This window comes from Alligator mississippiensis, chromosome 5 (assembly GCF_030867095.1).
Source record: "Alligator mississippiensis isolate rAllMis1 chromosome 5, rAllMis1, whole genome shotgun sequence".
NCBI lineage: Eukaryota > Metazoa > Chordata > Crocodylia > Alligatoridae > Alligator > Alligator mississippiensis.
The window spans coordinates 117,304,550-117,448,728 of NC_081828.1; the positions used below are offsets into that span (position 1 = coordinate 117,304,550).

The 144,179-nt window shown below is 44.0% G+C and overlaps 1 protein-coding gene across 1 annotated transcript; it reads right to left on the bottom strand.

The window, feature by feature from the left end:
• Positions 1–2,736: 2,736 nt before the first annotated feature.
• RAMP3 (receptor activity modifying protein 3) lies at positions 2,737–96,519 on the bottom strand. Its single transcript, XM_014597402.3, has 4 exons — positions 96,197–96,519; positions 63,746–63,775; positions 60,457–60,589; positions 2,737–3,882 (listed from the first exon to the last, which is right to left on the bottom strand). The coding sequence occupies exons 1-4, from the start codon at positions 96,246–96,248 to the stop codon at positions 3,627–3,629; spliced, it is 471 nt and encodes a 156-aa protein (XP_014452888.1). The 5' UTR covers positions 96,249–96,519; the 3' UTR covers positions 2,737–3,626.
• Positions 96,520–144,179: the final 47,660 nt, after the last annotated feature.

Here is a 144,179-nt window from a genome sequence, read left to right on the forward strand (position 1 = left end):
GGGACTGTTTTTCTTTGAGTTTCTGCCTATTTTCCTCTGAGACTCTCTTGTAACATGAAATTAATTTGCAATTATAAAATGAACTACATTTTTAGGGCCAGACATGATTTTCTTGGCACAGGACCCAGGCTAGGGAGGGGGAAGGTGACCGAGCAGCCATGCATGCAACATAGCCACATTAGAGTAGAGTAGCCCACATTTTCTCCCTTTCTCCAATGCAAATAACATCAAAAGATTTAGGATCTATTTCACTGGCTTCTCATTAATGCAATGGAGTTGTTAAAAACTGGTTACTGTGGTTTCTTTCTTCCCCAGAAGGGTTTCTGCAAACACTTAGCAGCTACAGTTTCAGCTGTACTAATTAGTGGTCTCTTTTTCCCATTTGCTTGTTTAAATTCTCTGCCTTAATACCTATGCATAGTCAACAAACAGATTAGGAAAGTCCTAATTTGATTAGAGGATTAATTTAACAGAATTTCACAACTAGGGAAAATTGAATATATTTGTGCCTGAAATTTGAAAAATGATATAAGGTGTGAGGAAAAAACCCATTACACTTACATCCCTTCATCCTAATCACTTCCTTGCATTAGGATAACAACTCTATTGAATTTCAAGGTACAATCTAAAGTAACAAAGCTCTCCATGCAAGGCAGTGCTGTTGAAGGATACTTCACGTGAACTCTGCCAGTGCCAGCTCTAGAATAAGAAATTATGAGGCCACATTATGGTGGCACTGCAAGTGATCTGATAAACTTTGCTTCTCACTAGAGCTAATTAGTTTTACATGCCCAAAGTGACTTAGGCTATGGATAGGCATTCATTCTAGCACCACACATTTCTGGGAAATTTGCAGCACTGGAAACCTTCACAAGAGGGAGCGTACAGGTATTCCAGCCTGAAGCCACCCCCTCTCCTTGCAAACCATAACAGGGGGCAACTGCTGCTCAAATCTTTACAGTCACCCCAATGTGGGGAAGATACAGGGAGCCTTTCCCTGCTGCTTGATTCCTTCCCATCACCAGGAACAGTTCAACAGCAAGAAAGCATGCAGGCATTTGTTCCTACATAAGACACTCTTTAACAGGCAAGATCTTTCTTGCTGAGGGAAATCTTTTCCCCATATCCAACATTTCCACTGCAAGAAAAACTGTATGAATATACGTATGCTCCCAGTTACTAGTGGAAGCATGGCATTTCCCTTGCTAGAAATGTAACCCCTGTCCATGCTTTCTGTTGCTTTTGAAAATGTTACCCCTAGTCTATGCGGAAGCATTAAACAAAACAAAGTAGTATTAAATTTGGCATCTAGTTCATTTTAATATATTTTTTGTTTTGAAAGCATAATAAGTATGCAAAAGGATGATGTTGTCAAAATGCAACATGAGAATTTCCCTTTAATTAGGTTCCAAAACTAGTTGATGTCATTCACCATGACTAGAGCTGGGAGGACACCTTCAGATGAATAGTTTATTCAATGACAAATGCCATTCTGGTCAACCAAGATAAAAGAACCCATAACAAGTTCAGCAAATAAGCTTAGACCAAAAAAAAAAAAAAAAGCATAAAACAAAATCTGAAAGGCAAATGTTTTATTTCATCTTTAAAAAAAACAAAGCAATTTAAGTATTCCAATTTAAAATGTTTTGAAATTTGGCAAGGCTTAATTTTAAAAGAAAATTAAAACCCCAAAGAAAAAATTCATTTTGGGTCAAGGTAAGGATTTCAATCTTCTATAATGATTTTCTTTTTGGTCCTTCATTTTGCTAAAGATATCAAAAATGTTTCATTTTGGGCCAACCTGAAACATTTTTACATGGTTTTTGTGAAGCCAGTAAACCAAAAAACATCCATTATTCTCACAGCTCTAAACATGATGCTGGAACACAGGGCTTTTAATATCTATTAAATATAACATTAAATATAACATCAATAAAAATATTTTGCACTTATATCTTTATCTTGACAGATTTTACAAATATAAACTGACAATTAGCATAAAGGAGGAAAATGAGTCACTATTTACTGAAATGCACATGGGAAGTATCTTACAAAACCTGTAATTCCTAAAAATATAGCATTAATTATATTAAAGGGACCAGAACCCACATGCATATATATATATATATATATATATATATATATATTATATCTGCTTTTTGGGGGAAGATGCATACACAGTAGTTAGCTACAAGTACAGTTTATCTTTCTATATGTATTCTTTTTAAACATGGGGAGAATTTGTATGTTAATTTAGAAGCATATTTCTCATATGTCCCATATATAAGAAGTATCCCAAATACCAGGTTAAAAATATAAAGAAGGAAATCTATCTAGTGCATATAGAAGACATAGCTGTTTAGCAATTCTAGCTGTATTTTATTTTAGTGTCCAAGGTATGGAAATAAGTATTTATGCATGAAAAGTCTTGAGTATTCAGAATAATGGAATATTTGGTTTAAAAGACATTTAGCATATAACAAAGAAAAAATGTTACAATAGGAACATAAAAAGAAAATATATTTGGGACATTCTGTGTTTATTTATATCATTATATAGGAGTGTGTTGTCTTTTAATAAGACTTATTGCATTTTGTTTCTTTCCATTCCTCCACGCTCTGTTAATTCCAAGCATTGTTCTCACCTCTTTTCTTTTCACATCTTTCACATCTTCTGCACTTTTTAAGAGATGGAAAATGACTTCTGTTCAAAATTAAACTCTGAAAAGCACCTCAATTAATATAACACTTTTTATTATTGTTGCTTAGAGGACATCGCTTGAACAAAAAAGATGCTTTGTGAAGTGAAAATAGGGGCACACAGTGAACACAGTCATCAATATAATAAGAATAATAATTAAAACAAAGAAAAAAGGGATATGGCGTATGACAGTTCCTTTACCATTCCTTGGTAAATTCATAATCATTCCACTTCCCTTCATATTTTCCAGCTCTGGGAAAAGATCTTCATCCTTCCTGAAGTCCCTTCTTAGATGAGCCAATTCTAAATACACCAAAGGACGTTTTAGAAACACAATGTTTTCTCTGTATTAATAGTCACTGGCCGTATGAATTGTTCCTTCCCCCAAGACAACAGTTGTAATCTTTAATTCAATATGTTTTTATTAACCTCCAAGAAAAGCTGCCTTGTGGTAATCTCCTTGTTAAATTGCTTTAGTGGGGCTCTTCCACTGAAGTAACAAAGTTAACAAAGGCAAACTCAAAGGTCCAGCATAACACCATTGTAACTAAGGCAAATTAATCACTAATTGTGCATTCAAATACATATACATATCATTTTAGAAAATTTAAGCTCGCTCAACCAAACTCTCCTGCGGCTAGCAAGTCCATTCCCTCATTATCCAAACCTGAATGGGATTTCCATGACCTGTTAACCACAGTTATTGGTTTTGATGAAAACATGGTTTCTTTGTATGAGCAATGCTGAAAACTTTCAGTTTAGAAGCTCTGTCTTTAAGTCCAAGCAGAACACTTGTTTGACCATAGGAAAGTTTTCTCCCTTAGTACCTAACAGGTTAAAGCTCTTCGTATCTGAAACGTGAAACGGAATCAACTTTTCTTCTTCTATTTTAAAAGACAGAAAATGGGGAAAAAACAAAGAGCGGTTCATACTAAAATATCACTTCTCTTACTGCACCACACCACCAGCGTTATCATGGCACCTGTCAGCAAGACAGGAATTAAGATCAGAGGTATGAGAATTTCATCTGGAGGATCTTCCCAATGGACCTCTTCTGATGTACAATTTGAAAAGAATTGTTTATGGATTCCAGTGATGAAGTGCTCTGCAAGGGGGTTTGGCCAGAAGCAGCTTGCATTGTTGGCTTCATGCTCTGTGCACTGGGTAAAATTATCATAATACCTGGGGAGAAAAGGTAAGAAAAATGAGTCTAAAGAAAACAAAATCTTTAAGAAAAAACAGTTTGTTACCACTTTGTGTTTTAATGACTTTCGATGGGATATAAAAACTGTTCCCTCCCCCTGCATCTGCTCACCAGACAAAATCCCTGGAAACTGAGCAAGTTTTTAAAATTATTTTAAGAAAGTCTCCCATATTTTACTTCAGTACCTACTAATAATACTTGCCTTTTATATAGGACCCTTTATTGGAAAGATCTCAAAGCATACTACTACAAATGCCGATTAGTTCAGTTTTATTATTATTTTTGTATCATTTGTAATATCTGTATATGGATTTAATGCAACCTTGATTTGTTATCATCTCTAGAATCTATGCAGGGGTATCTATGCTATGGATACTTCTACTGAAAGAAAGCAAATGGAGGCTGTGGGTACCAGAGATGTTATAGTGAGTGAGAGGCAGAACTGAGAACTCCTATTCCCATGATTAGGCTACCAGGTACTGTGGGTAAAATCTTAGACCATGTGGCTGGTACTTCACTCTTTCATTTTTGCTGTGCAGAATTAGAATTAAATTCCCTTGGCTTGAAGTAGTTATATTACCCATAAAAAAACAAATGTAGAAAAAACAAGAACTTTTGAGCTAGTACTCAGGACTAATTTGTGCCTAGTCCATAGGTGGACACAAGACTGAGATCAAGTGCAGTTACAGCATAATTTCATGAAGTGTTGAATAATAATTGCAGCCCTATGTTTTTAGTGCAATGTAATGACATAAAAGCAAAGAAAATGTTAATTTTTGAACTCTTAACCTTTCCAGAAGCACTTAGTTCATGTCAGAAAACTATAATTCCTCTAGCTGCCACCTTGCAGAGAACTGTTCTCCACTGTGTAACATGTAGCACTCCATTTCAGCATAGTAACAGATGTACCAAAATATACACATAATGTGCAAATGTAACTAAGATTTATATTTATGAGTACAGAGTATTCTAAGCAAAAGGAAACAATAAGCCTAAATGAATAATTTGATGGACTGCTGTGATAGTGTCATGAGCGAAGGAGATTCGGGAAAAGGTGGAGTAGTGGGAGGAGACAGGAAATTAAGAAGTTGAATTGTCTGGACAGTCTATAGAGAGGGAAATAAATAAGGAAGCTGAATAATTGTCTGTTGTATTTGTCAATGTTCTTTTCAACAGTGTGTGACTTAAACTTATTTCAAAGGGCTGGGAAAGAGAGAGAGAGAGAGAGGAAGGGAGAGAGACAAGAGAAACCATTTGATGAGTTAAGGGACAGCATTACACTCTGTGGATCCTTCCCTCCCCACTACAGTAGGCAAATTCAGTAACTCCTGCCTGATGGCTTATTCTTACAGAAGAAGAAGAATACTCCAGTGGATCAGCAGCAACTCAGTCTCGGCTTGCGTAGTAGTGGAAGTGAGACCATGTCAGGGTCTATCTTATAGCAATTGCCACTGAGAATATAGGTTGGCTGCCTTGCAACTGCCACATAGATGCAGAATACCACATGCCGCCTGGATGGCTGCTTTCTACAAGCTGTGTGCATAAGGGAAAAGAATAGATTCATAAACACAGCCTAAGAAAAAGCCCCTATGTTCTCCCATTTCTCTTTGAACTGGTTTGGTTTCTGAGTCAATTCCGTATCTTCCTCTTTGCCTCAAATGACTTGAGACATCCACACCCAGAGGCTCTGAAACATAGTGCCTAGCATGAGAAAAAACAGTACATGTATATTTTAAGGAAAAGAAGTAGAAAGGAAGCTTCTGTGACAAGGCCAGCAAAAACAGGAAATAAGTTAAAAATAAAATACCAATATTACCCTTTCATAATTTTAATAATGACATCCTTCATCTGTTCTAGCAGTATGCATCTTTTATGTCCCAGGCTGACTTAGATTCTAAATATACCCTACTGTATGTGGATGAGACAGTGATGTGAAGAATAATATTTCATCTTAGTTATCTTTCATCTGATTATACTTCAATGCCCCTACCAAAAAACAGTACCCTTACTGGAAAATATTACTGAATTCAATAGGGATGAAACCAAACAAAATTCTACAGGAATTAAGTAGTGGTTTACAATCTTGAAACACATGTCCATGGAAATAAAAATAGTCTCTAGAAAAAATATTCCAAAATATTGGAGACTAGAATAATACTGTGTTATGCTGCTTAGATCACAGCACTTAGGAGGAGGCCAGTATCCTTATCCCCATTTTAGTGAAAGACAGGCACGGGGAGGTAAAATGACATGCCCAGTGTCATTGAATAGATCAGTGGCAGAGCAAGAAATGGAGCCCCTAAGCCCTATCCATTTGCCTGCACAGCACAAAGGAAAATAACAAAGAATAGAGATTTTTATCCATTTAATAGAACTTACTGAAGAATATTACTGTCCAGGTTGGCTTAAAGTCTATAGAAAATTACCAGTCCTTGCTAAATTCTGTTAATTTTTCCAAGCCTGTTGGCTTATTTCAACTGAATGTTATTTTACTGCTTTTACATTTAAAGTCAAATACACTCCAAAGAATCATAACGAGGCAACCATTGAGGAGCAAGATAAAAAATAATTAGGTTTGGCATATTATATACGAAAGACTGAATCCTAAATATCAATATATAATTTTGCTGCCTTAATAGTTAAAATTCTGAAGAACACTCATTTAAACACCTAAGCCTTCAAAAGAATTTGCATCACAAATTATAACTGCATTTGGAGACGTTTGCGAGAATAAAGATTAGGAAAAATCTGAACTGTTTGAGAATGATGTGCCTGTGAGTAACACTCCATTAGCTTAGATATTCAGGTGATGATAATGTAATAGTGTTCACATTTTTATGCACACCAATAATCTCTGTTAAAGTGTACTGTATGTCATCCAGTTTGGAAGGTTTCAAGTTAATTTTGGGTACTACAAAACATGATTTCTGACCAACTGGTGCATAAGGGTTTTTTTCTTTTGAGGTGGAGGTAGGTATGAATAGTTATTAAAAGTTTAATTACATAGATGTCTTTTTGCTCTGTTTCTATATGGCACCTATCGTAATTGAGTCCTGGTCTGTGACAGAGACTCTTGGCTGTTATCCTAAGTCAAATGAAAAAAAAAAATAATTTTACATTTTTTCCCATGTGTCTCACCAGTATTCCTGAACTTTAGCTTCAGGAACCATCTGTAGATGTAGGCAACTAATCAGTCTCTAAGCTGTTTCAGATATTGGTCTCCCTCCTAATATGTTCAACAAGGGTGTAAATTAATACCACCAATGAGGGTGGTTTCTAAAATGAAGACTGGATTTATTAACTACTGGTATGATCCTATAACTCTGACTCAAGTTGCCTTATGATGTAATCAAAGTGTTCAAAACATGGTTTCAGTGTTAACTTCATTTAATTTCACACATTCTACATATTCATTGTAACACAGAAATTGACAAATCTTGAGGGACTTATTGTCTACCAATTTCCATGTTTATGAGCATTTCTTAATGTTTTTTATGAGAAACCATCTAACTAGTCATATTTACCAATTGTTGCCAAATCTGGTGTAAAAAAACAGCAACAAAAATGACCAATTTTCTTTTTAAAACAAATCGCAAGTTTTCACACATTTTCTCAAATGAACATTTGCTATTTTCAAATCTGTATAGTTATCTTCAGTGAACAAATATGTTTTCTCTGCTACTTCAGATTTTCTGAGAAGCAATGAATAATTTATAGTGCAAGTTGCAATATGTTGGGCTTGTTGTAGACTTTGTTTCTTATGTAAAATTTGTGGAAAAAAATATTTTTCAGGGATTTTGACTGTAAGGAAATAATTTTAATATATATTTACATTATTTTTTTAAATCTAGAATTGCAGGTAATCAAATTCACCACTTTGATTACCTTCTGATATAAGCACATGTCCCAATAGCACGGGGTCTCTGGAATGTTCATCAAAATTAATGGATGTTCAAAATGTGGCATGCATAGGACTGGCCAGAAAACAAGGATTCAAGATATACTCACACACCCAAAGCTGAGTACCCAGTAGCCCAATGGCTTGGGAACCAATTGGGAACAGGCACTTGAACTTGGGTTCTCCAACTTCCAAATGAATGCCTTAACCATTGGGCCCTTGACACTAAGTTGTTCTTTGCCTCTCCCCTTCTCTCTTCTTGTGATCACAAACTCCATCCTAAAAAATCTTCACAGTGATTTCTTTTTTGTCAAAAGCATGCATTTCCTTGAAAAGTTTCAGTTCATTGAATCAGCATTTCCCAATGTAAAACTGTTTTGTGGAAAAAATCCCAACTAGTTCTAATTGTGCAGATCAGGGTTGTTCAACTTTCAGTGGCAGGAACCTCATGTCCCATGGGTCATACAAGCAAGAGCTGCATGCCCTGAAGGCTACATCAGGGAAGCCACAGGCCCGCAGGACCCACACAGGTATCCCCAACTCCCCACTGCTGCACCACATGGCCCTGGACTCACCCTCACCTCCCACAATGCATACTGCACTGTTCCGCTCCCTGGGATAGAGGCAAGAGGAGGCAGCCAGAGGAGGGAGGGAGAGTCCAAAGCCCCCAGTTGTTGGTGCAGATGGAGCAATAATGGGACCTACAGCTGAGCAAGAGCCTGGGGGCTGTAACTTAACCCCTTGTGGGCCACATGAAGCCTGCAGACCAGCAGTTGGACAGCCCCAACGCAGATCATACAGCTGTCCTACTAATAAAATTCCATCACATACATTGCATGCATACAATCATGCATAAATCCAGTCCAGTGCACACTGAGCCACAGCAATATTGGACTGTAAGTCATGTTTCCCCTCCACTTTTATACCAATATAAAGATAGATATCTGGGTATACTTGTGTGTTTGTATCCACAGATCTAATCAAAAACTTACAGTCTACATATATTAAAAGTGGATTTTAAATCAGGTGACATAAAGAGTGGACCAAATTCATCATGGCTATGTACAGACAGTCAAAAAGCCCAAGGCTGAATCAATTCAGTCTTTGCAGGTTAGTCTAAACTGCAGAGAGTAAACTGAGAAACAAGTGAACACACATTCACTTTGGATTCAGAAAATGCAGCCACAAGCTGTCAGTGACTCAGGCCAGAAGCCAGGGGGCACTAAAGCACACCTCTCAGCCTTCTGGGCACTGCCAAAGGGCAGAAGGGGCAAGGCCAGGCCCCAGGCCAGGGCTAGCATACTGGAGGGTGGGGACCCCATCCCCGGTCTGCCTGGGCAAGGGGCAGCAGTGCCTGCCACGCTTCTCCTCCTCCACCCTGCTCAATGGCGGGGAGGGCAGCTGTGGCCAGACTGAGGAGGGGGTGGGGAAAAAGATAGTAACACTGAATTCATAAAAGCTTGAACAGGAATAGTCCTTTCTCTGAAGCGAGTATGTACTGAATACAGCAATTTGTGACCTCAAGCACACAACAAAGAACAACCAAAAAACATCACTAAAAATGGCAATTTTAGGCTAATCCTGCTTAAAAGAGCCACATGTAGACAAGCCCAGTAAGAGCACACATAACTTAGGCTAACTTAAAATGGAATGTAATAAACCTAATAACCCACCTAATAGCTGGGTATTCAGAAAGTCCTTCTTGGGGAATCAGCAGGTGATCTTAGGTGCTGAAGTGGAGATCCCACAGGCCTCATCTCTACTTGGGGGTTTTCTAAGCTCACTTGCCCCCCTTTCTCCTTCTTGGGTGCCTTGACATTAGATGCTTGTCACCTTTAGCACCTTTGGTAGGACTCATGTATTCAATGTCTTTTCTTTCTGCTTAGGTATTCCAGTCTCCCACCTTTTATAGGTTTTGCTTTATCATGTAAATATAGTTCTCTGCTTTCTTTGATCACAACCAGCCCAAGCAGTCTGGGGCCCTCTCCTGTTCCCTTAGCTCCATTTCCAGCACATACATGTAATGACCGTGCCAGGTGTTTGCCAACACCTTCTACCTCTTGGTCTGGTCTTACAGGGCTTGGCCCTGTGTTCACAGGTGGCAGGGGATCAGTCCCTCCAGCCCCAGTTCCCCAGCCTCTTCCCACTCCTCCATGGCCTGGGGGAGCTAAGGGAAATTACATCCCCTCCCCTTATCAACTGTTTGCCTCAGTCTCTGCCAGAGGTGGGAGGGGGTGGAGTCTGCTGGTCTGCTGCTGGGCCCCTGCCTGCTAGCAGCCCCTCTCAGGCTGCTCCCCCCCTAACACCACGCCTTGCCCTGCCCCCCACTCACTGCCCCCCATGCTCCAGCAACAAGCAGGGAATAGCCCGGCAAAAGCTGTACCCTGCTACCTCCCCCATCGGCAGAACCAGCTGTGGTCCCCAGCTGGGCTTCCCAAGCCACCCCTTTGTGAGCCAGCACCCGCTGCTCCACCTAGGGAGCAGAGGGGTGGGGCCAACCCTGTTCTCTGGAGAAGACAGCACAGCCCAGCCCAGGGCTGAAAAGCATCCTGGGATGCTGGGAGGCTCTGATTTAATTTGAACCAAGAAGGAGTCTGGGACAGAAGTTCCATAAACTGGTTTGACCTAAATCAGTTAAATCTGATACTACATTCAACCAGGTTTATCTTAAACTAGTTTCAGTCCTTTTGAAACTGGTTTATGTGCACTGAGCTTCTGCTCTGTTACAGGTTTAAACCAGTTTCTGATCACTTAAACCAGTTTATGTGTAACTTCTGTCCCTAGCCCAGTGTTTTTACTCCATTAGCTTCCTTCAAGTCATGGAGGAATTTGGCTAGTAATGTCATTCACTGAACATCATGGAGAAGTTAACTTAAGCTAGAAGCACAAATGTTCTAGTAATCAGTCTGCCTTTAAGAAGAAGTTTGAGGTTGTCAGAAAAAGAAAACTTATACATTGTAACCCTCGTACACACTCACAGGAATTGTAAAAGTAATTTGAAAAAAGTCAGTCTCACTAAAAACAAATTTTATTCTTTCATGTCCCTGCACTTTGAGTCACTGCCAGGACCAGAACTAAAAGTGCTGAAATAATAATAATTAAAAATATCATATCATGAGAAAGGCTTCTCTTGTGGTCTTTCCAGCCAAAGTGGAAGCAGGAAGTACCAAAAAGTCTCACAAGAAAAATCTTCTTGTGTGATATCCAGCCAAATTTTCTAGAATTAAAGGGTGTGAATAGTTTGGATAAACTTCAAATAAGGAGTCAAACTTCTACATGATTATTTCTTGAAGTTTCAAAGCATTAAGCAACTAAAGCTTAGTTATCTACAAGTTCACAGCCAAATGAAATGAAGCACATGCTGTAAAGGTGCTAGAACGCACTTTTCCTTCTTTCATAAAAATTTGTGCCTGCATCTCATCTTCCTTCACTTGAATGTGTCCTTACTCTAAGGGCCCATCTAAAGTGACACTACATCACCATAGCTATGTGCTACAGTGACATAGTGCCCATGGGTATCTCCATGTGACCAGCAGCTACTTCACCACAGCAGTGTGCTCCCCTGTTATAGCATGCCACTATGGCAAAGTAATTGCTACAAATAGCCATTTGCTGTGCATACAGAGTAGTATGGGCAATTACAGGCTAGTACTACCTTTTGGAAGTACTAAAGCATGGAGCAGTAACAACCTCACTGCAGGCAACGTGTAGGCACACCCTAAGAGAAACAATTTCATGTATAAATCCAGATTACCTGCATCTCCCTAATCTAATCATAACTTCCACTTTGTATTGTGGGCCTACAATTCAGACAAAAGAAAATAAAACTCCACAAGCTGTAGGGAGAGAAAAGGACAGAAAATGAAAAACAGCTGGGTTAATAATACTATCATAAAGTATAGTTGACTGCTACTCCACTGGATTATAGATGACATTGTGACAGATTTATTCATTCAGGGCTAAAAATAATAGAAACATTTTGTTCTCCTTCTGAGACATTTACAGAACACTGAGTTGGGGTTCATGTCTACAGCCTGCGAGAAAATGAATACTGGTTGAATAAATTTAATTGAGAATCCCATTATACAAAATTTAGCACCAAACTGTTGCCTGATATCAAAATATATAGCTTGAAAATGTAAATAGAAAGAGCAGGCCTTGGGTTATGCAAAACCAAGTACTCCATTTCTTTTGAACAAAGAGGGAAAGTACCTCTCTCTCTTGCTGCAGGGAGGAGGATGCAGACCAGTGGCCTCAAGTTGCAGCAAATTAAGTCTGGATAGATTGGATATCCATAAAAACTTCTTCACTATTAGTCTTGTGAGGCAGTGGAAGACTTTCCTAGGGAAGTTTTGTGGACTCTCCAACACTGGGAGTATTCAAGAAAAGGTTAGACAGCCACTGGTCAGGGATGATCTAGGCATAGCTATGCGTATGTTCTACCATGGGTATTTCCAGTGCTTCTGAGCTTTGCTTGTTGCTCCCATGCTGCCCTCCCTTTTCTGCTATATGTGTCAGGGTGTTTTTAAGGCTTCTTAGAGGCATTGGGCATTGGCTACAACCAAGGCTGAAGACTTGGACTGGAGCGGGCCAGTGATCCTTCTGGCACCAAAGTCAGAGGTTCCTGGCAAGAGGGTCTCGCCCCTCTGCTCAGGATCAGATTGATTATCATATTCGGGCTTAGGAAGGAATTTTACCCCATAGCCAGATTTCTATGGACTGTGGGGGTTTTTGCCTTCCTCTGTAGCAGGGGGGCATGGCCCTCTACCTGGGACCTTTTCAGCATATATTTGAATCAACATTTTGTAAAAGTAGGACATTGGCTGTCACTGTTCCCCTGCTTTACCTGTGGCAAGTTAGGGTGTTAGGTCTATGTTGTGCCTGGGTTGGCAGTAGTTTTATGTAGAGTTTAGATTATGGTTTGTATGGGATGGTTTGGATAGTGATGGTCCTGCCTTGGGCAGGCAGTTAAACTAGATGACCTCTGAAGGTCCCTTTCAGCCCTACTTTCTTATGACTCTATGATTGCTGTAGTCAGCAAAGGGTAAAACCAGAAAGAAAATGTAGCCTGCAACCATTTAAGTAATCAATATTGTGTTATACCAAAAAGACATTTAGCAAGCAAGGGCTTTCATTAAAACGTAAGGATTTATTAGCAAACATTTCATTCCAACCTTCTTAAAACTCTGTCCAAGTGGTTATCTACTATTAGTCACAGGTGACCAATTAGGGATCACTGGCTTAAATATAGATCAGGCCCAATCCCAGCACACAGGGGCAGGAGAGTACAGTGCCAGCCCCCTGGGGCTTCATCCCAGTGCATAAGGGGTGAGAGAGGACAATTCCAGGCCCCCAGAACCCATTTCCAATGGGAGGGTGTAGTGCCAGGGCCCACGGCCCAATCCTGGCCTGTGGACTTCAATTTGGACAGGCCCCATTCCATTCACCTAGCTCATGGGGCCAAAAGGTTGGGCACCACTGTTGTAATCAAATATACAAAGGCATATCATGTTCATACACACAAAAAGTCAGAAGCAAAAGGAACTACAATTTTTTAAAATCAATCAGAATTAGGACTTCGGACAGTTTTGGAATCCCCCTATGGCACCTAAATATAAGAGCTAGATGATTTCTTTCAGCAGATAGAAAATTCTCCCGAAAGTATGCTTTGGTCATCCCAAAACTATTTGTAAGAACAGGTCCAATTGGCTAAATCATTTATAATGGAAATGGGCGGAGGGGAGGTAGATTTATGATGGGTAGATTTTCACACAACTGGAAGACATGATTGTTAACATTTAACCAATAGCCTGGTGCTGAGAACGTTCACCCCCAAATATGGGAAATCTGTTCAATTACCTCCTCTGTCAGGGTATTCTAATGGACATCACCCACATCCAAGGAGAATTAATTATTTCCAGGCTCTAATGGGGGCTGCAACAATTCCTGTTGACAATGCTCCAATTTAGCATAAAAGAGTTAAACAGCCACTGGTACAAGAACTAAAACCTGGGTGCCCCAGCTCCCAGTTGAGATTCTGAGCCCCCAAACTACAGAGACACTCTCTCTCTGTCATTAAGGAATAGCTCTAGTAGGAGGGACTGAGAAAAATGCACCTTGGAACACCAACTTACAACCTGGTTATTAGGATTTTGCCTGGAAGGCAAGAGATCCAATCTAAGTCCACTGAAAATACAGATTGTCACTTATTCCTGGCTTCAAGACTCTTTGTGCTCTGGTTCCCCATTGTAATAGGGAGATAGTAGCTCCTTCTGACCTCCCAAGGTGGTTGTGAGTATAGATTTATCTGGCACTTGCATGTTACCATAACTACAGAGAGGTAGTTAGCCATGGTAGTCTGAGGTCAAGCAGAAGCCAGGGTGATATGGCAACTTAGAGACTAACTTGTTCAAAAATAAATTAAGAGGCTGTGACACAGATGTTTACATGGTCCGGTGGGTGACAAATTGGCTTAGCAGTCACATCCAGAGAGTGGTAGTAGACAGGTCAGTATCAATCTGAAAGGATGTGGGTAGTGGGGTCCCACAGGGTTCAGTCCTTGGACCTGTACTCTTCAATATCTTCATCAGCGCCTTAGATGTGGGTGTGTCAGTCACCTTTATGTGTCACATTTCAATGGTTAATGGGTTAGAAACTTAAAAGAATTATGTTTTTTGAAGTGTCCAGATTCATGGCACTGAACATCATGCATCAGTCTGTCATGATGCTAACCCAGGAAAGCTATGCTCTGGAAACCTATCCAAAGAGTATGAAAAATTAAAGGGAAAAAAAACCAAAAACTATACATAGAAAAAAGGAAGGAAAAATAGCACTATGGAATGATGACCTGTGGCTAGGATGTGACTGGTACTGCTACTCCTCCTCCTCCTCCTCTTCAATGAAGTGGCCTTTTTTGAGGCTGGGTCTCTTTCTTGCCACCTGAACCCAGATGTAGGAGGGCTATATTGAGCAACTTTATTGTTTATTAAGCTTATCAAGGTGCTTGGCAATATGCAAACACAGATCTCAGTCCCTCAAGAACTTATAAACTTAATCAAGTTGGATCAAACTTTGCAAAATACTTTGGCAGAACCCTGAACACACACCTATTCAGAATCTCTTATTCCTAATTACAGCAATATACCCCAAGACAAAATATCCTATAGCACATGACTTTAAGATGTTGAAAGAGAAAGCATTTATAAACATGGAATAATTGTGTGCTACATAAAAGCAAAAAGTGCTATAATCGCGACAACTTGTCAGTTGTTTTAGACTGAGTAGGCTGTGCTGCACATTTGTATCGGGGAGCAGCAAGAAACCTGGTGGATGTTGTTCACAAGGAGCTTGTTAAAACATGCTTTGGTTTGAGTAAGTTCAAATAGAGGACTTGAACTCACTCAAAGCAGATATAAAACTTGGTGTTCACATCTATTCTCCCCCACCCCAGCTTCTTGTCAAAATTATATCATAAAAAAGCTTTGATGTCTGGGAAAATATAAAACTAATGACAAAAAGGAATTAATTGAGAAACAATTCCAATAACAATAGCCCAGAGTTTTGAATGCAGTCACGTCAAAGGAAGTATCAATACTTTCTGTATACGTGGAATTGTAAATGTTTTTATTTGGATGGAGGCCAATTAGTATGTCAGTAGTGCCCAGTCTGGGAAGAAAAACTGGAGGGGATAATCACGTTATTTTGGAAACATACACCTAAGCACACAGAAAGAGGCACACAGCAACCAAGATTTAAGTGCATTATTGTTGAAAATTACTGCTTTTATCACAGTGAATGGAAAGCTTTATTTGTGGCACCATATCTATCTGCACCTTCACCTAATCAAACCCCACACCATGCAACTGTGCCACAATTCTCTCCTTCTGTTGATAATGCAGGATGCAGCCATTTTTCCTGATGTTGCAAAAAGAAAAAGCAACCCTCCACAAATTGGGGGTAAGTCTTTGATGCCCATTTGGCTTGGGGGTAGGTACATTTTTCCATGTTTGAAAGTTCTCAGACTTGTCAGATTATCCAGGGCATTTATTTTGTAGGAAATGTGTTTGTGCATATGTTATACAATGTATACAATAAGTATTACCAAGTAGTGTCACTACATAGAACATTTCAAATTCTTTTTCTTCCTGTACAAGCAAGTTTTGGCCTTTCAGAAGATAATCTGTGCTGTGTCACTTCTGGGTTATTCCAAATTATAACGGTTTTTCCTTCAAGGGAAAGGGGGAGCTATACGAGCAGCAGCAGAGGCTGATCTCTGCCTTGTTCAGATAAGGGTTAATTCTTCAGGCAGAATTTGTTCCATAGGAACCAGGCATTAGAGTTGGGCTGAAATTCTGAAAGAAGGAATTGCCTTGTTCACTGTTTGATCATCCTATTGAAGGCAGCAGTATGAGCAAGTCTGTTTTAAAGTGCAGAGCTGACTGCACTGCAGTACAGTAGAGATACTTCAGAGGGAGAAGGTATTAAAGAGCTCTTTAATCTAGTTGTAAAAGGCATACCGAGAATCACAGAATTTTAACTAGAGAAATTCAAGATAGAAATAAGGCACAGATCAGTGAGAGTGATTAACCACTGAAACAGACTATGAAATAGAACAGTGGATTCTTCAACCCCAGATGTCTTCAGCTCAAGACTAGATGCTTTCTGGAACATTTAATTTAATCAAACCAGTTATTGGGCTCCAGGGTAAACTGAGTAAAACTCTTTGTCCCGTGCAATACAGCAGATCAGACTAGATAATCCAACCAGCCCCTTCTGACTTAAAAAAAAAAAGAAAAACCTTATTAATCTATAAATACTTAAGCTATGTGTCATTGATTTCTGCTCCAACAGGAAGCCAGCCTTCAAGGTTGTGCATATCCACCATCACTTGACAACAGTAATGTCAGAATAGGACCTTAGTGTTAGCAGAAGGTGCAACAGGATAACTATATGGTATTGATATAACACATTTTAACAATAAGCTTAAACTGTGCAAATATAACAAATTAATTAAGTTAACATTTAGGCTAGAGACAGAAATTACACATAAACCGGTATAAGTGATTGGAAACTGGTTCATATGTGTAACACAACAGAAGTTCAGTGTACATAAACCACTTTCAAAATGGTCAAAACCAGTTTAAGATAAAACTAGATGGATGTAGTATCATACTTAACTGATTTAGGTTAAATTGGTTTATTGAACTTCTGTGCCAGATTCAAGTTAATTCACAGTCCCCCAGCACCCCAGGATGCTTTGCACCTACGCCACAACCACTCCCTCCCCACTTCCTGCCCCCACCCCCTGCCCCCAGGCCCAAACTGTTTGATCCAGCAGAGCAATGAGGCATGCTCTAGCGCCCCCTGGCTTCTGGCCTGGGCCACCACAAGCATGTGGCTGCATTTCTAGAATCAAAAGTAAATGTCAGCTCACTTCCTTATTGGTTCAATCTATGCAGCTTAAAGTAACCTGCAAAGATTGAATAGATTCAGCCTCAGGCTTTTTGTCTGTCTGTACTTAGCCCAAATGACAATTTTCTCAAGGGATATTGAATATAGAGACAAAGATATATTAAAAGAGAAGCCTACTCTACTTAAAGCCATTTCAAATTTTCTACCAAAACAGTAAGTTTCAATAGCAAAATACAACACTGAATTAGCTCAAAATTACCACATTTCAGAGCCAGTCCTTCCACTGAAACCACTGGCAAAACTCCTGTTGATTTTACCTGGTATATAGATATCAAATAATATTGGAAGCCTCAGGAGCAGTAAACCAGCAAGGCTGCTTGCAGATGTTAAAAAAAACCAAACTAACCACAACAGGTGCTTTAATTTAAACTCCATGTGCCCCTGTGCTGAGCCCAATGCATGCCCAGAAGAGGTACCACGTTAGTTAGACTCAGCTTGCTCAATGTCTATATAGACCAGGTGCTTTAGTGGGACTTTTATCTAATGGATGATTCAATCAGCTAAAGTGTCAATACTGAATCAACTGACTCAATCAGCTATTAGATAAAAGCACCCAATAGCCACGCTGAAGCACTCAATCTAATCAGACACTGCAGAGCTGGGTTGAAATAACGTGCTACTTCTTCTGGTAAAGCATGTGGTTCTCCCCCCACCCCCACACACATCTGTCAGTGGCCCATATGTTCTTTGGATCTCTTGGGCCCAGATTCTGCTCCCACTGAGTCAACAGTAATGGGATTATATCTTAAATTTAGACTATTTTGGACCAAAAGAATGTTATCTGCTGAGCATACCAGGATTGTCTGACAAATACACACCTCTTGTTCTGCCCCAGGTATTTCTCGTATTCTGACAGTCTAGTGTTTGAAGGAATTCATTTTAGAGGCTGAGACACTAGACTGGAGAAGTGGCCATCAGCAGAAAGGTTAAAGAATCAAAGAAAACTTATAATGAAGAAATACTTCCAAAGAGATCCACAGTGACAAAATAGTGTGGAGGTGAGTTCTGCTGAAATTCAGTTTAATGAAATAAAATGATCCCATAGAAATATATCTCATCCTCCAAATGAGCATGTTTTAGAATCATCACAATCTACAGTTCTCTATGCTAGTTCCCTTTAGTCCTGATGAAGAACGACCAGGTTTACATGGTTCAGTTCTCAAGACTTCCACAATGGAGGAAATAATTCCTGCTTTCAATGTTACCAAAGTGGCAAGGAAACTGGACATACAAAGGTCTAAATACAAGCCAATACTGGCATCATTTACGTCTTTCTGTAACTATTTTCTGAAAATAGCCTAACTAAACTTAACATAGCAGGATTCCCAACACACCACAAGTCCACTTCCAGCACATCTGTAACCCAGTGAAGTTTTAAACAAATTCCTTAATCTGACGTAACTTTTTCAGATTGTAGTTACATCTATACTATCAACTATTCCTGTTTTACCAGATAGCATAGATATTCCAGATATACCTATGCTAGGTAGTTTAAAGCTTCTAGAAGGAATAAGCATGGAGCTGAGCTCTGCCTTTGTTACTATGTTGTTGCAGCTAGATTGCTAGCTGTGCCTGAGCTAAATGGTTTAAAGATAGCTTGGGTTTTTTTCCACACTACACTTCAGTCACTGATACAAACCTTTGAGACTTCTTTTCCTAGTGCAATCTGAAGCAGTGACCCTGACCTACAAGACCAATAATTCAACAATATGAACTGAAACAAATTTTCTACTTGCTCTAAATTGAACTACCAGGATCCTATTTGCAGGCCTGCAGCCACCAGAGACCATCACATTTTCTTGGCGAACACACATTTCCATTCTTCTAAAAACTGAACAGTTTTTTTTTAGTGCTACTCTGAAATGAGTAATAGCAAGACGCCAAGCAGTACTCAGAAAATTGATGCAGTATTTTGTCGATCTCCAATTCCAAAGATATTCAAAGAAACACCATTAAAAGGCGAAGTATTGCCTTAGCAGCACTCGTACAGGATTAACAAGCCTCCTTGTTACAAGGACATTTATTGTTCTCATTGCTTCTTGTAGACAAGCTGAAAGCAAGTGAAAATTAAGAGGGAAGAAAGGTTTGGCATATTTGTTGACAACACCTTCTTGTCAGCACAACTAGATACAGCTAAATTAAGGGAACCTGAACAATGGACATGAAAGCTAACTGCTGGGTTCTTTTTGTTCCAATATATATGTTTTCCTTCCTGTATGTTTTGCGAATGTGCTAAGTGCACAGAATGCTATCTCTAAAAGGAAAACATGTGAAGATTGCAGCTGGGTTGCTGCTTTTGCATTCTTAAGTACCCTTACCCCAGTTACACATAACCTCATACTTTTGTCTTTTATTTCCCAGTTAACCTTGTCCTTCATTTCCTGACCAAATACAAAAACAGGTGGCTATATTGCAGAGGCAAAATTTCGCATGCACAAATTTGTTTTGTCTGTGTAAATATATCTAACAGGTGTTACCGGTTATGTGTTATCACCTTTACGCACAAACTTCTTGCATGCGCAATTCAGAGCCATTAAGAGGCACTCAAGGATTATGAAGAAGCAGAAGTTTTAGAGGTTATCTGGAGAGATGGGATCAGCAGAAGAAGAAACCAGATCACCTCATATACTGTAAAGAGATCTTGTAGTACTTACATGCAGAATTTTTACTTGTGCTTGATCAAAAAATAAATAAAGTGTTAAAAGCAATTGCCAATAGTCACCCTCAGATGGGAGTTTGTACTCTATTAAAAAGTCCCAGGTCCTGCAAGAACTTACTTACATGGTTATCTTTGTACATGTGAGGAGTTGCACTAAATTCCATTTTTCAAGCTTGAGCATGAAATTAGGTGTTTTAGAAACAATTGCCCTAAATTTCACTGGAAAAACCTGAGAAATCAGATACTGCTGGTGCCACTTACACAGCTGTCACATTGGACTCCTCAGCTGCATCCAGATGAGCACAGACATTTGGTTCCCCTTGGGAACACCCATGCCACGCATGCTTTGGTGCGTGGCAAGTTACCCTGGGGGTGGTAAGAGAGGGGGGGGCCAGCACGGTGCTAGCCCCAGCAGCCTTACATGGGGTCCTAGGGGCCTCCCAGGACTGCAGCAGTGGTCCTGCCAGATGAAGCCTGGCTGGCAGGCACAGCATGGCTCCAGGCAGCCCAGCTCCACTTTTCAGTGATGCGTGCTGCCTGTGCGTGCACTGCTCCATTTATTTTTTCCCCACGGGTTTTTTGCCCCCCCCCAGGAAAAAAAGTAGAGCAGTGCACTCTTGCAGCACGGAGACCACCTGACTATGCAGTATGAGGCGCTTCAGATGTGTTTGTAGCACCACATACCGCACAGCCATGCTCATCTACATACACCCCTCTTGTGCAACTGGGCATGGCTAACTGCACATTCTCAGATGTAATCCCATATGTCTGGGGAACTGCCCATAAGCTACCCTGCCTTTTTCCTAACCACCACATCAGTGGGTAGGCAGGGCTGAAAGCACCCTCCCACCCTTCCAGTTGAAGACGGCTCATGGGGCAACCAAGAGGGAAAGATATGCGAGGGCCAAAAAAGCAGGAAGTAAGAAAGAGTCTGAATCTTTACTTAGTGAGGCAGGCACTGTCCTAGATAAAAGAGTACCTGGGTTCTAGCCCCTAATCCCAATACTGCTTGTGCCTATGATTCAATACAAAACACATGAGAACATTTCTTGGGGTCACTTTTCTCTTTAAAAAAACATGTTTTAATTGTTCTTTGCTGTCTCCGAGAAGGGCAAAATTTACTACTAAAGATCTTAGATGCACAGTGAACAAAATTAATTGTTAGCCTGACAGCAAGAGTACATTCTTAAAACCCATAAACACTTTAAATCTATGATCTGCTATGGAATGGAAACAGGATGCCAGACTCCCAAAATCAGAGCTCTTAAAAACTAGGAGGAAATAAATGTTCTACAAGAAGCCCCAGTGAGTGCCCTAACCTTCAAGACTAGGGACAGACATACATAAACCAATTTAAGTGATCAGAAACTTGTTTAAACCTGTAACAGAACAAACATTCAGTGCACTTAAACCAGTTTGAAAATGGCTGAAACCAGTTTGAGAGAAACCTAGTTGAATGTAGTATCAGACTCAACTGATTTGGGTCAAACCAGTTTATGCAGTGTCTGTCCCAGACCACTTCCTGGTTTAACTTAAACCACAGTTGCCCAGCATGCCAGATACTTTGCTGCTCTGGGTGGGGTTCTCTGCTCCAGAGAGTTGGGCTGGCCCCTCCCCTCTGCTCCCTTGCTGGAGCTCCAACAGAGATGGCAGGCATAGCAGCATCTGCCTGGCTTCCCCCTACCCACCCCCCGCACCACTCCCTGCTCAAGCATGGATTCCCACCCACAGCACAGACTGTAGTCAGCACATGGTATGCTAGCTAATTCTGAGGTGTCTGTGTAAGACAGACAGGACAAAGACAGACAGGACAGTATCCGCTTAGGGCTTTATGGAGCTAATCAACAGCTCCGCTGGTAATGTCCCTCTGTTCCTTCCTTGCAAAAAGTTGTTTAAGATCTTGAACTAATCAGAGAAGCTTTTGTTTTGCTGATGGGCTGATAAATGCTATGTAAGTAAATGCTGTGTAAATCCCTGCTGGCTCTCTGGCCAGTCAGGAGCAGTAAGGGTGGGGGGAGAAATCCTTCTCTAATTAGAACATCTTTCTGGGGCCTGGCCACACACCCCCTCAGCTCAGCAGTGTGAAAAGGAAGGGAGGACTGCTCTAGCACCCCCTGGCTTCTAACCGGAGGCACTGCAGGCATGTGCCTGATTTCCTTACTCTAGAGGGGATGACTGTGTGGTTACAAACTGGTTTAGCCTAGTCAGGTTAGACTAACCTGCAAAGATTAAATTAATTCAAGCTCAGGCTTTTTGAATGTCTGTCCCTAGTGGCCCAAGAGCCCCCAACCATTACATAGCCCGAACCATTACATAGCCAAATGCCTCCATCATAAACATTTTTTTCCAATTAAACTTGCCATGGGAAATCATTTTCTTAGCTTACAGGACCAAGCAGCCCTTGAACCCCTTCTATTGTGGGCAGAGATAAAACTCTGCTTCAACCAATGATTAATTCCCACCATTAAAATGTAAAAGTTTAAATTAAATTAGTTTAGATGTAGGAGACCTGCTCAGGGTACACATCCAAACTGCCAACATTTTGCATTTATTTTCCAAATGCTTTTTAAATGTCTTATTATCAGAGCAGTCACAGAGGTGTTCTGATTGTCAGTTCACTGCAATCACATTTCTTAGGGAAGTAGAAGCAAGAGGCGATTCTTCCTCAATTAATTCTCTAAAAATACTAATGTCAATCACATCACAAAGTAGGCCAAAACTGCCTTAAAGGACTTCTACAGAAAGGATGTCATCTGCAGGAGTCTCTCCACTACTCTGTCTCATCAAGGGCTGCTGTCATCAGTCTCTGAAGAGTTAAATCTCATTCAAGCTCTTAGCTGTGCTGCTGCTGGATTTCAGACACACATACATACCTCTGCACAGTTGAAACCCAAAGGTGCAGGTTGCAAACTTGTGGCTTCATGTAGGTCCACATAACTATGCCCCCCAAAAGAGCAGTTTTTGGATGGCTAGTTACCTTCTTCACTGCATTTTTTTCTTTTTGGGATCCAAGAACTAAGTGGAAACATCAGCCTTATTAAACCCTTAATATTGAGCTCTAATAACTGCACCCTAGACCTTGTTATCCGGCAATTCTACCTAAATCCCATTTTTATTTCCCATCAAAATCCTCTTCCATGTCTATTATTCCATCTCTCTAGATCTTCTGTTGTCTGCTGTTATTTGCTCAATGTTATTTGTTGGCAAAACTATTTAATTCGTAATTTGAATTTTGCCCTGTATGATCAGGAAGTGTTTAAAACATTCTAATAGGTATAAATCCTATTAATGTCTAATATTTAAAGTGCCAGACAACATATCTGAATAGAGGGCAAAACAAAACAAGCCATGCTATGATCAGAGAACCTTTTTGTATAATGTGGTATTTTTTTAACTAACATTTGTCCATCTTGGCCAAGGGTAATCACCTGGTACTCAGCCCAATTCTACTGGCTTGTCAGACTATTACATTTCCTCTACTCACCAGGCTTGCCAAGCAGAAGACAATTTAAAACATAATAGGTAAAATCTGTATGATTTTTGTCTGCCCTTTCCATCAGCTGCAGAATTGAAAACATCCGCTAACATCAAATGATCAGATGTAAGAGACAGTTTGCTTAAATCATTTTACAACTAAATTCTCTCTCTCTCTTCCTTCCCCCACCACAGCAGTATCATAAACATCAAGCAAACTAAGCTCAACAAAATTAGCATGAATCATTAATTTCCTGCCTCTCTCAACTTTCTTAGATTCAAATGAATCACATTTCTGAAATGAAATGGAAACCCAAGCCCTGAAATAGGACCCCTGACAAAGATAAATTGACTAAATTCCCTTTAGTCAATTAGAAAATGTATTTGATTTGTGTCACTGTAATATATTTCTCATGGGAAAAATTGTGCTTCTGGGACAGATACTCAAATACAGCCATGTGTTCCCTTATCTCTGCAATCACTAATATTTGAGAATTCACATGTAAGTTGACTAATTAGACTATGACATGGGAAGGAAGAATAAGACAAAGCAGAAAGAGCTCCAGAGAATAACGTCAAAAAGAAAGGTTAGGAGTATCTTTACATAGCACAAAGCAAAGATACCCCAAGCTAGCCACAAATGTACCAGCTTGCATACCAGAAACTACACAGTGCAAAGCAGAAATGTGAGAGCTAGCATGATGTGTTCTAGTTCTGGAACCAAATTTATATATATATATATATATATATATATATATATATATATATATATTTAGGCACAATAGCACAGTCCTGTGGTAATGAACTCTGCTTCTGAGTAGAGCTATCCCAAGCACAGGGATTGATATACTGCTTTGCTATACTAACATTGCTATACTGCTTCTGCAAAGTACTGCCTTGCGCCATATAGATATACCCCAAAGTACTAGTAAGGTAATCATCCCTGAGTACTACTAATGAAATACACTTTTGTCCTCACTTACTGCAACTTCTTCTGCTCTTTCCTTTTAAACTCTGCTATAGAGGTTTCTTTCATAATATATAGTATGGAGTTGACAGCAAAACCAGACTACAGTCTGGAGAATTTTTTTTCACATCAACTTCACGGTTCCCTTTGGACTCATTAAGAAAACTATTAATATTTTCCAGAGTATATTATCTCTCTAAAGGCTGAGCAGCAGGAAGGCCGGAACACAGAGAATCAATGAGCTCATCTTCCCAATCACTCCCACATTCAAATTCACTTATAGCCAAAAACTATAGCAATAACGCTGCAAAAAAACAAACCCCACCAAAAACAAAGGGAGTAACTGTGATATGAGGTTATAGCAACCAAATGTCCTAGTTTGACTAGGCTAGTTCTAGCCTGAAAAGCTGCCTCAGCATCAGAAAGCAATTTAAAAAAAAATCAGGATATTGTCCCAGTTGAAATAATGTCCCAGAAAAATAGACACAGGCCCAGTACAGTACTAGATGGCACCAGGCTGAGACACCCCTGAGCCCTCTCCTTCTTGCATGCTGCCTTTCAAGCAGGAAGTAGCATGGAAGTCTTAGTGCAGTGTTTTATGTGCACCCGTCACCCATTCTGCTAGAATGCAATCACTAACACAGCCACACCACTTCTGGTTTGGGAGCTACCATGTCTCAACACGGCACTATATAATTGTGTGGTGTTGCCCCAGAAGAGGTTCCTACGGTGATCCTAGGTTTCCTGTCAGTGTAAACCCAAGGCAAACTTAGCACCATCTGAAGTCCTGCTCTTTCTAACTTTTTGCCAAGCTGGATTTTGAAGCAGTGCGGTCTCCACCCTCAAATATTAAATTCCTTTTTCTGCATTTCACCTTGCACTCTGGGTTCTTTCGTACTGCTACAGCTTTCACTGTAACAACCATGCAGTCTGAGCAGCAGAGTGTAACAACTTGATTCTCCACTGCCTTATTGATTGTCCGGTCACATGCACCAGATCAAAGTGGGTGGAACGTGCTACAAGTAAAAATAGCATCACCAAGTACTCGCTCTACACAAACGAGGACTTCACAAAGGCAGGAGGTGGTAAAGAGCAAGACCATGAATGTTTATTTTTAGAACTTGAAGAGACAACATTTGGCCACTGCTGTAACTGGCCTTTGCACTAGTGTACAAAAGGAGTGAACAAACAATGTTAACCCCTACAGTAGGACAGTCTGTCCAATCCAGCATAGAACTACCGCTGAAAGCATAAGAGGTGGAACTAGGGCTAGGTACAGACATTCAAAAAGCCGGAGCCAGAATCGATCTAAGTTATGCAGTTTTCTGCAAGCAGTGTAGTTTAGATCGATAATGAACAGAACACACATTAGCCCAGGGAGGGTGCAGAGAAGAGGAGCAAATCTTAGACCGGGCTCTGCCATTTTTAAACCAGTCTATGTGTGCCAAACTTCTGGTCTGTTATGGGTACATACTGGTTTTGTGTGCTGAAGTTCTGTTCTGCTATGAGTATAGACCAGTTTCCGATCACTTACAGCAGTAAAAGTATGTCTGTACTTGGCCGGTATGTATAACCCACCAGTTCTGTGTCAAATCATAAACTGTTTGCGTACCTTTAGCAAACTACAAGCTCCAGTTTCCCTTTTTTGCATCTTTTCACCTCCATGACGGCCCAGATAAGGAATATTGGCACACGGCTGACAGAGAAGGGTCACTGAACCACTGAAACATGACTGCCTCCAGCTAGATTGGTAAAAGACTTCTGCACCTACAAATTAGACACCACAATGCCTAATTTTACATGCCTCATTTCTGGAGTGAAATCCAGAACACTTCAGTGGTTAGGTCATTTTATCCAATGCCCGTTAAAAGTAAGATACATAAACCTAAAGTGTAAAAGTGTCTGTACCTGGCCTTCTTCATCTGCTGAAGTTAAAAAGGTTCATCTGCCAGCTCACAGCCTGTCCTAGCCATTTTTACAAGGCAAACAGGAAATAGCCTTTCCCACCACCTAGTGCAAGGGTGGGCAAAATGTGGCCCGCGGGCCACATGAGGCCCACCAATCCATTCTATCTGGCCTGCGGGGCCCCTAAAAAATTTAGAAAATTAATCATTATCTGCCCCCTGCTGTCTGTCATGCGGCCCTCGATGGCTTCCCAAAACTCAGTAAATGGCCCCCCACCCAAAAAATTTCCCCATCCCTGACCTAGTGGCAAAATGCAGCTACCCAAAGATGAGACTTACTTCATTGAAAAAAAAAAAACACCAAAGTTTATACTAATCTAAAAATGTCATCTCTCTAGGTATTCACACCTGAGATTTTCAATCCATGAGCCGTTCTCTTTTGAATCCATCTTATTTAGCATCTGCAGCACAGTCTCCTTTGGTTGCACTGGGAATACCAATGCTTAAGAAATTTCTCTCAGGAACAGGCATAGTTAATTCAGACAGTGATACACTTCTGGATATAGCCAGATAACCCTATTGTTACACTCAAGTGTTTGCCCAGTGATGTTCACTGAGGTCTTCCCAGCTACAACTCATCTTACTCCCAAACACTTTCAACAGTTTGGCTGTTTCTGTTGGAATTCTGGCTCTGGGCTAGTCCTTGAACAGCTGGGAAAAAGCTGCAACTGGGAGGGAAATTTGGTCTCCACCCATAATGACTGCTTGGAGTCTGTCATTTCTGGGATATTTGCCATATCACCTCTGCAACTCTAATGTTTTCTTTCTATCCTGATTGGCAGAACTGACACTCAAGCAGAAAGAGCTTGGCTTAGATTCAGAGCAGATCTGCAAAGTTGGAACTCCAAGCAGCAGCATAAAAAGGCACCTGCAAATGTAGTCATAGTGCTGACCAGGGGGCAAAGAGGAGGAAAAGAGGGGGTGCGAGCAAGTGGTCAGGAAATTGCCCCCTGCATGCGTGTCAGCTACCATGCAGAAATACCCTTTTCAGATCCCATTTATAAAAGAATATTAAAGTGTCACCTGCCAAGGATAAAGCTGTTATTAGACTTTACTTAGTGCAAAATATCACAAGCACCTTAAGAAGAGAGACTTTAAAGTGGAAGCAGGAGAAACTGGATAATGATATCCAGCTGTAGAATATACATCAGAGGTCAGCCACATTTGTGCTTTGAGAAATATCTCTACTGGAGCTTACGAATAGAAAAAATAAATATCCACCAACAATTCTTGCTACTTCTAAGGAGAATTCTCCTTTAATACCACCAAGCCTTTTCATATTTCCTTTTGCAAAAATTCCCAGGAGGGAGATGTTTGATTATTCATGGCAAGTAGATTTTGGACTTGTAGCCAAAGTTCATTTAATCACAATATTTCATTTGTTTTGGGGGGAAGCCATAGTGTTTTACATGATTTCCTCAGCTACTTAAGGAATAGAAATAATGCCACTAGAGAATCAGATGGCCAGCTAGAATTACCAAAGGCACTAAACATCATATCACAAATACTGGCTTCTACATGCTTACAGAGAACAGGTCGTAAGTAATTCCTCGGCTGAAATTTGTTCATGCAAATTTATCTTATAGTTTAGAATAATAAACACATTCCTAAAAATGATAGCCTGCTCATAGACAATGTGTAAGCAAGTGCAAAACGTGTGCAAAGTTAAACACAGAAAGAGGAAACAGTAATCCACTGCTATGAAAGAGGAGTTTAATGGATATTATGAAAATCAGATGGGGGAGAGCTGGCTATGGAAGAAAATGCTTAATTTTACAAATGTACTTGAGTTTGCAAAGACGTTTTGAAGCTGTGGTGAATATACCCTGCAAAATTTAAATGTGGATTCTCTTCCCTGTTACACATGTTATAAGTGCTCTACTGAAGTGGTATGACCATATATAGTATGCTCAGCTCTTAGTATTTGCCAATCTGTCACCTACAGTTTCTTCTCATATTCTTTATTGCATCTCTCTACTCTAATTCATGCCAAGCCCAAGAAAATGTTTCTCCCCTGGACCTTGCTCGAACATAAAGATACATACACTCACCTCCTCCACAAAAATCCCACTGGGTGGAGTGGCTACTCTAGGGTCTGTGCAAGCATTCAAATGAACCAGTGGAAGCTTAGCAGGTTAGTTTAAGTGGCTGGAAAACCTACCGCTACAATCCTGTACCAGTATTCATGAGCTGCTGTGTGCTCTGTAGATAGACTCCAGTGCCAATTTCACCCAGCCAGGAGGCCCCACAGCACATGTCCCAGCATGGTCTACAGCAGGGGTGGGCAAAATGTGGCCTATGGGCCAGATGTGGCCCGCCAGGCCATTCTATCCGGCCCACGGGTCCCCTAAAAAAATTAGAAAATTAATATTTATCTGCCCCTGGCTGCCTGTCATGCAGCCCTCGATGGCTTGCCAAAACTCAGTAAGTAGCCTTCCACCCAAAATAATTGCCCATCCCTGGTCTACAGGCTCCCCAGTCTACCTGGAGACAGCTGACAGCAGTAGAAGGTACAGGTCAGGACTGACTGGCCTACATCTCTGCTCCCCAAAATACCCCCTTTATCTCTCCCTCCCAGCTGTCAGGCATTTAGGCAGCAGACCCAGAGTGTGCTGTCTTTTTAGGCATGTCAATTCCCACTCCTGAAGCCAAATCTTTATCCTTTATCCCTCTGGCACTAGGCATACTAGGAACTGAGTCAGACTGATCCACTTCCACTGGGGGAAGCAAGGGTGTCCTGGGGTCCAGTACTGGCAGAGGCAGGGTCCATGCCCTTAGGTACAGGAAGGTGTCTGGCAGATCCAGGTCCAATCAAGTAGGACCCCAGGTCTGCCAAACCATGCCCCTCCAGTATCCAAACTGCCCCCTGCCCCCATACATGGACAAAGACTGAGCTTTCCGATAGCTTCCCCGCGGAGGGTCTAGGGGGTGCTAGGTTGTGCTGGTCAATGTCCTTCCGGGGGGAGGGTGGGGGGAGTTGAGGGGCTCCAGGAACAGCAGGGGCAGGGGTGGGCCATCAGTGTCTGTACTGGGGAGAGGGAGGTTGGTCAGGGGGCTCTAGAAATGGTGCAGGAGGGGGCAGGCCATCAGTGTCCATGGCAGGGAGATGGTCAGGAGACTCCAGGAACAGCAGGGATGATCTGTCAGTGTCTGTACGGGCAGGGAGGAGATTCAGGGGGCTATGGAGACAGTAAGATTGGGGGCCGATCATCAATGCCTAAGTGTGAGGGTTGGGGAAGGATCAGGAGGCTCCAAGACTGGTGGGGGCAGAGCCAAGCCACCAGTGCCCATACTGTGGAGGGAGATTAGGGGGCTCTGGAAACAGCACGGGTTAGGGGACCACAGGAACAGTGGGTGAGGTTGGGTCAGAGGTCTGGTGCTAATGGGTTGCTTTCCCCACCTGGTCAGGGTGGCAGAGCTGATAGCTGCACAGCCCTGGGGCCATGGAGAGGGCCTGGCATTTCCTGGCTCCTCAGTTCTCAGATGGATGGGTTTGCTGTGTCTCAGTTGCAGCAGCTGAGTGCAACCCAAGTCACTGACTGTCTTCCTAAAGAGATGAGGGGGCCTAGAGTAGGGTCCACTGGGATGCCAGAGGACAGCAAAGCAGCTTCTATCAGAGAGGTAAGTATACAAGCATTGGTTCCTCCAGTAGAAGTATCACAAAGCACCTTAAGAAATTAGGTAGATTTGTCTACAGGACCCATAATTTTTGGTTCAGCAGAAACTGTTTGAAAGTTTGTGCCTTGTAACAGTAGAACTGAAACTCCACCGATAGAAATGTAACTCTTGTAGCAACCATAGTCTGCTCTGAATGCCACCTCAATCAGAGGACCAGTGGATTCCTGCTGGTCATCTACCATTATGCACATGGTACTCATGGGTTGCTAGACATGGGGGTTGCTAGACTTGCTGGGATTCCTTAAGAGACCAAAGACATCTTTAGTAATTTCTTAACCGCTGTGATCAGTCAAGTTAGATTTTTTTTACCTTGGAACTGTATCTAACTCTTCTTTAGCAGTGACTTCAATTCCACCTTGAATTCATAAAACCTAAATGTTTCCTTTATATTTGCCATTGACTTGGAAGCAGAAGCAATTTAGCTGTATTTCCTGAGAGAAAATACAGATGCTTATTTTTGGACTACCTTCAATAATCTATCATTCCTGTGCACCTGAAGAATCCAATATATTTATTTCATACTCCCACACACACAGGCCTCTATGATGGCAGTATCATAGATTAAATCATAGATTAAATTACAAATCCATGTGACAAATTGTAGGATTATGTAATGCATTACATTTATTCGATACCATCTCACTCTATCTCCTAATCCATTTCCCTTAGGATAAAATTAAAATCAAAGTCACAATCCCATAGGATTTGTGGCTGCGCCAGAAATTTAAGTTGGGTCTTCACAATTCCAAATTCTTCCCGAGACGATGCTTTTCTCCTTTCAAAATCCATCCTCTGTTATACAATGACACTTTCTTTAAACTTATAATTTTGCAGCCAATTATATTTATGCATTAGAAAGCCAATTAGGTATGTTCATCCAGTGGGGGTCACAAGCAAAAAACCCACACATTCTTAAAAACTGAAATTATTTTCTGTACTGTTAAGCTATTCATTGGTATTTGGAACCTTCCTTTTTCTGCTTCCCCTTATACATTCAAATCTTCCCACTATAAACACTGACCATATTTTTACAAGCTGGTTTCGGGTGTTGTTTTTTCTAGAAGTAACTATATCATTAATTTTAGAAATTGTCACCTTCCTCTTATGTAATGACAATATATCTCCTCTTTACAAACTATCAAATATGATGGAAAAATTAACTACTCTCTTAAGAGTTTTGAACTTTGGCTACACAAGAGCACATTTCATGGCTGATAACTTACCTCACACACTGTCTAAGCAGTGGTGGGGGAATCAAGGTAAAGCGTGCAGAGGGCCACACTGCTTTCTGCACTCATCACCCAGTTCCTGGCAGCCAAGAAGGGGAAGCAGAGGGGCAAAGCCCCTGCCTGCTTCTCCCACTGGGAATTCCAGAACAAGAAGCAGGTAGGGGAGCAGATGGCAGCTGTCTCTTCCCTCCCTCGATGGCACAAGCAGAAGCAACTGCCCCAGCAGATTCTCTAGACTGGGTGACCCTCATCTCCAGAAGGTCCAGGAGCCTTTCCTATGTCCCCAGGAGAAGTTAAGCCAAGGGGGAAAGCATGTATATGTTTAGTCTCCCAGGAGAAGCTGTCTCGGGAGTGATTTCTAAATTGTTATTGTCAGGTTGTTTTTTGCTGGAGTAGCCACTTTTGCTTCAGGAGAAAAATTTTGACCACCTGCACATGTCTGGTTTCTACCAGGAGAATGACAATTCTCCTGCTACAAATTGGATGTCTGTACATACCCAAGGTGTTGCAGTGGTCAGTGGGAATGTCAGAGCTTTGTCAATTGACCATATAAATTCATTCTAACATATCATTATTTAATAAACATTTTCAATTACAACAGGTCACCAAACATTGAACAAATTGGTAGTATTAATTCATAACTCATTTAACCTCATGACTACTACTATGAGCATGTCTACACATGGATGTACAGGGCCTTTGTTACTGCGCTGTCATATAGCACTTCCTTTTGGAAGTACTAAAAGACAGCGCAGTAACAGCCGATACTGTGCCGTGCCAGCCGCACACAGTTCTTTTTCACCACTATGTTGCTATAACACTGTGCTATAATGAGGGAGCACATTGCTATGGCAACATAGTGGCAGAGTCACGGTTTTTGCCAGTGGACACTACGGCACCATAGCATCTCATGTAGATGCATCCTACATGAAGAAATCTGTACCAATAAAACCCAGGATTTTTTGTCTCAACTAAAATAGTCAGGATTATTATATACTTATAGATCAGGGGTGGGCAATTATTTCATCTGGAGGGCCACTTAATGAGTTTAGGGGACCTCTCAAGGGCCACATCTATCCCTGTCTCCTGCTCCTTTGCTTTGTCCTCTTGCTCCCTTGCTTTGTCTCTGTCTTTCTTCCTCCTCACTGTCTCTCTCTCTCCTCTTCCTTCTCACTCTCTTCCCCGCTTCTCGCTCTCTTCCCCCCCTCACTCTTCTCTTCCCCCCATTCTCTTCCTACCCCTATTCTCTTCTACCCTCTCTGTCTCTGTCTGTCTCATCTCCTTTCTCTGTCTGTCTCTCTTTGTAAGTCTCTTGCTCCCTTGCTTTGTTTGTCTCTCTCTTCTCTTCCTCCTCTCTCTCTCCTCCTCCCTCGCACTCTCCCCTCTTCCCCCTCTCTTCTCTTCCCCTCTCTCTCTTCTCTTCTCCCCTCTTTCTTCTCTTCTCTTCCCCCTTTCTCTTTCCTCTTCCCTCCCTTTTACCTCTTCTCCACACATCTCTCTCCCACTCCTTCCCTCTCGCTCCCTTCCTCCAGAACCTGGCCAAAGCTGTAGCTCACCAGAAGCCCCAACACTTAGCTGTGAACCCAGATAAGGACTACATCTTTGGCCAGTTTCTGAAGAGAGAGAAAGGGTGGGACAGACAGAGAAAAGAAGGGAAAGACAGAGGCACTGCTGCCCACCCAGCACGGCAGCAACTGCTGCCTGGGTCCACAGCTGATGTTGCCCACAGGTTCCAGGTCAGGGTTCCAGGCAGGAGCGCCCACCATCTGGGAGGGTGGTAAATCAACTGTGGACTGGAGGCTCCAGAACCTGCCCACAATGTCCATAGTTGACTCCACCACATGCCCGCAGCAGTGGAAGCCCTACCCAGGTCCACACCTGATGCCTGATGCTGCTGCATGGAAGCAGTCTTTGCATCACACAGCGACTGGAGCTGCAAGCTGCCTGCAGGACAGATCCAGTGAGTTGGTGGCCATCCACCCACAGGCAGGATTGAATCTTTTGGTGGTTGGATCCGGTCTGTGGGCCATATTTTGCCCACCCTTGTTACAGAAAATGTATCTAGCACCTTAAAATGTAGAAACCCTGTCTCTCAGACCAAAATAAAATAGCATAAAAATATGTATATTCTTTTTTATAGCACATATTTATTTTTCCTTTCACCTTTTCACTGCTTCTAAAAATATGCAGGATATGCTTGCTAAGCTGACTGATTGACACAATTCCATCAACTATAATGTGGAATTAGACCACACAATTAATTTTCAAATGAAATCACACACCTTGCCATTATTGAAATATGGACCATCATAATGTATTTCATAATCCTTTGGTTGACTTGGCTTTATAACACATTTAAATTTTGAATTCAAGAATTCAAATAAGTTGTTGAAAGGTGAGAGCAGCAGGCAGTCATGAGACTTATTTATAGAAGTGCTTTCCTGAATCATCCCTAGAGCTTGTTAAAATATTTTCTTATACACCATTTTATTCACTGGACATAGTCCTTGTGGATTGTTTTAAAAAAAAAGAGATCAACTGGTTTCCTTTCCCTGATTGGATGACCTTTGTAAACAAAAGGAAACTTCAAGACGGCACTGGTATGCTGGCTTTTCCAAGATCACAAATAGGATGCAGCCATTAACATAGATTTACCTGCAGATATGTAACACATGCCTGCTTGTCTCTAATGGCTGTCTTGGCAAAAAAAAGATAAATAAATAAAATAACTGGATAAATAAAACTGGTATTGCTCTTGATTTCACCCATATGGAAAAAGGTCTCAGAACGAACAAGATGGCCTCAAGAACAAGCTACAATAAACTGTTATCAGTAATTAAACTAAAGATCCTTCAGTGCACATCATGTCACATTCCAATTGTTTGTTCTTGAACTAGGATGGCTAAAATCTGATATTAAAAGCTGATGAGCTTTTGGTGAGCTATGGAGAAATCAGTATTCACAGCGGAGATTTTTCCTTAACTCGCCAATAGATGCAGGAACTAACTACATCCCTTTGTTCATACTATATGAGTTAAGAAGGAGATGGGTAAACACAATGTAATGATTTTGGGTACATGCAGATGTTACAGATCTCACATGGGAGGGGCCACAGCCACCTGCCGAAAGCAGTGCAGGGAGCTGTGGGCCATGTGCAGACCCCCTTGGACACAGCTGCTACTGGGAGCCACTCCCCGGGGCCTTTGATGGGGGGTGGGAATGAGATGGTTGTAAACCCCACCAGACAACATAGCCCCCATGAAGCTGCAGTTAGCAGCAGAAGACAAGGGGCTTTCCCAGCCCGCTGCAGCCACCAGCATGCTAGGAGGAAGGGAGAAGGCAACAGGGTCACAGGGATGAGTTTAAACTTTAAGTAGCCTGTTATTTCCCTCCAGCTGGCTTCCCAGAACCTGTGAATTAGGAACTAATTGCTTAACTGATGAGTCATTAGCATGGATCCTGATTTTCCATGATAAAATATCACAAATTCTCTGATAAAAAATTGCAAATTCTCTGATAAAAATCCCAAAATCCATGGTTAAAATGAAATGCCCCCCACATCCCTGCTGGTGTCCCTCACTCCCTGTCTCCCCACCACAGCCCCGCAAGCCCTGCTTGAGGGGGCCTCCAGCTGCCAGGGCTATGGGGCCAGGGACCCAGGTCTGCAGCCCCCTGCCCCTCTGCTGCTGCCTGTGGCTGCTGCAGGAGGAACACGAGCTGGCTCCCCCACTGCTGCTATGTGCTGCAGACTCGGGCAGGGTCAGCGCCCAGTGGCAGCATGCACTCCTGGGGGGCAGGGTGGATCCGCGCCCCCCAGATCTGTGTAGGGGGTGAGGGCAGGGCAGATGTGTACTGCCTCTGTGCACACAGAGGAAGTGTGGCCAAGGCAGCATGGAGTTTGCAGTGGCAGGCAGCTTTCATGTATGGTCCCGCTGTGCCCTGCCACACCAGTCGCACACGCTGCACTCTGGAGAGCCTGTGGGAGGGCATCAGGGCAGGGAGCACAGCATTTGCAACACAAGGTTTGCAGCTGGCTGGGCACTAGGCCCAGGAGTGGGGAGGCTGCAAACTCCTTCCCAACCAGAGTGCCTGGCTGGCTGCAAACCTCCCTGCTCCCTCAGCCCCTAGCCAGCTCCCCACCCCACCCCAGCCCTGCCCCCCAAGCCCACTTACCTCCAGAAAGAAGAGTGAGCCTGAAGCATCCGCCAGTAAGTATGAGTGTTGGGCCCTGCCCTTCCCCCTTCCCTTCCCCTCCCTGCAGGGTTGAGGGTTTCCCCACCCCTTTTGCAAACAGCTCTTGTAGGCTGGAACTCAGCCAGCCTGCAGAGCTCTTTGCAAAAGGGGAAAATCCATGGGTTTCATTTCTAAAAGGGAAAATCTGTGTTTCCTCTGATAAAAATGGGAAATCTGTGGTTTTCTCTGTTTTTCCATGGGAAAAGGAAAACCAGGATCCCTGGTCATTAAGCTACCCACTGTTTTTCTCCTTAACCTCACAGGCTACAAGTTCTAGTCTCCTCTCACCCCACCTCTTCGCTCCTCCCTCCCTTCTCCTTGTTCCTGAAGCACCATGGTACTTCCCTTCCCCACCAGACTGCACCCTGTTCTAAACATTAACTGGTAGTGAATTAATGGTATAAATATACTTATCATTTAAATGTTTAACCCTTCATGTCCATAGTTTAGACCTCCGGTATCTGAGCTCCTGGAAGTCCAATAGATTTCAAAATGGCTGGATAAATGGAGTTTGTATTTCTGCTAACCCTATTCACTCAGCCCATTGATGGTCTTAAAGAAACTTTTAAAACCATAATCTCAAGATTTCTCAGTATTTCAATCTGAGAAGCATACAAATTAGGAGCAGATATAAAACCATGGTAAGGTTCAGTTAGTTTGTGTTCTATCTAACTTTACTATCTGTTGCAGAATTGAGCATTATGCTCCTCAAGATTCATGAAGTTTTTGAAAAGACAGCATTATAAGCATAACTGCTATGATAAAATGGATAGTGCACAAGTTCATTCCTGTCTTTGTATCTCTTAAGGCTACAGTACTACACTGGACCTAGGAATACATTGATTTAAGTTTGCTCTACTAACTGAAAGTGTTAATAATATGCTTTCATGTTCTCATACATTTTCACAAGGATCACTAAAGGAGGACTGGAAAAGGGCTAACGTGGTCCCCATTTTCAAAAAGGGGAGGAAGGAGGACCCAAGCAACTATAGGCCAGTCAGTCTCACCTCCATCCTTGGTAAAGTCTTTGAAAAAATTATCAAGGCTCACATTTGTGAGAACCCGGCAGGGCAAATTATGCTGAGGGGAAACCAGCACGGGTTTGTGGCGGGCAGATCATGCCTGACCAATCTAGTCTCTTTCTATGACCAGGTTACGAAACGCCTGGACACAGGAGGAGGGGTGGATGTCGTATACTTAGACTTCAGGAAGGCCTTCGATACGGTATCCCACCCCATACTGGTGAACAAGCTAAGAGGCTGTGATGTGGATGACTACACAGTCCGGTGGGTGGCGAATTGGCTAGAGGGTCGCACCCAAAGAGTCGTGGTGGATGGGTCGGTCTCGACCTGGAAGGGTGTGGGCAGTGGGGTCCCGCAGGGTTCGGTCCTTGGACCGATACTCTTTAATGTCTTCATCAGTGACTTGGACGAGGGAGTCAAATGTACTCTGTCCAAGTTTGCAGATGACACAAAGCTATGGGGGGAAGTGGACACGCCGGAGGGCAGGGAACAGCTGCAGGCAGACCTGGATAGGTTGGACAAGTGGGCAGAAAACAACAGGATGCAGTTCAACAAGGAGAAATGCAAAGTGCTGCACCTAGGGAGGAAAAATGTCCAGAACACCTACAGCCTAGGGAATGACCTACTGGGTGGCACAGAGGTGGAAAGGGATCTTGGAGTCCTAGTGGACTCCAAGATGAACATGAGCCGGCAGCGTGATGAAGCCATCAGAAAAGCCAATGGCACTTTATCGTGCATCAGCAGATGCATGACGAATAGGTCCAGGGAGGTGATACTTCCCCTCTATCGGGCGCTGGTCAGACCGCAGTTGGAGTACTGCGTACAATTCTGGGCGCCGCACTTCAAGAAGGATGTGGATAACCTGGAGAGGGTCTAGAGAAGGGCAACTCATATGGTCAAGGGCCTGCAGACCAAGCCCTACGAGGAGAGACTAGAGAAACTGGATCTTTTCAGCCTCCGCAAGAGAAGGTTGAGAGGCGACCTTGTGGCTGCCTATAAGTTCATCACGGGGGCACAGAAGGGAATTGGTGAGTATTTATTCACCAAGGCGCCCCCAGGGGTTACAAGAAATAATGGCCACAAGCTAGCAGAGAGCAGATTTAGATTGGACATTAGGAAGAACTTCTTCACAGTTCGAGTGGTCAAGGTCTGGAACGGGCTCCCAAGGGAAGTGGTGCTCTCCCCTACCCTGGGGGTCTTCAAGAGGAGGTTAGATGAGTATCTAGCTGGGGTCATCTAGACCCAGCACTCTTTCCTGCTTATGCAGGGGGTCGAACTGATCTGTTGAGGTCCCTTCCGACCCTAACATCTATGAATCTATCAATCTATGATCTATATGGACATATAAAATGTGATTTTCCTTTGCTGACACATATCTGTGTAAAAGTTCAAGATTGGGTCAAGTATAAGTCACTTTTCTTCAATTCTTAGCTCTTTAAAATTAAAATAAGAACATTTTCATATACCCTCTTTTCAGAGTAGAGCTGCACTTTAAGACAAACTTGCCATTTATTTTATATCTAAAATGAAATCCCATAAGATGCATGCATGGACTTAAATATTTTTGGATTGGTCTTTGAATCATTTCAAAATACTGTATTATAACCTAGCAAATCTTGCAAGATGTATGGAGTCTTTAATGTTTAATATTTAAATTATAGACTGCAAACAATGTCTTGCAGAATTCTTTCTGCATTAAAGAATTGGGTGTTGTCAGCAGCTAGCATGATGGGAGCTGATTGTTCCAAGACTAAACTAATTTCTATCATTTTTTGCCAATGCCTAACTGATTTATAAGTTACTTTGCTTTGCTTTTGAAAAGAAATGCATGAATCACAAAGGAAAATAATAGGTACTTGGTGGTAATTATTACCACTCTGTTTTTGTCATTGCTGTCATGGCCTCTAGGAGTTTTCAGGAAGTTCTTTAAATACAAAATTTGCATGAATTTTGACATTTGTGGAGGGAAAGAGAAAGGCAATGAGAGACAAAGTGAACATTTAAACTTAACTGAATCTTGAGAAAGCAACATGTAGGTCTATGGAGGAAAGAGGATGTGCCTCAACACTGACACTGGCTAAGTACAGACATTCAGGGAGGTTAGGGGTAGGTTAGATTTAATTTAATATAGCCACATTATGTGAGGTAAATTGGGACTGAAAGGCTAGTAGGGAGGTATGCAGGGGCAAGCAGGCTAAGGGCGGGAATCAGGGGTCTGCGGGAGGGGTCAACAGGCACGTGGGGTCCATGGGAGAGACCAGGGGAGCTGGGGATGTAGGTGGTGTCTGCAGGAAGTATTGGAGGAGGCAAGCAGGATCTGCAGGACAGATCAGGGGTCAACTGGGATCTGCAGGAGCCATGAGGGGCAGGTGGAGTCAATGGGGGTTGCTGGAGCCTAGGAGGGTTTGGTGGGATGGTGGGGATGACTCATGGAGTCCACAAGGGGTGGGGGGGACAACCATGGGCTATATTTAGCCCCAACCCCCCCCAGCAAACCTTCACCCCCACCCTACACACACCCTCCCCCCATCAATACTTACTTTATTGGTCCCAGCATCAGCAAGTACTGATAAAGCAGCACCCAGGGTAGCTTGCAGGATGGAGGGATTTGGTGAACTGGGGTGGGGGCTGGATGGTCTGCGTGGGGGGGGGGAGGCCAGTAAGGGGCCAGGGGGCTAAAAAATAGTGCAATGCCAGGAGGACAGGTAGGAAAAGTGCAGCCCCAGGACTGCAGCCAGCAGCTGGTCTTTCCCAGCCCTGGGGCTGTGCAGATAAGTGTACTGAAGTTTAATGCACCAATGTAACCTAAATCAATTTAGTCTGAGTGTACATTAATCCAGGTCTATCTTAGACTGGGTTCCACCATTTTTAGACCAGTCTGTGAGCATGGAATTTCAGTACAGTTATGGGTTTTTAGATTGACTTCCAATCACTGAGACTGGGTCGCAGTGTAAGGTCCACAATGGAGCAAACTAAGTTAGACTGGGTGGCCAATTTTAACCCTACCTAACCTCTTCCTAGTCCCCCGCAAATGCCTGCACATAGCTGTAAAAACCAGTTGGTGGCTTCATAGGACTGGGTCTGTAATCCTCTAAATCCAGCACTAATAGGCTTTACAGTGTTAATGCTCTGGGTCTTCATTTCTAACAGTAATGCTAACTATTAGTGCCCTCCCCAGAATATTACAAAAAGATCATTTTTCTGCTGCAACCATGTTTGTCACTATACTCCTTTCTTCTACCTGAACCCAACATGACATAAATCACTAGAGCAGCACTGTCCAACAAAGAAAGACAAGACGCCAGGAACACTGCAGTCTGTAGATTTTTGCATCTGAGCAAACACATCATTGTATATACACTGCACGTAAGTGTGGCCACTTAATATGTAGCAAATAAACACTAAACTGCTTAAGAATACCTTCACCAAAGGTTTGCTAGCAAAACAGAATAACACTTACGATTTATCATAGAAATTGCTAATATATCAATACCTCTGACCTTAAAGCTATTCTCTCGCACACAGATACCCAGATACACATACACACAAACATGGACACATACCAATATCTTGTAATGAGATTCCCTTTGTTCTATATTACTCTGAAGACAAACAGTGTATGCAAGTCATACAGCAGCAAATGTTTTACAGTGTACAGAGAACTGATGAGTTCCAGTTACAAAATTTAACATTTCTTAAAGACATGATCCTGGAACACTGAAATCTCTTTTTTTTTTTTGGCTTGATCTTTCCTGGGAGCAAATTGCATTAAAAAAAACCCAAAAAAACAGCAGCCATCAGCACAAAGAATATATCAGAATTGTTTAAGGAACAGGGTGAATAGGTTGTTTGAATGAAGCATGCATTTTTTTTCTTCACTGTCACAAATGTCTGAGGGAAAGAATAAGTCTGTACCTCACCTCAGCCACAAATAAGCCTGGTGGTTTTGTCTAAAATTTGTACTATATGCCCCTCCTTTCACAGATGTGTTAACACCAACAGCTGGATGCAATCACAGGCCAGGATCTTTGTTAGACTTCCTGAAGCACTCAACAGGGAAGATAAAAAGCTGCACAGCTAACCAAGAAAATAACTCGAGCTGGAGAGCTCTACCATGTTCCATCAGCCAACAGGGGTAATTACCCAATAGCAGTTACTGAAGGTCATATATTTTTTTTCATCTTAAAGCAAACGTGAGCTTATCTGGGTTAGTATTTTGTTTATTTCATAGTTAATTCTTCCCATGAATCTTAGTCATCTTTTTACTTTATTTTATATTCAACTATGTTCCTCTGCAAATAAGTCACGTCTTAATAAACTAAACAGGCCATTTTTTTTTTTTTACACACACACAAAATGCCCATTGATTTTAAAATGGAGCAAGAATATTAAGGTTCCCCTCACTCCACCGTCCCCCTCCCCCCACAAAGCATTAGATCAACTCCAGCCAAGGCCATCCCTGGGGGGGCAAATGGGGGCGACCACCCCGGGCCCTACACTTTGGGGGACCCTGCAGAGCGGGGCAGAGCAGTGGCGAGGCAGAGCTGGGCAGAGCGGTGACTCTGCATCCAGCTACTTACTAGCTCCCATCCACCCCACCCCCTCACCAGTGCCGCCAACACTGCTGCTGCCGATGGCGGTGGCAGCTTCTTTGGCTCTGGGATTGGAGCAGGGGTGGGGCCCCGCATGGGCTGATTTGCCCCGGACTCCACACACTGCTCGGGTCGCCTCTGACTCTAGCTCTACACATACATACCTTTTTTCTATATTGTCACGTATTCCCCATCTGTGCAGGATAAGGGCAGATTTCCTTGGCTGATTTCAAATTTATTTAACTTGTTTTCATTTATCCTAATTGTTGTTTCTGGTTATGAGACTTACTTTGAAATAAAGTGCTCCAGGAAAGTTACATTAAGGCTGAAAAAGTAAGGTGAATGACTGGAGAGCACAAAATCTTGATCCGTACCTTTTGGAAAAGTAGAGTACAGAATAAGAATTACCATTACTATGATGAGAGTCAGCTTTAGATAGATGTTCATGAGGTATTTTTATGAGCAGCAGTATTTTGAAAATCCCATCTACTCTTCTTCTCATAAAGAGGTCTTTAACCTCAGTTTGACTCTTCAGGAAAAGGGAAAATCTACCTTCTCAGCTTTTCATAGAGCTCACCTATAATAAAGAGAAGGATTATTTTCAGGCCAAAGCAAGACCTGACAGTGAAGGTCTCTGTTACAAATCATTGTCTTAGGTCCCTCTTTTTTTATATTTTGGTTTTATATTTTGGTTTTTGCTTTGTGTTAGAGGAGGGAGCTTATGCTATGCAGACACATTTAACCTCCTCATCTGTAAAACAGGGACACTCATACTTATCTTATTTGTAAAACGCTTTGAGATCTTCTCATCTAAAGCACTGTGCAAGTGCTAGAAATTATTAGTATTACAAAAGCCTCAATAGTGTTTGATGATTCACTGGAATCATGGCTGGACTTGAACTGGTAAGTGTTTCATTCATAGGTCTCTGCGCAACCATAAGGGACTTCATTTGGATTGCAAAAACTTGCGTTTTTATTAGAAGTGCCATGCTTTTCCTTGCAGCTATAAGGTAGAGTATGTGCTTGGCGCTCATATGAAATTCTCCAAGTACATGAAGCTTCCTGGTATCAGCCTCCAAATCATCCCCACTATAAACAGTGAGCATTGTAGAAAACAGTGTGGGACGCAAGATCGCCTCAGAACAACACTCTATGCCCGTATGGCCTTTTTGAGCCTTTTTGAGCCTCAAAAAGGCACTAACTAAAAAGTGAGCCAGGTGGAAAGGGAATATGCTGATTCTGTTCTTGCAGAGATCAAGTGTAAATTAAAGCCATTTCCAGATGACGGATACTCCTGAGAAGTACCCTCTCAGCCTTGGCCTTGGCTAGGGTAAAAATCTTCAGCAGCATAGGTTGTTCACTTGGTTCAGGAAGGTGTATAATTTATGACTTCCTGTGAGCAGCTTCTCTGAAGCAGAGATGCAATTTATAAGAATTTACTTGAATTCAATTTCACACAGTGAGATTTAATCGCACTGAAGCAAATGCTGGATTCCAAAAACACTTGTTAAAAGAGAAATCGTTCTTTTTCAATGCACATACCACTCTGCCAGATCTAATATGCCAATTATCCTTTTACCCTTAGCCTTTTGATCCAATTTTATTCCTTGGCTGACATAATCCAGAATGATTAGGTGGGAGTGCTATCACAGTAGCTAGACCTGCCGTAAGCCCCAGCTAATGAACTCTGCCTCTGTTTAGGACAGCAAGCATCCTGATTTGCTGCTGAGAGCACCACATACCCATTTGGCACCAGCTGGGGCCCTAGGTTTGCAGGCCAGTCAATTGTTTTGCTGTGGCAAGCCTCCCGATTCCTACATTCTGGTTTTCCTGGTGTTTGGCTTTGGATTTCCCTGTGGTTCTGTTCCCTGGCTCCTAACCCCAGCTTGGTTTTGTTTTTGAACTTTGCCCTGAGGATTGGTCCTCAGACTGGTACTCAGCATCTCAACCCCCCTCCCAGATCTTGACCCTGGACTGTGTTGTGAACTCTGCTTCTGGATTTCCCTCCAGTTTTGGTATATGGCCCCTGCTCTTTGACCCAGCCCCAGGCCTTGCTTTCCCTCAGTGCCCTATGCCGCAGTCCCTTACAGAGAGTTCCTTTAGATAACTGGTATATAATTTTACACTTCCAAAATGACTTTTGCAATAGCAACATAGTATAGAAATAACTGAAGAAGCACTGCACCTACCACTGAAACAGATAACACATGATTAAATTAAGAGACAAAAGATAACAATCAAAGCTTACCCCTCTATACTACAGTCCAGTAGCAATAAAAAGTTAGTGAGGCTGACATCTTCTGTGAAGAACTGCTTATTGGACTGAAACACTGGGAATTCAAACTCAGCACTATCTTCTGTCTCTTCAACTATTATTACCAATTTTTGCATTTATTGACCCAGCTTCTAAAAAATAAGCCGCAATTCTTCCTATTTTAGTGAGAAACTAGTCTTAGGTCCCATTCCTCAAATGACAATCTTCAACCAAGCAAGCATATGAAGGGCAGATGGGAATTCAATTTAATAAAAGTTTATTGGCATGACACAGTATATATATATATAATATTACCTAAGTGCAATAAGACAGAGAGAGAATATTCAAGATTTCATGTGTTGGTCTACAAAAGTAGGTAAAATCTGCTCTGAACAAGACTTCTGTGAGAAGGACTTACTTTCATGTTTACTTGTGATTACTGTCTACTTTTAGTATCAGTGGTAGGCTGACCACCTTCCACAGTAGAGTAAGATGCTCTACCTATTATATCTTTCTACTGCCCAGGGTATGCAATTTCATTTCTCTGTTTTGATTCATGGTACATCATTCTGAGAGATGACAAGGTCAGATCATTGGTAGAGTTGCCTGACTGCCCTGTAATTGAAACTTTCTGGTGCCCTAGGCACATAATGTACATTTCCTGTCCAAATCTCGACCTTTTCTGCCATTCAGAAATAATAAGCGTCTGTTCTCTCAGGGGAATCAAAAACAGGATACTCCCTCACTTTGAACTTCTACAAGCTGTGCACATCCTGACTCATTCATAAGTCCCACATTGCATAGAACATCATTACAGCCTGAGTATTTGTACCATGGCAATACTTAAAAGGGTGAATAGATTAGAAAAAAATCCATACAAATAAGAGTGGTTTTGGTGGCCTGTGGCCAAGAGTACGTCACTGGATAATTCACCCTATAAACTCCATGGAGCACCAGAAGACTTTTAGTAACCTAGGAACTGTACAGAAGTTCAGTTAGATCAGTCTTGCCAGATCCAATTTAAGTTAGACTACCTTTGAGGTACAGTTAACTTAGATTGGATTGGCCATTTTTAGACTGATCAACAGGAATCCTGGTTTTCTCAGATTAAAAAAAATCCACAATTTTCAGTTTAAAAAAGTAACCCCAAATCACATTTTCTCCATGATTAAAAAGAAACACCATTATTTATATATCAATATATTAGTGGTATTTCATTTAAATAATGAAAAAATGTAGATGAGGGGTTACTTTTTTAACCAAAAACTGGAGATTTTTTTAAATCAGAGAAAACCAATATCCCTGCTGATCAAATCTATCTGGAACTTTTGTAGGGTTCTCACTTAGATTGACCTAACTAGGGATCTAAGTGTAAAGTCCACACATGGGTGAACTAAGTTAGATTGTGTGACCATTTTTAATGGGATCTAACCTCCCCCTAAACTCCCCAAATGTCTGTACCTAGCCCCAGACACCTTTGAAAACATTGGTCAGCCCAATGGCCCATATAGCCCAGTATCCTGTTTCCAGCAGTGACAGGATTGGATGTTTTAGAGGGAGAGCATATGAACAGGGTGTATCTAGAGTGATCTATTCCATTGTTTCCTGGCACCCACCATCATTCATTTGACTTACTGTTTTGCTTAAAGGCTACTGGATTTAGCATCCAAGAATTTGTCTAGAACTATGGGGCTCAACCACCAGTCCATGGGCCAAATATACATAGAAACTAAATTGTATCCCTCTGTTTTAAATAGCAGAGAGTAAACTCAGAATATACTCAACAAGACAAAGAAGAGCATGGTGTCAGATTTAAGAATATGCAGTAGACTAAATACATTAGACAGGCTCTCTATTAACTGTAGGAACAAGGGCTTACTAAAAGCTTTTTTTAATGTGGTTTACCAATGGCAGCCAAAATATAGGCACTCAAGATTTATTCCAGTGTTTTAATCCCCTGATTAATAATAATAATTTAAATGGATGCTTGGTTACAATTAAATCATAGTCTAAAGGCTGGCTGATATTAACAAATCTATAAAAAGAAGTCTAAAGGAAGAAGAGGCTACTTGGTACTGTGTAAGCCAGTCTTCATAAGTGTTTGTTTATTTGATTTTCCATTAACCAAGCTTTGTTTTGTTATGTAATAAACACATATTTTAATTATCAAAACTGGCTCCTGGAAACAGGCACCAGCATCACTCTCTCTGGCAGTCTTCCCTAAACTTAACCTCCTTTGAGGAATATGCACCTTGCATATTAACATTTCTAAAGCTGCATTCTCTATTATCCTGGACGTGCACTTTCTCTTTCTGAAAACCAGCAACTTATTCTCTGTTCTTTACAAACATTCCTGAGTATCCTTATTATATATTCAATAATTTTTTTTAAGAACATCTGTGATCATCTGGCCTGACCTTTAAGGTTAGTCTAAGGCAGGGGTGAGCAAAATAAGACCTGTAGGCTGGATCCAGCCTTCCAGGACAGTCGATCTGGCCCACAGAGCCCCTAGAAAAATTTTAATAATTAATATTTATTTGCCTCTGGCTCCTGTCAAACATGACAGGAACCAGGGTCAACAGGACCCAGGGGAAGCCACAGCAGGCCCCTGGAAGAGCATGGTCCCCAGCTGGAGGGACCATGCAGATCTTCCTGCCTGTGCCAGAGTGGGAAACTCAGGTAAGAGGGGGTCAGGGCTGTGTACGCTGGTCTCCACCTGGCCACAGGGCTGGGGCGGGGGGCTGGGAGCAAGGGGGCATGCGGGAGCCAGCACTGGTGGGGCCCAGAGCAGAGCGACTCCCCTCTCTCCCTGCTGGGGCAGCCCAGCCCAGCTCCATAGAGCCCAGCCAGCTGTGCCCCGGGCTCCTGCCACCCTGCTCTGGGCCCCGCCAACACTAGTCCTGGGGCACTGCCTGGCCGTTTCTGGCTCCCAACTCCTCTGTCCAGCCCTGAGGACAGCACAGGGGACACCTGGGGCCACTGGGAGCAACACGAGCTGGTACGGCATGGCCCGGGGTGCAGGGAGGTGGCGCGAAACTTGTATCCCGTGACTGAGGCTTGGGGTGGCAATGGCCTGGCTGCTCCCCCCATGGGAGGCTCCAGTGGGTGCTGCCAACCCAGGGGGAAGGCCCAGGCCCCCCTGCCCCATAGGAGCCCAGTGGCAGCTCACTCCCCAGCCCCAGGATGGGCAGGGAGGCTGTGCCAGGAGTGGGAGTGGAGCCGCTGCTGCTTTTCTGCTCCAGAAGCTCCTGCAGCCAAGAGGAGCCCAGGGGGCAGCACAGGTTGCCTCCCAAGGCTGCTGGGGGTGGCACAACCTGGCAGGGGCCTGGCCCAGGCCACAGGAAGCTTGGGGAGGCTGCAGGAGTTTTGGGAACAAAAAAGGCAGCCCCGGCTCCACTCCAGTTCCTGAAGCAGCCTCCCACCCATCCTGAGGCCAGGGGATGAGCTTCTGCCAGACTGCCAGGCCCCTGCAGGGCAGGGGGTGCTGGGCCTCCCCCCCAGGGCACTGGCACCCACCAGGGCCACCCGTGGGGGGGGGGCAGCCAGGCTGTTGCCATCCCAAGCCTCAGGCACAGGATGCAACTTCTGCAAATCATCCCTGGGCTTCCTGCATCCCAGACCACATGCCACACCCAGCGACCTCAGGTGGCCCTCCGCACTGCCCCCAGGGCCAGCCAAGAGCTTCCCTGGGGCCTCTGGCCTCCTGGAAGCTGCAGGAGCTTCTGAAGCAGAAAAGCAGCCACAGCTCTGCTCTGGCTCCTGTGCAGCCTCCCTGCCTGTCCAGGGGTTGGCGGTGAGTCAGTCCTCTGGTGCATGATGCAAGTTCCCACCTCCCTGGGCTTCACGCACCCTGAGCCACAGCTCTGCCAGCTCGTGCCACCCCCACAGCTCTGGGACAGCCTTGCACTGCCCCCCAAGCCTGCCAGACCTTTCCCCGGCAGCCACCAGCCTCCTGGTGGCAGCAGGAGCCACCAGGGTGCAAACATGGCCATGAGGCTTTGGGCAGCAAAGGCCCAGCTGGCTCCCCCCTTGCAACCCTTCCTGCAAACCCCACAGCCACACTTTCCTCCAGACATAATCACACATCCCACAAATACCATACACACACACACACACACACACATCCACAGCTCTCCACAAACCCCACATCCACCCACCCACCTACACCTCCCAACAACCCTGCACACCCCACACACTGCATTTTGAGTTATTATGCAATCATTTCTACATATAAAGCACAAACACACACATATCAGGACATATATATATATATATATTAATTGAATTAAAATATAATATTATGGGTATTTGATTTTTAGTACATAATTTGCTTTTTTCCAGTACTAAGATAGCAAACCCTCTTCAAAGGAGTACTTCCATGGGAAAGGGAGGCACTTCTGGTGGCAAGGGTCAGAGGTCAGGGCAGGACTTCTGATCCCAGGATGGTGACCAGGGTGTGGGGCACCTGTCAAGGGTCGGGGTTACTCATGCAGCCCTCAACAGCTTGCCAAAACTCGCTAAGCGTCCCTCCACCCAAAATAATTGCCCACCCCTGGTCTAAAAGCATAGATTGAACTGATAAGCAAGTGAACAGACATTCACTTTTGGCCATAAGTCAGGGGGTGCTAGAGCACGCCTTCCTGCTTGACTGAAGAAGACAGTTTGGGCCAAAGCTAGCCCACCCACCCTAAAAGGAGGTGAAGCTTATAGGGGAGGTGCAAATCAGCCTGGGATGCTGGGGAACTGTGAGTTGACTTGAATCTGGAGGGATCTGGGACAGAAGTTCAATAAACCGAATTAACCTAAATCAGAGTTAAGTCTGATACTACATCCAACTAGGTTTATCTTAAACTGGTTTCAGCCATTTTGAAAGCAGTTTATATGCACTGAACTTCTGTTGTGTTACAGATTTGAACTAGTTTCTGATCACTTATAACAGTTTATGTGTAATTTCTGTTTCTAGACTTAAAGATTTGCATTTTATTTCTAATATGACTATGCCTAACCTCAGCTTCCAGCCATTGAATCTCCTCTTGCATTTTCCTACTAGACTGAAAAACTCTCTACTATCAGAAATCACTTTCCCATTGAGTACAAATAGGCAATTACCAAATCACCTCTTAATCTTGGATAAACTAGAACTGACCATTTAAAATCTACTGGAACTGAAGTTCCAGACCTCTATTGGTTTAGTAACACTTTCCTGAAACCTTTCCAATTTTTCAACATCCATTCTGACATTTTAGACCAGTACTGCTCAACCTTTTTAGCCAGTGGGCCAGATAGCCCACAGAGGGACTGGTCACTGCCTGGATCTGGCTGATGGACTCAATCTGGTGCCCAGGTGGGTGCCGTAAGTAGAGATGACCTGAGCAAATCAGCCTGTGCAGGGTCCTGCCCCCAGATATGAGGAAGTCAGTGGCAGATTCAGAAGCAGGGGTGCCAAGCGGCCGGACGTGAAGCTGGCAGCAGTGCAGAGTCACCACGCTGCTCTGGCCGGCTCCACGGGGCCCCACAAAGGGCAGGGCCTGTGCCGATCACCCTGATTCACCCCCCACACTAGTGACAGCTCTGGCTGTGGGCCCCATACAGTGTGGAGTGGGGTGAGGAGCAGCCTGGTCCCAATCCAACCATACCAGGGAAGAGGACTTGGCCCAGCCCTGTGGAGGGCAGAGAAAGCATGACTCAACCCCAATTCTGCCCCACATGAGAAGGAGGCATGGCCTGGCCCTAGCCTAGCTGATAGGAGAAGAAGGGGGCATGACCTAGCCCCCAGGAGGAAGAGGATATGGCTCAGCTACCAACCAGCTACATGGGGAGGGCACGGCTAGGCCCAGTGAGAGGAAGAGGGTGTGGTCCAGCTCCAACTTGGACAAGCAGAGGGAAGAGGACATAGCCCAGCCCCACAGTAGGGTAGACAAGAAAGGATGGCCTGGTCCCTAATCAGCTATGGATACCGATCTGGTCCTGCAGGGGTTTGTGGCACACTCCAACCCATGGCTTGGAATTTTGGCAGTGGGAAGGGGTAGCAGTATTAACTGGCACTGTTCCCACTGCCAAATTTCTCAACCCATGAGGAGCTCTGCAGGCTGATTTCCAAGGCTCCATGGCTCTCAGCTTCCTGTGGTGCTACGGGGCCTGTGCACCCATGTTATAGCTTCAGTAGTCTTATAGGAAAGTTCTTTCAGCATGCCAAAAAAAGTCTCCTCTCATACCATTAGATCTCATTTATACCATTAGATGCAAAAACAGAATCAGGCCTATATTGCAGTTTTATCAATAAAACACTGACGTAGCAAGTAACCCTTGGCAAAAATGGCACCCATTTATCCCTGTGTCATTATTTCTAATAAAAAAATGAAAGTGAGTATTGCAATGTTAACAGTCCAGGTTTCTCTGTCTGATAAGTGTCAGAACCCAGTAATTTGATGCCTATGGCACAGTGGAAAATTCCATTGATTTGGTGCCTATACCACAGTGGGAAATTCCGCTATTACATCATAGTGGAAAATTCCAGCACAGGGGAAAATCCCCCCAAGTCTAACGACTGCATGGTTTGAACGTGCGCCACCCATTGGCTGGTTCCAAATTATTCCTACCTGGCGACTAGTAATTGGCTTACGGGCCATATAAAAGTTAAAGCAGTTTCCGCCCAAGTTGGAGAACTCCGCGTACACCTCGGAGTAGACTTGGCGGACTGATCACCCACCAATGACTCCCCGTCACCGACTTACCTGACATACCCCGTCCCTGCATGCTCGATAAGCCGTTCACTGACATCTCGTTTCGTTCGCATCAAAGAGCTCTCATCGCATTTGTAACTGTAACCTAAGCCAGTTTCTCTACCTGCACTGTGTTCATCGACGGTGTAAGTAAACAATCTCGTTACAACCAATATGCTCTGGTGCCTAATTCCGCTCCATCAGTCAAAAGTACCCACCTGCCGTTTCGGGCTACTGGCCATAGCTCCGCAAGCCACTCGACCGCCACAATAAGTAGGAGAGGCACAAAATTGAATCTATAAACTCATGGTGATTTTTCCACACTGAGAAGTGAGGTCAAGCTAGCACATCAGGCCTCATACAAGTTAAAATTGTTAAAGTTGGAACTGAATTTTCTATTTCGTCCATGCAGGGAAACTTTAAAATGAGCCTTCAGTCTTGACAGGAAAATGCCAATAAATATTTTATCCATCAAATATGTTTCCAAAGAAAATTTTATGCCTATTTTTTATCGTTTATATTTTATTTTTTTTATAGAAGTTTCTTTTAATATAGAATTCTGCCTTGTATATTTTATCCTTTTACATTTGAAAAAACCCTATTTTTTCTCTCCCCTGGGTATATATGGAGATGCAGCAGCTTCACTGTGAAGAACAAGTTGGCAGATAAAAATAATCTGTGTTAAACATTGATTACATGATACAGAGAGGGGAGACAGCATTCAGGGGAAGAGATTTTTCTCAGGTGCAAGGCGAGGCTTGACATGCAGCTCCCACTGAAAGTCATGAGACGTGGATTCCTGAGCCTCCTTCTAAAATCTCCCCCCAATATATTTTAGCTGCTGTAGAAGAACTGGCAGGAGGAGTACAAAATATCACCCATTAGTCCAGCAGATACAAGGCCAGGTGCTAATATTTTTACTTATACCAAGTAGAATTTTATCATTAATTTAAGGTACTATGCAACTTGTGTAAGGCATCGGGGTATCAGATGCTGACTCAAAGTGATATGTATCAAAATTATTTTTTTTTTCCATGTACCAGTGCTGGGTCCTGAACTAGCTGTTACAACTCAGGAAAGAAACCTTGGAGTCCTTGTAGATAGTTCTCTAAAAACATCAGCTCAATGTGCAGCAGCAACCAGGAAAGTTAATAAAATGTTGAGCACCATTAAGAAAGGAACTGAAAACAAAGTGGACACTGTCACCATGCCATTATGCAAATCTATGGTGTGCCCCATCTTGAATACAGTGTGCATTTCATAGATTTCACAGACATTAGGGCTGGAAGGGACCTCAGAAGATCATCAAGTCCAGCCCCCTGTCCCAGGGGCAGGAAGTCAGCTGGGGTCATAGTATCCCAGCAAGAAAAACAGCCAGGTTTCTCTTGAAGGTGTTCAAAGTTGGTGCTTGAGCCACCTCCGGCAGCAGACTATTCCAGACCTTGGGGGCTCAGACAGTAAAGAAGTTCTTCCTTATGTCCAGCCTGAAATGGTCTTGCAGGAGTTTATAACTATTCAACCTTGTCATCCCTTGGGGTGCTCTGGTGAACAAACGTTCCCCCAGATCCTGGTGAACACCCCTTATAAACTTATAGGTGGCCATCAGATTGCCCCTGAGCCTGTGCTTTTCCAGGCTGAAGAGTCCTATAGTTCTCAGCCTGTCGTCATAAGGTCTGTTTTCCTGACCTCTGATCATGTGCATGGCTCTCCTCTGGACTCTCTCAAGCTTCTCCACATCCTTTTTGAATTGTGGAGCCCAAAACTGGATGCAGTACTCCAAGTGCGGCCTCACCAAGGCCGAGTATAATGGGAGAATGACGTCCTGGGATTTGCTTGAGAAGCATCTATGGATGCAGGCCAGGGTTTTGGTCACTTTAGTAGCCATAGCATCACACTGAAGGCTCATGTTCATCTTGTGGTCAATCCTGACCATCAAGTCCCTCTCATCCATAGTGCTAGCCAGCGTAGCACTGCCAAGCCTATACACATGCTGCAGGTTTTTCCTCCCAAGGTGGAGAACCTTGCATTTTTCAGCATTAAACACCATCAAGTTCTCACCCGCCCATTTCCTGAGCCTATCAAGGTCAGCCTGAATTACCCCCTGTCCTCAGGTGTGGATGCTTTACCCCAAAGTTTGGTATCATCAGCAAACTTGGTCAGTCTGCTTCTGACTCCAATGTCCACATCATTAATGAAGAGGTTGAACAATATAGGTCTAAGAACAGACTTTTGAGGGATCCCACTGGTCACAGGACACCATGACGATTGACTTCCATCAACCACCACCCTCTGGGGCTGACCATGGAGCCAATTTCCCAGCCAGCAGATCGTGGTGGACCCAAGGCCGCAGTTGGCCAGTTTTGCCAAGCAGAGATCATGGGATACCAGATCAAAGGCTTTTTTAAAGTCAAGATATATGACATCAATCTCTTCCCCCTTGTCCAGGTGATAGGTCACCTGGTCATAAAAGGAAATGAGGTTGGTCAAACACAACCTACATGCAACAAGCCCATACTGGCTATCCCTCAGGGTGTTGCCATCAGCCAGTCCATTAAGAATGGCCTCTTTGATAATCTTTTCTAAGACCTTCCCTGGGGTAGAGGTCAGGCTGATGGGCCTGTAGTTTGCAGGATCCACTTTCCTTCCTTTCTTGAAGATAGGTATCACATTGGCCTTCTTCCAGTCATCAGGCACTTCACCAGAGCACCAGGAACTCTCAAAGATTTCCAGTCCTGTCATCTCAAAAAGGATGCCATAGATTTAGAATAGGCAAAGAGAAGGTACAGAGAGGTGCCTGCAGCAGTTGCCATACCAGGAGAGACTAAAAAAAAGCTAGGACTCTTCAGTTTGGAAAGGAGAAGACTGAGGACAATGGAAATGACAGAGGTCTACAAAATCATGAAGGTTGTGGACCAAGAGAATAGGGACTTTTATTCACCAAATCCCAGAATACTAGAACTAGGGGGCATCTGCTGAAGTTTGTAAGTGACAGATTTAAACCTAACAAGCAAAAGTATTCTTTTAAGCAACTCATAGTTAACTTGTGGAATTTGTTGCCACAGGAGGTGGTGGAGGCAGATAACACAGCCAGGTTCAAAATGAGATAGGATAAATTCATGGATGATGCATCTGTTAATGGCCATTGAACAGAATAGCTGGAGATGTTTCCTGTAGCATCTCTAAACCCATAATTGTGGATAATAGGCAGAATAATAAATAGTGAAGAAATAAGTCTAGAGATATCCAGTTCAATGTTTTCCCTCTATAGCAGGGATTTTCCATCTTTTTTAATGGGTGTACCCTTTCTGACTCAAAGTTTCAGCTCCTGTACCCCATTATATTTTTTTCTTGTTTTTAAGAGGGGGAGGTCTGATTGAGGCCCCTGTACTGTGTGAAGGAGTGGGACTGAGGCAGGCACTGCACAGCCGGGGCAGGGCAGGGTGTGAGACAGAGTCATGAGTAGTTCATCCAGGGGGCACCTCAGGAGGGCATGGGGGGCATGTGCCCCTAGATGTGCATGTGGGCTGGGGCAGGCTGCCCCAGTGGTGGGGGAGGAAGTACAGCTGGGGCAGGGGGCAGGGCGTGGGTCTGATCCATGCGGTGGGGCAGCTCCTGCTGCTACATGCACCCCCAGGAGGGCACGGGAGTTGTGCCCCTGGATCTGCATGGGGCGGGGCAGGATGCAGCCTGCGGCCAAGACAGCACTGAAAGGCAGGGGGCTATGACAAATTCTGGAGTGGCTGCAGTCATCCCCTCCCCGTATCCCCATTCCCATAAGCCCCCATGGTGAGGAAGTGGTGGAGCAGGGGAAGAGGCAGGGGCAGGCACTGCATAGCTCGGTGGAGCCTGGGACAGCCACGTGCACCCCGGGAGAGCATGGGGGTGGGTGGAGCCTGGGACAGCCACACGCACCCCGGGAGGGCATGGGAGTGTTGCATGCCCCCAGATCTGTGTGTGGGGTGGGCTGGGCCCAAGGCAGCACCAGGCTCTTTTTGGCAGGGGGTTGGACCAGGCAGTGGTGGTGGCGCTGGCAGGGGGCTATTGGAGGGGCTGCAGGCACTCTAGAATTTGCCATAGCCCCTCCAACCTCTCTCCCAGTGCCACCAGCACCTGCCCCAGGTGCAGCGCAGCACAGCCCAGTCCCCCCCTCCCCCTGCCAAGAGCAGCCTGGCACAGCCCCAACCCCAGCCCACCCCACCCACAGATCTGGAGGCACACTAGTACACTAGTGGTGGCACTGGAAAGGGGGAGCCAAACAGGGGGACAGCTTACATGCAGCGGCCACTGCTGCTGCCACCACCCACTGCTGGCTATTGGCTGAGGGAGGTGGGGAAGCGCTGCAATGTACCATGTGGAGCCAACACTGCCAAGTGCACCCCTCCCCCAGGTAAGAGGCAAACGCACCAGGGGAGATGCCTCCGCCATGCCCTGGGGCGTGCTCCATCCCCACCCACCCACACATACCCCAAAACCTTTCTAAGTACCCCTGGGGGTGTGCGTGTCCCGAGTTGACAACCCCTGCTCTATAGCATCCAACCTGGGTGGATCCAGGAGTTTGAAAAGGGGGTGCATAATGTATGGCACATCATTATATATAACATGATACATTTTTCTCCAGTTAAAGAGAAACTAGAAGCTTTACTAATATGGTACAGGGCTAGCACCATATTATTCAGTTTACAATCAGAACAAAAACAGATGTAACTATTGGAATGGGCATGACTTTGCTAGATTATACATAAAGTTTAAAAAAACAAAACAAACTAGGCAAACATAATCAAAATAGTCAAAAGATATTGTGGTATTATTCCTGCAGTCATTTTAGTTAAACGTACATCTCATTCAGATTCACAAAACAAAAATCTAGATTTCTTGAGTATCTTAACACTGCGTCTAATACTTCACTGTCAGTCATTTCTAAATCTGAGTTAATATTATCAGACCTGAGGTAAGGTTTTTAGCTACAGCTAAGAACAGTTGGCTCAGCTATGAAATAGAAGACAGACATTACCAGAAATGACTAACAGAAAGCAAAATTACAAGAGAAAGGATAGTTCGAGTAGTGGCATAACAAATCTTTAACAAGGATAGTGAGTTGTTAACACCTGTGGAGTGGATAGAAATAAGCAAGAATCAGGGAATGTTAATGAGCCATGAAGTTAATTGACTCCCTCAATGCTGCCTGAATAGAAATGTCCCTACCTATCCCAGGCAGTTGGTTTTAAAGTTTGAGTAGAGTAGGAATCAAAGCGGGGTTACAACTGCACCTCATCCCTTAGATCAGCTGAAGGCATCCACTTCCACCATTGATCTGACCCAGTATGGTGCTTCTCATATTCTTATGTTCATCAAATTGTAACATATGTAATGCATATCGTACAAAAGAGGGAAAATAACAATGCTCTATTTAAGGGGGGGGGGAATGTCTTGATGAGTCAAAACAGGGCTGTCCAACTTCTAAGTACCAAGGGGCCACATACCCTAGGGGCAATGTTAGTGAAAGCAACAGAATCCCCTGGGCCACACTCCCCATCCCTGCTGCATTACACATGCAGACAGCCCCTCTAACACTGTGCATGCAGGCAGCCCTCACATCAGCTCCTTCACTGCACTGATCTATGGGGTCTCCATTCCTCTTGGGCTTTGCTGCACCATCCCCTGAGGCAGGAATACAAAGCAAATATTGAAGGAGAGATGGGGGGGGCTAGAGACCCCAGCTGCAGCAGCAGCCAAAATCACAGAGGGAGCAACAGCTGGGTGGGAGCCCAGCTGCATATGAACCCCTCATAGACCACAGTTGGACAGCCCTGAGTTCAACACATTCACTTTTTGCTCCACAACTTACAAATTACATTGTATTTTAATAGCTTTTCAACAATGGTGGCAGGTTCTAGATTCCCAAACTATATTCCATTGTATAAAACACTTTTATCCAGTGGCTTTCTACAAAATATCTACCACTCTCTGGAGAAAGAAATACTGGAAAAGGGAATAGGTCCTCCCAAGTGGATGAGAGACAAGAATTTCACATTAAATTTGTTTCTCTTTGTAGGATAACAATGCATCCTTAAACTTAAAATGTCTGCAAAATGTTAAACTCCTCTTCATTATCTCAATTCCAAGATATTTTTAATCAGCCTAAATCAAAATGCCAATTTTTATTGGTGCATAAATTAAAATAAAAAGTAAAACAAATCCCTCTCCTCATAGAAGTCCATTATCTATACTAATAGTGTCTCTTTAACTACAGTGCTTGACAATTTGGGCGTCTCATGTATTCAGCATCCTGCATTTCAAAATGGTGGCGGGGGTGCTTTAACTAAAAAATCATCCCCACAATCATTTTGAAACATGGGGTCGCTGAATACACAAGACACTGTAGCATGCTGGAGCATTCTGATTAGAACGCTCCAGTAGACTTGATTAATCAGAGCAGACTCAATTAATCAGAATGTGTCGTAGCTCAAAATGACCAAGCAGAATGTTACCAGTAAGAATGACATTCTCCTGCAATCTAGACACCAACTTCCTTGCGCAACCTCCCTATGTGGCCATTCTTACTGTGCACTAAGAGTGTATTTAGGTGAGGTAGATACTGTGCTTCCAAAGCGCTATATGGAGTGTGTCCGTACAGGGAATCTGGCAAGCCCTAAGCTAATTCTTTATATATATATAAAGGGTTTTGTCTGTCTGTCTGTCCATAACACTCTTGGAAAACTCTGATTGGTTGTTTTGGCAGCCAATCAGAATGCTTACTGAAATAACCAATCAGAGTGCTCTACATAGAGTGCTCTGTGGAGCGCCGCCATGATGGCGGGGATGGAGGGGATGGAGCAGGGGGGCAAAAGATGGCAGTGACACAGGATGGGGGACAGAGGTGATGGCAGGGAAAGCTTCCCTGCCCTGCTCCTGCAAGGCAGCAGCAGTGACGTGGGGTGCTGGCGGAGGGGGATGAAGGGGACAGCAGGGCAAGCTTCACCCCGCCCCCCCCCCCTTGGGAGGCAGCAGCAGTGGCATGGGATGGCAGTGCTCGGTCCCCCCAACCCCATCATTCTTGACAGGCAATTTGCTAGTTTCTCGATACTGATGTTGTAATGCTCACAGATCTCTGATACAGATATGCCCAACTCTTCACTATCAAACCTTTTCAACATTTATTTAATAGAACCTGAAACTCAGACAACCAGTTATACCATGAGGGTACATTCTCCACAGCTTGTCTTGGAATGAGACAAGTCTTTCACTGTACTTTCTCTGTCTCTCATCTTCCTGACTATTTATAGTAAAATTCAAATCCCAGTTCCTTCTGTTGCCTTCTTTTTCCTATGTTCATGCACTAAGACAGCTTTCTCTAGCACATCAGTGAGTTTTGCTTTCCTTAGCTAAAGAACACTTAAAGAGTTCCACGGTATCAGCTTTTCTGAGAATAAAACAAAGTGAGAAATATTTATTCTCCCCTACCCCATTATTTTCAAGTCTCCAATCAGATGAGCAGACATCATTCTGTGACAAGTAAGAGCTCATTTTTTGCCTCAATATTTTAGCATGCAGTTTCAGACTTATGCTAAATAATTTAGAGGCGGGAAGTGAAACCCTTAGAAATTTTTCAGAGTATAGCATGCTTCAGACTCTCAGATCCATTGTATAGAGAGATCTATCACTTAGTCATCACTTATCACTTCAAGAAGAAAGCTATTGCTGTGACGATACATCCTCTTCAAGTGGCAGGTCAGTTTCTGAACCATCTGAAATGCAGTGAAATTGGAGCAGTCCAAATCTGACACGCCTTTGGGATTAGAAAGGCAAGGTTAACCTTTAAAAGATGAATAAAGTCATCACCAAAGAGTTTCGAATGAGAGGTTTTGCTGCACCAATGGTGAGTAAGTTAGGAGGCAAGACTGAATTAAAGGAGTGCTAAGAGGGAAGGTGCACCTTCCTTGCTTAGAGTAGAGCCCAGCTTTGTATGATGCCTTACATCTACACACAGGAAAAAGTGTGGATAGCAGAGGGGGAGCAGAGGAGGAGAGGGGTGAGAAGATCTACTTCTGTGAAAATGCCTGTTATAAAGGAAACATGTTGCAGTATGCATGCTACTCCAGGTGATGAAGCACCCCTGGACTTTCACTTAATTTTAACTAGGGAACAGCTTTGTCCTTTGGGGACAACACAGGTAACAGAAGGAATTTAACTCCATGGAACCATATTTAGCCATCCCAATGCCTGGAGAAAAGAGATTCTTGCTCTGCTTTCCTCTGACAATTCAGCCATCTGGATTCAATCTTAAAACACTTGTGCTACTCTTATTAGGAAAAAAAATGGATGGAACCAAGTTGTGACGGCAGTGAGCCTATGGTGACAAAAAGAAGAGGCTAAAATATAGGGTGGGTGCGTTACATCCCTTGTAATTCCCATCACTGGGTTAACCTATACCCTAAGAGTTTTAAAACAACTACATATTAAAAATGATTTTTAGAATGATCATAAACATATAAATTGAAGGATTAATACAGGATTGTTAATCTGTTGCCAAATTGCGTGAGATTTTACCTGACTTTGGAGTAACAGCAGGCAGGAGAATGCAAGTGCCAAGGAAACCTCAGCATGTCACTTGAAGAGCTGACACCATAAAAAAGATGATGTTATGTTTTATCATCTCATGTGTCTGCTGGCAACAAGACAGGCAGGGGAGAGAACTCAAGCCCCGAAGATGTCTTGCCCAAGCTGTAGGGGGATGACTAGAAGCTATTGCAGAAGAGAAAGTGCCAGTGAAGGAAATGAAGTAGTAGGAAGAGGAACTTAAACTGGAGGAGGAGGGAGGTAGGGACCTACCCTGAATTCAGATCTAGAAAAATGCTCTCTTCTCTTTTGGTTTTTATTTTGCTGGAGTTAATTCACTTGAGTTAAGTTTTCAGAAATACTAAACACCTGAAGTTCCCACCTTTCTTTATCTGGCATTGCATATATTCAGCACTTTGGAAAGCCACAAAACACTAGATTCAAATACAGATACTCTGAATAGGAAGCTGTTCCACTAAAGCTAATGGCACTAATGAAATGAGCCCTAATGATTTCCTCCAGGGCAGAGTTTGAAGTGAGACTTTAAAGAGAGATTTTATCTGCTTGTAATAGCTACTAAAAGGGAGACAAATAAGGGAAGAATGATAGTGCCCACATACTGTCAATCTCATAGCATTTTAATCAGTTGTACATAAAAAACAGGTAGCATTAAGCTTTTCATGCTAGTCTGGATATCAAAACAAATTGTAATAATTGAAATACTATAGATTGCCTTGTTTTTAGAACAGATTATTTAACTAAGTAACAAGAGGCATATTTTTTTTAAGCTCTCCTGGCAAAAATGTTACTGTAGCCTTCCTGGAATACAAATAAATGGGCAGAAAAAAATGATAGCTGTGAATACAGAAAACAAAAGAGTTTTATCAAAGGTTCTCATTATGTACATTCTTTAAGGGGGAAAAGTAATAACATTGCCTGAATCCTGAATTAAATATAAAGCGGTTCTCATATGTGAAGTATCAGTTAGTGCTCATGAGTTTATTGATCAACCTCCATTAATATGCTATATAGTATGAGCTCCATCAGTCATGGACTGTGCTCCATTCTATGTTTATACAGCTCAAAACAGCTTTGGCACACACTCCTCCTCAGGCATGTGCCAACTATTCACTAACATATGCTGCCTCAGATAGCAGCTAGTTCAGGGTATATTTCCACCCAAACCCCTCAGGTAGATTGTGGGAGGCAGATTGTGAATGTGAATCACAATCTGTTGCTTATTCTGCCCCTGAGGCAGTGTAGCAACTTGCTACCACAAACAGAGAGCTTAACTCCAATATCTACCCCTATGCCAGGAGGGAGCAAGTATATGGGATTTCAGCATTAAAAAATGTATATAGAATACAAATGTTTTATACGGACCAGGGGTGTGGTAAAATTTACTTTCATGAGATGCCATATAGTACATTCCAATGAGTAATGAACATAAATTTTCTATTGCCACAGAGGGCAGCTTGATGCAGATTGTAACAGATGGAAGTGGTAATGGAGCTGCTGGTTTGTGAAGCTATTATTCAGATTTTTTTATTGCTGTAATAATTAGGGGAAAAATCATGCAGTTTTTACTCAAGTAAAACTCCCATTATGTTCAAAGCGCTGCATGTATTTCACATTGACTTCAGTGGAAGGTGTACCTCAATACTCCTGCCAAATTCTGTATGATAGCAAAACAAATACATTTGTATTCAAATTCATCCTAGTTTGGGGAACCATCACATCCTTAACAGCTTGACACTTGGTTCTACGGACTTTTTTAAAAAGCAACATCTTTAAATGATCAGAAAGTATTACAAATCAAACCATGAAGCTTACATGATAAATTCTGTTAGGTTGCACCATTTTTTGGAGTCTACTTTCTTCATCATTTCTTCAAATGATTTTCCACAGGTAGGCAACTTTTCTAACATGAGAGATTCATTGCAAACAATTGCTTGATGTCGTGCACCTAAAACAAATCAAAGAGCACTTTTAATCTGAGAACCTTGAAGGAGGAAGAAATACGAGCATGTTTACTGCACAGTACAATTAATAAATCATATTTTGCACTTTTAGCATAAACCCTTTTCTCCTCAGTCATCATAAAGGACTTGACAGATTTTAATGAATTTAGCTTCACAATACCACTGAGCTCTGTTATCTATCCCATAAGAAAAATGAAGCAAAAAAAGAATCCTTCAAACTAAGTTCACACCAGGTACAAGTATTCTCATTGTAGTTAATGGCATTGGGAACCACTTGCACTGTAGCCAAATTGGACTATTATAAATTGCCCCAGGTAGAACCAGGAACAGAAATGAAGTACTTTGATTATCAGCCCTGTTGGCTTATCCACCAGATTGTCCTCCCTCTCTATTTTATCAATAATACAGTGACTGGCAGACAAAGGAAAAAGGCTTACGCTCACAATTAATTAATGCAAAACCTTAAAACGTAGCATATTTCTTTTCCTGAAGGGAAGAGTTTTGTCCAGAACCGTGCTCTTAGAAAAGCAGCATGTGGGCTGCAAGTTCCAATGGCTGTTAGAAATGGATTGTTGATTTGAAATGACTAAACCTCTAAATAGCACAATACTGTTCCTTCACCACCCACCTGTGCACAGCTATTAGCAATTATTACATATAAAATACTAAATAGCAATTAACAAGTGCAGGATCAATACTGAGTGTAAGTCCAACTCCTGGAACAGGATTTGAATTTGTGCGTGTCTTTCTGTGGCCAACTGAGCCATACTGCTGCATAAAACATTGGTTTTTACAGTCCAGCATATAGGAACCTATCCAACTGCATTTACAATCATAACATGATTCTATGCCATAAGGCAAAATGGAATTATAGGACATATACTGTTTTGGGGTATAATGTAGGTTAGAAAGAAGTTTTCAAGTTTAATAGACATTGCTTGCTAAAAATATGTAGGTTCAATCAAACAGTTTAATAGCATGAATATTTGTTTATTTCATCTACAAAGCATCTGCACTTTCCCCTTGCGTTATTTTTAGCAGTTCCTACAACTTTTTAGGTCCACGCTCGTCAGGAGTGAAATTTTTTAACAATCTATTATAATTGACTTTCTTTTGGGCTTATAGAATACCAAAAGAACAGCTGGTCATAAAATAGGATCTCCATGGACAATTCTGATATTTCAAAATTTGTTTTCATGCTGAATTGAAAAATTAAGTTAATATTTCAAAGTTCCTATAGAACAAAAATTCTGAAAACTGTCTGTTCAGGATAATTGAAATATTTCACTTTGATACTGTTAAGACATCCTATTTGGACAAGATTAAATGTGTTTTGGTTTAAGTTTTTCATTTTTTCAAATTTTGTATGACATTAAAACTATATTATTTATAATATTGAAATATCTTAATACTATGTTTACAGAGATTTAACATATATAACAAAATTAAATTAATCAGAATGAGAAAGTCAAAATTATTTAAATTTTTTATTGTTTTTACTTTTTCCAATTGAAAGTTATATTCTTGGGAAAAGTTTCTATTTTCATAAAACTGCAATTTTAATTCAAAAAAGTGCATCATCAAAATGTTTCAATCAACTTTACTCTTGAAATTTGGAAGAAAGGAAAAAGGAGCAAATTCTAGGAGGAAAGTCAGGTAGAAATGACTGAACTACCCTACTTTCATCCTGGAAAAGAACACATAGTAGAACCTGGTCTTTAGGAAGTGGAAGACTCTCACAGAAATTTGAATAGGGGCCTTTACTTTCTTTCTCTTATTTGCTTGTGTCTTGGAAATGTCCTGTCCAGTGGCAATGCATAAGGGGTGCATGGGGGTGCACATACACCCCCTGAGAGCACCAGTGTACCCCCTTTCAGGCCAGACTCCCTAGGTCGGAGCACCAGTGCTCCCCTGCAAGCACCGGCCAGGGAATGCAAGCACCGGATGTAGGCCGTGGCCGCTTCTGAAAGCACCACAGCCACTTCCAAGAACACCATGGCCACTTGTGGGAGCAGTGTGCCGCTCGCTGGTTGGTAAGTTTTGCTCTGTGGGGTACTCCCCCCCAGTCAACGATTGGCCATGGGGGGACCCGCCCCCTGGTCACTGACCGGTCACTGGTGGGCACATGCTACACCAGTTGCCCATGGTCCTGTCACTGCTGCAGGAGACTTGCAAGAGATAAATAGTGTATTGTATTGGAGATTCTTAATTCCTGCTCCCCTTTATGAAAATATCTTCCTCCAGCATCTACAAGTGACTTCAGGTTTAGTTGCTATAACAACAGCAAATGCTAACAGCCTGAGTCTCTCACTAAGAAGGTTATACCACCAAGTCAAAGTCTTTTTTTCAACAAAAACCTGTATTAGTCTTAGATGCTGTGTCCGACAGGGACATCATTGACTGAAACAATATCTTTACAATATCCCCACTGCCATTTTTCAGCAAGGGGGCGCTGATACATATGACACTGGAGTTTACTGGAGCTCAGTAATTACCACGCACCAGAAGACTTGATTAATCTGCATGTGTATAGGACTAAATGTCAATGTTAGAAGCAGGGTATTCTCCACTAAGGACTCTAACGTGAAATATAATTCCTCTTTTGGTGTGATCAAATAAAAGTTTGTTCTTCGGTGCGCAATACAAATCCTAGAGATTTTCTTAGACTCCTACTAAGTACACTTTGGTTTGGTTTTCATGCACTGGGCATTTTTAGCAGGCTGTGTTCAGGGCTGTAATATTTTTCAACATCTTACAAAATAGCAAATATACTACAGAATTAGATACTGTAGAATCAGATGAACAGGTATCTAAATGTATAAGATATTTCCCATAAAAACATCTGATCAAGCACAAGTTTCAGTCAGAGTATTCAATTCTTCTCATGCTGCATCTTCTTTCACAAATGGGAACTAAAGATATATCTAAAAGTTTTACCATAGCTAGACTATTTAGACTCATTAGAGACTGGATTGTTGAAAAATAACAGTTCCTCATGTAAAGCAAACTGCCATTGGACCAAAATGTATAGAAGTCAACTGACTGACTGACCTAACATATATGAGCGTGTGTTTCTAAAGAAATACTGTTAACAAAACCGTAATATCTGTTTCATATTTAGAAACAAAAGAACAACTCACCTCCTAATCCAAGTGTCATTAGATGATTAACTAGGAAAAAAAGAATAGGGGATTGATTAGGATTTATTAGAAGTTATGACTTTATTCCAACATGATTAAAATGGGAGTACTGCTAGAAACAAGACATAGTCTTGACCAAATTAATGAGTCAACAGCACATTCCAAGTGCCCACCCCACCTTAATCATGGTTACCATTTACTCAAAAAAGAACATATATATCTTTTAATTTATATAAATCACACAGGCTCTGTAAAGATTTATCTATGCTATAGAGCCTTTGCTGCCCTAGTGCTATGCTGGCAAAACTCCCTAGTGGAGAGACAGAATATGCCAATGGATTGAAATTTTCTGCCAATACCATCTCACTGAACAACATAATCCAAGGAAGCAGGAACACTGTTTTGTCAGTTTAGCTGTGTCCATCCATACCAGGGGGTTTGCTGACATGTCAACATAGTTTTGGGAGAAAGGAGGGAGCATGATTTTTTTCACACTCTGCAGGCAAAACTTTGTGCTGCAGACCTATCCACTGGAGCTACATGAGTCATTTTCCAAGTAAGTACCTTCAGATCCCCATTTACACCTTTTATAGGCCCATTGAGTGGGGTGTACTCTGCAGGAAATAATGTAGATCCAAATTCTGCCTTCATTAATACTTTTCTAGTCCATTCTATAAGAACTGTTTTATTCAAATGTCTATGAAAAGTATGTAGTCCCTGCTAAGCAATAATCTTCTGTCATGGTCAAGAGCAAGATTCTTTGCATACAAGTTACTTATGAATGAAAATTAACTAGAATTCTAAGAAACAGGAGTCCCTGGTATATCAAGATGCTTGGATTATACCCTGACATAAGGTTTTGAGCTCCATTTGTAAAGCCTAAGAGTTGTCTTCCTCTTGGAAATACAATACTTATTTTTCCAGGCTAGTTCAAGCCAAGAAGGCTTAAACATATTAGTAACTGAATTCCCTGTGGAGTTTTAAGAAGCTACACTTCATAATATTCTTTATTGATTGTTGAGAAATGCGTATCAGTTTAAAGCCCATTCCCAGTTTTCTGGGGAAGATAAACTACCCACTATAAAACAATCAGACGTTTCACTGCACAATGACAAATTCCATTTCATTTGGAAATCTTGCTCTGTCAGTTCGTATTGAAGGAGCTCCAAGTACTCTCTAGTCATAAATACAGGAATTCTCACAACAACATTGTGAAGCAAGCTAACTTAAAGAAAGGACAGGGAAAGTACACAAAGATTTATCCACACTGCACAGATTAGATAACAGAGGCACAGAGAGTTTAAGTGGCTTTTTTCCAGCGTCACATTAGGATAACTGTAACCAAGCCAATTATAAAGGAGGCTTCTTGACTCTCATTCCTGTATTTTAATTATAAAGCCATCCAGTAACATAAAAGGAAATGTTACTCATATTGCTGGTCAAAGGTGACACAAAGGGTCTCACAAGATTGTTCTCAAACATATTGTCAACAAAAAAAGTGTCTGAATACCATCACATAAAGTATGAGCACCCAGATCATCTTCTGATGGTCATCTTTCATTGCTTTTAGCAGTTTCAGATATTTCCCTAAAGAAAAAGATTTAACCAGGAGACAAAAGTGAGACTTGTGACAGGATATAGACAGATGGCCTGAAGTATGATTCAACAGGCAGCCCTTTTAATCAGGGCTAAGTTGAGTATTCAACTTCAAAGGTCTTTTAATCAACCAACTCCATTAAATGCACTTAGCATATACATAGCTAGAAGCAAAGTGCAGCTGTGGAAGATGCTGCAGTAAATATGATGCATTCACAAACATTTTTAATTGGACCAACAACTGGAAAAAAGAGGTTATTTTGATCATGTGAGCAGGCTGCAGGTTTAATCACATTGAAAGGAAGTCACAGCAGCTGCCTTTATTTCCTCTGCATCCAAATACAAGTTAAAGTGGTTACCAATTAACATTGTAGAAATTCAATAGAAATGAGAGTTAGTGAGGTGGGTACAGCAGCAGGACAGAAAAGACTGGGGGAGTTTTGGGTCGAGAGATATAGAGGCATTGTAAAAGAACACAGCAGAGGAGCAAAACAGAAGAAAGACATAAGCAAATAAGAGAACGGCAAAACAAGGATTTTTTATTAATATGTCTTCAAAAAGCACATACAATAAGAGTGAAATCCTGACACCAGATTTGCACACTTATTGTATATTTGGGTTGGTCTAATAAAAGATATCAAATTCACCAAGGAACCTTGTCTGCCTTATTGTATATTATGCACTCTGTCTTGTCCATAGAAGACCTTACAGGATTTATTATCTGAAGTGACCCAGAGTAACATAAAAATTCAAGATAAGAATATAAGTATTGCCATTTACTGGATCAGACCATAGTTCCATCTTGCCCAGTATCCTGTGTCACACAGTGGCAGAGGTTGTAAATGTACCAATCCCCTGGTACGTTCATTATGCCAGAAAGGCCATTTCTAGGATAAGGTGAGATGGACCATTATGGCCTTTCCAATGGCCTTTCATTATGTAAGAAAGGCCATTTTTGGGATATGGCAAGATGAACAAATTACGCCAAATTCACCTTTCAAATGAATGCTATCACCAAAACTCGTTCATATTTAAGTGTAATGTTGTTATGTATTGGCACCCTTTTTAGAGACACTATTATTCATACCTCAGTCACTGTATGAAGCTATAATAACATTTGGGTTAGTGCGGTGTCATGTTCCCAAACCCACTTTGCAATAATGAGTTTTATTTTTTATGCAGGTTCAAAAGGGCAAATTATTCTGATATTTTCAGTTGCCCTAAATATTTGACACACCTGAGTGATTTTTATTATTCTCCAAAGAATATGTGAAGTATCTCTTGTTTCATCTGGCTCAAGTATGTAGGGTTTTATCAAAAAAGGACATTACAGTAATATTCTGTATATACTATGCTGTAGATTCTCTGCATTAATATTCAAAATTTGTCTGGCTCACTCCAAAAAAATTAATTTCTCCTCAGATTTCTCATTAACTGAAGAACAGAAAAGTACCAAAAGATATTTAATGACTACAAGTGGCCATGAAGATCTTGGTTTTCTATCTCATTTTTGAGATGGCAGTTTGCAGCCAACGATTTTCCCTTAGCAGCATGATTAAGTATTAGTCAATATTGACTCTGAGATGAAAACAGCACCTACTGAATCACCATCTGCCTCTTCCTCAAGAAATCAAAGCTCCCCTGGTGGTCTCCCATCCATTGAGTGACCTGGCACTGCACAGTTTGTAAGAGTAATCAGGATCACAGTTTGATGGGATATGGTTGTAGGGCAACTGCTACTGATGATTTGTCAAGGTCTGTGATGTGCCATAGATTATTTTTTAAGTTTTTGTTCTAAATATGAGGTATTTCAAAACACTTCATTTGAACCTCTTTAAGTATTTAAGGATTAAATACCTCTGTTCTGTATGTAGGCTTCCATATACAAGAATTAGGTGGCCATATGTACTTTTCTTTTAAAGTACATAAAAAGATTTATTGTTGTAGAGAACTTGTGTCAATTGTAAGTCATGAGTGTTGTGGAGCCTGCGCCCCGCTCTGCCTGGTCTATTGGGGTGTTGCCCCTCCCCTCAACTCACCTGCCACGACTTGGATGTAAATATATACCTTAAGAGGGGTCTATAGTGGAGATCTTTATCCTGGGTGGGGCCTCCCAATAGACGGTGTTACTCACAGTCGTCTGACACGGTGGTCCATGGGGTTCCGCCTCTCCTACACCCCGTCCACGCGCCAACTGCTGGGTGATGCATTCAAGATGTTTCCAGGCCTCGTATGACGGCCTCAGACCGGTTCTCTGGTTCCCAGTCGTTCTCCCTCCTTCTGGGAGCAATTTCTCCTTTCTCCTCTTTTACAGGAAATACTCCTCCGAGTTAGGAGGAGCTGCAGGGTGATTCCCCTGATTCCAGCTCCCTCTTGGAGCCTCCGCTGTCTCCCCTCTCCTACCAACAGCAGAGCACTCCCCTGCCTCCTGAGCGTCAGCCGCTTCAGGAGACTGAGAGAGTGCCTCGGCTTGCACTCTCTGTCTGCCTTCTGCTCTGCCTCCCAGAGAAGGCTTACAGCTCTCTGCTAAGCTGCCTGCTTGAGACCCGCAGGCTGGGTCCTCTCCTCTCCGTGCCCGAGCTCACAGCACGAGCAGCCCGCCCGTACTCTCTCTCTCCGGCTCCCCCTCTCTCCCTGTTCTGCTGGCGTTTTTAAACTTTCCCGCAGCGGCCGCTACGGCCGCTGGGATTGGCTCAGCTGTTCCCTGCGCCGGGAACAGCTGTTGCCACAGCCGGCGTAATGGCAGTTCGCGTGGCTGCAGCTGCGAACGCGGCTCCTGCTCCCGCTGCTCTTTAGCAGGTACGTACGCCCCTCTGGGGGCTTGCTCTCGGGGTCTGGGGTCTGCGGGTCCTCCTTTCTCTCCCTCGAGAGCCTGTGGGGGCACTTCGCCACCACAAGTGTATATTTACAAGAATTGTTACATACTTTCATACACCAAAGGCATACAAAACTCTTAATCACCTCACCTATGCTCTGGCATCTTCATATCAGGAAACAGAGTGGCCAAAGGAACTCTAAAAGTATTGGATCCAGACAGGGGACAATTCCTCTATTATTTATCCCTGTGAATTACTGTAGCACTGATGAGCCATAGTTCAGACCAGCACCCCACTGTCCTTGCTACCATACAGAAAATAAAGAGACACCTCATGCCCTATTGAGACACTTTTTTGCAAGTCCCAGCATAAGCAGCATGCCTAGAATATGGCCATTGTATCCAAAGTTAAAGAGGTTCTGGGCATCCCTGGAAATCCAGAAGGCCGACCAAAGCAGCTCTCATAACCAAAACAGGTTCCCTGGAGCTATCTGAGTTATACAAAGATTTTTTTTATCCCTTGAAATAGCTTGAGGGTGGATCCTAGGTGCTCTAACAGCTAGTAAGAGTAGGGCAGATTCTCATCTGAGTTAAGTCGTCATAGTTCCATTGCCGACAATTGAATTGCAGTGATTTACATCAGATGAGAATCTGCCCTGCTCCATTTTTGGCTCAACTTATCAATGGAGCACAAACTTTAGGGAACATGCAAGCCCTAAGCTACTGACCTTGCCAACTTCTGTACCAATGCCTGCATCCCAGACAGAATCATCCTGAGGAAAGAGGCAGCAATGATTGCACCATTGTCTTCAGTGAAGAAAGGAAACTATAAATTGTGACTTGACGGCCACAGTCAGAGCGTACTCAGCAGATATCTGAATTCATTTTGCAGGAACCCCATCTATATCTCCTCACCACAGACTTCCACCCATCATCTGGGCACCACTGGCTGACTTAGAGTTAGCCCTCCTTCCAGTACAGCCTGGGTATCAGGCATTTTGCATCACCATGACTGCTTATTTTGACCTACTTCACATCACCAATGCTTCTACAATCCAGCAGCTGCACCTAAACAATTATTTTAAGTTGCTCTTTGAGTCCAGTTTCAATTTACCAACAACATGAAGATGCTAATCCCTAGACAGAGATAAGCCAGAATGATAATTTAACACAAGCATGCTAAATGGATTAGACACACAACAGACCAAAGAGACAACTGGAAGAAGCTCAGAGAAATGAAAACTGATTATGATCGTATGTCCTAACACAAGTTCCCACATAGGCAGCCAGGATACAGTTCACTAAACGAGAAGTACAATAAACGGGCACAAGCATGTGTAACAAAATGGTCAAATGTGGTGTAGTGACACAAGAAGAACAAGAAGTCCTTCAGGGCTGGCAGGCAGTCTACCATTACAACAGTATGTATTTCTGCATAACACAAGGCAATACCCTGTAGAGATACTCAAACTAGCTTGAGTGCCAAAAGCAGCATAGTTTTAAAGAGTTAAAGAGATGGGACCTTGATGAGAATCAGGGTATATAAGCCCAGGTGGAAGATTGCACTGAAGCTGTTAAATTGCATTCAGCATGTGACCTTACTTGTTCAGAACTAGCTTGTGTGTCTCTGAGTAGCAGTGCATTATGACATACCTAGGTTGGTGGCCAAGAAAAAGGCAGCTTGGCAGTCAAGTTAGAAGCACAAAAACCTATGGTACTAGGAATAAGCAATGGATGGTGTCATGGTGTCAGCCTGGGGAGAAAAGAGACTAAAAACAATCTAACAGATGTCTCTCTCTGAAATGTTCATAGCAATTATTTTGCCTATCATTTTGCAGTATGACTCAGCTGACTCTCAAGAAACAGCCCTGCTTCCCTCTTCAGAAGTAATTCTGAGCCCAAAATATGCATATTTTATATAGCTCCTTCAGCCACATTATTCTAAAATGAAATCTGGTCTGCAGAGCACCTGATAGCTTTAGATTTGTGCTAGCAGGTGTGCTTTTGGTGTAGTGAGAGGCAACTCTTCAGCAGGCTACTAATAATTATGCTATCATGTTCTGTCTCACGTCTGAGAATGTCAACAGTTTGCGTATGCCTAGGTCAGTGATTCTAAACAGCTACCAATTGGTTGTAACCAAACGTTCATCAAATATCAATGGTTTGACAAACTTATTGGATGCATATTCACAACACAGAAACCACATGACCTTGTATCATGTCAACATGATACCCCTAGGACTTAGGGTAGCCATCATAGAGGACAGTCCGGTTGTCCTCTGTCCTCTATTGATGCGAAACTGGACACGTTTATGTCCTCTATTTTTCTCTTCAAGAGACCCAACATAAAGAAGGCATCAGGTTTCATATTAATAAAGGACAGAGTAGCAGAAAACCGGAATCTCCTCCATGATGGCCACCCTACTAGGACTGTTTATGTATTTGACACTAAACAACTAGTAGATAAAATGCATGAGCAATGCCAGGACCAGGATAGGCATGGTCCCTTCTCTTCCTTCCCTCTGGTCCCATCTCTCTTTCAGTCTTGGCTGCTCAGTGCCCCACCTTCAGTAGGAGAGTGCCTTCACTCAGCCTAGCCTATAGCCCGGTGGTTAAGGCGCTCTCCTTTGGAGGTGAGGCAAGCTGGAATCCCCTCAGGCTGAGAAGGGAATTGAATCTTCGTGAAAGCTCTACTGACCAAGTTAGTACAGAAATAAAGTCACCACCATGTCCTCCATGTTTTCATAGAAAACAACAAGACCTGCTCAGTCCCTTAGAGCAGCGTTTCTCAACCCATGGGTCATGACCCAAAAGTGGGTTGCAAGAATATATGAAGGGGTCATGAACAAACTTTAAAAATGGATTCTCCTTTAAAAGAGAAAAATGTGGGAAACTGTAGCTTTTCCCTTGCGGGCTGGCAGAGTTCCAGCCTGCAAGGGCCTTCTTGGGCCCCCCTACGCTCCCACATACCCCCACCAGCCCACACACCCACCCCCTGTCCCACACACTCAGGGGCTGGGCCCTAGGGGTAGGGGGCAGCAAGTAAGGAGTGAGGGGCACTGGGTCAGGACTGGCCAACCGTTTACAAATGGGTCCTGGTACAAAAAAGGTTGAGAACCACTGCCGTAGAGGATTAGCTGTGGGCACCTGCCCTCAAGAGAGGATTCCAGGTTGTGAAAACTGGGTGGAGCTGCATCTCTGCAACTATGACTCAGGTGCTTACATTTCAGAAAAGGGCAGGGTTTTCAGACACCTCTCTGTTCTCAGGGATTCCTACTAGCTAGGCCTTATTGTGATGGCCATCTTGAATCTAGGGTGGCCATCATAGAGGACAGTTCAGTTGTCCTCTGTCCTCTCTTCAAGAGAAAAATAGAGGACATAAAGGTGCCCGGTTTCATATCAATAGAGGACTGAGGACAAAGTAGCAGAAAACCAGAATGTCCTCTATGATGGCCACCCTACTTGAATCCCATTCTCAAGTGCTGAATTCTCTCCATGTACATGGAACCTACATATCCAACACAGGGTTTTAGATCCTACTTTAAGGGCCAGACACCTAAAAAAATAGGCATTCCTGTTATACTTGGGTTTTAGGCAGTCAAGTTCTACTACTGGGCCGTACAACTGGCAGCTCACAGGCTTCATGTTCAGCCCTCTAGGCTCTCCCCTGGTCCCTGGTTTCCTCATCACTCCGGCTGCAATAGCAGCCAAACTCACCAGGCTTCCCCCTCCCTCCTCTAGCTGTCACTTCTTATCTTCACCTTAGAGGGTAGAGTGGTTTGTCAATATGAAGATCTGATGGTGAATCAGGGGCCATGTCCAGGGAAAAGGAGTGGGTGGCAGATTGGGGCTGCATGAGGAGATGGGGTAGATTGCATCCACATGATGCAGCAAGTGTGGGGGAAAGCATTGTGGTTAGGGGGATAACCATCCATGCAGAAAGCCTGGTGTGGCCCACATGGCATGCAGGCCCTGGGGCACATGGCCCCTGGTGGCTTAGATGTTGCACAGCTTTATTCAAATATAATAGACTAGTTGCTTTTGAAAGTCATGATCGGGGAATTTGTGAATCTAGCTCAGAGGGAAGGACAGCTTCACTAACCTCACAAGAGACAAATTGCACAATCTGAGAGACACTAAAGCAATGAAAACACCTGCCCAAACTTAACAAAAAATGAATGCTGAATAAATTCTTCCACTCTGCATTGTCAGCTCTCACGTAAAGAACAGGGTAGGAAAGCCCTTAGAAGTCTGGCAAGGTTTAAAGAAAAAAAATGTATTTCCAAGCTTTCATAAGAATTTAGTGTTTACTAGAAAAATACCCAAGCATCTGTAGTGAAACCATTTTATATAGGAGTTCATGTTGACAACTGAAGGATACCAAAAGTCATTGCCTAAAGTGTCAATCAAACCAAAATACCCTTGCTTCTGCCTGATCCATTAAATTCTGCCTGGCACTTTGTGGGAGAAAAGGTTTTACATGAAACCTGAACTTGTTTTACTGAAAAAACTTATGGACCTAAGCTAAGTTAAAGGTTCATAAAAAACCCAAAGCCAAACTACTTCTCACTTCAGTTTATGTTACCACATCTTTATACTATTTTAAGTCCCAGAAGTAGGGTACAATTTCACTAATATCAAGGCATACTTCCTTGCATGTGCTCTTTTACTGGATTGCATTATAATGATTAATGACTGTTACAGGCACATCTGTGCTGCCAGTATAACACTCATTATAACACTCACACTTTAGTCTGAATCAAGCTTCTTTCTTTGGTGTGAAGAATCAGCTTGAAATACCAGTGCTGTGTTTCTTTCACTTTGTCTCTTTAAAGCTGATGATCTGCTGAGAAATCATCAGCATTCTGCTCTGATAACTGGAGCCTGGTCACAGCATGATTTCAGGCTTTGCCATGGGCACAGGTTTTCAACTAATAATTTCTGGTTGGTCTTTGGTGTAAATGTAACTCAATGGAAAAGTGAGAACTGTCTTAGAATTTGAGATGGGAATCAAAGATCTAGAGTTCTGATTAAAGACTGCTTGCTTCTATGATGAAGAATTCAAAACTAGTTCAAGACTGTACTAATGAAGTCTTGACTGTAATTACCCCTAAAAAGTACCCCTGAAGTGTACAACACTTTACAAAAACAGGTGAGGACGAAAGCCCAATGTTAGCTTCAGCTTTGCTTTGATGTAAACAAAAGGAGCACATCAGTGCTGAACTGGGTCCGATGTCCATGCCCTGAAAATTTTATTCTCTGAGGGTGCCTATACACATACATTGAGGCTGCTTCAAAGCGCTATAATTGCAGCACGTCAGAGCGAAGTCTGCTGAAGCATGGTAATTACTGTGCTCCAGCAGACTCCAGCGTCACATGTATCAGCATCTCCATGCTGAAAAATAGTGGTGAGGGCACTTTAACTAAAGCTCATTCAACATGTGAGCATATGTATAAACCTCCTGAGAGCTCAATCCTAGGAAATGGTTTTGAGCAGACAAAACTCAGTGTTTGCACAGAGCAACTGTGGACTTCAGTGGTGGCCTACTGGGCAGTTGCCACTGAAGAAATAGTGTCTAAGTTATGATGAAATAACAGGCAGTCAGAGGAATGGCAGTGCTCAGCTGGCCACTTACCTGTAAATGACCTGATTGGAGTACACACATTGTGGGCTGGATATATATGCACATACAAATGGATGTGTGCAATAGCAAATCAAACTTTGAGAAATGGGCTCTATAATAAAGATCCTCTCTCCTAGATAACAAAGAATTTGATCTAATATATTCATGTGGAGGAGGTTCTGAGACAGCCTGTCAAAGAAAATTAATCTGAAACATCCTTATTTTTGACAGATCTGGAGGCTACTGTTAGTATTAGCTGAAAAAAATGACATTGTCACTACAACATGGTTGACTCCCACCTGGCATCCTCTTAATAACCCTAGCTCTAAGTGCATGTGTATGGTTCAAAAGGTCAGCTTTTATTCTCACTGCTCCTAATTTTCCATTATATGCTTGTCCTTTGTAACAGCAGACTGTTAAGGGGGAAAAGAGAGATAACAATCATAATGTAGTGTGAAAGCCACAGAGGAAATGAGGTAAATGAAGTTCACAGATCTGGGCAGTAAAAGGAAAGCAACACAAAGGAAGGATACAAGGAATAAACAGAAGCAACAATAAATATAGTGCATGAAAGAAATACAGGCACAATTTAAAACAGCCCTAGAAACATATTTCTACATTTAAGGATTGAGCAGCAACAAAAAGGGAAAGATTAAGAAAACCTGGGAGAGAAGCATAGTAATCTCTTCATGTTCCCTATCTGTTCAGCCTATCCCCAAACTCTAATTCAAAGCTGCACCACGATAGACAACAGCCTGGATTAGGAGACATTTATTCCCAGCAAGGGTTTAGGGGGCTTCAGTCAGGACAATCCCACCTCAGGAGTAGTGAGATGAAAGCTGTCACTTTCATTAGAATCAGCATCTTAAACAGATGCAAAAAATTCCAGTAGGGGGGAGTTTGTGCTAAATAGGAGTGGAAGTTCTCGAAGAACAAACGGACTAGATCCTCACCTTGGCTGTATTGGAGTTAATTGTTTCTAGACTCCATGAAAAGAGTGCAACCAGAAATAGCACTGCCAGTTTGAGGATGCAGTGGTGGCAAGGGGAGGGATGGGGTTGGCTATGGCAGAAGCTGGAAATTAAGAAAAAGATTCCCCCTCTCATCCAGGAAGAGTTTTTTGGAGTTGAAAATGAGAAACCATCTTGCTTTGACACTTGTTTTTTTATGGACTTCACTCAATCATATCTATCCCTTTATAAATGGTATGAAAAACAAGTATATTAGTTTGATACAGATTAATATTTGGATCCAACAATCAGATTTAGTCCCATATTGTGTCATAGTTTGAAATATCAGTTATAACACTTGAATTGGTTTTGAAATGTAGGTAGGTTAACAACCATGAACACTAGGGGTCTCCTTTCACTAAGCAGGTAAGCATGGATGGAACAATGTAAACACTTCCCATTCCAACCACCAATGCAACGCAACAAGGAACATTACCAGGAGTGAAGTTTCCCAATCAGTTTTACCTTGCCAACTCTTTCTGAGGCCACCCAGAAGCATACCAATTACTCTAAAGTCATACTTCAACTGTGAGCTCTTCAGGCCAGAAACACTGTCCTGACACTCATTTTTAAAGCACTGTTGGCACTATATAAATAATACTTGACAATTTATGAACAACTAATATGTCATTTAAAGTCTCTAAATAGGTTTTCTGCTTCTTTACTTGAAATGAATGTTTTTTACTTAATGCTACTGTTGTAGACCAAAACCAAATATAGAGTTCTAGATACAAAATTTCTATCAATTTTGTAATGGAAGTAGTGTGGTCTACCCTGAGGTGTTAAATTAATTTCCCATCACAATGTTTCAGTATTTTTACAATTTAGATTAAGTTGGGTTCTTTTTGCTGAAAGGAACAGAAAGTGACAATCTTTACAATACACTCATCTCTTCATGGTAAACAAACATGTTCTTAGTATCAGTATCAATCACCTGCAGTAAACCCTCTTGTTCTTAAATGGATGTCACATAGGATTATACAGATTAGTTCCCAGAGAGATTCTCTCCTGCTGGTAACTGCAGGTCAAGCCATTGCCTCTGGAAGAATACTCTTACAAGAAGGAAAAATTACCCATTTGTTTCAAAATTATAACAGAGCTTATGACAGGGCTTATGGAATCAGAAACTACTTGAGAGAACTTCTAACAGCATGAACAGGAGCCTGTAGTACTCTCTGCACCTATTTAAGGCCATCCCTACAGAGTTCCTGATAACTATGCCAGTCAGCAGATGATAAAATACAAACCTATTAAAGGCAATCAGAAATGGTCTAGAAAAAAATCCAACCCACTTATCTGTACAGGCCTAGCAGCTGCAACGGACCCACTTTCTGTGTATGTGGAGTACAGAACTTTCCACAAGCCCCAATCATGATGCATTTCCTCTAGTAAGAAAGTCAAGTATGTTCTTAATTATAATTTTAAAGTATATCTCAAAATAAAATGGGTGCAAATCATATTTTATTGCCATGACATTTGAACTTATTCAACTTTAACACACTGCTGTGAGATGTTAAGTGTCCTTCCCTCTTTACAATGGGAAGTGAAGGCTGAATTGGCAAGTGATCTGCACAAGATCTCAGATAAGGGTCAAAGTCAGATTTAGAATACTGGATTTCTAACTTCCCAATCCTGTACTGGGATCCTTGCATTACTTCTTCTGTCTCAAAGAAACAGACTTAGTGACGCATTTTACAGCACTTTTAGATGCAAAAATGCATCTGCAACTAAAAGGCAGTAGCATAACTAGGGGTGGGTGTGCAAACCAGTAGGCCCAAGTGTCGACTTAGAAGGGCTGCAAGATTGGGAGCCACCACCACTACCAGCCCAGCCACCATTGCTCCTGCTGCCTCTAACACACAAGCTGCAAACATGCTTGTTATACCTCTGCTACCGAGGGCATATGAGGCATGACTACTCTGTAATACTATAGTTAAGGTACAGCAAAAAGAAGAGAGGCAACATCTTAGCTAAGGTTTATTACAAAAAATGCCAGCTATCTCCATTATCTCAGTGGAGGTCCTCAGTCTGCGAGCAGAACTCTCAGTACTAGGAAAGTATATAACCCTTAGTCTAACAACTGGAACTTTGTTACTGGCTTACTAAGAAGAGTATTTTTTTTTCTCAAAAGAATGCTCATCATTGCAACCCAGCTGTCTAAGACAATAGAAAATGTAGTATAAGATTTACCTATAATAAGGAAATAAGAATAGCACAAATTAATGCTTAACTTGGCATCTATATTCACACCTGTGAATGATAGGTATAAGAGTAGTCCCCTGGGGCAACCATGAATTTTAAATCACTGGAACTGCATGGGAAAATCTAATGCCTTTTTTGTTACAACCCTGGGAAGGGGAAATGACCCATGTGGGTTTCACATAGGAGGGTCAAAGCACACTCCCTCCTGAGGAAGTGTTTCAGGCATGTGATACTTAAGACATTTAAAGTTCTTCTTTCCCCTGACAAACAGAGGCTTTAAATCCAGATCCTGTTGTCAAAGGAGACCTTTGTTTTTTCCTTATCTGACTTACCACCCATATTATCTACTCCCAATATTACAGCCTGTACACTTTGTTACTAACCAGTAACAGATTAGGTTTCTTGCTGTCGGGGTGATTTCAATCACTTCCATCTGTATCAAGAAGAATAACGTCTTCTGAGGATTTTTAAAAAGTGCCCATGCTTTTTGTTAATGTTCCTCAATTTGAAGTGGACAGGCAACATATGATTTTACAAGACATTATAACATAATGACTGTTTTACTGTGTCAGTTGACAACTGCTACAAAATAGCAAGATCCCAAACACAAATTGGCATGCAGTTTACTTTTGTACAAATCATGCAGTAGATGTGTATAACACTTCATAAATAAATACAAAAATAGATCTTTATCCAAAGAACTATACATCCTAATATCCACTTTGAACTATACATCCTAACATACCTGGGGAAAGCAATGCAAATCTCACACTGTCAACTTCTCTTTAAGTGACCACATCTGCACAAAAGTGGAGCCAAGCATAAACAAAATAACTGAGCCTAATTGACAAGATGTTAATGTTTCTGAAAACACCACTAGTTCATTAAAAATGGTGAAAACTGCATTATAGGAAAAAGGTTTTCTAGGTGGAAGAGTTAAACTTGTCACATTTTTTCTCTGCATCATTATCTTCACACCAGAGAACAACACTACAAATGTTTATATTTACAGCTCAGAGAAGTAAAAACAAGGGCATTCACAGTTCAACATACTTACACCTACAGGAACAAGAACCTGGTCTGTGGTTTCACCTCTGATTTTGGAGACATTGCTTAGATTTGGGGGGGGTAGGGATTTTGTTTTGTTTTTTGATTTATATGTACCATGCTTGACACCACCCAGGTCAAGTACAAGAAGCAGTTATTCAGATCAGCTGCAGTCACATTTGAAACTGTGGGAAACAAGGGCTGGGTTTAGGGTATGCCAGTGAACATGTATGGGAAACAAAAACAACAAAAAAGGAAACACTGTATGAGAAACAAGAAACCGCAGTTCTTCCACTAGATCCCTAGAGGTAACCCAATCTCAGTGAAAGTGCATAAGAAGCCCTATTTTCCATACACTTCACCTCATAAAAGTTACCTGAAACAAAAACATCTGCTCTCTATACCAAACTCTTTGGAAGACCTAGGGAACGGTTGTAAACCCTTGATCTAAACCAGTGTCATCAAATGCTGTAATTACTACACAGCAACGTTGCTTTATGGACTACCCAAGCAGCCTGCAACTCTGCCTTTTTCTTAAACCAGCAGAAGGCACAAGTACAGGTGAAACAGTTAAATCACCTGCAGAATTTTGGGGGGAGGAGGGGGTTAAAAAACCCCCAACTTTTTCTGGTTGTGCTAAGATAAAAGTCTGCATAGAACTAAGAAAATAACAAGCAAAAGTATATTTTATTTTTAAAAAAAGCACTTGAACCAATTGCATTATTGTGTTACTCCCACCTAAACTAAAAACTCCTGCTTCACAGCTGGGGCACAGATAGTAAGGCTGGAACTGACTGCTTATTTTTCAAGTAACCATACTCCTTGCACTGTTGCAGGAGACTTCTAATAACCCTTTTTCAATATCCCCAAGTGTTCGTGCTTGAATTCAGTCTTGACTGCTTCCAGATAGAATTATTCTACAAGTTCTCTGATTCTTTGGTGTTGTGCTTGTCACAACCCAAAGTTGTGATTTGTTGTTTGTGTGTGCTTCAGCAACGCTAAATTATGTTCCTGCTAAATTTACAGTTTCCTTGCACGGTGGAGTTCTCTGCTGCGGGAGAGAACTCTGGTGCAACGGGGGATTTCCCGCCAATTTACAGCTTCTTTGCAGCGTGCATTTCTTTTGCATCTCAGAGATGTACGGTGCAAAGGAGTTCCCACCATTTGTATTTAGATTCGCGCCACATTATTGGCCGGTTCTAAATGTAGGCACACGTGGCAGCTAGCTATTGGCTTGCTAGCCATACAAAAGGCTTGGGTAGTTTCCGCCCAAGTCGGAGAGAGAGGAAAACTGGAGAGATACAGAACTCGCCAGGAGGAGGAGACTTCGCACTATGTGAAGATCTCTAAGCGATGTGGACCCTTGCAGACCCAACGCGCCTTTCTTAAGCAGGCAACAGAGGTCTAAACAGCCTCTGGCCTCTCCCCGTTGCCGAGCGCAATCCTAGACGTATCCCTATCCTATATACCCAATTTTCAAACCCACGGAGTCTTAACAGCTCCGGGGGCCTGGGAACTGAACAAAACCCACGGAGCTTCAACAACTCCGTGAGGAAAGAATTGCCGAACCCGCAGAGCCTAAACCACTCCGGGGCCAAAGAACCAAGTTTGTCAGAGTCCTCCAACGAGGATTCAAGCGGAGCTGCACCTGGAAAACTGTCCAGCCTACACCGCGACCATCTTGGGTGTAAGTAAATAATCTTTTCAATCAACCACTACGCCTCCGTAACTAATTCTAGCTCGTGCGTACCTTACCGCCCCGCGGTTTTCTCCGGCCCCGCGTGCCCGGGCTGCTGGCCACAGTCCATGTGCGCAAAGACGGGCCCGGCTCGCCCCCGGCCCGCACATGGCAACAAGGATGGGATCAGGAGAAAACACGCTAGAGCTAGAATTGGTTCAGAACTGCCCTTGGCGCGATAACCAACGCCAAGTGAAAAGCTTTGAGGAACTGGAAGCGCATATCGCTTACCACCAGGCGGGCGGAACGGGTGAAAGATTTGTGAGCGGACGCCTGTCGCTGAAGGGAGAAGAGGGAGTCTCCAAAGACGGAGCCCCGAGAGAGAGGAAAGTGTTTTTGCTCCCCGCGGCGTTCGGATGTATAATGAGAGACGAGCGGGTCCTGTTCAGGCCCCTCGATACTGTGTCCCTCGCCGGACCCAACCCGGCGGGCGAAACGAACCCAACTTTCACCCAGGAGTGTGCCCGATGCCTACAATATGCTCGGGAGAGTGAAGAACCGGAGTCAATCTGCCGGTTCCCTCCCCTCATGGCGGCTAGATTAAGGGGTCACGAGCTACCATCCGAGCTCCGTGAAGACCTGGAGACAGAACGAGCCGCAGATGAGAGGGTGGCCCCATGGTACAACAAGGGGGGAGAATGTAGTGCAACTTTTCGTACTATAATGAATCTAATGCAAAAGAACTTAAGTTTGAAAGCCCAGCTGCAGATGGCGATCCGAGCGGTCAAAGAAGCAGCTGAGAAAAAGGAGCCTGAAACGCCAGTCCAAGATGGTGCTGAGCAAGAGGGAGACCGCGTGGAAGAACCGGAAAAGAAGGGTGGAGCTTCTGAAGAACCCACGAGAGTTCGGTCAGCGACTCCGCCCATCGACGCAGCGTTGTCGCCGGCAACCCCGCCTAGCGACACAGCGACACCTCTACCGACCAAGCCTTCCTGCCGATGAAGGAGAGAGTCAAGCGGAGGAGTGCATCCGCCCCTCCTGCCTAAAGCAGCAACAGCAGCAGTAACCCCCGCGGCAGCAGCTCAGCCTTTAACAACATCAACTCCCGAAGGAGCAGCTTATTCTACAACAACAACTAACTGAGTTGCTACCACCTATTATGCTCGTACCAGAGCTGAGTTGCAGGATTTGTGTAGAGCATCAAGAATCCAACCTGAAGAGACTCTAGCTGTATGGTTAGGACGTTTAGTCATGGAACTTGGATCCGATCTGTTAAACCAGGAAGAAGCAAGCTTCCTAGTCAGACAAGCTTCGTGGAGTAGAGGACATGTCACCGACATCGACATGATAACAGTTAATACTCACTGGCCTATTCCGCTACCCGCACTCGTTGCAGGACTGATTAGTCAGAAAGCCCACATATGGCATGCAGGACGGCCAGAATATACCGGCGCAGAGCATCTCATGCTGGCAATCATCGGCGTCTTGTATTGTGCTTGGAACCCGAGAGCATGTGCGCTGGGACTGACATCACTCCAACGAATAAGACCATGGCCTCACCGTCACCTGAGAGATCCTGGAACCGTTCCACTAACCACTCACAGTTTAGATAGTTGCCTCGAGATTTATGGACAAAAGAACATCGTCGTCCTTCGGATTCTGCTCAGTCCAATGGTAAACCAACCCGTGAGTAATCTTCTTTGTCAGTTGCCACAACTGCGTATCCTGATGGAGCCAAGGTTGTCTCTTGATCGGGACTGTCGACACCCGACCGGACCTCAAGGCACCAGACGACGTGGATCCGATCTCCCACCACTGCCACCGAGAACCCTAGAGGAGCGATACATGTTTGGATTTCTCCTAGGGCGTTCCGGACTTAACAAGCAGCAGCTTCGGATTTTAGGAGACGCGGGCCAATGGCAATTGGCTTATGAGTTAGGTTTTCGTTATTTAGAAGAGCCAGATGATGGATCCTCAACGATTTCATCCAATTGAGCCATGGAAATTGTTTAAGTTTGTTGAATAAGATCATTAATCTATTGTTTGAGAGTTTTCTGTTTACAGATCCGAGATTCAGAGCGCATGGCGAGGAGGAGCCCTGAAAAGGATGACATCACCGAAAGAAGTGAGGGCCTGACGCGCGACTTCGCCATGACGCCCACTGAAGCCCTGATCGTGCAATTTTGTTATGAATCAGATGTGTTTGTGTTAATTATTGTTTCTTGATTGTTATGTAACTTAATCCCAGGGCAGCAAATTTTATGATTGTTTATTTGTTTGTTTGCTTATCTGTTCGTTTGACGACTCACGACAAGGTTCTAGAGTGAAGAGTATAGCATAATTTAGCTATGCTTTCAGCAAGGGGGGTATGTCACAACCCAAAGTTGTGATTTGTTGTTTGTGTGTGCTTCGGCAACGCTAAATTATGTTCCTGCTAAACTTACAGTTTCCTTGCACGGTGGAGTTCTCTGCTGCGGGAGAGAACTCTGGTGCAACGGGGGATTTCCCGCCAATTTGCAGCTTCTTTGCATGGTGCATTTCTTTTGCATCTCAGAGATGTACGGTGCAAAGGAGTTCCCACCATTTGTATTTAGATTCGCGCCACATTATTGGCCGGTTCTAAGTGTAGGCACACGTGGCAGCTAGCTATTGGCTTGCTAGCCGTACAAAAGGCTTGGGTAGTTTCCGCCCAAGTCGGAGAGAGAGGAAAACTGGAGAGATACAGAACTCGCCAGGAGGAGGAGACTTCGCACTATGTGAAGATCTCTAAGCGATGTGGACCCTTGCAGACCCAACGCACCTTTCTTAAGCAGGCAACAGAGGTCTAAACAGCCTCTGGCCTCTCCCCGTTGCCGAGCGCAATCCTAGACGTATCCCTATCCTATATACCCAATTTTCGAACCCACGGAGTCTTAACAGCTCCGGGGGCCTGGGAACTGAACAAAACCCACGGAGCTTCGACAACTCCGTGAGGAAAGAATTGCCGAACCCGCAGAGCCTAAACCACTCCGGGGCCAAAGAACCGAGTTTGTCAGAGTCCTCCAACGAGGATTCAAGCGGAGCTGCACCTGGAAAACTGTCCAGCCTACACCGCAACCATCTTGGGTGTAAGTAAATAATCTTTTCAATCAACCACTATGCCTCTGTAACTAATTCTAGCTCGCGCGTACCTTACCGCCCCGTGGTTTTCTCCGGCCCTGCGTGCCCGGGCTGCTGGCCACAGTCCATGTGCGCAAAGACGGGCCCGGCTCGCCCCCGGCCCGCACAGTGCTAAGAAGTTTCAGCTTAGAAATGGGCATTAAAATTGCTGACACAATCTGAGCCATGATATTTATTCCCTCCCACCTATAGTGCAAGGGTTTGTTTGGTACAAATTCCATCCATGAGCTTGCAAAATGGTTCCTCTAAATTTCTCTCCTTTCACTTGCTCAGAAATATTCTTCCAGGGTTGAAATTTTCCATGCTTAGTGTCAGCCAAGTGCTTTTGTTGTTGTTGGGTTTTTTTAACTGAAAGAAGAAAATGTGCTCTCCACTCCCCACCCCCACCCCATTTCTCAGTTATGAGGCTGCAGAATGAGAAATATGAGAGGAGGAGATCTTCCCACCATAAACTATTCTTTCCTCCCAAAACTAAAAATGATTGAACTTTGAAAATCCATAAATTTATGGATTTTAAAATTGGAATTTATTTATGATCATCTCTCACCTTTTGCATATGCAGTCCAAAGTATTCATTCAGTAATAGTGCACCAGTACCAGAACTTCTATTTAAGCTATAGCACATATTTTAAAAGGCATATCTAGAGTTGATTTAAAGACTGAAGAATCCACCATGTCCCTCACTAATACAATCATATTGAAGGATATCCATCATTTCTCTTATGAAAATTGCTTACGTGATAAAATATAAAACAACTGGATAAACTAACAAACAAAAAAACAATATTTAAGCATGCCTAGAAACCAACAGCTAGTATCCTTAGCAGATCAGCAAAGATTCAACCTTTGACATTACGCTTCACATTCTCCCTGTTCTGCTTTACAGTCATAATGGTACCACAGACCTGGAGCTGAATATCTGATTTCCTTAAATCCCTTTAAAAATCTGTGTCTAAATGGTAGCATTCTTAAACACGGAATGTTTTTCTACTTTAAAAATTAATTAAATGAAGAACTCAAGCATATATGTTAATAATTAATTCAGAAAATTAAAATAAATATAGGAAAGTCAAAAGTATTGCCCAACCTGATTGTCCTCGGAGATGACTTTTATGCTGCCATTAGCTTTGATAGAATTATTTCTGATTTACACTCTCACAGCTGTAGGAGAGATACAGGCTGATGGCTATTCCAGCTTCATTTCTCATTGCTGTATATTTTGTAGCAGCTGTTTGCACATTTTAGGAGATGTACCACTGTCAATACACACACCAGAGTTAGCTAATTATGCAGGGTGGTTTGTCAGGATAAAAATCCATTCTAACCCACCCACTGTTCAAAATGGAAAAGGAGATACATCCGATATACTTGAGTTTTCAATCTGGCACACGCTGTCTTATGTTTGAAAATGTATGGTCATTTAACAGTAAATCAAGAATAGGAGAGGTTCTCTGTGTGTGTCATGATAGGGCTTATATGTAAAAGACTTCATTTTCATTTCCCAATTTAATTTTCTATATCAACTGCACAACCTTAATGCTCCATTAATATTAAGAATGCAATTACTGTTATATACTGTATGCATATGCATGGCTTATTGAACGCAAAGACCTCTAGTATAATATAGTGCAAATTCTGACCCATCTTGCCAGGGACAGAAAGAGCTCTGTTAAGAGGAAAACTAAACTGACTATAATTCAGAGAACAGGGAAGGATTACATGTAGATCTATGCAGGGGTTGATTGTGAGGTGAGAAAGGCTCAGGACAGAAATGACACATAAACTGCTATAAGTGATCAGAAACTAGTTCAAATCTGCAACACAACAGAAGTTCAGTGCACATAAACTGCTTTCAAAATGGCTGAAGGCAGTTTAAGATAAAAATGAATGGATGTAGTATCAGACATAAGTGGTTTAGACTAAATCGGTTTATTGAACTTCTGTTCCAGATCCCCTCATGATTTCAAGTTAACTCAGCATGCTTTGCACCTCCCCCACAATCCCCCCTCCCCCCCAACCTTGCAGGGTGGGCAAGCCTGCCTTGGACCAAGCTGTCTGCTGCAGGTGAGCAGAGAGGCATGCTTTAGCATCCCCTGGCACGTGGCTGCATTTCTGGAATCAAAAGTGAATATCTGTTCACTTGCTTATTGGTTCAATCTATGGAGCTTAGACTAACCTGCGAGGACTGAATAGATTCAGCCTCAGGTTGACTGTACTTAGCCTTAATGTCTTTTATTGAATTATCTCTATAACTGGGAGAGATGATAAACAAGTTTGAAGCACTAAGTGCCACTTTGCAGGTGTGCTCCCTCTTCTAACCCCTCCTTGATAAACAGGAAAGAACTCCACAAAAGTTCCCCATGCACAGCCAGGTAGCAGAGATACCTGGTAATAGGGCTCAGATGCTACTTAGAACAAAGAGTTATCCCCCACAAACCCCCATACAATGTACACTACAGGTCACATGCTGCAACTGCTACTCTAGCCTGAGTGTAAGACCACTGGTAGCGTACCTCTACTATTGCTACATTGTCTGATTGATGGAGTGCTCTTTTATAACCTTTGAGGATTTCCCAAGGGCTGAAGTTCAGAGATAGAAGCAGCAAGAAGAAAATGGACTCTGCGCTGCGTAGGTGTACACCACTGTTGCTATTGTGGACCTCAGTTCCATGAAGAATTATCCAAAGACTTAGACCTTGAAGGTTCTTAGACATAGTTTGTGCTTCTTCAGGCACCCTGCCTACCCTTCAGCTAGAACAAAGTAAGATCTCTAACAGCTTGTCTTTTGACCCAGCACTTCTCAACATATTCATCCTAGTAACCTGTCAATGAATCCTTTTACTCCTCCTGAACTGAAGACCTAGGAAGAGAAATTACACATAAACCAGTATAAGTGACCGGAAAACAATTCAAATCTGTAACACAACAGAAGTTCAGAGGTCATAAACTGCTTTCAAAATTGCCAAAACCGGTTTAAGATAAACCTTGATGGATTCAGTATGAGTCTTAACTGTGTTAGACTAAATTGGTTTATTGAGCTTTTGTCCCAGATCCCCTCCAGATTCAAGTGAACTCACAGTCCCCAGCATCCCAGAATGCTTTGCACCTCCCCTGCAAACCCCACTTGCAGGGGGTGCAGCCTAGCCTTGGTCCAAGCTGGCAGCTCCAGCTGAGGAGGATGGTGTGCTAGAGCCCCCCAGCTTCTGACCTGGGCCGCTGCAGGCATGTGGCTGCATTTTTGGAATCGAAGGTGAATGTCTGTTCACTAGTGGTTCAATCTACACAGTTTAGACTAACCTACAAAGATTGAATCAATTCAGCCATGGGTTTTTTGACTGTCTGTACTTAGCCAAGAAGTGAACATCACACTGAGAATACTGCAGCCAGAATTTAGTAATAAGAAAGAGATGGTTATTTTAAGATAGAGAAAGTATAGAAAATATTTTTTAAAAGAACCTTAAACTATAGGGAAGCAAAAAAGTCACTTATGACATGTTGGAAAAAATAATTCCAAATTCCCATCAGAAATGAAGGTCATTATGGCCCAACACAAAGTAGAACACATGCAATTCTCAAGACAAAGACTGTATCCATCTCTGGCCTTTGAACAGCTCAATGACTTTTGAAAACCACAAGCGAAGAATATTCCTTTCCCTCTTCTGATTAGCTTCAGGGAAATTAAGATACTTACTGAGATTGGTCCCAAAAAGTTTTAGGAAAATCTTTTGGCAGTCAATGTTAACATTTCCTAGTTCTGTACTTCCTCATTCCCAGTCCACTTCTGAGAATATTTCTAGCTTTCTTAGCACTGATCTACCTACAATCTTGCACCAAAAATAAATACATCTGCTTTAGTTCATATTTTTTATTTCAGTGCAGTAAGTCTGTATATGGACACTCATTTTAGAATAAAAATAGATTTTGGAATAAAAGTCCAATATTTCAGTTTTGCTTTTTTATCAAAATAAGTGTCCATATACTGACTTTCACCAACATAAAAAGGTGTGAATTAAAACAGATTTAATTCAACCATGGCCATTGACAAGCCCTAAATGGGAAGACTATTATCTTCTTGTCTCTTGAGTACAAATTTCATTAACAAAGCTATAGATGGTGATAAATGACATTTAGCAAGTGAAGGTTTCTGTTGATCCACTCTGTCCATTTCTTTCTTTTTGCAGAAGCAGTTGGAATTTAATTTACATTCAGACCTTGGGAACATACAGGTTCCATAATAAACACCAAAAAATGGGAAAAGTGAAATAATAAGCTCTGTTATCAGCATGGGGCGGGGGGGGGGGGAGGGGACAGTAAATCATACAAATATTCTGGCATAAAAATGGCTTCATTATTAAAATCACTGTGGGCTTTTTTTTAATAGATCTTTTTTTATAAACCAGTACCCTCCTATACTTATTGTATATGTATATATACAACTATATATATATATATATATATATATATATTCAATTGAATGCTATTAGCAGTTTGTTTCCCACATCTCTTTTAAGAAAAAAAAAAGAAAAAAATCTTACAATCTAATGCCCAGCTCTTCAAAGTTATTTAGGAACCTAACTCCTACCTACGAAATTGGGACGTAAAAGCCTAAATAACTTTGAGGATCTGGGTTTACATTTTGGTTTCACTTAAACTAAAATAAAGCAGGAGTAACTCCAATAAAGTCAGTGGACTTGCAGTGGTAGCATAGTTTCAAAATCACCCTGCCTATTTTTGGCAGTCCTACATTCAGACTGGAGTTCTCAAGTGTTATAGGTGTCATCCTTCTTGACTTCTGGGACCAGAGAAGTTTGGTTTACATATTTAATGCTCTCTGCTGCCACCTGCAGCACCTTCATGTTCTTTACAGAAGATTTCTGTGGTCAATTTTCTTTCTAACCACATTAATCTTATGAACCATAGGCTTTTGCACATGGATATCTGCATAGACCTTGGGAACATACAGGTTCCATAATAAGAACAAAGAAAAATGGAAAAAGTGAAGGATGATAGGAGCAGTGCCAGAATCTAACTGCAACTTGGAAGCACAGGCTACATCTGTACTTGCCTGCTTTGCTTCAAAAGGTGATGTAGACAGCATCTGCTGCTTGCATTTGTATTGATTGGTTCAGAGTTGCACTCAAGCCTACCTTTCATTCCCGCTCCAGCCAAACTTTAAAAGCCTGGCAATGACAGCAGCATTTCTATGCAAGCAGCAGTGAAGGAGTCACTTGACTTCATCATTCATTATAATCTAGCTGAGTCCTTCTAAACCCTTCATTCCATTAATGTTCCACTAACCAAGTTATACTTTTTTTCCTGCAATCCTGCTATTAGCCACTCTTGGTGATATATTTCCCTATATCAGACTATATCTCCCTACAAACTAGTTTTAACTTTTGTTAAAAACATTGCTTCAGCTGTGGAAATAACTTTCAGTGAAGCATTGGATGCATTGTCAAGATGCTCAAGTCTAGATTTTGTATTAAGCATCTGAAAGATATATCACGGGACTACAATGGATATACATTGACAACAGGACTAAGAAAACAATATATTTTGATTATTTTTTGCCTAGTTTGTTGTGTTATATACATACTATATGATATAGCAAATTAATGCACGTTCCAATCTAGTTATATTTGTTTTTGCTTCAACCTTAAACTGAATAATATACCCCTAGGCTCCAGGCACATTAGTGAAGCTTCTGTTTTCTTCTTACTAGGAGAAAAAGTGTGTATTGTGATATATGTGATGACGCACCACACTATTTGCACCCCACTTCCATCCGACAGCTTTTTTATCCTTGACCCACCCATAGCCAGAGACATATTAACATTGACATACATATGTGTCACTGGACTGAGACCTTGATCATTGAGTCAGTTTAACTCCCAAATTGACTTCTTCATCCTTTTCAATTGCAAAGTACTGGACTTATGTCAGGTAAAACCCTTTAGTTTTCAATTTTAACCTAACAGACTTTTCTTCACCCATATTTTTTTCTCTTTGGAGTCATTGGCATCCTATACTTTGCAAGAGGAACCTAGAAGACTGGACAATTGGGTCCTGAATATACAGCTCCAGTTCCAAGTTGTGGCCCAGTGCGAAGGGTAGGAGCTGTGAGCCAGGTTCTTCTCCCAACCTTTCCATCAATTTGCTTACAATTCTAGCTGCCTACTCAGCTTGTGTGTGGCAGCACTTCCCAAGTAAAAGAAGATAATGACATGTATACAACTGTGTTAATTTCTTTGCGTTCTGTGCTATACATTACTATCACATTAATAGAGGCAAATATTGAGGCAGGTTCTAGTGGAATTCTAAACCTACAAAGTTTAACTACACAGGAAACTATGTAAAATAGAAGGCACCTGTCCACCATATATATACCTCAATGCCACTAAAATACAACCATTTCCAGAAGCCAGAGAAAATATTTGGACAAGGACACAAAATAATAATGCTGGCAAAAGAATGTATTTGCTTTGTAACACGTCTGTTCATTCAAGTCCTTGTTGTGCAACTGGGTTTCTGGGTTACTTTGGGCATTTAATTTTTGAAAAGAGATATTTGGTGGGGGACGTGCTAAGGATTTGCAAAATATTAAATGGCGAAGACAAAGTAAATAGGGATTTATTATTTACAGGAAAAGCTTCCTTAACTGGCACCTTACAAGTCAGCATGTTCTATTGACTGGCATGTCAATTTGTAAAGTGAAACCGGAAGTGCCCACTGTGGCAATTTCGGTTTCTCTGAGCCCCCACAGTCAAGGGCATAGCAGGCTGCACGGGGCCTGCTTCCCTGTCCCGCAGGGTCTGCGATGAGGCAGGAGGGGCAAGTTGAAACAGAAAGGTGCCATTTTGCACAGCCCTAATCAGTAGCTATTGAGCACAGAAATTAGGGATACAGCCTCTGAATCAGAACTCCTACACCTAAAATGCTGGAGGCTGTAAGTCAGAGGAGCAATGGAAACATACTGGTCATACCCAGTTCACTCTCCCTTTCAGCATCTACTCTCTGCCACTGTGACACAGGATACTGGGCCAGGTGGACCTATGGTCTGTCCCAGTAAATGGCAATTCTTATGTTCAAACTGATGGTCAGATAAAGCCGATACCTGTATTTCTGGAGAATGAACATAACAAGCATGTTTGTATTACTTGCCATAAAAAACAGTGAGAACTTTAATTCATTCATACTTCATACAGTTAAAGTGTTACTTATTACAAACTCAGACTCAGCACCGCAAAATGTTTAGTAATTATAAAGAGATTTTTTTAATAGAAAATGAGTTTATGATTTCATTTATGCCTTTACTGTCTATGCAACATCCAGTTGTTATGATCAAAAGCAATACTTTATCAGTCAACGCAATACTTTATCAGTCAACAGATTCCTTTTAAAAATCAGCCCTTCAGTGAGATCCAGTTAGAGAGATAACTGGCACAAGCAAAAAACTCTAGTTAGTGATTTACCTCTAAGTGTCCTTTTAGCAAAAAATGCTTGCTAACGTGTCTGAGTTGCATGGAGCTGAACAGACCAATTCTATGGGAATAAATCCTTAGTAAACATGTTTTACTTGCAAGAGGGATAGCGGAGCCGAAAACTAGAAGTTTCCGCCTAATCAAAAATAACTGGATTATTTTTCTTTGTTCAACACTGAAGAAATAAACCACTAAGTGTCAAAAAAGTTCTTTGGAATGCTTGGTTTCCAAAATGCCCTTTCAGCTGAAAAGTAACAAGATATTTGACTGATCATAGTAGGATTCTTACAACTCACAAGAGATAAAAGCCACAAAACTGAGTATTTTACATTTTAAAAAAAAGTCTCATTGCAGATGGACATCCTTCCTGTATATTGAGAACAATATATCCCTGTCGTTTACAGGTCTGTTCATGGAAAGATCTCCATAATTTGGCAACTTTTGATCTGGATGAATTTTTATCCCCCATAAAGTCTTTGGAATACCCTTCTAACAATAAGAGACCCCAGTTCTCTTCCTGTATCTGAGTAAATCAAGAGCAACTTCATTGACAACATTGTAAAGATGTACAGCTCAGAACCAGATTCTCTCAGCCACTTTGGGTTTGCATATAAGTAGGGGTCTACTCAAGTCACGATTTAGCGGAAACTGTGAAATCTGGGATTATCTGTGAAATCAAGTTGAAAAAAACAGGATTGTTCGCATACAGCAGGGGCAGACAATTATTTTGGGCAGAGGGCCGCTTACTGAGTTTCAGAAAGCCATCGAGGGCCACATGACAGGCAGCCCAGGGCAGATTAATATTAATTTTCTCCATTTTTAGGGGCCCCACAGGCCAGATAGAATGGCCTGGCGGGCTGCGTTTTGCCCACCCCTGGCGTACAGTATCTAGAATTGTCCACAAAATCAACTTGAAAAAGCTTTAATAAAAAAAATATATGCTTGTTCACCAGTAGGAGCCAGTGGTCTTTGCTGGGAAGAGCAGGGGAAGGCACTGGCTCGTGGGGCTACACAAAGGGAAGCAGACAAAATAATGGCTGGCCGTAATGCCTCTTCCCCCCCCTCCCCAGGGCCTCTCCACCAATCAGCGCTGAAGGGCGGGGCTGGGACAGCACATCTGAGAAAGTTGCGCAAAATTTCTTCTTTATGCCACAGCCAACCCGTGAAACTTATTTAGTCTCGCCACGATTTAAGTAGGTCCCTACATATAAGGCATGAACTGCTGGATTCCTAAAGCCAGCTACCTGGCCAGCAAAAATGAAGTATCAGTGGCTGACAATGGGTTCATCCAAAATAAAGGATGTGAAATATCTGAAAGTTATCCGGCAGGCAAGGTTCTTTGGGTAGATGTGATCTCTTTTATTAGACTGACTGAAATAGTTGGGAAAAAGTTCTTTGTACACTTTCAGGCACAAACACCCTTCATCAGGCATAGGGAGACTCTGTACACTTACAAGTGACCGTGTAGAGCTGAGCAAATATTCAATAGATTCACCTTGCCTCCTGAACACGCAACTTGTTTCCCAAACACATAGCCCCCCAGAATGAAAGTATTTTGAACCTGGAATCTAGTGTGAAGCCATTCAAAAGGGGGTCGATTCTTTCTGCTCAGGACATCAGCACTTAGAAGTGCATTTCTGGACTCATAACCTGGTAAACAGTAGAGGTGTACCAATACATTGGTCCAATATTGGATGGGTACCAATAGAAAGAAAAGTGGAAATTTTCAGAATTTGTATCAGAAATCAGCCTGATGTGGCTGATAACATGGCTGATAAATGGCCCATGCATGCACGCAGCTGCAGCACAGCATGTAGGCAGTGAGGAGCACAGCCCAGTAGCTTGGTGAGCTGTGTGCAGCTAGTAAGTCTGTTGTGGTAGACAGGGAGCGGGGAGGGAAGGAGCATGGGGGTGCGGATCAAGGCCCACACAGTGAGGGAGGGAGTGGGGCTGGGACAGGCACTGCCCAGCTGGGGTGGGACATGAGATGTAGCTCATTCAAGGGGTGCGGGGGGGGGGCTCCCACTGCTGCACACAACTTGGGAGGGCATGGGGGGTGCCCCCAGATCTGTGCGTGCATGGTGGGCTGCTGCTGCAGGCTGGGGCTGACTGGGCTCTTCCTGGCAGGGGGAGCTGGGCTGGGCTGTGCTCAGGGCAGGCAGCAGCAGTGCTGGGAGGGCAGGAGGGAGGGGGGGGGGCTACAGTGAATTTTGGGGTGGCTGCAGCTTCCCCAATAACCTCACTTCCAGCGCCACCGCCACCTACCCCGAGTGCAGCCCAGCCCAGCCCCCATTGGGAAGAACCCAGTGCAGCCCCGGCCCACAGAGATCCAGGGACACACACTCCCCTCATGCCCTCCCAGGGTGTGTACAGTGACCTGAGCTGCCCCACCCTCCCTGAGCTCCCCGGAGGAGCTATGGCTTTATCCCATGCCCACTCTGCCCTGGCTGGACAGCGCCTGCCCCAGCCCCACTCCCTCCAAGGAACCTTGATCTGCGCCCCCACGCGCCTTCTCTCCCCCCTCCCCTTCCACCACAACAGACTTACCAGGTGCATGCAGCTCTCCATGCTGTATCAGAAATTGGATAGGTATCAGCCAATTCACTTCCTTAAAAATCAGCTATTGGTATCGGCCTCAAAAATCCCTATTGGTGCACCCCTAATAAACAGTGTGTATGAGATTTTGGACAAGTGGTCAAAAGAAAGCCTAAATTATCAATTTTGCAAGTCTGACTGGCAATAGTACCATTTTGACTAAATCTAGGTATATCTATAGGATCTACATATTAAACAGTGTGTGTGTGTGCATCAGCCACAAAATCTAGGCATAAAAGTGCGTTTCCATGTGTGTATGTATCCATGTGTGTGTGTGTCAGCTACAGGATCTAGGCATCAAATGTGTGTATGTGTGTGTGTGCACACGTGTGTGTTCCTGTGTACAGATCTAAGCATAAAATGTGTGTATGCAACATGTGTCCCTGTGTGTGCGTCAGCTGCAGGACCTAGGCATATAACGTGTGCAGGTGTGGGGGGGGGGGGGTGTCCATGTGCAGATGTCGGCTGCAGGATCTAGGCATCAAAGCACGTGTGTGTCTACTGCAGGATCTAGGCCTCAAAGCATGTCCATGTGTGTTCATGTGTGTGTCCGTGTATGTGTGTATGTGTCTGCTGCAGGATCTAGGCTTCAAAGCATGTATGCATGTGTCCATGTGCATGTTGGCTGCAGGATCTAGGCATACAAATGTGTGTGTGCACGTGTGCCCGTGTGTCCACTGCAGGTTCAGGGCATCAAAGCGGGTTGCCTACTGCAAGCTGGGGCTTTGCACCCTGCTGCCTTGCCCTGTGTGCCTCCTGCCACGAGGGGGCAGGGGGATGAGCCATGCAGCCAGCACACCTCATGTCCCCTGCCTGCTTAACAGGTGGCAATAGTATTGCACAGCTGAGCTCCTGGTGCAAGGCAGCAGAGCCCAGCCTGCAGCAGGCAGCCTGCCTCTGTCCCATAGAGGGCACGTGCCCCATGCCTCCCCAGGGGTGTGCACTGCTGCGGGGGGTCACGCCCCTCTGCCATGCCACTGGATGACCTGGCCTGGCCCCAGGGCCCCATTCACCCATGCCTCGATCTGGCCCCCCCTACCCATTTCCCTCCACTTACCAGCTGGGTATTGTCTGTGTATATGTCAATGTCTCTGCGTGTCTGCTCCTTACTCCCAAGCCACAGCCCACCCAGCCCAGCTGCTGCTTCTCACTCCTAACCCACAGTACCTGGCCTCCTGCCAGGGTGTGTGGGGACCCCCCTCTCCAGACTCCAAACCCCACACACACCCCCACAGTCCCCCGCACCTTCACAAATAACATCCCCCCCCAGACACACACACACTTCAAAAATAGCATTGCATGATTTACATGCCAATCTCATGATTTTTGGCATGGTGGGGTTGGCAATACTGTATCAAAGTGTGCATCTGTGTGTGCTGGAGGACCTAGGCATCCATGTGTGTGTGCCTGTTTCTGCTGCAGGATCTAGGCATCCAAGTGTGTGTACATATGTATATATGTATCCATGTGTGTCTGTCTGCTGCAGGACCTAGGCAAAGTGTGTGTGTGTGTGTGTGTGTGTGTGTGTGTGTGTGTGTGTGTGTGCGCACGCGCGCGTGCTGCCACATCAAAGATGATTATTTTGAACTATATTTCAGGGAAACGTGCAACCTGAGTTTGGACCATTGCAACAAAGGGGTGTGGGAGGGGAAGCCATCTGCTTTGTGCATAAGCATCCACAACAGCCACAATTCGGTTAACACTTTTCTGGATGGTTTGTTTGGTCTGGTCTCAAACTGTGTTTATTTCCCTCTTGCTCTCTGGAACTCACATCAAGCATCTGCTGTGCAATTAGAAGGCGTTTCCCTGCCAGACGCAGCATCAGCATCACCAACACTGGAGGCAAAATATACACATCTGACACTGTACAACTCATTGATAAGGCGTGGGGATGGGGAGAGGGAAGCAGAGCCTGGAGACATCTTCTCTCCTCACAAGACACTATCACAGATCCAGTCCCAGGGTTGCTTTCACCAGGAAGAGATTCCTTCTGCTCTTTGAAAAGTCCTCTCTCAAGATCTAGTATCTTACAGACACGGTTCTTTGGGTAGATGTGATCTCTTTTATTAGACCACCTAGACAGTTGGAAAAAAATGTTCTTTTCAAGCTTTTGGGCACAAACACCCTTCTTCGGGCATAAGGAGGGTCAGTATCTTACAGAGCCTTTCTGCAGTCTCTCTTTTCAAAACAGAGTTCCAGCCACCGAGATCACCAGCGAAGCCTGCTCTGGAACAATTAATATTGCTGCAAAAAAAAATGCCTTTTGCACTGGAAAGACCCCTACTACTCTCCCAAAACACAGCAGGCCTTTCTGATGGGAGACTGTCACTGAACGATCCCGAGGGAGCTTGGGAGTTGGGAAGGAGGTGGTGGAAGTTTTATTAGGGTTTTCCTCCTAGGTTGCAATAAACCCTGCTTGAAAATCACCACTCCGGAAGGGCTCTGCCTCTCCAGCAAGGGGGGGAAAAAATCACCAGCCTAAAATACTGGGGGGGGGGGGGGGGGGAGAAGAAAAAAAATGAGAGGGAGAGAGAAGTTGATCTCTTTCTCCTGCCAAGGGAAACCCAGAAATGCTTGAGCTGCTAGTGAAATAGAACTAAGGCTGATGAGGTTCTTTGGGTAGATATGATACCTTTTATTAGACCAACTAAATAGTTGGAAAAAATGGTCTTTTGCAAGCTTTCTGGCACAAACACCCTTCTTCAGGCATTGGGAGACTGCTGGTGTTTTGGGAGACTAGTATGGGGCTTTTCAGTGCAAAAGGCTGGAACAGGTTTAGTGCTCTCCTGGGTTGAATAGAAGGCAGTATGCAAAATCAAAGTCTGTGAAAATGCAAATGCCTGGCAGTGAGAATCAGAGGGGATGGGAGACAAGAGGTGAGAACCCAGGTAGATGCGGGGGGTTGAGCTGGTGATAAAACGTAGCTGGTAAAATGCAGACAGGTTACCTGGGGGGTATCCGATGGCAGGCAGGTTATAATATACCCTAAATCCAATTCTATGTTTAGCGCTGACTTTTTGTCTCCAGTAGTGAAGTTCATAGGGTGGTTTGTCATTCCCCTTTGAACTAAGGCTGAGAGTTAAATCTCAAACTTTCCCAGCAAATCATTGCTAACTCATTAGCACCCCTGCTTGAAGTGCTGCTCCCCCCGCAGGGGCTGCTGCCCTGCATTTCCCTGCCTCCCCCCCCTTTTTTTTTTTTTTTTTTTGCCGGAGCTGATCCCACCCGGCAGGGATGTACTCACCGCACAGCAGGCAGAGGAAAAGTTGCACTAGCCAGAAAGCAGGCGTCTCCATCCCGACCCCGGAGGCAGCAGGGGAAGCAACCAGGAGCCTCTGGGGGAAAGAGCCCTCATGGGGAGGAGGAGGAAGGGCGGCAGGTCCGCAGCCACTTCGGATCAACCCCGATCTCTCCGGCAAGGCGGCTCCTCCGCATCAGAGCCCGAGCAGCGGCAAGCGCAGGGGTGGGAAGGGTGGATGGGACGTGCGATCTCTCCCCCAGCCCCTCTCCTCCTCCTCCTCCGCTCTGTCCCGAGATGTGATCTGCTCAGCAGCCTCTCGGCACCAGTGAACTCCCAACTCCCATTTCCTATGCTCCCCCCGCCTCCTCCAGCCCGCCTAGATTGGGAGGAGGATGTTGTGGCTCTTCTGGGATCCTCCAAGGCAGCCGATGGGAAGTTAGAGGAGGAGGAGGGCTTGAGCAGGAGAGTGAAGCTGAGGAGGGAGCTGGGGGTGCATGCACTGCTCTCTGTGCCTCTGTGCCTCCCAGGGACATGATGTGCCTGATGCCACACAGGCTCTAGTGGAGCCTCTGTGATTAGGGAGCCTCTGCCTAGTCTGCACTTACCCTCCCTTCCCATCCTTTCCTTTCCAGTGAGATTGGGGCACTCACTGGCGAATAAATCCATTGCCTCCAAGCATCTCCTTCAGCAAGGAAAGGACCAAGGGCAGCAAGATCCAGAGCTCTCAAGGGACTGCCTGCCCCTAAGCAGGGGCAATCTTGGCACAAGCTTCCTCTGCCAAGATATTTTAAAGACTGGGATGATGCAGAGGAGCACCTGGAGTTGCAGACTCATAGAGAAGTAGGACTGGAAAGGACCTCCAGGGGTCTAATCCAGTCTTTCTTAACCCGTGGGTCGCAGGAATATATGAAAAGGCCACAAAAAGCTTTAAAAATGTTTTCTCCTTTAAAGGAGAAAAGTGTGGGAAAATCTCCGGGATATCAAATAGTAACTCTTTTGTGGGGGGTTCATCAGAAAAAAACTAAGAGAATGGCTGTTCACCAGGGCACCCCAAGGGAAGACACAGTCTAATGGTCACAATCTGCTGGAAGATTGTTTTAGAGTGGACATAGGGAAACATTTCTTTACCGAGTCTCCAGAGTCTGGTATAGACTCCCCCCAGAAGTGGTGCAAGCACCTACTCTAGATACCTTTAAGAAACACTTGGATGCTTATGTTGCTGGGGTGATCTGACCCCAGCTGACTTCCTGCCCCTTGGGCAGGGGGCTGGACTTGATGATCTCAGGAGGTCTCTTCCAGCTCTAATGTCTATGACATCTATGATTCTTTTGAAACATGGGTTCCCTTTGCAGGCTGGCAGAATTCCAGTCTGCAAGGGGCTGCTTGGGCCCCCTCCCACCCCACATACTTCCCCCTGCCCCAAACACTGGGGGTCCAGGGTCAGGGTTGGGTCAGGAGTGAGGGGCACAGGCAGGGCCTGGGGGCTGTTTTTTCACTTAAACTATTTAAGTGGGTCAGGCCTGCCCAATGTTTACAAATGGGTCCTAGTTCAAAAAAAGATTATGAGCCACTGATCTAGTCCAAGCCCCTGCTTGAGGCAGGATCATCCCTATCCAAACTCTCCTATACAATCCATAATATAAACTCTATATAAGACTTCTGCCAACACAGCCCTGCCACAAATAAAGAAGGGGTACCATGCAGCCAACATCCTGCTTTTAGGAAATGTTGTCAATATATCCTCAAGAAATCCTAGATAGAACTTGCTGCTTTCACTCCTTGCAGCTGAGTCCCCGGTGTACAGAGCTGAAGTGTGAATATGTATTTGCAAATGAGTGCTGCAACTTGGCAGCAGTGGTGCTCATGAAAGGTATATTCCAAAACAGAATAGCTAGGGCTTTAAGTAAGGGCTTAATGTATTTTAATGATGCCATTTCATCTTAGCATGGCCACGTCCAGAGGGATTTATTTGCTCATTTTCATTAATATTTAAACTTTGTGTATTTTTTTGATCTATAAGTATTGGGAAATTAGCATCCTAGCTAAGAAAGGCCAGGGGGAAGAAGTAAAAAACACTTTCTGGAGACTTACCAAGACAGCCAAAAACAGTTATGCTGGTCAGTTTAATAAACAGCCAGAAAGTATGTCTAGATAAGCAGAAGAACTGCATCTGGAGAATTACATTTAAGTAGTAAAGGAAAACATGGTCACTGATATGGTCAAGATTAATCACAAAAGTACATTCTTTTTTTTATACAACCTAATGCAAATATGTGCACATCTGTGCATAGATTTCCATGAGTTTATGTATGTACACACACATGAGAATGCATTTCCTCTCATACCAAACAATGCCATGAAAACAGTGTTTCTGCACAATTTTCAAAGGCCCAGGCAGCATTTGTGACTCAAACTTAACATTGGCGCACTGCATGTGCATCTGAAAATGAAATGGACTATAAACAAAAAAATAAACTGACCATGCTATTTTATTAACCAAATTGAGAAAAATGGAAAAGAATTCATCTAACCTTTAAATTAAAAGTCCAAGACACTGTAGTACATATCTGCAATTAATTTTTAAAGAAGTTGTGAATAATGAATTTCTTACTTTGCACATGCCATTGATAAAAGGGGAGTCAATGAAATATTTAAGGTTTTAGATAACAAATAGCTAATGGAGATCATGCAGCAATGCTGTAGTTAGCAAGCACCTGTGTTTTGGGAGAAGCAAGAGAATCCAAAAGCCATCCCATTATCATAAGGAAGTTCTGATTAACTAGTCTGTAATAAATGACCATTATATTTCCTACAGTAATAATAATAAGGAACAGGATTGTCATATTTCAAATTTCTCTTACAAATCATATATTTTGCCAGGATTAATATTCCCAAGTGGTAGGATGTATGGTGCTTAATAGTTTAAGGAAATCCAAGTTTCTATGGCAGATGGTACAGAAGTGTTGCTGAAATGTAACAAATATTTCTGATCTAGAACTACAGTTTGTTTGTAAATAATGCAGCAAGTATTTCTGTTCATACATCTTCAGGAGAGAAGATATCCTGCATAACAGTAGTAGCAAATTTATGTGAAATAATTCTTTTTTTAACTCGTAAAATTCAATAGACGTTCCACATTTTCTGTTTACTTCATGGAATGCCAGTGAAATTCCAGTACAGAACAACTGAAATTTATAGGCAAGCACACTAGTTTGGAGATGGTAAAGCTATTTAAAATTCATAAGCCAGCTACTTAAGCTGACATTTTCAGCACACTGAACTAAAATGAATAATTCTTAGATGTCTATGTATTTGGGAACAGCTTGTAAACAGAAATGCTATAAAATTAACACTTTTTTCATAATGTCACTGTAATTATGTATGGGCTTTCCCCTCGTAACACAAACTTCTCTCTCTCAAACCATTAATATTGATAGCGCTAACTAATTTGCTTCTTCAGAAAAGCTGTGAAATTTATATTTGGCAGTTATGAGTAAGAAATGACAACATTTCTCATACAAACGAGGGGGGGTGTGCATGTGTGTGTGAGAGAGTGCAAGAGAGAGCACGCATACACACACACACACACACCCTACCCCCTTCAAATGAAAAATCCTATGATGCCAATTATGCAATTATGTACTTAAAATGTCATACCCCTTATCATCTGAAAAGCCTGATTTGTTGCAACTCCTATAAAGGCTGCCTCCAAAGAAAGCAGCATCATGTCGAGCATTCAGCCTTTGAGGGCACTGGCAGATATGCAGTTTCCCGTTTTAACTATGGTGCTTCACAGAAAGCCCCATGAGTTGTAAACTGACCCTCCCAACCCAACAGACATTTGCTGTTGGATTGGGAGGGTAGGGGTTGAGTTCCACTTTGGAGTTGAACTGGGGAGAGAGGCTGCTTGTCTGCAATGTCTGTCCCCTAACCCCACCCTCCTTTCCAAGCTCCAGTGCTATCCTAGGATAAGGGAGGGTGAGGAGATAAGGCAAGGGAGGGAGATCAATTCTGGGGTTTCCCCAGCCTGGAGTGAAGGGACAGGGGGGACTCCAACCCACCCACCCCACCCTCCAGCTGGCTCACTCCCCCCCCACCCCTCCCCTCCCATTCTGAAAAAAAATTCCCAGAGCAGGGTTGGGTTGTGTCAGCTTAGGCCTGCTCCTGGCCCACGCTGACAGGCATTAATGAAGGTGCTCCACTTTGGAGTGCCCTCATGTAAACCCCGATGAAATGAGGGTTCAGATTGTCATGTGATCTGGCATTTTTTAAAGTGCTCTGCAGCCGTGAACTTCTGTCAGTGCACAGCTGTAGAGTGCTTTCAGTGGCCGACTGTACGACAGATAGTCACATTTGTCAGTGCCCATAGATACTGAAAACAAATTTCTACAAGTGCTACTTTAAATTCTATTAATGACTACCAAATAAAACAGTAGTAATGGCACAGCAGACAGGCAGTAGCTTCAATACCAAAGACCTATGAGGAATGACACAACAATATAGAAGCAGATTGTTGCTAGATAAATATGTTGCTAGATTTTAATTCTATTATAGGCGATGAGTAATTTTATGAACATGAACACCTAAAACGTTTATAACTACGCAAGATATAGTGATGGAAAGGTTAACGAAAACTCATGCTTCAGGGGTTACACTGATTCATTTTGGATGTCAGGAAGAAATTGATTAGGCATATTCTATTATGGAAGACAAGGTTGGCTTTCCTTGTCATGTAGAGTATTGGCCTCTGACAGAGCAGTGTGCTAATCTAGATGGACTTAGTCTGGTCTGATCCTGAGTGCTAAATTTTGTTTTCCTATATCCTAGGACCAATACATTTTTTCCAAGTTCAAAAGTACATTAAGATTTTCAGAACAGGTTTTAATAGGAGCATTTATTGAAGAAGTGAGGGCTGAAAGAGTGGGATTCAATTCAACTCATCTCTATTTTTAAATGAAATAGGTCAGTTTATACAGAATTTGTTAATCTCTCAGTTCCCACTCAGTGCTTCTAAGAGCATGTCATTTCCATTACGGAAATGAGACAGAGACTTACAGGTCAAAATATTGTTTCCTCCTCTGAAATTTGTTTGCATAATTTCATACAAATGCCTTATCCAAGCCTTTTACACCAGATAAAGGAAGAATACAAATGTTCTAAAAATAACAAGCACAACATTAGACTTGACTATTTGTATGGCCAAAGAGGATTGTTCTTCAAATAAATAAACCAAAATGTTGTATATCGCTTTTGCATGCCTTCACTGTTGAAGTTGATTTTAAACAAAACAAATCCTGTGGTGTTAAATTCTTTTGTCATGTGTGACTTGATCTAAACAGAGACAAAAAAAAAACCTGTATGTAAATATCTTGATTCTCAAATAAAAAACAGACTAGGGAAATACATATATCCTTATGCAAGATTTTCACACTTGAAATAAGCAAATGGAAAGACACCTGAATCTGCACACAGCCTCAATGACTTCAGTGGATTCTTGGTGGTTCAGGTAGCTAAACTCAATATATACATATAGAGAGAGAGAGAGAGAGAGAGAGAGAGATGATGAGCTGAGAGTACTTGGCACCTCTGAAAAAAAAATCAGTCCATTGTAATTTAGGCATCTAAAGGTATTCTGACTTTCTGCCCTTAGGCCAAAAACCTTGGTCTTAAGAAAAAAACACCCAAAGAAACCCTCCATCAATTGTTTAGTAAGAAGAGGAAATGCTGAGTGATGTCTCACTGGGAGTATTCAGGGATGTTCTGCTCCCCCACCCCCCAAATAGGGAAGGAGTTGTCATTTATTTATTTTTCCAGTGTATACAAATGGTTCCATTGTAACCTAAAGCCACATGCAAAAAGAGTCTTTAAAAACCAAACATATACACTCATCAAGTTACACAAACGGTCAACTAACAGTGATAAGGAGTCTAAAAAGAACTCTTGAGCCCTTTCCCACCTACCACTTAAAAATCACCCCTGAGGAAGAGAAGCCTAGATAAAGAAAGAAGTCATGCAACATTCCCTGAAAGTCAGACTTCAGCTCTGTTTTACTGGGTGGAGGAGCAAATTCCAGAGACAAGGTCCGTTCCACTGAAAATACCTGCCCCTTAAACATTCAAATGTAAATGCTAACTTCATGAACAAGGCAGCATGGCCTAAAGGCTGCAATAAAGTCCTATTCCTAGCTCTGCTACTGAATCACCCCATGAATTCATGCAGGTCACTCACCTTTTCCTTGCCACTATTTCTTCATCTCTTAAGTGAGAATGCCACCAAACATTGTAAAAGAATTCACTGTGTAAGTACTAATTATTTATTTTAACTCTAACCAACTTTTCTATTTTAAGGTATATTTTTATTTACAGCAACCCAAATGAGGACAGTTATCAGCTGAATGTTGCAGGCTTTTTTCTGCTTTCTATAAGAAACATCCTAAAATTGTTCTCTTGCATCACATACCTACCATAATTCTTTTCTCCTGCCTGACACTTATTTTCTTTTTACATCACTCCAACACTTTAACTGAAAAGAAGTCTTAGTTGGCTCAGCCACAGAAAACAAATCATTCCTTCCTCTTCAATATAATTGCTAATATGACATGCATATTTGTATTTGATTTTTTTACTAAAAATGCACGCACAGTTATTTAACACTTCTGAGTAAACTCTACTGTCATGTGTGCTGTAGGCAAGGGATTTTTACACAGCATGTGCATTTGTTGCTATCATATTGGCTGCGGGAATGCTGGCTGAGAATCTGCAGATTCTCCATAAGTGATTGTGTGTATTACAACAAAAAGAGATAACCCAAGGTGGAAAATGGGAAGGGGGAGGTGAAGGGGAGGGAAGAGAGAGAGGAGAAAAAAGAGGAGGGAAAAACATTTTAATCAATATGCTGCAGTAGTTTCTATCCAAATACCTTATAAAAATTCAGGCATTACATCATTTTATCAACCCCCATCTAAAATGCACCTACCCCTGCAGCGCAGCACAGCACAGCACAGCACAGCACAGCACAGAAATTAGCTGAACAGCACACAGTGACACACATGGGCTAAGTACATAGTCAAAAAGCCCAAGGCTAAATTTATTTGATTTTTGCAGGTTAGTCTAAGCTGAGTAGATTGAACTGATAAGCAAGTGAACAGGAATTTAATTTTGATTCTGGCAATGCAGCCACATGCCTGCAGTGGCCTAGGTCAGAAGCCCTGGGGAATGGGGGGGCACACTAGTGCAAAGCATCCTGGGATGCTGGGGGACTGTGAGTTAACTTGAATCTGGAGGGGATCTGGGACAGAAGTTCAATAAACTGATTTAACCAAATCAATTAAGTCTGATACTACATACAACCAGATTCATCTTGAACTGGTTTTAGCCATTTTGAAAATGGTTCATGTGCACTGAACTTCTGTTATGCTACAGATTTGAACTGATTGCCAATCACTTATACAGCTTGTGTGTAATTTCTGTCCCTAGCCCAGAGGCTTGGAAGCTACCTAGAACAGATAATGAATAGCAAATTTCCTTCAACATCTACTCAGGGGTTCCCACTCCAAGACGGATGTTTAAACTACTTTTTCTTTGATTCAGGATCTTCATTTGTATCAAAATGGACTAATCAATCATCATTCTTGGATATATGAAAAAGACTCTAGGACAGTGAACTAAGCAGAAATTGACAAATGTCCGTACACAGAAGTGAGCTTTCCTTAAAAATAAATTCAATTAAGAAGTGATGCCATATAATGCAAGGTCATTTCCACTAGAAATAATTATTCTTTGTATCTATGAAGTGGACTGCAATACAGAGTACTTTTAGATTTTTATACTAGGCTTGAAAGAAATTAAAATTCTGTCCTAACAAAATTATCCCACTACTGCTTTAAAAATAAAAAGCAGGGGGTGGGGGAAAATGACACATAGTTTTGTTAAAGCTGACTTCAACCCCTTATGACATTTGCACTGTTATGGTTCTATTGTAATAAATAATCCTCTTAATCTTTACAGTCCCAAGGCAATGATTTGTGCAGACAGCTTATACCTTTTTTCAGGCTCATAAAAACAAGGCATGGTTCCCATAGCAGTTACTATAAAACAGCATTGTTGCTCTCCCCCAAGATAAGGCAAGATATATTGCCTGCTTTGCCTTACCAAACTGTACAAGAGTTTTGCTTATGCAAAGTTCTAAACTTCTTAGATTTTTCACAAAGCTAGGATCCAAAGAGGTTTCTTCAAGTGTAATGGGCATGCTTTGTACACAAATCGGATACCAGGTCCTTTCTTCCCCATCACCATCATTTGGCTGCCCACATGATACAGCTACATGATGTCATCATTTCTCACTAGTGCTGAAGAGAGAGAACATAACTCATTGCTATGTATCCTATGATTCCTACATCTTACTAGAAAATATATATACACAAAAAAAGGTTTCCCCCTTGGTGAATGAAGTGTGAAACTCACAGGTCTGGGGGTTTCCTCTTATTTAAATTAATGGGGAAAGGAGGATGCATGATCATCACAGGCTGCATTGCAGTGAAGTTGTTGGAGAAAGTTAGTGTTCAGTAGTGCATCAAATAAAAAATTATATCTGAGTTTATTGCACATGGGGTTAATTTAAACAGTAGGTGACTATTGGGTTCCTATTGATCAGAAATGTATGGAAACATAAAGGATGGGACACTACTGCAATTAATATCTGGAGTTTATCCCTGTGGTCTAAAAAACCCCAAACAAACGGATCCAAGCTGGAGAATGTGTGAACTCTGGAAATGCTGAACTGACTGCTGGATCTCTAGCTCACTGAAACCTTTCTGTGTTTTATAGAAAATTAAGCTCTTATTAAAGAAATCCTTGTGTGTGTTTTTTGATTATATAGTATGCAATAACTTCCTCCAAATAAAGATAATAGATACAATAATATAAAATGCCTTGAGGCAATGAAGGCAAGGTTCTTTGAGTAGATGTGATATCTTTTATTAGACCAGATGAATAGTTGGAAAACTTCTTAGCAAGCTTTAGGGCACAATCACCATTCTTCAGGCATAGGCAGTTTGCTATGGTGGGTAAAGGGCAGGATTGAAGGACAATTCCTTCTTTAGATGTTTGCTAGCCAAGAAAGATTTTATTCTTCATTAAAAAACTCATAGCGTATAATAAAAATATACCTCTCCTTACTTGGTTAAATATTTGTGTTTACTTCTTTTCTAATGTTTTATTTCTACATGGTACAGTAAGCAAATCTTAGTGAAAAATTGGGTGAAATCTTAACTTACAAGTTCCTTTTACCATCAATATTTAAAGTGTATTTTTAAAAATAGGCAAAAATTTAAAAAATATGTAACCAAAAAAAAAGAGACACTAAGAGCAACCATAAGTTAATTGGCCTGACATTAAGGCTAACCAGACCTACATGGAAAGGAAGTGAACTAGCCTATAAATAAGCAGAAATACTTTAAATAGCTTGGATTAGCTGAGATAGCCTGGGTGAACTGGAATTTTTTTACTGTTCAGGTTAAAATAGATGCCTAACTTTATCATCGTCTCTTGAGATTTCCAAAGCAGAGGAAGGATATGAATAAGCCCAGCAGGTGTTGTGGCAGTGACTCTCTCTAAGATATTAGTTGGTTAATTAGTTGCAAGTCAGCAGCTGCAGCTGTAGCAGGCTGCTTAATGCTTCATGTAAGTAGAGTAACTGAATTATCTGAAATAAAATAAAAATTAGTGTAATGTTAAGGGCATGCATATAATGCAAACTTACTGTGCCAGCTCAAAATCATCATGCAGCACCATGGTGTTTCAGAAACCAGTGTTTCTGTGCAACTGTGTCTAAAGTGCTAATTATCTCCCCCGCAGTATAGCCATCCATAAGCAAGTCACTCACTCCATTTCTCAATATAGGGTAGTTGGCTCTGACTCTCTGGTTTCCAGTCAGTTTATTTTACACAAGGCAACCTCATGCCCACAGTAAATGCAAGCAAAGAAACAAGCCACACAGCTAGCAAACAAACAAAACCCCAAAACCTGCTGCTTTCCTTCAGACTTTAAGATCACCCTAGCTTTTGCTTCTCCCTCTGCTCCTGGAACACTAAACCCTCTTTTTAGCTCCATCCTCATTACCTGGTTATCTTATCAGTTTCAGCTGGTTTGTCAGCCACCCAGCCAGACAGGCTGTTAGCTGCTGACCACCTACATGGGTTTCAAACCCCATGAAGACTGAGCACTTCTTCACACCATAAAATGTGACTGCGCTGGTTCAGGACATAGCAGGCACAAAGCAGCCTGATATGTTTGAACAAGCCAATGCATGGCATGGTAAGTTTGTGGTGCAGATCTGACCTATGTCACTCAACTTAGAAAAAGAGTATGAGCATGTCAACACTAGGCTTTGACATGTGCCAGGAGGGGTGTTCTAATGTACACCTCTGTCCCACTCATTCTTACTTGGTTGTGTTACACTCAGAAACATGGTAGTGGTGAAACTGCTGTGGAAATGTTCAAGAGCAGCTGCTCCCTTGCACAACACAGATGGAGGCCTTGCTCAGGAACATCCCTCCCCAGGAAACACTGAGGACACAGTGTAAATGTTCTCTCTCCTAATCCTTCAATGTGTAATAGATATCAGGATGAATTCAAGAAAAATCTACAAAACCAGGAATAAGCAGAAAAGTCAAACGGGGTCTACCCTAAAATTAGTCTTATTTTATATAGGTATAACATTTCTTGCATTCCTAGGGGAGTCATTGTAACTTCCTTCCCATCTATAAGTAGTTCAGATACAAATATAAATGAGCATGCTTCTCTCACTTCTGTAATTTCAGACTCCATTTGAACACCCCCAAAAAACATAGAAATCATATTTTCAAAACCAAGTACCTAAATTGCATGTGCAAAATGGCACAAACTGATTAACTATAAGAGTAAATGTGCATAGGAAATAGACATACAAAAAACAAGAACTCTTGGTTCCAAAATGTTACCTTTTATTAGACCAACTGGAAAATGGCAAGAAAATTGTCCTAAAAGGTATCGTTTTTGAACCAAGAGTTCTAGTTTTTGTATGTCTTTTTATCTCAGACCAACACGGCTACCAAGTACACCCCTGACACATGGAAGATGCCAAATTTTAGCTGATTTTGGATTTTAAACTTCATTACAGAACAACAAGGACTTTTTTTACCTCCCTGCCTATCATCTGACACCTCCAGGGAAGGAATTCTACCTGATCAACACATGAAAGAGCTACTCAGCACAGCTCACAAAGACACTCTCATGGACCCAGAGGGACAGCCTTCCATCTTCAGCTCCCTCTGTGCAAAAATTAAGTTTATTTCCTACCCATGGGGACTTTTTACCATCTTGTACCATCTACACTTTTCCCGGAGACTGACGAAAGGACTTTGATCCCGAAAGCTTGCAGGAAAGGACAATTTTCTTGCCATTTTCCAGTTGGTCTAATAAGAGGTATCATTTTGGAACCAAGAGTCCTAGTTTTTTGTATGTCTTTTTGTCTCAGACCAACACAGCTACCAAGTACGCCCCTGAAACATAGGAAATAGGACACGTAGTTTTAATGGGTCCATTCAAATGAAGGTAAAGCTTTTCTGTCATGTCTGGGGTCACACACATGTTCCTCACCTCCAAGAATCTCCTTTGTTAACTGTTTACTCTGCAAGACCTTGCTAATCATTTTTTTAAACCAAACATTCCTATGTAACTGCTCCCATTGTGGGGAAAACATGCTTTCAGGACTGGAGATGGTATTTCCACCAAGAAGAAAAACACCCTTAAATAAAAGATTGCTGACTGAAGGAAATAATTATTAACATTAGCTTACTCAACACTTGCTGCTTTGTTTGCTTCATTTTCTGTCTTGTCCATTTTATAGGTGTACAAATTGTATGCCAATAGTAGGGCTGATGCCTATAACATACCTTACAATAGCCTACTGTGCACCACATCTTCCTAAGAGAAGCCCCACTGTTCTGGAGTAAATCCTATGTCTGCAGAATGTTTAGCTGCTGTACTAAGATTTTTGTAGAAATAGTGACAGGTCCTGATTTTTTTAGTTTAATTCATTCTGACAAGAGACAAGCTTCCATTAATTGAGACAAAATAGGGAAGAAAGAGGTGAAAATACTTCCTTTTGAACTGTACTTCTAAGGAAGCAAATCTCCTTTAGCTGACAAAGGGAAATTATGTTAGCCGAATAGAAATCAAATACATTGAAAGGATAGAAGTGAATTTTGTCTCATACTATAAAGATCATATTAATAGATTTGTTTGTTTAAAGGGAACCTTTGAAGGGAGTTACCTATTTTCTGACCAAAATGGAAGTTGAGATAAAATTGGTGAATCAAAATTGGTTTGGGTCTTAAAATGTAAGAAACCAATTTCTATTAGAGAGAGGGTTTGTGGTAACAGGACACTGCTAGTCTTACAGTTAACCTGAAAGGATCTATATGAAGACAAACTATGCCTGATTCCCAAATGGGTATTAAACTCACCAATATATGTAACAAGACCAAATTATATTAAAAACTAATAGTGCTGCATTTTCTGCCAATAAAATATTACTAATACCATGGTTTCCAGGTTTTAATCTACCCTTTATTTCCTCTTGCTGGATTTTTTACCTCATGCTGACCTGAATATTAACTTCCATCATTTGTCCCACTACTGCATTTATAACCTGTTTGTCTCAAAATAAAGCTAGGCTTCAGTTTCCTCCATAATCCTGAACCTACCTACTCCCCATTTTCTTTCCTGATGTAATAACTTAAAACCAGAACTTGTTGTCAACAACCACTGCCTTCACATTTCTCTTCTTTGAATTTTATCACAGGTCCCCTTCACACCCTACGGTCACTCTTAACTCAGTCAAAACTGCTGTCAGTCTGACAGTTTCCTAGGTAAATCTTGAAGCTGTTCCACATCCTTGTCCTCTGTGACCTTACTACTGCTTTTCTTCATGTTTGCCAGGACATACTCACAGGTTAGCAAAACTCAGCATTTGAAAGATCAATGACTGCTTCAAAACAGTGATGTGATATTTTATAAAACATTTTGATTTTTTTTCAATTGAAAAATTTTCTCAATACATGGAAATACCTGCAATTGAAATTGTCTTTTAATGTAACAGGTAAGAGGTATTTTAAAAATCAGCTGCAAGTAATACAATTGAGTAGTACTTTGAGTAAGTGCTGTGGTATTACATGTTATATACTAAAGCTGTCAAGTAAAAGCATACACACTAAATTTTACATTTGCTGACTTGTTTCACTTAACAGCTTGGAATAAATGTCCATCTTCTTACAGGCCTGTAATGAAAAAATCTTCATACATTATTCCACCCACACCCTTAATTTTTTGGGGCTACAACAAATGTAACACATTTTTAGACTTTCAGCTCCCTCTACTGTGCAAACATTTGAGAAAATAGAGGTTTTGTATTTTTGTTTTTAAAAAACAATTTTGGAGTAAATTTTATGTAGAAAGTCATGTAAAGCATTTGGGCTTTAAAACAGTCTTTTTGCAGTGCGATGCGTGGATCCAAGGAGACAGTCCCTGACACTTTACTGCAGTGTTAGCGGTGAGAAGAACTTGGAATAGACCTTTCCAGCGAGGTTCTAAAGCTGATTTTCTTTGGTGGATTTTTACATGAACCCAATTTCCTGGCTGTAAGGAATGGCAGGCTTCTTCAGACTCTCTGGGTAAAGCTTCTTGAACCTGTGAATGAAAGGCCTTAACACATTTCATTAATGCTTGACAATATTGTAATACAAGATCATCAGCTAAATGGATGTTAATCTGAGAAGGTGGTAAGGATGAGGAGGATGGAAGTCACATAGGTCTCCCCATCAGGACTTCATGTGGGCTGAGTCCAGTCTTTCAATTAGGGGTGGATTTCATGCTCATTAATGCTAATGGTAGAGCGTCTGGCCATTTTAAATCAGTCTCGGCACAGATTTTTGCTAGTTTATTTTTCAGTATCCTGTTTTGTCTCTCTACAGCACCTGCTGACTGTGGGTGATAAGGGCAGTGAAAGTTCTGTCGAATCTGCAGGGCTTTACCTATTTCTTGCGTAATTTACCCAGTAAAGTGAGATCCCCTGTCACTATTGATGGTAAGTGGGATTCCAAATCGCGGGATAAGGTCCTTCAAAAGGATTTTAGTGACTGCTTTAGTATCGGCCCTTGTCACAGGATAGGTTTCAATCAAACTTGAAAACATACAAACTATAACAAGTACATATTGATATTTACAACATTTTGGCATTTGTATAAAGTCAATCTGAATATTTACAAATGGTCCCCAAGGTGGGGGATGTGCGGCTTTCTTAGTTTTAACAGGTTTGCCTACATTATGGGCTTGACACACAGGACAAGCCTGGCAGTAGTGCTGAGCTATGGAAGGAAAATTTGGAGCATACCAATCAGGTTGAATAGCTGTGATCATCCCCCCTTTGCTCACGTGGGCCACTCTGTGGTACACACGAGTAAGGTAGGGAAGTAAGACCTTGGGCGCAACCAGGCGGCCATCTGGGGAGCGCCAAAGGTGATCAGGGTGTAATATGCACCCATGCAGTCTCCAGGTGTCTTTTTCACAATCTGTGGCCTGATCTTGGAGAAGTGCAACATCATGAAGAGTTGCAATAGGAGACTGCTCATAGGTATGGGAAAAGAACAATTGCTCAGCCTGAGGGGGTGAAAGGGCCACAGCTCTGGCTGCAGAGTCCGCCAGAGTATTTCCACGCGTAACTTCATCCTGGGAAGATTGATGAGCAACACATTTAATAATAGCAACAGCAACAGGTAATTGAAGGGCATCTAATAAGGTGGCTACATAAGAACCATTATGAATGGGTGTGCCATTTGAGGTAAGAAACCCACGTTGTTTCCATAATTGCCCATAATCATGGACAACACCAAAGGCATAACGCAAATCTGTATATATATTAACAGTTTTACCTTTAGCAAGGGTACAGGCATGAGTGAGGGCAACAAGTTCAGCAATTTGGGCAGAATAGACAGAAGGTAAAAAATTACTTTCGAGTACCTCGTGCTGGGAACATACAGCGCAACCTGCAACAAGAGAGCCTTTGGAATTCCTTAGGCAGGACCCATCAACACACAAGACTAGGTCAGCATTTGGAATGGGAATGGCCTTAAGATCAACCCGGGGTAAAGTTAAATGAGCGGTAACAGCAAGGCAGTCATGAGGCTCACCATCAGAAGGCGCAGGTAACAAGGAAGCAGGATTAAGTACAGGGCACCGAACTAAAGAAATGTGGGCCGCAGAAAGTAGCGGAATTTCATATTTAGTTAAACAAGCATTTGAAAGGTGTTGGGTTTTGGTTTTTAAAAAAAGTGCAGCCACTGAGTGGGGTACGGCAACACTTAAGGGCGAGGCTAGAACAATATTTGCAGATGATTCTACAAGAATGGCGGCAGCAGCAACTGCCCGAAGCATGGTGGAAACCCGGTTGCTACAGGATCTAAGGCCGTACTGTAGTAGACGATAGGACAATGTTTATCTCCATAGGATTGAGTAAGTACCCCCAGGACAAAGCCATTATTTTCATGACAAAAGAGTGTAAAAGACGTTGAATAATCAGGAAGTCCCAGTGCAGGTGTCTGCAAAAGGGCAGCTTTAATGACAGAAAAGGCGTTTTCGGCTTCTGGAGACTACTGCAAGGGTTCAGGGGTGTCCTTTAAGGTAAGATTTTGCAAGGGTTTTACAATTGAGGCATAGCCCAAAATCCATTGGCGGCAATATCTAGCCATACCTAAAAAGGTGCGCATTTGAGAGACAGTTGTGGTGCAAGGGATTTTGAGAATTGTTTCAACTCGCGCAGTTGAAAGGTGACGTTATCCGGCAGAAATATCATGGCCTAAATAATGAACCTTTGGTAAGCAAAGCTGAAGTTTTTCTTTAGAAGCTTTATGGCCTTTTAGAGCAAGACAGGTCAAAAGGTGCAGAGAATCAATTTTACAGGCTTCAAAGGAAGGTGAGGCAAGCAAAAGATCATCGACATACTGGATAAGGACAGAACAGTTTTTGAACTGAATGTCATCTAAATCTTTCTTCAAAATTTGTGAAAAGATAGAAGGGGGCTCTGTATACCCTTGTGGGAGTCTAGTCCAAGTATATTGTAAGCCTTTATAAGTAAATGCAAACAAAAACTGACTATGTGGATGAATAGGAATTGAAAAAAAAGCAGAGCACAAATCTACAACAGTAAAGAAACAAGCTTCTGGTGGGATGCAAGAAAGAATGGTCGCTGGGTTAGGTACTACAGGAAAAGTAGGTAAAACAACAGAATTAACGGCTCGCAGGTCTTGCACAAAGTGATAAGTAGTTTTGCCTGGTTTCTTAACTGGCAGAATTGGAGTATTACAAGGACTAGAAATGGGGATCAAGATACCTTGTTGAAGGAGGGAAGAAATGACTGGCGCGATTCCTTGCTCAGCCTCCTAGCTGAGAGGATACTGGGAAATGCGCAGGAGCTGCTTTCGTGGATCAAGACGAATTTTAACAGATTCAGCGGTGTGTATCTGCCCAACTTCGTTAGCATGCTGTGACCATAGGGCAGGGGATAACTTTAAGGATTTCTTTCTTGAAATCAGGGTTTGTTGTAGAAATAGGTGGGGTTGCTGGTTCAATCATAGCAGCAAGAACTGCGCATTCATTTTCTGCTGGTACTTCAAGGAAAACTCCATCCACTGTACAATAAATAATATAACCGTGTTTACAAAGTAGGTCATGACCTAAAAGATTAACAGGGGTAAAAAGGCATAAAATGAAGGCATGGTGGTCAGAGATAGGACCAAGAGTAACGGACAAGGGTTGAGTTACAGGATGAGAAATTACTTGATTAGAAATGCCGACAGCATTAACAACAGCATCAGAAAGAGGTGGATCGGGAAGATCAAAAAGACGCAAAGCGGAACGACTTGCCCCTGTGTCAACAAGGCAAGTTACCCTTTCCCCTGCTATGGTACATTCTACAAAGGGTCCAGACTAATCAACGGGTAAGAGTGGTGAAAGGATGAAGTTACTATCCCTCAGGCGGTCCTAATATTGAGATAAAGAATTCTGGGGAAGAGGCAGGGAGAATTGCTGATGTTGTTAATTTGCAGAGTTTTCTGTTGAAGGGGTAGAGGTAGGCGGTCTGTTGGGACATTACCCTTTCCAATGACTGGTTTGACCACAGTAAAAAGAGGAAGAATGGTCAATGGAGGAAACATTCGTCTGCCAGCACCCGCGTCCCCTTCCTCGGCCTCGTGAATTCCCTTTTCCACATCCTCGATCTCTGGGGTGATAAGTTTGAAATTGCAAAGCCATTAACTGGGCTTCATTATTTTCTTTCTTTCTTTCTTTCTTTCAAGATGGCCGCCAACAGGTGAAGCCCTTCTAAGCTCCTGCAGCTCGGGTGCCTTTTGCGTGTTCCTCGCACTCCGTTCCCCCCTGCTCCTCTCCCCATCCCCCCAAAAACCTTGCCTCTAGTCCACCCTGTCTTTGGGGACCCCTTCCCCGCCCCTTCCCCCCACTTTCTGAGCATTTTTCCCCTGGGCTCTGGAAGCCTCATTTGCCTCTGCCCCTCCCCCACCCCGCCTGAGTTCTCCCTTTGATTCCTGCTACCTCCCTCCCCCAGGGCCCCTTACCTTGGTCCCTGCCATCTCCCCCTGCCTTAGGGCTTGCCCTGAGCCCCTGCAGGGTTGCTCTGTCCCCCCTCAGGCCGATTTTAGGGTGTTTTCAGCCCCCTCCCACTCCCACTCCCAGTCCCCGGCGTCAGCCTGAGGCTTTTTTTTTTTTTCCCCCTCCCGGGAGAGAGTTGACCCTCTCCTGCCAAGATGCCTGCCAGCAGCCAAGGCACTTGGCATGGGGATGTCTCTGCAGACCTTCCCCTCAGCCATGGCATGCGGGTGCACGCCCCTCTCCACGTCAGGGTGGAGGACTGCGCCTGAGCGCTGGTGGACCTGCTGGGACGTTGGAGCGTCTGGTATGCCTCCTGGGTCAATTCAGTGCCCATTATCTATTTGAGCTCTCCCAACCTGGTGAGGGAGGTGTGTGCGGCGGGGCTGGAAGTCTCGGGGGTCCACCACTTGGTCACGCCCCTGGAGACCCTGGCAGTGCGGGTGGTGGCCTCCAACGTGCCCCCCACACCTGTCAGACTGGGACCTCACCAACGCGCTCGAGTGCTACGGTGTCCTCAGCAGCCCCTGGCGCAGGCTGACCATAGGGAGTAGGGAACCCAAGCTGAGACAGATCCTGTCCTTCCAGAGGCAGGCATTCATGCTCCTCAAGGGTGACACTCAGAAACTGCCTCCCTCCTTGACCTTTGTCTTGCAAGGGAGGTCCTACGTAGTGTATTTCTCCCTGGGTGGGAATTCCTGCCACCACTGCGGCGGCAGCTCCCACCTAGCTGCCCAGTGCCCATTAGGGCAGTCAGCCGAGGCACCGGCTGCTGCGCCCGCCCAGGAGGATGGTGCATCCACCTCTGTTGTGGGACCCTCATCAAAGGGTGGGGTTGGGAGATCTGCCAAGCCCCCCTCCGCCCCTGCTCCATCCGAGGGGCTCAACCACTCTGGCAGTGGCATGCCACCCAGAGGGGGCCTGGGACATCCTCCCAGGTTTCTCCCACCCCTGTCATGGCTGATGCCCCGCCCGGTGGAGGGGCTGGGGAGTCCTCCCAGTCCCTTCCTGTCCCAGTTCCACCTGGGGTGGCTAGCGTCTCAAGCGCTGGGGCCCCGTCAGGTGGAGCACCCGAGACCCCCCCCCTCCACCTCCCTCCACCCCTGCCCCAACCGAGGTGGTAGACCCAGAGGTGGTGAAACACAAGCAGCCTGGCCCGCCCCCTACAGGGGAGGTGCCAGTTTCTCCCAAAAAGGTGAAGAGCAAGAGGCAAAAAGGAGCGTCTAAAGGAGCTCCTGCCCCTTTGGGGCCTGTCTTGGACAGCACCGGGGAAAAGGCAGCCAGGATAACCTGAGCGCGCTCTGCCTGCCCCCCTGGAAACCCTGCCACCTCCGGCCACGACTGAGGTTGTCCCAGAGACATCTGGCAACCCCTCGCCCCCATCCCAGCCAGTGGGCCCTGTAAGCAGCAAGGCAAGGGGAGAGTGCCTGCCTCCTGAGCAGCAGCAGGCACAGGAGATGGCAGAGAGTCTTGCCACCCCACAGCCCACTCCCCTCCCCGCCAAGGCCGATGAGGAGGAGGAGATGGAGTGCCTGCCCTCTGAGCGCCGCAAGCGGCCCCGGGAGCAGGATGACATCTGCCCCCCAAAGCGGATGGGGATCGATCTCCCAGAGATGATCCTCGACCCAGATACAGAGCGGGGCTTGCTGGGAAGCCTGGCCATTGAGGGCACTTTCACAGGTCTCACCGGGAAGTCCCCTCCCAGAGTACAGCCCTGCCGGTTCTCGGTTGGCAGTATCCAACTCCTTCTGGAGAAACCCCCCTGGGTGGCCCGCAGCTATGGAGGTCTCCTCAACCTCTTGGACCAGACCAAAGGCCAGAGGAACGTGGCCGAGAGTATCCGGCAATGGTGCCCGGACCCCGCGCAGTTTGTCCGCGCCGCTAGCGACGTGGCGAGGCTTATGCGCCGGGACCCGGGCACGCGTCAACATGCCTTCCGGCTCGAGAAGCTGGTGACCCGGGTAAGGGAGTTGTGGGGCCGAGGCGGGCCCACGGAATAGGGTAGGGCAACGCTAGGCCTTTCCCCTGTCTCTGCGGTTTTTGCCCGGCATCTGTCACATTCTCTCCCACCGGTACCCTGCCTACCCTTCCTCTCTCTTCTCCTGTTCATGGAGGTTACCACAATTGCCTCGCTCAACACCAACAGCTGCAGAGACCTGGTGAAGCAGATGGCTGTCCTGGAGGGCCTGCAGCAGAAGCGCCTGGCAATCGCCTTCCTCCAGGAGACGCACAGCGATGTGCACGTTCAAGCCGACTGGCACGCCGCCTGAAGAGGCCGCTTGTTCCTGAGCCACGGCACCAACCTCAGCGCAGGAGTGGCAACCCTCCTCTCGCCGCAGCTGCAGTACGACTCAGCAGTGGCACAAGAGGTCGTCCCTGGCCGACTGCTGACCATCCACGTCACCCTGGCACACCAGAGCCTGCTCCTCGTCAACGTCTATGCGCCCACCGATGGGAGAGAGAGGGTCGCCTTCCTAAAGACCCTGGGCGACTTCCTGTGTGACGCCAGCGAGAAGGACAACCTGCTCCTCATGGGCAGGGACTTCAACTGTACCGTCGACGCGCTGCTAGACCGGATGGGGCCGGAACTGCACCTGCCTTCGGCCCGCAAGCTGCGGACCGTGCAGGAGGCGGCGGACCTCATCGATGCCTGGTGGGTCCTCCAAGCTGATGAGCAACAGTACACCTGGGCAAACATGAGTGCCAGTGGGCTCACCATGGCCCGCCTCGACCACCTCTACATCGGCCAGCACCACCTGCTGTTACTGCGCAGCAGCTGCATCATTCCATCAGGCCTCTCGGACCACGCCTTGGTCTGCTGCGAACTGAGCCTGCCTGGCAGACCACGCACGCGTGCCTCTTACTGGTGCCTGAATGTCAGCCTGCTGCAGGACACCCACTTCAGGGACTGCTTCGTCCACCCCTGGAGAAGCTGGGACGTGGCACAAGCAGACTACTCCTAGCACCTGTGGTGGGATGTGGGGAAAGTCCAGATCCGGGCATTCTGCCAGCAGTATAGCCAGCTGGCGGCGAGCAAGCTCCGCCGCCGCACCCAGGAGCTGGAGGAGGACGTGGCAGAGCTTGAGGCAGCCCTGCTCTGCGCAGGCAATGACGCGGCACTCCTTGAGAGCCTCCGCTCCCACAAGAAATGCCTGCGAGAGCTGGCAGAGGGCACAGCCCGCGGTGTGCGGGTCCGTGCCCGCTGCCAGGAGCTGGCAGAAGCCAACACCCCGACTGGCTTCCTCTTTGGCCTGGAGAGGCGGCGGGCTGCAGCAAAAACGCTGGACCACCTCAAGACCCCGGAGGGACGGCTGCTCACGGACCCGGGCGAAATCCGGGAGCATGCCGTTGCCTTCTATCGGGACTTGTTTGCGGCTGAGCCTGTTTATCCACAGGCCGTCCAGGAGCTGCATCAGGACCTGCCGCACCTGGGCACTTCGCAGGTTGAGGCACTGGGGCGCAAACTCTCCCTGGCGGAGCTGGAGGCTGTGGTGGGGGGGCTTGCCTCGGGCAGGGCCCCGGGCCTTGACGGCCTGCCCGTGGAATTTTACAGAGCCTTCTGGCCCCTCCTCAGGCCCAGCCTCCTCCGCGTCTTCCGCAAGAGCTTCGCCGATGGGACTGCTTTGCCCATATTTGGAGGAGCTGGGAGGCGGCGCGAGCAGACTACTCTTCCTGGCGCCTGTGGTGGGATGTGGGGAAGGTTCAGATCTGGGCGTTCTGCCAGCAGTATAGCCAGCCAGTGGCTAGCGAGCTCCGCCGCCACACCCAGGAGCTGGAGGAGGACGTGGCGAAGCTTGAGGCAGCCCTGCTCCGCGCGGGCAATGACACGGCACTCCTTGAGAGCCTCCGCTCCCACAAGAAATGCCTGCGAGAGCTGGTGGAGGGAGTGGCCCGCGGTGCGCGGGTACGTGCCCGCTGCCAGGAGCTGGCAGAGGCCTACGCCCTGACCGGCTTCTTCTTCAGCCTGGAGAGGCGGCGGGCCGCGGCAAAAACGCTGGACCACCTCAAGTCCCCGGAGGGACGGCTGCTCACGGACCCGGGCGAAGTGCGGGAGCATGCCGTCACCTTCTATCAGGACTTGTTTGTGGCTGAGCCCATTTGTCCGCGGGCCACCCAGCAGCTGCATCAGGGCCTGCCGCGCCTGGGCACTTCGCAGGTCAAGGGCCTGGAGCGCGAACTCTCCCTGATGGAGCTGGAGGCTGTGGTGCGGGGGCTTGCCTCGGGCAGGGCCCCGGGCCTTGACGGCCTGCCCGTGGAATTTTATGGAGCCTTTTGGCCCCTCCTCGGGCCCAGCCTCCTGCGTGTCTTCCGCGAGAGCCTCGCCGACGGGACCCTGCCGACCAGCTGCCACCAGGCAGTGCTCACCTTGCTGCCCAAGAAGGGAGACCTCGGCTGCCTGAAGAACTGGCGGCCCGTCTCCCTCCTGTGCGCCGACTACAAGATCCTGGCCAAGGCGCTGGCGAACCGTCTCCGCACCGTCATGGCCTCCGTCATTGGGCCCAAGCAGAGCTACTGTGTACCGGGCAGTACCATCCAGGGCAACTTGTTTCTGCTGCGTGACCTGCTCACGGCCACGGAGCTTTTTGGCCTGGACATCAGCATGGTCTCCCTGGGCCAGGAGAAGGCCTTCGACCACGTCGACCACTGGTACCTGCTCGGCACCCTCGAGGCCTTTGGCTTTGGGCCGCTCTTCACCGCAGCGCTCCGGGTCCTGTACCACGACACCTCCGGCCTGTTCAAGGTGAACAGCACGCTGTGCTCCCCGTTTCCCGTGCATTGCGGCATACACCAGGGCTGCCCCCTGTCGGGCATGCTGTATGCCCTGGCCGTTGAACTGCTGCTGCATGCTCTGCAACGTTGCCTGACCGGCCTAGCCCTGCCACTGGCACCGGGCCCCACCACCGGCCCCCCGATCAGGCTGACGGCGTACGCGGACGACGTGACCATGTTCCTGGGCAGCCAGGAGGATATGCGGGCCCTGGTGGATTGCCAACGCGCCTACAAGCTCGCCGCGTTGGTCCACATCAACTGGGGCAAGAGCGACACCTTCCTGCTCGGGACGTGGGCCGGCACGCCGCCTCCGGACCTGCCAGGAGGCCTTGCCTGGTGCCGGGAAGGCCTCAAAACCCTGGGAGTGTTCCTGGGGCCGCCAGCCTTTGCGGCCTACAACTGGGAGGACCTGGTGGAGGGAGTGGAGGCCCGCCCTCTCTTACCGCGGCCAGGTCCTCGTTGTCAACAACCTGGCTGCGGCGACCCTGTGGCATTGCTGCGCGGTGCTGGACCCTTCGCCAGAGCTCCTGGAGAGACTGCAGCGGCTCCTGGTGGACTTCCTGTGGGACGGACACCACTGGCTCCCACGAGCTGCCGTCTGCCTGCCCACCGGTGAGGGGGGCCAAGGCCTGATCGACCTGGCCAGCAGGGTGGCTGCCTACCGGCTGCTGGCTCTCCAATGGCTCCTTACATCGAAGGCCACCTCCCGTGGGGGCAGCTGGCATGCCGATTCCTGCAGCGAGTGGGGGGCCTCGGCTTTGACCGGGAGCTGTTTCTGCTGGACCTCACCTTCCTGAACGGGGCAGTCCTTCCCCCGTTCTACAGCAGCATGGTGCGGGCCTGGTGGGCGGCCTTCCATCTCTGTCCCCAGGCCAAGCACCTGCGGTTCCCGCACCTGCTTTGGGAGCCCCTGGTCTATAACCCGGCCCTGCAGCGTGTCACGCCGAGCCTGGCCTCCGCCAGCCTTGTGGCAGCTCTCATCAAGGCGTGCACCACCCGCCTGGAGCACCTCCTGGACCCTGCTCTGTAGGCCTGGCTGTCACCCGAAGCCCTGGCTGCCCGGCTGGCACTGCGCTCCGTCCGCACCGCGGGCCGGCTTCTGCGGACCGTCAGGGGCGCCCTCCCGATGGAAGCAGCGACCGCCCTGGAAGTCTATCTCCAGGCTCGCCGGACCCTCCCTGCCGCAGATGCTACACACGACACCTTCCCACCACTGCCCGTCATCCCAGCAGTACCTGGCGAGCTGGCCAAGCAGCCCAACATGCTGCTCAGGCTCCCAGTGCCCCCCAGCAGCAAAACGGGCTGCCCTTTTGGCACCCTGCCCCGCAAGGGCCTCTACGCGTGGGTGGTGCACACCCGGCACTCCCAGGTGCTGGCCGGCCGCCCTGACACTGTGTGGCGTCAGCGCCTGGCGCGGGCCGGGACCCCAGCGTGGCACACACTGTATAAGGCGCCCACTGCCAAGAAGACCGGCGACCTGCAGTGGTGACTCGTGCACGGCATCCTGGCCACCGGCACCTTTGTTCGCCACCTGGACCCGGCAGCCTCAGCAGCCTGCCCCTTCTGCCCGGGGGTGCTGGACAAGAACATTTTCCACGCTTTCCTCGACTGCCCCCGGCTGCAGCCGCTCTTTGCCACCCTGGGTGCGCTGCTTCGGGCGCTGGGCCAGGACTTCTCGGAGGACGTCTACATCCACTCCTTCCCCTACCAGGCGGCTAAGCAGGCCACGGTCAGCCTGGCCAACTTCCTGCTGGGCCAGGCCAAGATGGTCACCCTGAAGAGCCGGTGAAACTGGCTCGCTAGGACCGGGATGGTCGACGTCCTGCAGCTCTTCCGCCTGCTGGTGCGGGCCCGCCTCTCGCTCGAGTTTGAGCATGCGGTCCTGCGGCAGATGGTGCCCACCTTCAAGGAACGCTGGGCCCTCGAGGGGGCGCTGTGCCAAGTCGAGGCGGGACGCCTGCTCCTCGCCCTGTAACACCACCGGCTGCTCAAGCTGCAGAGATGCGTCCAGCGGGCCGAGGCCTTGGACTTTGTTTCACGCAGGTTGACCCCTGAGGCCCCTATGGGTGTCCCCGCTGGCAGAACTGTAAATATGTAAATAGTCCTTTTGTTCGTTGTGGTTTTTAGTCTAGAGTGTATGGGCAAGCCTTGCAGGCCATGAGCCCAGGCCATGTCCGTGAGGCCCAGGTGTTCAGACCAACCTGTACATACTCTCCACTGGCCCTGATTCGTCACCCTCCCTGGAATAAATGCCTCTTAAAAGTCAAAAGTCTTTCCTGACACGCTAAACAATGGTTGGCAACCGTAACCAGTTCGTTTAATGGTTTTGTTTGCCAGCCCACATAGATGTTATGCAATTGGTCTCCTAATTTAGGCTGTAGGCCTTGGACAAATGCAGCTGCAATTGCTTCCCGAGCGTTTTGGGTAGCTTCATCTATTCCTGAGTGTCTTTCAAAGACTTCTTTGAGTCGGTCTAAATAGTCTGCTGGAGACTCCTTTATTGTGTTTACAATTATTAATTTTAGCCCACTCAGTTTTCTTACATACAACAGATATGGCTTCTGGTAAACGGCATCAGGTGGTTGTGAGATCTGTCCCATGACCAGGGTCTCGCTGTGGCCAGTCTGCCTCATGTGTCAGGCACTGTCGGACTTCAGAAGGAAGAATGGCATGCAAAAGTTGGTTCATATCAGACCATGTAGCGTAACAGTTAATAACAGTTTGAAGCTCGTCTTTAAACTTCTGGGGCTTTTCTCTGATGTTGGGAAATTCTTTAACTAGATTTCTCAAATCTCCAGGTGTCCAAGGGGCATGTACCATTACCAAGCCTTGTGCGCCTGGTAATTGGCACAACGGTACTTGAATAATAGGGCCCTTTTTAGGGTGACTGTTATTTAAACCCACAGGGGAATATGAACCTGCAAAAGTGCCCGCCAGACTACAAGGTGGAGTTTCCAATTCAGGTGGAGGGTGTTCGGGGTAAGGTGGTGGTTGGGCCAAACAAGAAGTACTTTCTAGAATATCTTCTATAGACTCGTTCTCAGTCTCAGTCTCATGAGTTAGTTGGGGATATAAAGGGGTAGGAGGTGCTGAGGGAAGATTAGCCTGGCCAGGGCTGTATCCATTTTTTAGTTGCTTAATTTCTGCTTTTAGTTTTTTCTGGGAGTCCTTAAGACTCCTTACCAGGGATTCTTGTTGCCTCTTACTATCTTCTTCATACCAGTCAAAATAGACATCCCATTGAGTTTGAGGGGTCTTGCTACCTCGGGACTCTAGAACTTTTCGGAGGTGGATCAGTTTATCAAGATCAAAAGTTCCTTCTAAAGGAAATTGTTTTGGAGGGTTATCCCTGGTATACCAGTTCCATTATCTAAACACTTACACAACTTTTGACCATAATGCGCATACATATAACCTGCTGGGGTTCCTTTTGGTGGGGCTGGGACATCCTTTGACCCAGAGCCCCCCATCCCTCAATTCACACAGGACACTTACAGAGGGAAGAGGGTAAGGGATTTGATGTGCCAATCTTGAACCAAGGGCAGCCCACAAAGCAGCATCCTAACAGTTATTTCATCACATCAACCGCTGGTTACCCAGATGGTTTCCGTGGATGGGGAAAGGATAAACCTGTCTGCTGGGTCACGAGGTTCCAGCTGGGCCCCCTTGCTTTCAAGTCTGCCTTTCTAGACAGCCTTGGGGCAACTAGACACAACCTTAGTCTCAGACCTGGTCAGCAGCTTATACTATTTCCTTTCACACAAGGGAACTTCTGCGCTGAGGCACGGGGTTGAAGAATATTTCTTTAGTCCCAGCCTTGGTCAGCGACACTGTGGGAAACACTCACACTATTCCCCAGGTTTCTATATTCCTAATCTAGACTTTTCCTTTTGCCCTTTTAATTTTAAACTGGTTTCATACAAATCCTTTAGAGTGTCTGACAAGTTGTATTTCAAAAGTTCAGATGGCATAAGCTCAAATTGGTTTACCCGACCCTCATGGGCAGTCCTCCACCAATAACCCCTTTAGAGATTTCAAAAGGTCTCTTACCTTGATTTGGCGCCTGGGGTTTCGGAGAGGAAAGGTCTGCAAGCCCGTCGGTACTCTCAGCCATGCGTTGCCATCCGAGTCGTGCACCAAGAATTGTGGAAGAAACAGGCTTCACTTTGTTGTTTGGTTTTGAAGTTGTCAGAGACTCTTTATTATATAAGCAGCTGCAGGGGAGGACACTGAAGAGACAGAGCTTCCTCTTATCAGTTCCGCATGCCCCTTCCTGAACAGACAGTTTAAGCAAGCTTTTATATGTTTCAATTCAGGTCACATGACGCAAGATATTACAAGGCAAACAGAAAACTGGTTTGAACCAGAAAGCTGCAAGAGGGCATAAACTGTGGTTTGACCTATTCACCTCATAGACCTACTCAGCTCATCAAGGGAAAAGGGCGAACGAAAGAACAGATTGCAAAATAGGTGGGAAAAAGCAAGTATTAGCAAGCAGTGCACTAGCTGCAAGAAGTCAGCAGAAATTAAGGCCTGGGGTTTTGTTCTTCCACATGTGCTGAAATTGTCTACCTTGGCTTCTTTTTAAAGAAATATCGGTTCCTATACACATAAGCAGGGCCTGCTTCGACATGCTAGATACCCAGCACATCAGAGAAGACTCAATTAATGGAGCATGGAAATTGACACACTTCGGCAGCCTTCCAAGTCACATGTATCATCGTCCCCGCACGGCAATGTGCTGAAAAAATGGCAGTGGGGCACTTTGAAATAAAACACATTTGATGAAATTTAGTTCAAAGTGCCCCGTCGCCATTTTTTCAGCATGGGGAATGCTGATACATGTGAAGCACAGGTGCTTTTAATTAGCGCAGCTTGCTAATTAAACCACCCTGCACCATGTCCCGCAACACATTTCAAAATTCCCTTTAGTTTGTAGAATTAATGCTGGGAACAAACAGACACAATAAAAATACAGTTCCTTCCCATCACTCATAGTACAAAAGCATCCAGTGACAGATCTTCAATATAAAGTGGGTCTATACAGGCTGTTATATCAGCGATCTCAGAGCTCTATATTCTTTTTAAATTGTACTCAGTACTTTTGCAATGCTTTTATCAACCCTTTAGAAGAAATTCAATCAATATAAGGCATCAGTGAGTTAAAGTAACTTGTTTCATAGCAGCTTCTAATCAGTACAATGTAGCTTCATCTTCTTACCTGCAATCTACACCCAATTTTACACTAAACACTTTTATGTGTGTTACTTTTTTTAAAGTTATCCCCTACTTCTAGAGCCCCTTCTCTTCCTCAAATTCCACTTTACTCTCCACTTCACTCTCCATTTCATAATAGAGTTAGGGTGAGGAGACTAGGAGTGACAACAGCTTCCCTTCACAAGAGATAGAACTCATTTCCAAGGGTCAGATACAGATTTAAGTGCTTGGTTTTAAGGCTTTATATTGCTTTAAAGCTGTAAAATTCAGCTCCACATCAAAACTTCCCTAAAGTAAGGGGCTGCTCAGATGGAACCTTTCCTGATCCCCACATTGGAAGACCAGATAGGGGACTGACAAAGTCTCCTATGACAGGGGTGGGCAAGATGCGGCCCACCAGGCCATTCTATCCGGTCCATGGGGCCCCTAAAAAATTTAGAAAATTAATATTTAGTTGCCCATGGCTGCCTGTCATGCACCTCTCAATCGCTTGCCAAAACTCAGTAAGCGGCCCTCTGCCCAAAATAATTGCCTGCCCCTGTCTATGGTATATGGTGTACAACAGCTGGAAATCAAAAGTAACCCCCAAATTATTGGAAAGTTAAAGTCTTTAAGTTTTGTAGATTTCAAAATCAATGATTATCATAAGGTGCCTGAGTCTTTCAGAACTGGGACCAGTTTCACCACTGATTGATCACCCACCTCCAAGCTAATACTGATCAAGTGATTATAAAAGCTAGCATATAGCCCAGGAAGAAGATGGATTCCTATGACTGACCTTAGAGCAGAGAAATGCAAAGAAGCCTCTGGGTCTTTTAAGCTCCCCTTGGCCAAAAGAGCCCCTAAAGGAAAGATCTGGACAAACAGCTGCTTTTGGGTGTGGTGCAATCCTTCCTATCCCAGGGAAAAAAGCCAAAAGCCTACATTGATACTGTACTGAGAATTGCCAGTGTTTCCTGATCAGATACAGACCAGGTTTCTCAGGTTATCGCCCACCTGAAAGGTTCATATGCTCAATTTTTTTAGCCTGCACAAGTGATGCTAATGACCTTCATCATTAACCCCATAACCTAATGCCCATCTCTGATCAAGTCTGTATCAAGGAAACATGTAAAAGTGTTCCTTGACTCCACTTTCTTAAGGTAATTAGAGATTTCTATCAGTACTGTAAAAGTATAATCCTCTATCTGCTCAATGTTTTCTCTTGGAGACATCAGAATGAGCCCAGGACAGAACAGATGTCTTGAGAGCAATAAAACAGGTTTCCTGCATGTGCTGGGACAGGTAAAGTCCACACAACAGCAGCCCAGATAGACTCAGTACAGGGATTAATTATCTACCCAGCTGTGATCAAGGAACCAGTTAGAGGCAACTGTCAAACTATGGCAGCCCAGACAGAGAGCCTATTGCAAGGCCCGAAGAAACCCACCCAAGCCTAAAATCCCTACAGGTTCAAATCTGCATGTAGTTTCAGAGGAACAAAAAAAATGAGAAAGCAAAGGAAGAAGTAAGATTAGAATGTCAAAATAATATCTGCAGGGGTTTAGGTTGTAGCCGTGTTGGTCTGAGGACATCTTCCATCCAGGAAGAGCACACACCAACTGCTGAAACTTCCTTAGCCTGACGAAGGGTTTTTGAACCCGAAAGCTTGCTTAATAACTATTCTCCAACTATTTGGGTTGGTCTAATAAAAGATATCAAATTCACCCAAGGAAACTTGTCTGCCAAAATAATATCTGGAATGCGTCAAAAGGACTGCAGCAGCAAACTAGCTAGGGAAGTAGTTACACGTGTTTCTTTCAGATGTAACATCGTACTACTGGACAGATAAATATGGTACGGGAGGCAGAGAAGCTTATTAACATTCTGTAGCCAGAAAATACAGTTTCACAACCAGTGAAACCACTATTGCAAAAGTGACGGAGTCACTGTTACCAATTAACATTACATCTCTGCTTTTGAAGTGAGGAAGCAGAGAAATTGTGTTCAAATTACTGATTTAAAAGAGTGCAAGGACCATGCAGAGAGCATGCACTGCCTGGAAAACTAATAGATATAAGCTGATGAATAATTAGAATTGGCTGAATACCACCTTCTGAATTCTGTTATTTGAAGGAAGTAGAAACAATATCCATATGGAAGTCACAGAGATGAAATATGTTATCAGTATAAAACATTCCAAATGGAAACAACATGAACCAAAGAAAAAAGTAGGTAGTTCCACTCATTGTTTAAAGTACAGCTAAAAAAACAAACAAACCAGGGGAAATACTAGTAACAAGTATCAATGCTCTTCCAAACAGATTGGGGTCTCCCTGTTTGACACCTTTTATGATTGATTCCAGCTCAGCCAGAACCAATTCTCAAAATGATTCACAAACTTTAAATCAGATAGAGAGGGCAGTGAAAGTAAATAAAGGAGGAGTGTAAGTTGAGGCAATCCTCTGCCTACTTCCTGTCCTATTAACACATGTATTACTCTTAGATGTTCTTGGACTCACTCATTGTCCAATGAGTAACTTACCTCCTCTTCCCTCTCCCTAGCCCTGTATTTGGACTTCCCTCTCTAGTTCACAAGACTCCCTAGCAATATCTAATCAATTCATCTAGGTATTTATATTGCACTCAACTCCCTCCCCCGCACATGCACTCACACCATACCTCCCATTACTACTTTCTCAACTCTTAATGGCCTGCCTCAGGATGGGGCAGTGGTATAACAAGTAGGTCCTGCTTCCTGGGCAGTGGTGGCAGAATGACTGTTGTTCTTGAACCTCGCCATCCTTCCTCAAAGTGGCTGTCCAGGGCTGGTGTCCCAACTGATTAAGCTACTGTAAGTGTGGTGTTTCCACGATTAATGCAGCCCAGACCCAGACTCTAGCAAGTCTAGCTTAAATCTCACTAGCTTTTGTGTTTTCCTGGGATAAAGAGGACCTATTCCATTGCCTTCTCTTTGAAACCCTAACTGTAATGAGACTAAGGGTTTATCCTGCTTGTTAGGCTTGTAAAAAGTATGGATTTCAGCAAAGATCATAATAAAGGATAGGCTCAGCTGCTCCTGCAGATCAGCAGGTGAATGAGGACCCGCTCACTGCATGTAGATTTTCCCCTATTTATGTTGAAGGAGGAGAGCCCTTCCAAGAGGCTTTGCTATAGTCTTTCTAATCCATGAAGGTGGCTGTCCTAAAACAGTGGTTCTCAACCTTTTTTGTACCAGGGCCCATTTGTAAACATTGATGGCCTGTCCCAGCCCAGTGCCCTTCACTCTGAACCTGCTGCCCCCCACCCCCAGACCCTAGCCCCTCAGTTTGTGGGGCAGGGGGTGGGTGCGTGGGGTCCCTAAGCAGCCCCTTGCAGGCTGGAGCCCTGCCAGTCTGCAAGGGAAAAGCCACAGTTTCCCACATTTTTTTTCTTTAAAGGAGAATCCATTTTTAAAGTTTGTTTGTGACCCTTTCATAAGTCCTTGCGACCCACTTTTGGGTCGCAGCCCACAGGTTGAGAAACGCTGCCCTAACAGACTCATCTCTAGGAGCTGATTAAAATGTAGGTTTTGATGTTACAGAGGAGAAAAACCTTTCCCTCCTTTATTTCAGCTCTGCTCAACTCAACAAGCAATGCAGAGAAACTTGTAATTAAATGCATGGGGAATCTGATTGTAAGTTCATGAAGTAAAAAGATGTCTGAATTTCCATCAGGAGTCACTTTCAGTAGAAACAGACATTACACATAAACTGATTTAAGTGATCAGAAATTGATATAACCCTGTAACAGAACAGATGTTTGGTGCACATAAACCAGTTTGAAAATGGCTAAAACCAGTTTGAGATAAACCTGGTTGAATGCAGTATCAGACTTAATTGATTTGGCTCAAACCAGTTTATGCAATGTCTGTCCCAGACCCTTTACTGGTTTAAGTTAAGTCAGAGTCCCCCAGCATCCCAGCATGCTCTCTGGGCTGGGCTCTCTGCTCCACAGCAGAGAAAAAAATATTTTGAATAAATATTCTGAAAAAATATGCAGGCATAACTTGCACTTTGTTCAGGACTTCTAATAATCTTAAGTCTTTGTATTTTTTGAGACGTGAGCAAAATTCTTAACAAGCAAACAAACACACCACCTTCTGAAAAAGGGGCAAATCCCAGTAGCACAACTGATTCCCTCACACCACTCTAGGCCTTGACCAATTGAGAAAGAAGTGTGCCACCTAAAAATGAATCATTAACACCAAATCCTCCTGTAGCCATGGCTCCTTGTCCAAAAGCTACCCCCAGTCCTATCCAGTCTACTTTGTGAGAAATCCCAAAACACAGAGGGTGCTGACCTGGCTAACAGCACAAAGTTCCAGGAAATGCCTTGAGGATGGAGCATGTAGGTGGAGGTATAACAAGCAGGTCCTACACTTGTGGCAGTGGTGGTGATGGCAGCAGCAGGGACCAAGATGCTACAGCAGGTATTTTCCAGCCTTGTGGAGTTTTTTTTAACTCTAAAGCATTCCGTTTCAGTTTAACATTTGAGCTGGGTTTTTCTTTCTTTGAACTCATGAGCTTACCCAAGAAAAAGAAGGTGAAACTATCCAAAGGAGTAAAGGAACATAATTTTTCCCAAATATGTTCTAGCTTACCTGAAATGAACAGACAGCACAGTCAACTATAAACGAAAAAAATGAACTACTAATTGAGATAAGGGCCTAGCAGGATTTCTAAGTAAGAAGCATGTCTTTGGTACCCTAAAGATAAAAATGCTAGAGACAACACTATGGTTGCTGAAGAAAAGAAATGTTCAAATCGATCATAATTAACAGGGATAATGCCCTAAACCAGGAGTGGGCAATTATTTCAGGCGGAGGGCCGCTTACTGAGTTTTGGCAAGCCATTGAGGGCCGCATGACAGGCAGTCCGGGGCAGATAAATATTAATTTTCTAAATTTTTTAGGGGGCCCACAGGCCGGTTAGAATGGCCTGGCGGGCTGCATCTGGCCCCCAGGCTGCATTTTGCCCACCCCTGCCCTAAACCAGTGATTTTCAACCTTTTTAGACTTGAGGTACTCTACCCCGCCATAACTTTTGTGAATTCAGCATCTCCACATTTCAAAAGGTGATTTACTATAGTACTTAAAGATGGGTGAATAAGGAGGAAGAGCAGTTGACGGAAGAGCCCATGCTGCAGTCAGTTCAGGGAGGAGAGCCTCCCCTTATCTTGCTTATCCCCTCTCTCCCAGCAGCACCCTTCAAGGGCTGTCATGGCACCCCAGTTGAGAATCACTGTCCTAAACAGTAAGGCAGAATGAAAGGGTAATAGTAAAAAAGGAAATGTCAAAAAGGGCTGAAGAAAATGAACAGTAAAAGAAAGGGGCATCATATGAAGCATAGGTGAGGGGTTGGGTAAGGGATATTTTTAAGCTTGTTAGAAAAGAAGGAAAAAATTCCCAGCACCTGAAGGATACTGCATCAAAATAGCATTAATGATTTAAGATACTGAAGGCTACATAAAAGGATAACATATGGATATAGTAAGCTGCTAAATAATCTTATGATGGGAAGTGGTGACAATCATTTCTGACCTCTAAAAATATACTAGAAAAATTACTATGGGATACAGCACAGAAAACAATCCTGCATTGGCAGGGGTGACTTCCTAGGTCTCTTCCATCTGTTTCTTTCATGATATGTATTTTAGCAAAGGCCAAAATGACTCTCCAAACAAAGAACCCAACAGGAAGAATATAAAAGATACTGCAGATAAAAGCCAAGAGGCTCAAATCTTGAGGAAAAAAAGCTGCCTTGTTCTTTTAAAACAAAATATTTCACACAAATTACTGAAGGCTGAGGTAGTACTCTAAGGAGTAAGGGGGGAAAAGTTATTATATGTGGTTTCTAATCAATCTAAGAAACAGGAGAGTGTAGCAAAGCAGTATAAGAGTGATTGCTTTTCAAAAATGAAACAGACAAGGTTAGCCCAAAGCGTATGAACAAAAATGAGACAAAAACAGAATAAATTCTGAGACAAGATCTCCAGATTTTTTTAACATTCTCCCAGCTTGAATTAACGTCAGCAGATAACATGTAAGCACACAGATTATGAATTTTAATTTTAATCTGACAACCTAAAGAGAAGGGGCACAAAATAAATCAAGCTACCAATTAAAAAAATGGAAAACTGCTGTGTTTATTGGTGAATACATATTTTGTAAAAAAAATAAAATAAAATAAAATCACTCAGGGACTCGTTTTCCAGTAAATCTCAAAAATGCTGAGGGTACAATTTTTAGTTTGCAATGAACTGTACGCACTGAGCATACTGTTGGCATTCAGAATAAATACTAATTCATTGGCAAACAGAACTAGGAGCAAAAGTCTCATTATGCTTACAGAGAAAAGCAAGAAATCACCTTTTGTACCCCAAGTAGTGTGTCAGTTAAACAGAAAAATCGTGCCATATGCCTCTTCTTGATAACTAAAACTGAAGTTTCATACCAGTTTCTTGATATCAATGGAACATGTCATGATTATGATATAACCATGGAAAGTGGAAGATGGAAATAAACGAAGAATTAGGACAGAGATCGGTAAGGGAATGAACAAATGCCACCGGAAAAATATACTGATTAACAAAAAGTTAGAAATAGATAAGAAAAATCAAGCAGTCAAAGTAAGTCAAAGCAACCCCATGGCAAATCTTACTGGTAGAAGCAAAACAAACTGCATTACCAAGAAATTAAAGTGTCTGGAAATTCATTTAAACTAAATGACAGAAAAAGAAATAATCATGTCACAGAATACAAATATCACTATTTTGAGTAAAGAGCCTGCAGGTCCAACTGAGACTTAATTACAGTAACAAAAGAAGAGCTGTCAGGGTGATGAATGCCAGAACTATTAAGTACCATTCAGAGGCTGGTATAAAAGGAGAAAATACCCAATTTTTATCAGATCTATCTTAGACTCTGCAAGAATGTTATGAACCAATGAAGTAATCTGTTTATTATGCACAAGAGAAAAATTTCAGTCACATTGGCTGCAAAATCTATGTACATGTAGATATTTATAAATGAACAGGAACCTTGAGAACTTAAATTTTGATGGAAGTTGAATTATGAAAAGAACATACTGAAAAGAGGATGACTGACCTCATTTCTGACCTCAAAAAGCTGAAGAAACTGGCTTTCTAGGAGGCCTCTGCAAAGCAGAAAGTATTTGTTTTGGATTTGGATTCGGTGATTCAGAGGGACAGTGATTCGATTCAGTCATTTGATGCAGCTGAATCCGAATCCGAAGATATTCGGCACTGAATCTTATTTGGCCATAGACTATACAGGCAGACAGTGCTGGCGGGAGCAGCTGGGAGAGCAGACGGACGAGCAGCAGCTCCTCCTGGGACTGCCAGCTCAAGCTGGGGCTCGTCCAGCTGCTCCCCCAGCTGCTTCCATCAGCACTGCCTACTGCCTACCCGTACAGTCTATGGCTGAATCTCTGATGCTTTCCAAATCTCTCTGAATTGATTCAGGGGCTTCCAATTCGATTTGGAGAGATTAATGGGTCTCCCAATTCAATTCGGATTCGGAGATTCAGCCATTGAATTGAGCCAAATCAAATCGGCTACCAAAGCTTCACACAGCCCTAACTTTCTAGCTTCAGTTATATTACAATTAGGGGTGCAATTTTCTCAAGATAAAAAGGCAAAACTAATGGAAATAGTTTTAATATTCAAGATATATGAACATCGTCTTATAATATGATGTTTTTGATATGTGATAAGTACATTCAAGGTTCCCTAGGGCCTATGTAGAATTTAAATCAACCTCATAATCTTATCCCCTGCTGAGACTGGCATTTATGGATTCTATTGATGGGTAAACCAAAGAACAGAGAAGTTGCTCAGCAACTCAGACAGTTCAGGCAGCAGAACCCCAAAAGCCTGCCCTACTAGAAGAGAGGCAAGGTTAATCATGCAGTTGGTCCAATAAAAGATAATACCCACAAAAAATCTTGATTCTTGTGTTTCCTGGACCATCATAACTACAACATTTTATTCTGCAGAAAAGGACCTGGGGATTACAGTGGACAATAAGCTGAATATGAGCCAACAGTGTGCCCTTGTTACCAAAAGGCTAACGGCATACTGGGCTGCATTGTTAGGAGTGTTGCGAACAGGTCAAGGGAAGTGATTATTCCCCTTTAGCACTGGTGAGGCCACATCTGGAGTACTGTGTTCAGTTTTGCCCCCCGCCCCCGCCACTACAGAAAGGATGTGGACAAATTGGAGACAGTCCAGAGGAGGGCAACAAAATGGAGAGGGGGCTGGGGGACATGACTTATGAGGACAGGTTGAGGGAACTGGGCTTATTTAGTCGAGAAAAGAGAAGACATAGGAGATTTAATAGCAGTCTTTAAGTACCTGAAGGGAGATTCAAAAGAGGATGGAGCTAAACTGTTCTCAGTGGTGGCAGATGACAGAACAAGGAGCAATGGTCTCACATTGCAGTAAGGTAAGTTTAGGTTAGATATTAAGAATAATTTTCTCCCTAGGAGGGTAGTAAAACACTGGAACAGGTTACCCAGAAAGGTGATGGAATCTCCATCCTTGGAGGTTTTTAAGATCTGGCTAGATGATCTAGTTGGGATAGTCCTTTTTTGACCAGGGGTTTGGACTAGACGACCTCCTGAGATCCCTTCTAACCCTAATTTTCTATGATTCTACAACATGCCTCCAACACTGCCACTGCTTATTAAATCCATTTTAATTCCTAAGCCAGTGGCTCAAAATAACCTTTCTTTAGTGTAAACATTACATTGTCTTTTTCACTTGGGAAACAAGCTATTTGGTATGCCACTGGGGAATTCAAGTTTTCAGTGAGACAACACTAATTTTGTATTTGGGATATTGCAGTGTTGCCTGAGCTCTATCTTCCCATTAGATGATGTTGTCAATTTTAGAGCTGCCGGATACATTTATTCAACCTTTGCCATTATATTCATTCCCAGAGCAACGAGATAATGACACTTTAAATGAGGGAAAGCTGAAAAGGACTTAAATGAAAAGCTGAAGATATTGCTACAAATAGTATGAGTGTTTAGAACTACGTGCTAACATTTACATTCAGACCTGATGCTTAGAAGAACACAAGAGAGATTGGTTCCAGGTTCTGTTAGATAGTTTGGAACTAGATGCAGACTTCCTCATAGCTTGGGGAAATTTCGTTGATTTGGAAGCATTACTAAGCCCTACATCCAAATGGCCTAAGAACACAAGGACTAATAGGGTTAAACATTTCAAAACCATTTGCTGGGAAAAGCAGTCCTCTTGGATAGATCAAAGTAAATGGAAAATGTTAGGAATACCAATGCAAAAAAATCACATAGCCTTGAAATCATGATCATGAAATCATTAAAGAATAAACTTGCAGTATGGCAAGAAAATACATGTATATTTAGAAATAATAGGACACAACTCATTTCTCTGTTCTTTGATTTGTAATGACAGAAAACATTTTAAGAGATGACTGCTTAACAGCTAACATTTGTCATTGTTTTTTGATTTGTGATTAATTTGTGTTTTTTAATAACAAAGTAGCACAATAACAACCATCTGTACAACATTAACCATAGTAAGAGATAGCTCTCTTAAGGACAAAAAAGAGCAATAAAAATACCACTACTCATATAGATTTTAGGAGTAAAACTATTAGAAAGAATAGGAAATGAAGTAGCACTCACGGAATCAGAAAAGCAGATAAACCAAATCTGTGGGAGTATATTATATCAATGTACACTAGAATTCTGAAAAATGTCAGACCAATCAACCACACATAGCTGTGCTGTTACATAAGGTTAATCAAAAAAATGATCAGTGACTACTCTAAATCATCCACATTTCACCTTCATCCATACTGAATTAAAACAACAATTTCAGTTAGTGACACAGAAACTTTTTAACAAAGTACCTTAAAATGCATTATTTTTACTTACACTGCATTTTCAATCATGTAAATAAAAATGTACTTATTATTTATTGATTGTTCATAATTGTTTTCACAACATTTAGATTCCAGTGTATCAGTATGTGCAAGCATCTGGAGGAGGAAAGGATGATCACAAGTAGCCAGCATGAATTTTGTAAGAACAAATCAAGTCAAATAAGCTTGATCTCCTTATTTGACAAAGTAACTACTTGGATGGATAAAGAGAATGCAGCGTATATAGTGTATCTGGACTTCAGCAAGGTTTTGGACATGGTCCTGCAAGACCTTCTCATAAACAAATTGGAGAACTGTGGACTAAACTAGTATAAGGTGGACAGACAACTGGCTCAATGGCCACAAGGAAAGGGTAATTATAAATGGATGCATGTCAGAATGGAAGGAGTTTTGAATGTAGCCCCACAGGGGTCTGTCCAGGGCCCAGTGCTGTTCATCATGTCTTTAATGATCTGGAGGCTGGCATAGAAAGCTTCTTGAGCAAGTTTGCAGATCACTTGAACCTGGGAAGGATTGTGAACCTTTTGGAGGACAGGAATGCAATTCAGAAAGATCTCAACAGTTTAAAAAGCTGGGCTGGAGCTAATAGGATGAAATTCAGTGCTGACAAATGCAAGGCACTGTACCCCGGGAATAATAATTAAAAATACAACACAAAATGGGTGACATCTGGTCGGATGACAGCACTGTGGAGAATGATCTAGGAGTCTTGGTAGATCACAGACTCAATACGAGTCTGTGGTGTAATACAGCCAAAAAAAAGCAAATGCAGTTTTGGGAAGCATCAATAGAAGCATTTTGGTGTAAAACACAGGAGATAACACTGCCTCTCTACTCAGCACTGGTTAGGCCTCATCTAGAGTACTGTATGTCATTCTGGACTCCACAGTTTAAAAAGGACATGGAGAAGTTATAGAGGGTCCAGAGACAGGCAACAAAAATGATAAAGGGCTTGTAAGACAAGTCATAGAGGCATGTTCAGCTTGCAGAAAAGTTGTATGACAGGGGGCACGCCCGGGGCCAGGTCACATGCTGACCCACCCACCTATCTCTATGGGGCAGTCCACCCAGTCTCGTCTGCCATGACTTTGTTGTTTCCATAAACTGATTTTTATGCAGGAAGCTCCCCATTCGCAGCCCTGATGCCAGAGGGTGCTGTCTGTGGCTCCAAACCTCCCCTACACTGCAGCCGATGCCTTGCAGATGGCATCCACATGATGTAATCATAACCTACACCACAACTGGTGCTCCAGGGTCTCACAGGGACTCTCATGCACTCCCTGGATCAGCAAGTCATTGTGCTTGCCCTTTAGGTCTTTCTTTCACCCCACTCTCGGGCTCCTTGCAGTAGAGGACTTACTGGGGTCAGGACTCACCCCTAACTCTCTGGCTGAGCCCCCTACTTGGCCTCTGTCCCAACTATGGCCTCAGACATCCGAAGACATACCTTGCCCTACCTCCCACTCCTGGGGTTTTTACTACACCCACTCTAGGGCCTCTGTACCACGCCACACCTGGGTTCTTAGCATCTTCATAATCCACTACTCATGGGGCTAGCCCTTGGGCTGCCCTTCAGGCTTACTCTCAGTTCGGCCCTGCTCAACACACCCCTGGGACTGCCCTTCAGGCCTACTCCTTATTCAGCCCTACTCAGGCCTACTCCCGTTCAGCCCTACTCTGTGTGGGGCCACACTCTACGCTCTCCACACTACCCACTCTGGGGTCTCTGGGATCTCACATCCCTGCTGGGCTCAGGTGCCTACACATGAGCATACCTGGCCCCCTACTCCCACATCTCCACTCTACCCACTCTGGGGTCTCCGGGATCTTGCATCCCTGGTGGGCTCAGGTGGCACTCAGCTTGTCATGCCTGTTCCCACTACTTCCACAACTACCTCCAAAGCACACCTAAAGATGGGGGCTGGGGTTATGGTACCCCCCCTCACCTTTCACTGGGGAGGTAACTGGCTTGGCATTCCCTGGGGGCTCCCACACCACAAGGAGCTCCACCAAGCCACCCTTCCCTGGCAAGGTGCAGTTTTAGGTCATGCTCTGACCAAGAACCTCCTGCTCTCACCCTCTAAATGTTCTGCTGCAGCTCAACCAGGCGATGTCTTTGCCTGAGCTGGCAGCAGCAAACTGCAGCCTTTATATCCCTTGCTCTCAAAATGGCTGCTGACATCAGGAGCCTGGTAGCCCTTAAAGTGGCAGGCACCCAAAGAGGGGTGTGTGAAGCTTCAGTCACCGATTTGATTAGGAGAAGATTCAGCCTGATTTGGAGGCCAAATCACTGAATCCAAATCAAATTGGGAGACAAAAAAACCCACTCCAAATCGATTCGGAGCCTCTGAAGGCAGTCTTGCAGGGGAACAGAAACTGAGAAGAGAGAAGGGGAGCAAGGGGGGGAAGACTGACATCTGTAGCTGGCCAGTAACTGATCTTTGCCTGAGTCCTCTTTCAATCACAGTGCTCTGGGGAAGGGACGTAAAAACAGCATATAAGTCTCTATCTACAGCCTTTCTGTCCCTTTTGTGAGCTGTTTCTGCCCGAGCAAAAGAGGGACAGGTGGCTGGCCCAGAAACAGGTGGGCAGGTGGAGATCTAACCGGCACTGGGAAGGCCCCCTGTTACAAGCTACCATCCCTGCTGTTTTCATCCTGCTGTGCCTTAACACACACACACAGTAACACGTCACAAGTTTTGCTTTCAGAAGCTTGAGGTGCAGTTTCCCAGAAACCCCTGCACCTACTCCTTGAAACTCATGCCCTAAGAAGGGGCTACCAACCCTGCTGTTTTCATCCAAATCTGCCTTAACACACACATGGGATGAGATTTGCTTTCAGTATTTTGAGGTGTAGTTTTTCAGAAACGCCTGCACCTATCTCCTGGAAACTTGGCAGGCTTCATAACCTAAGAAGGGGCTGCCAAATCTGCTAAAAAGACAAAGTAATAGGTATTTCAGTGATTCCCCATTATAATCTATGGCCCAATCACCAAATCTCTCCGAACTAGCACCAAATCTTCTGAAGCCAATTCAGCTGAATCGATTTGGGAAGGTGATCCGAAACTCTGAATCGAATCACTGTCCTTCGAATCAGCAGAATCTGAATCGAATACTTCCCTATTCTCACAGGCCTGGAAAACACCTTTCATAGATTCATAGATTCATAGATGTTAGGATCAGAAGGGACCTCAATAGATCATCGAGTCCGACCCCCTGCATAGGCAGGAAAGAGTGCTGGGTATAGATGACCCCAGCTAGATGCATATCCAACCTCCTCTTGAAGACCCCCAGGGTAGGGGAGAGCACCACCTCTCTTGGGAGCCCATTCCAGACCTTGGCCACTCTAACTGTGAAGAACTTCTTCCTAATGTCCAGTCTAAATCTGCTCTCTGCTAGCTTGTGGTCATTATTTCTTGTAACCCCTGGGGGCGGGTTGGTGAATAAAACCTCACCAATTCCCTTCTGTGCCCTCGTGATGAACTTATAGGCAGCCACAAGGTTGCCTCTCAACCTTCTCTTGTGGAGGCTGAAGAGGTCCAGGTGCCCCAGTCTCTCCTCATAGGGCTTGGTCTGCAAGCCCTTAACCATACAAGTGGCCCTTCTCTGGACCCTCTCCAGGTTATCCGCATCCCTCTTGAAGTGCAGTGCCCAGAATTGCACGCAGTACTCCAACTGCGGTCTGACCAGCGCCCAATAGAGGGGAAGTATCACCTCCTTAGATCTATTTGTCATGCATCTGCTGATGCATGATAAAGTGCCATTGGCTTTTCTGATGGCTTCGTCACACTGCCGACTCATGTTCATCTTGGAGTCCACTAGGACTCCAAGATCCCTTTCCACATCTGTGCCACCCAGCAGGTCATTTCCTAGGCAGTAGGTATGCTGGACATTTTTCCTCCCTAGGTGCAGCACTTTGCATTTCTCCTTGTTGAATTGCATTCTGTTGTTTTCTGCCCACTTGTCCAACATGTCCAGGTCTGCTTGCAGCTGTTCCCTGCCCTCCGGCGTGTCCACTTCTCCCCATAGCTTTGTGTCATCCACAAACTTGGACAGAGTACACTTCACTCCCTCGTCCAAGTCGCTGATGAAGACATTAAAGAGTATCGGTCCAAGGACCGAGCCCTGCGGGACTCCACTGCCCACACCCTTCCAGTTCGAAACCAACCCATCCACCACGACTCTCTGGGTGCGACCCTCTAGCCAATTCACCACCCACCGGACTGTGTAGTCATCCAAGTCACAGCCTCTTAACTTGTTCACCAGTATGGTGTGAGATACCGTATCGAAGGCCTTTCTGAAGTCTAAGTATACGACATCCACCCCTCCTCCTGTGTCCAGGCGTTTTGTAACCTGGTCATAAAAAGAGACTAGATTAGTCAGGCACAATCTGCCTGCTACAAACCTGTGCTGGTTTCCCCTTAGCATAATTTGTCCTGCCGGGCTCTCGCATATGTGAGCCTTGATAATTTTTTCAAAGACTTTGCCAAGGATGGAGGTGAGACTGACTGGCCTATAGTTGCCCAGGTCCTCCTTCCTCCCCTTCTTGAAAATGGGGACCACATTGGCCCTTTTCCTTTGTTCTCTTGCTGCAGATAGTAGGACATGGACTAATGGCTTGAACTTGCAGCAAAGTAGATTTAGACTAGATATCAGAAAGAACTTCTTTACCATTAAAACAGTGAGGCAATAAAGTAGACTTCCTAGGGAAGTTGTGGACTCTCCATCACTAGAGGTGTTCAACAAGTTGGACACCAAGTGGTCAAGGATGAACTAGGCATAGCTATGCCTATGTTCTGCTATGGGTATTTCCCATGCTTTTAGGCTTTACTGGTGGGTCTTGCCCCCCTCTCCCCACTCTCACACACATGCACAACACACACTGCTACATGTGTCAGGGGGATTGTTAAGCCTTCTTTGGAGGCATTGGGTGTTGGCTGCAGCCAAGTCTGGGGATTTTGACAGGGGTGTACCAATGCTCTTTCTGGGACTTAAAACCTAAGGTTCCGGGCTAAAGGGTATTGCCATTCTGCTCAGGGTCAGACCAATTACCATATTTGGGATCAGGAAGGAATTTTACCCCATGGTCAGATTGGTATGGACTCTGGGGTTTTTGCCTTCCTGTGTAGTGAGGGCATAGCCCTCTTCCTGGAATCTCTTGAGTCTATATTAATAACTTTACAGCAGCAGAACATTGACCATTGTGGTCCCCCTGCTCTCCCTTAGGGAGTTATGTGTTGTGATTCTGTGCTAGAGCTGGCTGTGCTTTTGCTGAGAGGTTAGAGAATGGATCTTTATAGATTAGTTTGGATACAAATGATCCTGTTTCACACAGGGGGTTGGACTAGATGACCTCTAGAGGTCCCTTCCAGCCCTGCTTCTCTATGATTCTATGATTCTGATTAAACTCTATTTTACTACAGATTTATTTACAGTATTGGTATAGTCCATTTTGGGAGAGGTTACCAATCAACTGCATGTTGTCATAACTGCACAGGACCGGGGTGAGCAATTATTTTGGCTGGGGAGCCACTTACTGAGTTTTCATGAGCTGTCACAGACCGCACACATAAAATCTTTCAGAAGATATCATTTTGACAAATTATAGATAAAAAGCAAATCATATACTAAAAATCAAACATCTACTATAATATATATATATAATTTTATTTAAAAAATAATTTTTGCCCTCATTTTTGTTTTGTTAAGTAGTGTATATAGAGACAATTGTATAATAGTGCAAAATAAAGTCTTACTCTGGTAAACTCTGTGTGTGTGTCAGGGGGTGGATGTGTGTGTGGGGAGGTAAGAAGACTGTGTGGGGTATTTGTCAGGGTGGGTGTGTGACGGGGTGGGGGGTAAAGGTATGCATATGTATATGGGGGGCCACCCATGCACTAGATCCCAGGAGCTGGTGGGGGTGGGGAAAGGAAGGGAGGGAGGGAGAGCAAAGCATGGGGAGCATGCACCAGAGCTCACATGGGTGGTGCGGTGCAAGTAGGGTGCAGTCTGCCCCCATCCCATCTGGCCCGCAGCTGCCCCCATGGGCCTCAACATGGGGTCAGGCCCCGCCCACTCCCACCTGGGGCAGCCCACGCCATGCTTCTGTTCGCACCGGCTAACAGCACTGCCCCAGCCCCAGCCAGCATGCACAGCTTCCCAGAAGGGCTGCTCCTGCTGCACCTGAATAATGCTTGGCTCCCCCCACCTCCAGTGACTCCTTCTCCTCCTGCCCCTGTTGTACTGCTCCAGGCAGTAGGTAGTGCAGGCAAGCAGCAGTGGCCATGGGGACGCATGCTGGGCAGTCAGGCCAGCTTCCCCAGTGCTCGTGCCTCAGCACATGGGGCTCCAGGTCCATATCCCATCCACTTTCCACCCACTAGGCCACCCACAGGCCACATCATGCTGGGTGGGCAAAGTGGGTGGAAGGTGGCTGGGAGCTGGGGCAGGAGCCACCCAGCTGCAGCTTCCCCCCACTTGGCTGTGCATCTGCTGCCTGGCACATGTCCCCATGGCCACTGCCACTTCCCCAAATTATATGCTGCTCAGAGTAGTGCAGTAGGGGCAGGAGGAGGAACCACTTGGAGGTGGGGGAAGCCAAGCTGTACCTGGGCTGGGCAACTGAAGCAGCAGCAGGAGCAGCCTCACCTGGATGCTATGTGCACTGACTGAGGCTACGGTGGTGCTATTGGTAGACATGGGACAGATGCGGGTGAGAGCATGGTGCATGCTGTCCCAGACAGGAGCAGGCAGGGCTCAGCCCCATGCAGAGCACCATGGGGGCAGCCGTGGGCTGAATACAATCAATTGGAGAGCCAGATCTGGCCTGTAAGACATATTTTGCCCACCTCTGGCATAGGGATGAGTCCCAGTCAGTGGAGTCATACGCAACACATGGGGCGGCATGTGTTCCCCCTAAGAGCGCTACTGCCCCCCCTGACAGTGAGTGCTCCAGCTGGTAGCAGGGCATGGAGAGTGCTAGTGCCCCCCCCCCGAAATTGGTTCCACTAGTGGCACATCGGCAGTGGAAGTGCCAATGGCAGAAGTGCCGGCACTTCCAACACCACTGTGCTACATGTGGCAACTGGCCACTGGGGGACCACCCACCCCACCGCCTGGTCGCCAACTGGCTGCTGGGATCCCCCACCCCCTCCAGTAGTTGGCTGGACACTGGTGCCTCCTCAGACTCGGGAGGCACCAGTCGCCCATGAGGGGAGTGATTCAGCGTGCTACTGTAATTGTTTTAAACACTCGTGACATTTTAGAATGGGGTTGTGTATATGTGTAACAGGGTCTTTCTTCCAGGGATGGTTATGATACCCCTGGAGTCCCCTCAGCCCTTATCAACTTTGCTCCCTTTTGCTGTCTCTGTGCAATCTCCCTTTTTCTTCGCATGCCATGCCTTGATGTTATGATTTTAGAAAATGGGAGGATGGCCGAGGGCTTCCCATGAGATCTCACTCTCTATCATGCAGATGTCACTATTCATCATCTTAAGAGTTAATTACATGGGCTCTGTCCTCCCCAATACCAGGTCCACGTATCACAGATATCACACATCCTGATCAAATCATGACCACCCCTTTGGGGTCCAAGCTCCTGGCTTTGTTCATCCTTATGCAAGCCCCTATCTGGGCTATGGGCACTCTGGTCATCTCAGTCTCCAGTTGTGGCCTTCCTGGCTTTCAGTCCTTCTCCTTAGAACTGGCCCCACTCCTAGACTCTCGAACTGTGCCGTTATCTGGCTATGGCTCTTCTTGGCCTTAAGCCCTTCCTGAGCCCTGGCCCCACTTCTAGGCCAGTGGAGTTTACAGGCCCTCAGGCCCCCCTCTCCCTGGACCAACTGGGACCTCCTAACCTCCCCTTAGTCCCTTCCACAAACCACCAGACATTCCCCAGTCCTCAGGCTGCATGTCCTCTGTTCCAGCAGCCCTAAGGCTACACAGCTACAGGTATACTTTGTGTGGGCCAGAGTTACTTCCCCAGCAGCCTACTCAGGAGCTCCTTCCCTGGCAGCTGCCAGGATGACTCCCCACCCTAGCTCAGACCCTAGGTTTATATCCTCCCTAAGCCCAGCCCCTGGCTGGTCAGGTGATTCCCCTGATTGCCACCTGAGCCCTCACTGCAGCTTCTTCCCCTCTTAAAGTGACCGGTGTACTAAGCACCCTGTCACAATACGAGAAAAAAAAAATTAATTAACACTTCAATACACTACTGCACCTAGAGAAGAGATGCCTTATTTTGGTACAGTGCATCACTGTATGTTCATCACCACCCACCTCATGTAAAGGCATCACAACTTGTCATTCAGTTTCTCAACAGTCTTCTGTCTCCACTTTTTATCTCCATTTTCACAGGTGACGGGTAGACAGGGCACATTATACACTGGATATAAAACCCTCTAAGCTTTGGAGCATGATTTTAAACTTACTTTTAACTTGGCACAACTTCTGTGTGATACAGACTGAAAGCCTGCCACACCAAATCTGGCCAAAGAAGCAGGCAGTGATATTTACAGAACCTTTTGGTAATAATGTGCAGTTCTGAAATGATGATAGGATGGCATGCAGTAGTGGTCATATTAAAATCTTACAAATTATCCTTATTGTGGTGTATGCAACATGAAGTGCAGAGAAAGTTGCTTTTAAGAGCAAGACAGACAGAATAGTTAAACTAAGAATTCTTTATTCTCGATTTCTAGCCTGTGAATAAAAACTTGTCTAGACCCAATGAAATCTGCTTCTTATTAAATTTATGTTCAACTGTAACTATTTTTACAATCTAAGACTATTTTTACAATCTTCTGAGTTTGTCTAAAAATTGGGTACATAAAAACTAAAACTGGGGAAAGGAGGTAACTGTTCACCTCCATTTGAGACAGATATAAGAACTGTTGCGTTATGAAACAATAGTGGTTTCTAATCCAAACATAAGCGCATATACCCACTGAGCAGGGTCTGTAGTTCAATGTAAAAGGAATAAAAGAGCAGTGAAGTTCAGTGAGAAGGCAGCACCAAACAAGAGGCTTGAATCTGTGAGCATGTGAGTAAAAATTATTGTCTTTTGGTTATTTAGGCTGTATTCAGGGAAAACAGACCTTTGTGCATTCTTTTAAAATAAACAGCATTGCATCAGAAAACCAATGACTGTTATAAAACACTTCTCTCCTGGAATAACTCACAAAACTCCAAAATGTTGACTAATCACTAAGATCAAAGGAGTTAACAGTGTTCAAGATCAACTGTGTTATATTTAAGTACAAACTATTACTGCACTGCACAGCCACTCTAAAATTGAGCAAAACTCTAGTTTTCCAGTCTCAAATTTTCCAATTTTGTCTGATTTGTCCTATGTGGTTAGAGGAAGGGGGTTACCTTAAATGGATGTCACAATTGCTAACCACTGTGTTTGTTTAGCAATCAAATAATCATAGAAGAGATTTTTACCTAGGGCAAGAAAAAGAGTCACATTCTTGCTTTTGCTTATTTCTGTTACCTGTCTTTTCTGTCAGGGATTGCCCTACATACCTATGCCTTAAAAAGAGCTCTGGGATCCTACCACCTCGAACAAGAAAGATGGTGTCCATCCTTACCCATTCTCTAACCTTATTCTTAATGCTAAGCACAGGCTGCTCCAACAGCCCCAACCCAAGCACTAGGCTACAGACCCTGAGCAGGTTGAGCAAAGAAACCAGCTTGGAAAGTCCTAGTCCCCAATCCTAGCTGGAAAGATCCATATCTGCCACTATACCCACTGGAGGAAAAGGAAGCCTGACCCAGTTGGTGGGAGCTACAGAAGTGAGCAAATTTCTTTCCGGGTGGGATGAATTCTGTGACCTATGGGAGGGAGGGAGGCAGAGTGCAGGCTTTTCTTAGGTCAGCCAAATACACACCTACAGTTAGTAAGATGTTTGATTCCTTAGTGATTCCATAAACTGAGTGTATCTGCCAAAGGCCATATTTTGCTCTGGCTACCCAGGTAAAAAGTTTACTTCCTCAGGCATTGTTGGACACAACATTTTTGAAAGAGATGAATTCATGAACGGCAAAGAGTTAATTTTTCCGTGTTGTTATGAAAGTCCTGACACAGCTTTTTTTAAGGAATAGGCTCATAACATAGCTTTGTTTTTCTTCAAAGTTAATATTTTCACAAAAGTAGATGCTGAAGGTCCTCCTTGAAATGTGCACAATCATAGTGACATTTCCAGGTGCTTTGTCTGGCAGTCTTTCAGCCCATTCATAGCATAGCAGGACCAAGCAGTTTCCCAATAATGCAGAAAAATATTCTAGCCTCCACTTCAGAAGTCACTGGCGCCTTGTTCAATACAGCT

What these genes read in the sequence shown, in the direction of transcription:
- RAMP3 (XM_014597402.3), bottom strand. Translation starts at nt 96,248, where the DNA reads ATGGAGACGCCTGCTTTCTGGCTAGTGCAACTTTTCCTCTGCCTGCTG. An exon ending in TTTCCTCTGCCTGCTGTGCG is followed by an intron (nt 63,776 to 96,196) that starts GTGAGTACATCC and finishes TTTTTTTCCTAG; the next exon opens with TTAATCATCTAATGACACTT. An exon ending in AACCTAACAGAATTTATCAT is followed by an intron (nt 3,883 to 60,456) that starts GTAAGCTTCATG and finishes TTTTCTCCCCAG; the next exon opens with GTATTATGATAATTTTACCC.